General features: G+C 51.0%; 2 protein-coding genes across 4 annotated transcripts; one reads left to right on the top strand and one right to left on the bottom strand.

The window, feature by feature from the left end:
- Positions 1–8,898: 8,898 nt before the first annotated feature.
- ATP13A4 (ATPase 13A4) lies at positions 8,899–44,039 on the bottom strand. The gene is made up of 30 exons (XM_070944903.1): positions 43,977–44,039; positions 39,455–39,628; positions 38,050–38,181; positions 36,977–37,047; positions 36,811–36,891; positions 35,767–35,836; positions 33,134–33,268; positions 31,648–31,720; positions 26,692–26,823; positions 25,607–25,780; positions 24,913–25,070; positions 23,563–23,751; positions 20,694–20,755; positions 19,396–19,546; positions 18,702–18,779; positions 17,753–17,906; positions 16,968–17,079; positions 16,470–16,594; positions 15,489–15,655; positions 14,832–14,951; positions 14,635–14,714; positions 14,489–14,531; positions 13,796–13,905; positions 13,049–13,145; positions 12,501–12,573; positions 11,865–12,039; positions 11,216–11,409; positions 10,246–10,334; positions 9,708–9,788; positions 8,899–9,130 (listed from the first exon to the last, which is right to left on the bottom strand). Exons 1-30 carry the CDS (start codon positions 44,037–44,039, stop codon positions 8,900–8,902), a joined length of 3,594 nt encoding a protein of 1,197 aa, XP_070801004.1. The 3' UTR covers position 8,899.
- A 2,826-nt stretch (positions 44,040–46,865) lies between these two features.
- Positions 46,866–114,218, top strand: OPA1 (OPA1 mitochondrial dynamin like GTPase). 3 transcript variants are annotated; one of them, XM_070944907.1, is made up of 31 exons: positions 46,866–46,947; positions 48,986–49,304; positions 52,507–52,603; positions 54,640–54,747; positions 55,903–55,953; positions 72,195–72,262; positions 76,404–76,538; positions 79,582–79,635; positions 81,061–81,165; positions 81,495–81,581; positions 82,282–82,395; positions 82,512–82,592; positions 83,658–83,732; positions 83,876–83,947; positions 85,754–85,853; positions 86,109–86,239; positions 87,448–87,520; positions 87,868–87,940; positions 90,301–90,416; positions 91,471–91,535; positions 93,142–93,218; positions 97,300–97,465; positions 98,000–98,152; positions 98,238–98,346; positions 98,698–98,777; positions 99,210–99,350; positions 100,688–100,804; positions 101,843–101,936; positions 103,210–103,320; positions 111,832–111,911; positions 113,845–114,218. In XM_070944907.1, the coding sequence occupies exons 1-30, from the start codon at positions 46,913–46,915 to the stop codon at positions 111,897–111,899; spliced, it is 3,075 nt and encodes a 1,024-aa protein (XP_070801008.1). In that variant the 5' UTR covers positions 46,866–46,912; the 3' UTR covers positions 111,900–111,911; positions 113,845–114,218. The 3 variants fall into 3 exon arrangements, with proteins under 3 accessions (XP_070801008.1, XP_070801006.1, XP_070801007.1); XM_070944905.1 differs by lacking the exon at positions 55,903–55,953; XM_070944906.1 differs by lacking the exons at positions 55,903–55,953; positions 76,404–76,538.
- The last annotated feature ends 26,254 nt before the right edge of the window (positions 114,219–140,472 follow it).

Raw genomic sequence — 140,472 nt, 5'->3', positions numbered from 1 at the left:
TCCCCACCCAACCCTTGACAAAGAGACCTGCCAGCCTTCCTGCTATAGCGTGGGGTGGGGGGAGATGGGGTACCCAAGCATCTCTAAACAGTGGCACCTGACCTTGAGCTGCTTTTCTCGAGGGGAGCTGGTGGGCTGTCGGGTGGGCAGCATCAGGCTAGCAGAAGCCAGGGGGCCGCTTTGGGGGTCAACTGTGGGGAGGGGCTCCCCCTGCCCTTACCATCTCATCGTCCTCCCCCTCGTTGAGCAGGGCATGTTGGGAGTCCATTGGAAGCTTCCTCTCCATAGAAGCCGGCCTTCCTTCCTGCCTTGGATGGAGGAAAGCCGATTGCCACTTCAGTTGCCAAAATTTGATCTCTGGACAGGATCACCTCCTCACGCATAATATTGCTCCCATGCACACTTTCTATTCTTGCAATCACCTGAGCTGAGAAAACCTGTTCCGATCGGCCAGCCTCCAGATGTTATGTAAGCTCTTGAGAGAGGGAGAGGGAGAGAGTTTGTGTGAGGGCGGGTGCAAACCTAAGTCACATGTGGAAACAGGACTCCCAAGTTTCAGTGAGTGGGTGCATTTGCCAATCCACCACTCAGAGTTCTGCATGTCCTGCTCCACCTGTGCATGGACCTCCATACCCATAATCCCCGGGCATTTGTCTTTGGCTGGGCGGGAACGAGGGACCTCCAACAGCACCTCTGGAAGCTGCAGTCTGGGGTTGGGGCTCAGAGTCCCAGGCTTGATCCCTGGATGCAAAAGGAGTTTTCCCGCCCCCCAGTTAAAAGGTTCCAGGAAAGATTTGGGGAGAATTACTTTGGAAAAAGAAGAGCAACTAAGATGATCAAAGGCCTGGAGACCTTCTAGAGAAAAGAGGAATTAGGGGTGACATGATAGCAGTGTTCCAGTACTTGAGGGGCTGCCCCAGTGGTGGGTTTCAAAAATTTTTATTACTGGTTCTGTGGGTGTGGCTTGGTGGGCGTGACTTGGTGGGCGTGGCAGGGGAAGGTTACTGCAAAATTTCCTCCCAATCAGCGGGGACTCGAGAGGCAGAGAATAGATGGGGGCGGGGCCAGTTAGAATTTTTACTACCGGTTCTCCAAACTACTCAAAATTTCTGCTACCGGTTCTCCAGAACTGGTCAGAACCTGCTGAAACCCACCTCTGGGCTGCCCCAAAGAAGAGAGGGGTCCACCTATTCTCCAAAGCACCAAAGAAGGCAGGACAAGAAAAAATGGAAGGAAACTAACCAAGGAGGGAAGCAACCTGGAATTGAAGAGAAACTTTCTGACAGTGAAGACAATTATCCAGTGGAAGGGCTTGTCACCAGAAGTTGTGGGTGCTTCATCACTGCAGGTTTTTAAAAAGAGTCTGGACAGTCACTTATCTGAAATAGTATAGGTCAGTGATGGCTAGCCTTTTTGTCGTCACGTGCCAAAAGCAGGGGGAGCACAGGGGTCGTGTGCATGCGTGCCTACACCCATAATTCAATGACCCCCCACGCATGTGCATACGACCCCGTGTTCCCCCTGCTTTTGGCACACGACGACAAAAGGTTACCGGTGGGCCCAGTACGCCCGTTTCTCGCCCTCCCCAGGCTCCAGAGGCTTTCTAGGAGCCTGGGGAGGGCAAAAACGGCGTTCCCCCCCCCCGGAGGCCCTCTGGAGGCTGGCTTGTTTCCCAACGTCCGGTGGGCCCAGAAAGCCCAAAAATCAGCTGGCTGGTGCGTGCATGCACACTGGAGCTGAGCTAGGGCAACGCTTGCGTGCCCACAGATATGGCTCCGTGTGCCACCTGTGGCACCCGTGCCATAGGTTCGCCATCACGGGTTTAGGTTCTCCTGCTTGAGGGGATGGACTAGAAGACCTCCAAGGTCCCTTCCAGCTCTGTTCTGCTCTCTATTCTCTTTTCTATTCTATTCCATTTTCTAAGAAAGAGGGAGGGAGGGAGGGAGGAAGGATGGGAGGGAGGGAGAGGGATGTATATATACAGTGTGTGTGTGTATATCCACATAATATTTACAATACATTATCACACCAATAAAGGAGCAGTCCTGCCTTTTTCCCCTCTTCCACGTCATTATTATTGGATTGTGGTCTGCCCCTACATTTGTTTCAATATCAATCTCTTGTATTTTAGCTATGAATTCTGTTGATATCCACATTGTATCTATTCTTGACCACAACAAATGCCTATTTGAATAAAATGTATACTGCTTTTCTTTTCGGTGGCTTCGTCTCCAAACATCTTTTTTTTATATAAAGTTTTTATTTTTATTTTTCATAAATACATTTACATCTACAGTCATTCCCATCATTTTTCATTCATCTTTTCTTTTAACTTTCATTTTTCATTTTTACTTTTTCAGGGCTGCTCTTTTACCCTTTACCTTTACTCCAACCTTTCTTCTTCTCTCCCCTTCTCTTCCTGTTTCTCTTCCTACTTCCTTCGTTCTTCCACTTCTTCTCTTTCCTACTTCCCCTTCTCTTCCCCCACTCCTCTCTTCTTCCCACCTTCTAACCTTCTCCTCTGCTCCTCTTTCCCCTCCCTTTTCTTCCTCTCCTTTTCCCTTTCTTCTTTCTCCTCTCCTCTCCTCTCCTCTCCTCTCCTCTCCTCTCCTCTCTACTCCCTTCCTCTCTCTCTACTCCTTCCCCTCTCTCCTGTTGTTTCCCTTTTCAGTTCAATCTAAAGTGGTATTCGAGCAGCTCCGATTTTCTAATTATCTTTATTCTCATTTCAATTTCTTATTCAATTATTATTTAATTTTATTATATCATTTGCATACATTTTTATAATATCTCACTTTTTTCCCTTTTACCCCCCCCCCTTTTTCACCTTTTACTTTTACTACAAGCATCTTGTAGGCTTAATTCATCTATCATTGTAAAAAAAGTTTTTGGCAATATTTTTCTTATCTTCTTATTAAGTTTTGTGGGTTTATAGTCCAACTCATTATCTATTATTGCATTAAAATCCCCTAATATACATATCTCTTCGTATTCATATTCTATTATTTTTTTTATGTAATTTCACATAATATTCTTGATTATCATTTGGAGCATATATTGCCACTAACAATATTTTTTTAATTCATATTAATTTCAACCATTAGTATCCTTCCTTCCTCATCTTCAAAAATTTGTTTGGATTGAATTGTTTTTTTAATGTATAATGCTACCCCTCTTTTACTTTGACTGGCAAGTGTTGTATATAATGTTCCCAGTTTCGTTTGCCCCAATAGATATTTATGCTGTTTCTTAATATGAACTTCTTGTAAACATATAATCTCTAACTTTAATTTTTCTAATTTATTAAATATTCTTCTTCTTTTTATTACTGAATTTAGTCCATTTATATTCATTGATATTACTTTTACTTCTTCTTCCATTTTTACTTGTTTATTTGTTTAGTAGATCTAGTCACTCTTGTTTCTCTTTGTTCTTTTATCTCCTTCGCTCTTGCCCCCTCTCTCAATGCTCTTTCCTCTTGTTCCTTGGTTGTCTCCATTAATTGTTCTTTTAGATAGAGATAAATAGAAAATTGGGGCTGCTCAAATACCATTCTAGAGTGAACTGAAAAGGGAAGCAACAAGAGAGAGGAGAAGGAGTAGAGAGAGAGGAAGGGAGAAGAGAGGAGAGGAGAGGGAGAGAAAGAAGAAAGGGAAAGGAGAGGAAGAAAAGGGAGGGGAAAGAGAAGTAGGAGAGAAGGTTAGAAGGAGGGAAGAAGAGAGGAGTGGGGGAAGGGAAGGGGAAGTAGGAAAGAGAAGGAGAGGAAGAACGAAGGAAGTAGGAGGAGATAGAGGAAGGAAGAGAAGGGGAGGAGAAGAAGAAAGGTTGTGGCAAAACAAAGAAGGGTAAATGGTAAAAGAGCAGCCCCGAACAAGTAAAAATTAAAAATGAAAGTTAAAAGATAAGATGAATGAAAAATGGTGAATAAATGACTGTACATGTAAATATGTTTATGAGAAATAAAAATAAACACTTTTTTTGAGGAAAAAAAAAAAAGGAGCAGTCCTGCCTTACTCAACTCAGAACCAGGGCCCAACCCTGGCCTTGTTTCTCCTCTAATGCTGGGCAAGGATCAATTCCTGGTAGTCAACCCTGAGTCACCCAGGCTGGCATCTATGTGGGCAGAGCCATCACCACCCTTCACACCCAGCACTTCCTCCCATGATGGGAAGACTCTCCCTGCAGGTGCTGGGCACAGAGGGGCCTTCATCCCATCAAGCCCTCCACCCCTTCGCCAAGGTCTTCCCGCGTGGGCCAGGGCCACTCCCTTTGGAAAATGGCCACCGGGGTGCAATCCACCTCCAGAAGTAGACAATTACTGGAGGGCAGAGTTGGGAGGGACCTTTGAGGTCTTATAGTCTAACCCTGTTGAAAAAGGGTACGAATATCAAGATTTATGATTGGAATATTGATAGTTAGGGGAAATATGTGAATATATATATGGAATGGAAAATTGGGTTTATATACTTAAGTAAATTGTAATATTGTATTATTTGGTTAATCTGATAAAAAAATGGAGAAGAGGGAAGGAAATGGGTTATATATATAAGTGTATGAAAATTAAGATTTCTAATTGGAATAATGCAATCTAGGGAAAATATGTGGAAACTGATAATAAAAAGAAATGGAAAAGAGGGATAATTGTAAAACTGCTGAATACTAAATATCTATGATTGGAATGATGGAATATAGGGAAAATATTTGAAATTATATTGTATTGTGAAAAGGGAGTAATGGGAGAATATTTGAATAAGATAATTTAGAGTTAGGTTTAGATTTTAGAAAAATGATTGATTTCAATTTAAAGGGTTTCAATTTGAAAAAAGTAAAGAGAGGAGTGGAAAAAGGAAAATTAAGATTAGAGATTAGGGCGAATGGTAATATTGTTTACATATTAGAAGAAATGGAAGGAAAATAAAATAAAAAATTAGAGAGAAAGAATTTTATGGCGAAAAGTGAAATATATAAAATGGTGTTTGAGAAACGAAAAGCGGTACAAATTGTGACTCGGCCAATACTCTGTTCAGAAAAAATGCATTGTTTGTTTGTTTATGTGTGTTTGGAAAAAAAAAAACTTTTATTTAAAAAAAAGGTTGGCGCTGGGGACTTGCCACCTTCAGCCTCCAGCTAACGTGGCACAACGTGGCCTCAGCAGGTTCTTCTCCCAGTGCAGCCCGGAGAGGTTTCCCAGCGGGCGTGAGTCAGAGAGAGAGGATGGGGCACTTCCCGCTTTGAAAGGGCAGGGCGATGCCTGCGGGTGATGAGCGGCTGCCTCTTCGGAGTTGCAGAGCTGAAGAGCAGCCCTGGCCTGGAACTTCCCGCTGTTCCTTGTCTCTGTCTGCCTCTGCCAGGAATTGTCCAGCAGGTTGCAAAAGTCGGGCTTTGTTAGGTGGGTGTGGAGGAAACTGCCCCCCTCCCAGAAAGCTGCTGCTGTTGAGCAACCAGGGAACCAGCTTCCTGCCAGGATGGGCTTCTCAAAAGGCTTCATCAGAACGGAAGAAGCTTCTTGGATGAGAAGCAAAATGTTTTCAAGGAAAAAACAAAGATAATCTAGTTACCTTTTGGAAAGAGGAACTTTGGGCCAACCGTAACCTGGATGATGGAGAACCTCCAGCAGAAGCCTCCACAGATCTGGGGCTGTGTGGCCCCCATGGGGGAAGAAAGGGGGCCTCGCACAATGTCTTTGCCTCTTCGTCATCAGGATTGGGACGTCAGAGAAAGCACCTGCCTGAAACACCCGAGGTCCTTTTTCTCCAAACCCTAATAAACAGCTCAGAGATCCAAGTGGGGCTTCTGAAGGGGAGACTGCCATATTAGGTCCCTGCCACCCTCTCTCAGACCCGCTCCATCCTCTGACCTGAACCCTAAGCCTAACCCTGGCAGAAGTTTTGAAAGCTTTTTTTCCAGAGAGCCTCCTTTTGTGCGATGTCTTTAGCTTTTATTCTCCGTTGATTGTTCATTTCTTAGTGGGGTTTTATTGTTATTGGTGACCTGTGGGGGTATTTTTAGAAGCTACCATGGATGGGTTAATTATCATTTTGAATTCTCTGTGAGCTGCCCAATTGTGGCATACAAGAGATGAGTTTGATAAATGAATGAATAAATAACCCAACCACTTTTATTTCTCTGCCCCGCTTTTTAAAAATCTGGTTAGTGCGGTTGCGTAGGGTCTGGTTGTTCTATCCTGCCCTTGGTGGCCCTTTCAGGTTAACTCCTCTCTCGCTAACTGTGACAAGTATGTACATAGAGAGAGGGGGTGTGGGTCACATTATTCTCCAAAGCAACAAAGAAGGCAGGGCAAGAAGCAACGGAGGGAAACTAATCAAGGAGAGAAGCAACCTGGAATTCAGGAGAAACTTCCTAACTGTGAGGGCAATTAACTGGTGGAACTGCTTGCCCCATGAAGTTGTGGCCGCTCCATCACTGGTGGTTTTCAAGAAGAGACTGGACAGACACTTGTCTGAAATGATATAGGACAGTGTTGGCGAACCTTTTCGTGCTGAAATGGGAGCGTGCACATGCGCACGGAGGAGCACTGGAATCCAGAAGAGCAGTTCCCTGGCATGGACACACATGCTGAGAAGCTGAGCTTCTGGTTTCAGCGTTCGCATGCATGCCAGTCACCTGGTCTTCTGGTTCCTAGTGCACATGCACACGCAAAGACCAACTGGCCAGCACACTTGTGCATGCTGGAACCAGGAAGAGCAACAGATGACGGCTGGCGTGCTTGGAGAGATGGCTCTGCGTGCCACTTCCAGCACGTGTGCCACAGGTTTGCCATCACGGGTATAGGATCTCCTGCTTGAGCAGGGGGAGGACTAGGAGACCTCCAAGGTCAAATCCTAATCCTAATCCTATTCTATTCTATATTCCAATATTTATTCTATTCTATTCATTTTCTAAATTCCATTCCATTCCATTCATTTTCCCCGGATGACGTATGAAATGCTGTGCTGGTTGCTGATTGCTAAGACTTGCCCACCGGTTTCTTTGCAGACTTTAGTAGCTTGGTTTATTATTGTGGGGTTTTGTGTTTTGTTTCATAGTACAGGCAGTCCTCGACTTATAACAGTTCATTTAGTGACCATTCAAAGTTACAACCGCACTGAAAAAAGTGACTTATGACCGTTTTTCACACTTACAACCATTGCAGCCTCCCCAATGGTCACATGTTCAGAATTCAATGCTTGGCAACTGATTCGTGGATCCCCTTTTGCGACCGTCTGATAAGCCAAGTCAATGGGGAAATCAGATTCACTTAAGGACCGTGTTACTAAGTTACCAACTACAATGATTCACTTAGCAACTGTGGCAAGAAAGGTCACAAAATGGGGCAAAACTCACTTAAATGTTTCACTTAGCAACAGAAATTTTGGAGCCAATTGTGGCCGTAAGTTGAGTACTACCTGTATCTGCAAAAGCCTGTGATAAATACATAAATCAATCATTTCAAAGTCTGTGAACTTTCGGGGGACTGGCCTTTTCAAAGGGGCCCAGGGACACAGGCTGAGGGCCACAATGTCCAGCCCTGGCTGAGCCATTCGTCTGCCAATATTGCAGGCGGGCATCCAGCAAAGACCAGGCTGTGCAACATGGAACATGGCTTTTCAGCTCAGCCACAATTTACAGGGAGGCTTCAATGGAGTTGCTACCCCAAAAAGCTCCCCCTTCAAGTCACAGGATTTGGGGGGGTGGGGAGGGAAGGCTCAGGCCTTTGCCAGCTGCTCAGCTCAGGGTTGGGACACACACACACACACACACACACACACAGAGTTGCCAGTTGGTGCAGCTGAGATGCTCCTGGAGGAAAGAGCCCCAAGCCCCCACCCAGGGCTGGCTTCCCCCCAACCTTCCCCCAGGGCCCCAAAGAGGCTGCAACTTTCCATAGGATCATGGGGAAAATATGCACGGACTGCAAGGGTGTCAGCTGCATTTAATTAAAGCCGGGCCTTTTCCTCTGATGTTCTCGGAACAGAAAATGTTAACGGAAGATGAATTTCTGCCAAAAGGCCAGGATGGCAGCCCCTGAGCTGCTCCTTTAAGCAGAACACTATGTCGTCGTCATAATCATCATCATCATCATCAATGCAGGCCCCCGCTGGACCCCAACGTTTAACAAAAATCAGTTTCAATAAAATAGTAGCAGCAATCTCCAGATTTCAGCCCCTGCCCCTGCCCCTGCAATGCCCAAGGGAACCACCAGAGGTCCCCAGGGCACAGGTAAAGACTGACCCCTGCTGGGCACAGAAGCGGCCATCCCTAACTGCAGCCTGAGAACTGGTGGTCCCAGAGAGACCGCTGGAGGTTCCTGAGACACCCCAACAGGGGGAAGGGGGCCCTTCCTGGCAGGAGAGACCCTTGCTGGTGAACGATGAGAAGGAGGCAAAGGCTTAGGATCCTGGATGGGGGAGGAAGTAGGAAGGTGGGAGTAGATCCAAGGAGGGAGGGGCTGATGGAGGAGCTGCATTCACACCTGACCCTTTGGCAGCCTCAGGCACCCGGAGGGCAGCAGGGCCTGGGTGGGACCTGGAGGATCTGTGACCCCTTCTAGCACCATGGAGAAACCGAGCTACTTTGGCCCAGGGCTGCCCAGCGGAAGCTCCTGGAGCAAGCCCACCCCCGTTCAGGAGGTGGGGCATCCTTGTGTCTTAACAGGGAAGACCCCTAGGGAACCCTCCCTACATCTCATCTCCTGTCCTTTGGCACCATCCCTCCGACAGGGCAGGTGGACTCACTGCCCCCCAAGCTCTCCCACTGGGGCTTCCTTCCACCCTCCTGCCTCCCCACTGCTGACCCCTATAGTAGGCATCTCCCAGCTGCCCACAGGGCAGGTGCGAAAGGGCCGCTTAAGGTTGGACCCTGAGGCTGGCCCCTCCGTGCCGCCAGCAGAGACCCGGCCTCAGCAATGTTGGAAGGACTGCTCGTGGCTGATGAAGGCCGGGTTGGTGTAGGCAGGGCCCGGCCCTTTGAGTGGGACGGCCGTGGATCCTGAGAAGTCGGTCCTGTTGCTGGGGGGCCACGCCGGGTCCCGCTGTAGGGCGCGCTGGAGCTGCTTGTAGCGGCTGCTGGACTGGTACCCCACAGCCCTCTTCAGCCACTGCCAGAGCGCCCTGTTCTCTATCAGCCATTCCTGCGGAGGGGGAGGGGGGAGGAAGAGAGGGAGCAGGGCAGGAGTCAGAAGGCCACAGCAGAGGACAAAGCCTCCCCACCCCCCACCCCTCCCGAGGGGCAGCCCTGGAGACAGTGCAGGATGCCAGAAGCCAAGGCTGCCCCTGATGGGTTGCCAGGCCTGTGGAGCGGGGTGGCTGGGGGCACCTCAGGAGAGGAACTGCAGGACGGTTAGTCCTCCACTTATGAGCCCAACGTCTCCACTGATAAGCAAAGCAGTTGTTAACTGAGTCACGCCCCATTTTACAACCTTTCTTGCCACGGTTGTTAAGTGAATCTGGCTTCCCCATTGATTTTGCTTGTCAGAAGTTCACAAAAAGGGGATCATGTGACTCTGCAACCGTCATAAGTCCATGCCAGTTGCCAAGCCCCCGAACCTGGATCACGGGACCCCGGGGAGGCCGCACTGGCCGAAGTCTGTCCTCAGTCCCTTTTTTCAGGGCCATTGTGACTCTGAATGGGAACCAAATGAATGGTTGCAAGGCATCCTGAGAGGGGGCAGTTTTCGGCCAGGGGGGGCAGGGCAGGACCCCACTCACCTCCACAGCAAGGGAGGCGATGAAGGCGACCAGCAGCAGCCCAAGGAGCCAGACCCTCCAGAGGGTGGGGGTGCACACCAGCTGTGGGTGGGAGAGATGGCAGTGGGTCGGGGGGTCCTGCATCTTTCTCCCCACCCCCCCACTCCCCACCCCTCAGGCCTGGCTAAAGACTCGCTGCCTCCCCTGGGAAGCGGCTGACCGGGGCTCCGCTCACTCCCTCCACCCCTGCAATGGGGCAGCCCAGCCTTCTTGGGGTCCGTCTCTCCCAACCTGAAGCCCCCCCGCCCCCCTCCCCAATAGGCTGGACTAACCCCCATCATGCACTGCCAGCAGAGCCTTGGATCCAGGAGTGCACCCCTTCCAGGCCATGGGCTGAACCTTCTGCCATGCGCTGGAGCCCAACGGAGGTTCTGCCCTGAGGTTCAGCGGGAGGCCGGCCCCACCTCGGCCAGGCTGAGAAGTGGGTCTCTGGGATGGGGGCCTTCCAGACCCCTGTGGCCAGGCCTCCCCCCACCCCCCACCCGTCAGTCCTGCTTACATCCATCTGGGCGTAGAGTCCGTCTATGTTGGCAAAGAGGAAGAAGAGGCAGGTGGCCAGCTGCACCATCAGGACAGCAACGAAGATGTCTGGAGGGACAAAAGAGTCGGGGGGGGGGGGAAAGAGGCAGGCCAGGAAGAGGCTAAAGGAGGGGCCAAGTGCCAGCAGGCGAAGGGCAAAGAGACGGAATCCGTAAGCTCCCAGCCCCCCCCCGTACCCCCCACCTGCCCTCCGAGAGCCCCTCGGGCCTTCCCTCCCTCCGTCACAGACAGTGAAGGATGCCCTTCTGGGAGCCAGCCCAAGGGCCCGTGATGTGGATATGGGGAGTGTGAGTGTGTGTGCAGAATGGAGAGGGTACAAGAGGCTCAGGGGAGCTCATTTCTCCGCCCCCCCCTCCAGAGAGAGCCAAGCGCAACCTCTCTCAAAGGCCCCCTGCTGCCTTTGGGACCTTGGACTTGGGGTGTGAGTGTGTGACTCTGGGCTTGTCACGCAGAAGGAGCTCCCTTCCACCAGCCGAGCTGCCCCGGGCCGCAACTGGGCTTTCCTGGTTTTTTTCTCTGAAGGTCTGAAGAAGCTTCTTAGATGAGGAAGTCCAGCTGCCTTTTGGAAAAGCACCTTTGGGACTCCCTACCCAGACTCCTCTTGGGGGATTTCTGGCGTGGAGGCTCCAGGCAGGGAGGGGCCTTGTGGCCTGAAGGAAATCCCCGGCCTCCTCGGCCTCTGGCTGTTGACCCTAACCCTCTGGAGAGCACATCTCAGGAACCCAAGACTCAGCAGCTCCAAATCCCTTCAGGCCAAAATCAACGTACAGCCCAGCCCAAATGTGGCCCTTGGGGTCACCTCGTGCCTTCCCTTCCTCGGGAGCTGCAGATGGGCAACCAAAGCCCAGCTAATGCCCAGTGGGGACTTGTGGTCACTCAGCCCCCAGGGAGACCCCCCCTCCCTCCGGGCCCCTGCTTGGCCCTCTTACAGTTTTTGTAGAGGGGCTCCCGGAAGGGCCTCCCCTTGGAGAAGACCAGGGCCACCGTCAGGCAGTAGAGGGTGCAGAGGAGCCACACGCTGGTGTTCTCGTAGCTCTGGAAGCCGTCCCTGGGCAGGGGAGTTCGGGGGCCGTGGCTGTGGCTGTGGCCGTGGCCGGGAGTGGCGTTCTGGGGGGAGCAGGCCCTGGAAGGAAACGGGGGAGGGGAGACCTCAAGTGTTTATTGGGTGTTTATTTATTACGTTTATATTAGAAGGTAGAATCCTAGAGCTGGGAGGGACCTCGGAGGCCTTCTAGTCGAATCCTCTGCTCAAGGCAGGAGACATCACATCATCCTAGTCCACCCCTGTACGGTCTCTCCGTATTCTTAGTGTTTCACCTTTCTCCTTAACTTTAGTGCTGCCACATTTATGCTTTTATGCCTTTGAAAGCTGCCCAGAGTCTCAGAGAGTGAGACGGGGGTGGGGGTGGGGAATATAAATTGAAATAAATTTGAGGCACGGGATTCCCTGTGCTTCCAAAGGGGCAGCCATCTTAGCCAATGCAGCCAGGTCTGCACCCCAGCTCTCCTGGGCTCCCCTCGCTCTCTGGGGGGGAGGAGGGGGTCTCCACGCTGTGGGACCGGGGGGGGGCTGCCTACCTGTGGATGTCACTGGGGGAGTACCAGAGCTGCTGCTGCACCAGAAGGAAGCCGCACAGCTGCACCGCCAGGCTGAAGAGCAGGTTCAGCACCACGGAGAGCAGCAGCGGGGGGGCGATCAGCTGCGTGGGGGGCCGATAGGGCGCCAGGCCGGAGTGGGGCCCGTTCAGGCTCACTGCAAGAGAGGGCACCGGGGGTGGGTCTCCCTGGGCCAGAGCACCACCCTGGAGCCCAACCCAGGGCTTTGGGAAGGCAGTTGGCACAGCAGGTGTGGAGACGGGGCCTGAAGCAACCCTGGCATTTTATGCCTGCCAGTTCCCTCTTGGCAGGGAGGCCAGCATTTCTCATAGGAGGTGAAGGGTGCCAGCTTTCCTCTGGCGGTCGGAAGGGAGCAGGGCTGGAGGGTCTGCCCCTGAATGAGGCTCCCCCATCCTGAACCGAGCCAACTGTGCCCAGTAAGGGTGGGGCCTCTCTTGAGCCGTTCGTGCTCCGTTGCTTGGCAGACCGGAGGTGGCCGTCCATGCAGAACCAGCCCTTCCGGCCATCCCCAGATCAGTAAAGGCGGGGGCTCCTTCCTTGGTCTCCCTGGAAGGCCCCTTTCCAGCCTTCCTCCTGGGGTTCTTGGGGGCAGCTTACTTGTCATCCCAATGACGGTGGTGATGGCCAGATCTTGGAAGAGGAACTGGTAATTCCCAAAGGTGTTGAGTTGCTGAAAGCGAGAAGCACGATGGCAGGTCTTAGGCCTCTGGACGCCCAGAGGGGGGTCTCTCCTCCCCAGCCCCAGCCCTTCTAACTGGAGGAGAGGGAAAGGGGCGTGGGCTTCGGCTTCCCCACCCCTCCCAACAGGAGAACACCAGCCAGCTCATTGCAGGAGCTACCTGGGTCAGGACCCTGAGGCTCTCCAGAGACCTTCCCTTGCTGAGACTGTTCTGAACTGCCAGCCCCTTAAGGCCCCCTCCCCTCCCCCCATGGCTGTTGAGAGGGAGGGCCCCCTCCCAGATGCAAAGAGAGAGGCCCGGACTGGTGGGCGTTGTTTGAAATGAAGGAGGAAGAGCCCTCTGACCCAGGGCTGGTCATTCTCCCAAGGCTGGCCCTTGGCCGGAAGAGCCCTGGTTCCTGGTGGGACCGACTCCTGCAGCGCCCCCTCCCCACTCTGGTCCCAGCAGAGAAAAAGGCCACCCTACCCAGTAGAGCAGGAGGACGCCAATGTAGCTGGCCAGGCTGAAGACGGCCATGTACTTGAACATGCAGAAGGAGGTGACCAGGGCGGCCCGGCCGTGCCTGGGGGGGAAACAGGAGGATTAGAGAGGAAGGGGGGGGGGGAGAGAGAGTCCTTCTGGGCATGCTCAAGAAACCAGGCTGGTGAGGGCAGATGGAGATGGGTGGAATTTCTGCAAGGAAAAGGAAGGTAGAAACAGGGAGCTTCGGAGAGGTTTTCCTGCTCCTCCAAAGATCACCAAGCCCAGCAGGGCCCAGGGAGGGTCTTGACTCCCCACTGGAAGAGCAAAGGTGACCCTTCCTGCCACAGGCTTCTCCTCCTCTGGAGAGACCCTCTGCTCTGCTCTGCTCTGCTCTGCTCAGGGCTGCTCTGGAGGCGCCTGGCTGGAGGCTCCTTTCCCACCTGCAGCAAGTAAAGCCTCCACTTTTGACTGCCCCCTGAGAGGAAGGCCAGCCTGCATTGGATGAAGGGGACTCAGTCCTCCTCTGAATCAGGGAGGGGTGTTCCCAGGCAGCCCAGCTGCGCCAAAGGAGCCCCCTCCCAATAATGAGGGTTTGCCTCTTTGCAAAACCTGCCCCTCTCCATTTAGTGACCCCAAAGCCCCTCTCCTTGAGGCTTGGGGTGCAGCCGGTGTAACGGTGGACACCACATGATGCAGACCCTCCACCCAGGGCCTCCCTTGGCATTCCCGCCCCATCTCTTCTCTGCCCACCTGATCAGCTCCGGCACACACTCTATGGTGGGCACCTTGGAGGTGAAGGGGGAAGCCACCGAGGCATCCTGCTCGGAGAGGGAGATCCCCGCGTGGGCTTCCTTCAGGGCCTGCAAGGGAAGGAGCCGGACTCAGAGCCAGGCCTGGTCATCTGGCCACCCGCCTCTGTGCCCTCCGCCGGGAGGATTCCAGAGGCGGTTCCTGTCCTGGTGCTGCTCAGGCACCCTCAGGTGAATTAACCAGAAAGGTTGCTCCTGCGATCTATCAGGAAGTTGGGGGAGGGGAGACGAGGGAGGGGGAAAGGGAGCACAGGGGAGGGGGTAATGGGAAGCGGGGACAGGGGCCCCCATTAAAGAAAAGCTGGCCTGGACTGGAGAGCTTTTCCAAAGAGGGGCAGAGGCACCGGGCTGGGTCAACCAAGCCACTCGGCCAGATTCCCGAGAGAATTCAGCACCAGCCTCACCCAGCAGCCTCTCCTGTGGTTGTGAAGATGCCCAGCAGCACCTTCTAAGCAGCCCCTCAATGCCTGGTGAAGATGCCCAGCATCCTTGCCTTGGCCCCCATCCTGGGCATGGCAGGGAAGAGCCAGTCCCGTTGGCACAGTGATCCCCAAAGCATGCCTCTTTCACTGATTCTGCTCTGCCCCTGCCTGTTGGCCAGGGAGACTCATGCCACCCTGCCCAGAGGACTCACCCCACAGTCATTGGCCCCGTCTCCGCACATGCCCACATAATAGCTGGAAGAGAGAAGACAGAGCCCGGGCCCCTCCGTGAGTCCCGGGCAGCCCAGCCCAGCCCAGCCCGATTCCCTTGCAGGGGTCCCCAGGGCCCCTCACTCACTCAAGCTGCTGGAACTGTTGCACCAGGTGGGCCTTCTGAGCAGGAGACATCCTGGCAAAGACCGTCCCGTTCAGCAGCAGCTGCAGGAGAGAGCCGTGGCTTCACAGGGGGCATCAGACCCACAGGGGGAGAAGGGAGCCCAGAGCAGGCTGGCTGGCCCAGCACCTTCCCCTCCGGGCTGGGCTCTCTGCACTCACCTGCGGGAGGAGGTGCCCAAAGTGCTGGCTGAAGACCTCGTAGGAGCCCCCGCTCAGGCAGAAGTGGAAGCCACGGTCCCAGGCGGGCGGAGGGTCTCCCCCCGGCTCCACAATGACCCCCTGCAAAGGAGAAAGGGGGGCAGTGTGGGGGAAACCGGTTTTCAGGTGAATGGAACTGTTCTGTAAGCAAATTAGTTTCGGCTGTGCACTGCCCTGAGTCCACTAGGAGAAGAGCGGTATACAAATTGAATAAAATAAATAAATAATAAATAAATAAATAAATAAATGTGGCCTTGCAGCTCACGGTTGGGCCCATGATAGGTTTTGTCCTTGCAAGCCCTGAATCTCAGCTGTAGTCCTTTGTTTTCTGGAGAAGGGCGGGAAGATTTTACTTATGAACGTGTATCCACCCATCATTTCCCCTCCTTTCTGAGATGTGTAAATCTGAGGGCATCTCTTTGTTTGTTTGTGTGTGTGTGGGGGGTGTCTCCCTCTCTCCAGCACTTCTGTCTAATACACCCTGCAGTGAGCCTTGATTATTTGCTTTGAGCCCCGTGTTTTGAGGCCCCAAAGGGGTCTGGAGGGCACAAAGGCAGCCACTGAGGGTTTTGCCCAGCAGCCCCTGCCCCTCTGCCTCCCATCCGCCAGTCCACTCACCTCTGGTCTGCCGCCACCTTCCTGGCTGAGCTCCTCCAGCTCTTCCCAGCTGACGGAGGCCGAGGGCTGGCCTGGCTGGGCACGGGCTTCCACCAGAATCACCCGGCTGCCCTGGGGGATCATGCCCGCATTTCTGGCCACGGTGATCGCAGTCTGAAGGTTGTCACCTGGGAAGTCAAGAAGGGGCATCGCCAACTGAGCCTGGAGCCTGGGGAGTCCCATGCCAGAGTCCAAGGCCTAACCCTGAGCCTTGTCTTTAGCAGCTGGGCTGGCGAAGCTGGGCAGGAGGGGGCCCCTTGGGTGCCATGGGGAGGCCTGCGCCTCCCCCCCCAAAGACACAGACTTTCCTTGCACAGAAGGGGATGCCTCTGTCGGTACCAGGACTTATTTTTTGGTTTTGCTACCCCAAAATTTCCCTTGGCCATTGCAACATCCATGTGACTTCCTTGGTCATCAGGCAGTCATGAAGGAAGGGAAGCATGGGATATGTGATGGTAAAGAAAGAAACCCGCTAGGAAGAGATGGGAAGGGAATCCTGGCAGAGGTCTCCCTGCTTAGGGGGTCTGGTTTTGCCCAGGATGGCTGCTCCCAATGCGCCCCACCCGGGGGTGAAATCCAGCAGGTTCTGACAGGTTCTGGAGAACCGGTAGCGGAAATTTTGAGTAGTTCGGAGAACCAGCAAATACCACCACTGGCTGGCCCCCGAGTGGGGTGGAATGGAGATTTTGCAATATCCTTCCCCCAGGTGTGGTGAGGGAATGGGGATTTTGCAGTATCCTTCCCCTGCCACGCCCACCAAGCCACACCAAGCCCACCAAGCCACGCCCACAGAACCGGTAGTAAAAAAAATTTGATTTCACCACTGGCCCCACCCAGCATCCCTGATTCACAGACCAGGATTCTGCCAAGGATGGGGGTGCTGGGTGGCACAGCCAGGGGCTTCTCCTGCTTCCAGCTACCTGGCCAAAAAGGTGGACTCACCTGTGACCATCACGCTCCGGAGGCGGGCCTGACTGAGCTCCTGCAGGACCGGACGTGTCTCGCTCTTCAGGCGGTTCTCCATGACCAGCAGGCCCAGGAAGGTCAGGCCGGACTCCAGCTCCTCCCTGGACAGAGGAAAGGGGGAGGTGGGCAGGCCACAAGAGGGTCCTTCTGCCCAGGAGAGCTCGGGAGACCCCACCCCATCCCAGCTGCCTCCTGGCTGGGAGCAGTTCTGTCACCCTCAAGTACAGCAAAGTCTACACGAGGTTGCTTGACCTCAGGGGGCTCAGGAGGGACCCTCTCTCTCTCCTCTGTGCCAGTCATCCTTCTCGCTGAAGTTGGGGGAGCTACACTCCAGCACTGTGTGGGAAGCCGGGCAGGGCAGGGCTGCCTCGAGGGCCAGCAGGGGGGCCCTGTCTGCAGCCTCCCCTGGGCCACCTCAGGCAGGCGGATGCAGCCCTCTCTCCTGTCTGCCTGCTGGGGCCGCCAGACCCTTACCTGGTCAGGGAGGTGGCCGGTTGTCCTTCCTGCAGCCGTTTGTGTGCCAGTGCAATGACTCGGAAGCCCTGGGAAGTGCAGCCCTGGAGTTCGTGGGCAAAGCTGGCGGGCACTGGGGGAAGGGGAGAGAGTTAGGCCCCAGGAAGGAGAAGCAGGGACCTCCCACCCCCCCACCCCTGGTGCAATTGCCCTTGCAAGAAAGACCCCGTGTCCCAGCCAAGACAAGGAGCAGGCCCTAAAACGTCTGGACCACTCCCTTTGATCTTCACACTTAATTAGGGGTCCCATCAAGAAAGCCCCCCAACTCATATCCTCCAGAGCTCAGAGCCCCCTCTCCTCCCCATCTGCCAGGCTGGAGCAGAGCCTCAGAATAAGAAGCAGAATGACGGAAGGGACCTTGGAGATCTTCTAGTCCAGTCCTCTGCTCAAGCAGGAAACGCTATGCCATTCAGAACAAACGGTTATCTAATCTCTTCTTAAAAACTTCCAGTGATGGAGCATCCACAACTTCTTGTGGCAAGGTGTTCCACTGGTTAATTGTTCTCTCTGTCAGGAAATTCCTCCTTAGTTCCAGGTTGTTTCTCTCCTTGATTAGTTTCCATCCATTGTTCCTTGTCTTGCCTTCTGGTGCTTTGGAGAATAGGTGGACCCCCTCTTCTCTGTGGCGGCCCCTCAAATATTGGAAGACTGCTATTATGCCTCCCCTCTGCAGGCCCCATTGCTGTCCAGCCCAGCCAGGCACAGTGGGCAAAGGCAGTGCAGGGCAATGCCAGCTGAGGGCTCACCTGTCTCTGGCTGGCAGAAACTGGCCACCATCTCAGGGGCGCCCTTCATGAAGACCTGGCCGTCCCCAGGGACCTCCTGGGCCACCACCGTCATCCGTTGCAGGGCTGAAGAGAAGGGAAACTGCCGGAGGACAGACAGGCCCTTCACAGGCACCTGTGGGGGGGGGGCAGAGGTGAGACAGCCACCTAGCAGGCATTTCCCTGCACCTGTAGCCATTCCTGGCCTCTTTGCATAAAACAAAACGGCACTGGGACAGTGACAGGTCAATGGTTAAGGGAACCAATCTGGCATCTCTGAACCTGGGTTTCATAGGGTTTACTGGATGGCACCAAGTCATATGAGGCAGCCCCAAATCAGCTGTTTACACCCAGCTCCCCAGTTGTGCTTCTCACTCTGCCCACCGGCAGCAACTAGGGAAACAACTATCCCTACTCAGGGGTGGGAACTGGACAGAGGCTTGGGCCCGTCTCCACTTGCTCAAAGGAGACCTCATGGGTGTGGCAGTGGGTCTGTGGGCAAAGCCACCCAGTTGGCAGAAGGTCCCTGCCTGTGTCCAGGAGCACCAGGAGAGGGACCTAAGTGAAGGCCACAGTCTCGCTCGCTCGACCACTTGGACCATAAGCAAGGCAAGGTCCTCGGTCGGTCCAGAGCTGCAAGTCAAGCAGATGCACCTGTTGCCCTCACTTGAAGGAGCCAAGAGGAAACCGGTGCCAGGTCGAGCTTTCCTGTTGACAAGAACTCATGGGCAGTGGGCAGGATCAGATCGAAGGATGCCCAGGCTTGGTCCCTGAGCACCGCCAGAGGCCCACCTGATCCCTCCCTGGGGTGGGGCATAAGCCAAAGGCCATGTTGAGGCCAGTTTGAACAGATTTATAAGCAAGGGCCCAAAGGAAGAGAAGAGAGAGTCCCTTCTCTGCCAAGGGCTGACCAAAGGAACTGGGCACTTACCTCCGCAGCTTCGGGTCCCGGGCTGACCACCAGAACATTTGCCGGTTCTCCGTCCCAACCAACGGAGTCCGCAAGTTCCTGTTGTTTTCAACAGAAGGAAAAGTTACATTGTGCCATGAGGTCTGGGCCCCACGTCCATTGGAAAGGGGGATGCGATGACGTTGAAAAGCGGGTCTGCAGAGCTTCAAGAAACAGACTCTTCTGGTAAAGGTCAAAGTGATAAAAAGAAACTTGTGTCTGTCGATGGCTGTAGGGCAGGAGTGGGCAACTGTGGCCCCTTTCGATCGATGGACTTCAACTCCCAGAATTCCTGAGCCAGCCAAAGGGGATATATCATGACATCACCGACATGCAAATGAGGCAACGATGGGATTTGTATCATTTGAGTGATGGCCACATAAGTGGCCAGGTGCCCCCCCTCTTGGTCTTGAACTAATGGGGAAGCAAGCGGCATCTTTGGTGGCCTGCCAGGGCTTGGGGAAGAGACCAGGGGGCTGCCGGCTGCCCCAAGGGGATGAAATGGGTAAATTGGCATTTGAGGAAAGGTGGCACCCCAAGGATATCATCAGGAAGTAACCCACAGACCCGGCTCCCCTCTCAGTTCATACAGCCAGACTTCCTCCAGGTTCCATATCAGGGGACACCGACAGGACCAACCCCAGATTTATTCTAAAAGAACAAAATGGAGCTTCACCCAGTGAGTTGCCTCAAACATCTTGAGGTCCAGCGGATCCCCCTGAATCTTCCCGTCCAGGACCATCAAGGAATGGCAGCAGGCCATGGCTGCATACGCCGGGCCCCAGGGCATTGGGTGGCCAGAAGAGAAGCGATGGACCTCCTGGAAGCTGGGGTTGAGACAATAAGTCACACACTTTGACACAAGCTACCTTAGATGTCCCACAGAGGCAAGAAACCAACCACCATTGAAGGCATGCTTAGTTGCCTTGAGTTTGGAGCTTCTGAGTTTTCCCAGAAATTACGTTTCAGCTCTTGCTATTCTTCTACAAGACCCGTGCAGCGCCCCCCCCCCCCCATTGCTTTGCCATCATTCTGAAAGAGATCTCCCTGGATGGCCAGTCATGCTGCTGAGAGCCCCTCCAGGAGGCAGGGAGACCTTGTGAACATCTGATGGGACACAGCAAAAACCCTCCTGGTTCTAGCAAGGTGAAATGGTTCTGGAACCTGCCTGCAGCTCCTGAGGAAGAGGAGCAAGATTCACCTTCTGGGAAGATTCAGGTCTTATTATTATGAGGTTTCACACAACTGAATTTCTGAGGGGCAAGATAGATGCTCTCCATTCAGGCTTGACATCATGCACATCTCAGTCCATGTTTTGGGCCGTAACACTGAAGTTGTTTGCCATTGTGGTCTCAGCAGGTGGTAGTCCCACCACCCATTCAAGTGCTAACCAGGCCCAAGTCTGGATTCCTCAGAGGCTTAAGGGGTAGCAGAATCAGGGCATTTACAGTTACCAGGTTCCAACATCTGCTAGGCAAGATTACTGGCAGTCCTCAATTTATGACCATTTGTTTACCAACGATGCAAAGTTATGATAGCACTGAAAAAAGCCATTTCCGTGGGACTGTTGCACCATCCCCAGAGTCACCTGATCTAAACGCCAGCGTTTGGCAAGCAGCCTGCATTCACGCCAGTTGCAGCATCCCAGGGTCACGTGATCAGCACTTGGGACCTTCCCAGGGGGCTTCTGACAAACAAAGTCAATGGGGAAAACTGGATTTGCTTAACAACCGGTACAAAAAAAGGTTTTAAAATTGGACGTGACTCCCTTGGGGATAAAATGGACAACGGGGGACAGGATTTCCATCCCTAAGTGATGCGATTGTTCGATTGCCTCGCTTAGCAATGGCAATTCTGGCCCCAACTGTCGTCATAAGTCGAGGACTCCCTGTATGCTTCACTTCTCAAATATAGCAGTTAATTGAATTTTAGAAGAGGAAAATGGCCGGAGAGCAGAAATCCAGAGCTGGGTACCTCTTTCCTTCGGCCAAGACGATGCCCCACAGGTCCAGCCCGTCTTCAGTGAGGGTGCCCGTCTGCAGGTGGGTCCACGTGTGCCAGAGTCAAGGCGAGGACAAAACAAGGGGGCACGGTCAGGAAGCAGGGCAAAGGAGGGGGTGCTTCAAACCCTCCCTGGCGCCCTCCTGGGCTTTCTTGGGGGTTCAGGATCTGACCTGATGGAGAAGTCGGAGGAGTTTCTGAAGTATGCCCAAGCCTTTCTTCATAACTGCAAGCCAGGGGGGCTCCATTTGGGGAAGGCACCTGGAAGCCATTAGCCCAACAGGTGCAGAAGAAGCATGTGTGAAGGCCAGGGGTCGGGGGAGGGGAAAAACTCAGATCAGCTCCCCCCTTCCCAACTCTACCCCTGGGTTAGAAAAAGGGGGGGAAGGGAAGACTTGCAAGGTTGCTAGAGCCTGCCTCCTCCACAGAAATGGCTCTCCTCGTCCTCTGGACTCAGTTTCCCAGTCTGTCTCCCTCTCAATGGCTGGCAGGTCTTACTGGTTGGGTGTGATGGGAACTGTAGTTCAACAACCCAGACTGTCCTTTGAAAGCCGAAGCTCAAATACTTTGACCACCAAGTGAGAGGAGAGGATCCTTGGAGAAGACCCTGACCTTGGGAAAGAGGGAAGGCAGAAGGAGATGGCAGGGGAGGAGATGCATAGATAGGGCCATGGACACAATCAAGATGAGTTTGGGCAAACTCTGGGAATCAGTGGAGGAGGGGGGGGGAACTGGCGTGTTATGGACCATGGGGTCGTGAGGAGTCACACACAACTTAGCAATTGAACAACTGAACAACCGATCAAAACACTCCAGATCAAAATCAGTACCCTGAGGATTTATAGGGACCCCTATAAATGCAATATTTACTATTGCATAATTTATATGTAAACTGTTTAGCAAACTCCAAACAGCTCTTACAAAGTCTTAAAATGTAATTCCCTAAAAGTGTCAAATTTAGGTAGTTAACAGATTTTTTTTTTAAGACTTTGGAAATTCGTTAGTATTTGGCAGAAAACTCTGGTCTTCATTTTAGCTTTAATTCTTTGTGGGATAGAGAGAGACAACGGGTGCATAATCTGGGGTCCTCCTGGATTCTCGGCTCCTGCCCAGGGACAGTGGGCAGCTACGGACAAGGGGGGCTTTGCGCAGATTGCTCTTAGGCCCCCTTTGTGTCCATTCCTGACCTGGGCTATCTGCTCACCATCAATCACAGTCTACTGCAGTGCTCTCTACATGGGGCTGCCCTTGAAGACTGCTCAGAAGTTGGGGCAGAATGTGGCAATTTGGGCAGTCTTGAGTTTAGTGTCATAGTTTGCCATGCAACACCATTGTGGTACTCCTGGATGGATGGATGGATGGATGGATGGATGGATGGATGGATGGATGGATTCAAGCTGCTGGTTACCCTCTACTATTCTTCATGGCATGGAATCAGATTACCTGTGGGACCATCTATCCCAGGACCCAAATCACCCATCACCCATAATATCTCTATGTTGCCACCTCAGATTCTTCCTATGAGCAATTTGGTCAGCAAAATGAGTGGAGAACCCATCGCAGCAGCCTCAAAGGACGCCACCCCTCTTGTCCTTTCCTAAATGGTTACTCTCCTCCTGTCAAGCATATGAAATCAGGAGTCCAGGCAGTTCAAATAAATATAGGTTTATGACATGCTAAAGCTTTCTAGAAGAATCTGAACTACTAACGGTCAAAGCAAGTAGGCGGCAGATAAGAGTCAAGGGAATTCCTCTGGAATTGAGTGGAAACATGCAAGAGATAGAAATAGAAACAAACTTGTGGGCCGATCACAATCCAATCAAAATTAGTTGGAAGGGACAAAAGAGGAAAGTAAGATGGACCTTTATTTATTTATTTTATTTATTTTATTGGATTTCTATACCACCCTACTCCCGAAGGACTCAGGGCAGTGAACAGCCATAGAATAAAACACATAAATACAAAAATTTAAAATAGAATAAAAACGAATTAAATAATTTGGCTGAGACAAATTTAAAATACCCCATAATTTAAAAACAAATTAAAATTTACATTTAAAAAGGGGAGAAGATTTAGGCCAGGCCAGCTTGATGAAATAAAAAAGTCTTTATTTATAAGACCTTAAATCAATCTATAACAAGAGGATTTATACAGATGATGGAAAGAGAAATGGGGTTCTTCTTTAAAGAGAATAGAAAAGAGGAGACCTCGTTACTGAATGTGTGGGATACAGCAAAAGCGTTTATTAGAGGACTAGCCATAACTTATATAACGAAGAAAAGTAAGAAAAAAACAGTATCAAAAGATTTTGGAAGAAGAATATAAAGGACTTGAAACAGACTTACAAAAGGAACCACACAAGATAGGCTTAAGAAACCAAATGGAGCTGATCAAACATAAGCTAAATATTATGGGAAAAGACAAATTGGCACAACAAATAAAAAGAACAAAGCAAAACGTTTTTGAAAATGCTAATAAACCAACCTGAAGATGGTTAGCCTACAGACTGAAGAAAGAAAAAGAGAAGACATGGATAAGTAAATTGCAGGATGAGGAAGAGTCAAGGGAATTCAAGGTGGGCTGGACTTCGATCTCTTGTGAGCACAAAGGGACTCAAGGCTAATGATGCGCTTGACCCCTCCCCTCGGGCATAGCCTCCTTAGACAGGGCCACTGGGTGACAGAGAGCCTTCCCAGCCAGTTCTCCATCCCTCCTACCACTAAGCCAAGGACGTGAAGAGTTTTGACTCAGGAGCCTTCGACAACTGTTGGCATCAACTGCATTTGTCTCCCAGCACCTTCACACTGAAGTTCATGGCTCCCTCGAGAGTGAAAACGCTCACCTTGTCGAAGCAGATGAGATTCAGCTGGCCACATACATTGATCCTCTGGGGGCTGATGCAGAAAATCCCCTTTTTCTTCAACCTCCTCTGGGTGTAGATGATCCCTGTGGTCAGTGCAGCCGGCAGAGCTGGAGGCACCGCGATGGTGATGACATCCAGGGCTTTCTTCACCACCTCTCCTGCCTCTTGCTAACGGACACACGGAAGGAAGGAAGGAGGGCAGCAGTCAGCAAGAACAGGCAGGGAAGCCATGCCAAGATGCCAACGAATGCAGGTGCTCCACCAGCTCTTATCCTCATGCCAGGAAAATCCTTGGCAAGAAGGTTTTCCAAAATGTCAGCTTCCCAGGAAGACCAAGGAGGCAAACAGCTGCCTTCCAGATGTTTTGGACTTTCACTCTCATCAGCCCAAGCCAGCATGGCCAATAGCATGTGATTGTGGGAATGGTCATTTAAAAGGGTCACAGGTGATTGGCTGAGGGAGCCAAAAACTGATGGACCCAATCAATGTCATCCTTCACATACTAGAATCAGGATGGATTCTTTCTCTTTCTTTCTTTCTTTCTTTCTTTCTTTCTTTCTTTCTTTCTTTCTTTCTTTCCTTCCTTCCTTCCTTCCTTCCTTCCTTCCTTCCTTCCTTCCTTCCTTCCTTCCTTCCTTCCTTTGGGTTGATTCTTGGCAATTGCCTGGACTAACCAGCCCCGCAATTTTCTTGGCAAATTTGAAAGTGGAACACAATTCTGGGTAGCTAATGACAATAGTAAAATCAGTAATAAAAATAATGGGAAAAAAATGAGATGAATCAGGCACCTTACACCCATTCATCTGTATCAACTTTGGGGGTGGTGGGGAGGCAGTTTTTGATGGCTTTCCAGAAGATTAAGAGGGCCTACCAGATCTCAAAGGGGAAACTGCTCCAGAGGGCAGGGGCTGCTATGGAAAGGGCACCCTTCCCAGATCCCACTAGATGGCAACATTTAAGGGAAGGGGTCTGCAGTGCGTCCTCTTCACCCAATCTGGTGGATAGATCTTAGCCTTAATCTAGATCCTTCTAAACCAGGAGGTCTCCAACCTTGGCCACTTTAAGACTTACGGGCTTGAATTCCGGGGCCAGCTGGGGAATTCCTGGAGTTGAAGTCCACAAGCCTTAAAGTTGCCAAGGTTGGAGTCCCCTGATCTATACTAAAGCTATGAGATAATTATAGCCCTTATGGATTCTGAACTGTTGCTTGAACCATGGATTTGTATGTAGAGCCACCAGCAGGCCTAACTGAGCAAGGAAGAAGCCTCCGTATTTGCGCCGCCCCCCCAGAAACCCCTGGGCAGCCTCTGCCCTTCCCCCACTGCTCACCCCATTGATTACAAAGACACAGACTGTGTAGATCATCCCAATGCCAGCCACCACCACGAGACACAGGAGAAACTGCATGGCATCCCTGTAGAGGCGGAAGTTCATCGGCTTGGGATACAGGATGGATCTCACCAGGTCTCCCTTGGCTGTGTTGAAACCTGAGATGGTGAAGAAGAGAGAGGAGCAGTGATCCTTAGAGGCCTCCTAAGGCTGGGAGGTGAGGGAAGGCAGGTTGGGCTTACATGTTTATTGCTCACTTCCTGAAGAGTCTAGGGTGGAGGCAAGGTGGAGGAAGAGGAAGGCAGCACCCCAGAGACCAGACTGAAGGACAGAGACTGCCCACCCTACCTGGATCAGGATGAGCATGAATGGGAAGGTGGTTTCTGGAGGTGGTGGACACGACTCATAGCTACCTCATAAGTTTGAATCATCCTGAGCCACGGGAGGGCCCTCTGTGTATCTGTGACTGAAACCCAGTTCAGAAGACCCTTGGAGGAGATCTGGACATCCAGAGGGAGACACTGACTGGACCTCTCCCCACCCCATCCTGACCACAAGGATGCCAGAATCAGGCAGTTTAATGAAGGGGTGGGGATCCCTTCCAGAAGAGTCCAGGTTTGGGGGAGAGGGGAAGATCCACTTTCCACTGTCCAGCTTACACCGTTCACACAATACAAGATGCCTGTTCACCCACCGGTCCGCAGCACGACAGCCCTTGCTGGTCCTCCATCACCTCCCCTGGCCTGGATAACGTCTGTCCCACAGAACAGAAGGTGCCTCTTGCTGTCCTCGGAGGAGCTGAGATGCCACGGCTGGCTGCTCTTACAGTCACGGGGCAGACTGGTCTTGGTGACGGGAAGGCTTTCCCCTGGAGGAGGCAGGAAAGGGAGACTCAGCCCTGGCCCCCCCTCCATGGCTCCCCAGACAGACGGGTGAAGGATGAGCTGCTCTTTGTGGGCATGCGTGAGTGGTCACGTCCCCCTCAACCTCACTAACAACCTCATGATCAATGAAGTGTGTCTGATATATTCATGGCAAGAAAATAACATTGTGAGAAGTGGGGGAAACACCGCTTTAAAACTACAGCAGCTAAAGATGACTTTAAGAGGAGCCAGCTGTTGGCTGGGGCGAGATGGAGGCAATATCACGTGGACATGACACTTTAAACGTATTACTGGGAGCATGTTCTCGCTGCAATTACAAGACAAGAATAACAGAATGAGAGAGTTGGGAAGGGACCTTGGAGGTCTTCTAGTCCAACCCCTGCTCGAGTAGGAGACCCTAAAGCATCTCAGACAAATGCTTGTCCAGTCTCTTCTTAAAAGCCTCCAGTGATGAAGCTCCCACAACGTCTAGAGGCAACTTCTGTTCCACTGGATAATTTTGCAGAAGCTTTTAGCAATAAATCACTTTAACTGAACCTTCATTTGTGGACCTGACAATTCCACACAATATTACGCACACAGAGCTACAACCACTATTTTGCAAGCTTTATGTGCATGAAATATAAGACGATTCAAAATGTTCCCAGAAGCGTTCAGGCTTCCTTGGGTTTAATCTGCAGGGCCTGGGAGATTTCCGTGACTCCTGTCGACACCCCCACCTCGCCCTCCCCTGGATTCTAACCAAGCACGTTGCATGTTGCTGCTGTGAAGGGAGTGGGGGTGTAATGCCTCCTACGGAGCCAGACGTCTCCCCACCACCAAATTCAGGAGCTGCTCCATCCCTGTGTGCTGAGACTTTGGTCCAAGCAATGGGAGAGACCGTCACCCCGCTTACCAGTCAGCATGCCTTCATTCACGATGCACTGGCCGCTGAGCAGGAGGGCATCGCAGGGCAGCAGGCTTCTGCCCTCGTCCAGGATCAGGGTGTCTCCGGGCACCAGATGGCGGGATTCCACCTCCTGGGTGCCTGTCGGAAAAGAGAACCTTTGAGAGGGGGATTCTGAGGTATTTCTCTGGGGGTCTCTATTTTGGGTCTCTGGGGGGCCGGCTCCCCAAGGAAGGCCCTGCTTCGCCTCCTTCGCCTGCTCTACCCGTCTGTGGCCCCCTTCTAGCTGGACAGCTTAGCTCCTGCCTTTGGGGGGGTGCTGCTCCTCAGGCAGGAATGGGGGCCCCCGAAGCTGCTTCCTCTCCCAGTCAGGCCCCTCGCCCACAGCTCTGTAGCCGCTGAGAGGTCTCACAAGTTCCGGTTCTGGCCCCATTTTATGTTATATGCCATGGATAGATGACAAATGTGATATGTAGTATATTAGAATACATCATGAGTATAGTGAGCCTACAGTACCTTTTCGTGAACCCACCGGGAATCTCCCATTGCTGGAATGTGTGTATGAGTGAATTATTGCTGAGGATACAAGAGGAAGATTAGTGGTTGCGCAAGGAATGCCGTGGATGGCATTTTTCACGGAGTCATGGAGCAGGGAGTGAGAATGTGGACTTCCTGAGGTGCCTGGGGCAAGATGTGCCCAGTGGTGGGATTCAAGTAATTGAACAACCGGTTCTCTGCCCTTATGATTTCTTCCAACATCCAGTTTGCCAAACTGCTCAGAAAGTTAACAACCGGCTCTCCCGAAGTGGTGCAAACTGGCTGAATCCCACCACTGGATGTGCCCCATTCATGTGAATTCAGAGTAACCAAGGTGGGTATAAAGAGAAGACTGGAAGAAATCCAGATCCCCAAAGTGTGAGACGACTCTTGTCAGAGCAGGGGATGCCCCGAGTCTGCTTCCCAGCCCACTATAACGCAGCCTGATCACCTGAGAGTGTAAGAGAGCATTGCGTGAATGTGTAGCTGTCAACTGTCCCACTGGTATATGCAGAAAAAGAAACTCCTGGGACATAACTTTACCAAGAGAGTAACTTTACTATGGATCCAAAGGGACACAGAAGAAGCAAAGCCAATTCTAAAGGTTCCCACAGAAAGTAGCACAGATAAATTCCCCTTTTCCCCATTAGCCCTCACCCACCCCCCGTCCATTGCCCACCAATCCAACGCATTCTTTGTGTTTTGAGAAACAGCCTGTGCTGTTGGAAAAGTTCTCATAACATGACCTTGAAGTGTAGGAACTTTCTCAGGCTTAGCCAGATGGCTTGGATCCCTCAGCCCAACCCCCAACTCCCCCAGGAATTCCACCCCCTCCCTTCCTTTTCTGTTGTCAAGCTGAGACGAGCATTACAGGTGAGAATCCAAGTCAGTCTAGCTGGGCAACGATACTAGAGCAATTTGAGTAGCCTTGTTGGTTATACTTTCTTAATAGTCTAGTTGGGCATAGCAATAGCACTTATATACCGCTTTACAATGCTTTACACTGCTCTCTAAGCAGAGTCAGCCTCTTGACCCCAACGATTCAGATCCTCATTTTACTGACCTCAGAAGAACGGAAGGCTGAGTCAACCTTGAGCCTGATGAGATTCGAACTGCCAAATTGCAGACAGCCGGCAGTCAGCAGAAGTAGCCTGCAGTACTGCTCTCCAACCACTGTGCCACTGAGGCTCTACCATTGTCACTGCATTTTTTTTGTGTTTGCCAGCTGTGCTTGAATTCTAAGACTTACGGTAGATGCTGGGCACCTTATCTCTAAGCTACTGTGCATGTCCACATTCTTTCTTCACTTTTCCTTCTTCTAACTTTCTTTGTTTGTCTGCTAGAACTTCTGCCAGCAAGGCAGGGAAGTTTGCCAGGATGTAATTAATAGCTAGTAAGATTGTTTTTTACTTCTTTATAATAAAATGTGTTTTATTAGAATGTATCTCGGGTTTATTGTCTTAAAGTATACTTCAAGGAAAAGCCACGGTCCGTCTCTAATTAAGTGCAATTACCCCAAAAGGGGAATGGGATTAATTGCCAGCCTGACACGTGGTAGCAGAGGATGGTTCGGATTGATTTATGGCTTTTTCCTTGCTTGTTACTTTGATGATAAGCATCTAGGCTAATTTAGACAGATGATTATTTTAGCGACTGCGGAATGCTAATGTAATTGACTGCTAAGATGCCAAAAAAGAAGAAAAAAGGGAAAATGAACCTCAAGAGCATTCTCTACAAGTGATTTGCTTCTCTACGACGAAGAAGAAGCAGAAAGGAGGTTTTCAAATTTCCAGCCACTCGCTTCAGCCACCCGGCTAGAAGGAGCCATGGGAGGAGTAGAAGAAACGGATGAAATGCTCTTAAAGAAGCTTCAGGAAGATGAAAACAGAAAAGCTGCTCTTGAAGGCGACGTGCTGCAACTGAGGTCAGTGACGTCCCCTTCTGATTATGCATGCTCTCAAACAATTCCTGCAGAAGCCCAAAGTTTTGAAACGCTTTGTGCAAAGCCAAAGTTTTCACAAATGGCTGAGCATTTTTTCTCCCACACAGAGAGAGAAGTATTTTATTATTCTCCTCGAAGCTCTAAGCTCACCCAGCATGAGCAAGCTATGAAAAGCTATCATGATCAAATAGAATTTTTTGAACGTGAGCTATACCAGGCAAAAACGGTTTTATCTATGCTCGAGCCAGATAAGAGAGAATCTCGTGTTTTTCAAACCACTAAAACCTCCATCTTGCCTTCTTCTCTGAAGCCTAAAACACACCCCCTAGAAGGTATTGTGTCAGGCAAATCAGAACAGAGAGCTGTGTACACGTCACAATTGTCACATGACATTCTCTGTTCTCAAATTACACATCATGCCACGAAGGCAGAAAAGTTATCTGAGCTGCCTGAAACTAAAGGTGCAGCACCATCTGCTGGCGAAAGTAATTCACTAGAAAAAGCTGAAATGCATCGCAGTTTGCAAGAACAATTACAAGTATTGCATAAGACTTTATCAAACATGTCCCTAACTCACTCAGATATTCAGACTGCAATGCCACAAGTGTCTCCAGAGGCCCAATCTTCAGCAGCCCCTGGTGGTGCTGGTGTCCTTTTAGAGGGAGCACAACAATACTTAATGCAGCAAAGGCAAATGACTGCATCTCCAGCGGGTTACATTAATATTGCAACTCAAGCACAAGTGGCAGCTGGAGCACAGCAAATTCCAATACAGCAGCCACATTTTCAAGTGCATGCACAATTGCCACCCTGACAACCATAGCTTATTGTAGTAAGCTAACTTTGAAATTAGACAAGTAACACAGATATACTGTATATGTACAGTATATACACAATACAATACACAAGCACACAATAGATACAAACTCAAAGTAAACCGCACCAAACTCGATTGCAGAAAATGCGACTTCAGCAACAGAATGGTCAAGGCCTGGAATGCACTGCCTGACTCTGTGGTTTCATCCCAAAACCCCCAAAATTTTAACCTAAGACTGTCTACTGTTGACCTCACCCCATTCCTAAAAGGTCTGTAAGGGGTGTGCATAAGAACACCAGTGTGCCTACCGTCCAGTGGTGAAATCCTACCCGTTCGGGCTATCCGCTAGGGATTATGGGCATCAGTTCACTGAACTGGTAGTAATTACCCCTCCTTGGTCCCATCCACGCCCGGCCAGTCGCCGCTCACCTCTTCCAGCCCCTTGATATTCCAGAGAATTCAATGTTAAATGCAGCAGAGAGAATGCTAACTTTTCTCCCTCCATTCAGAACGGAGCTGCTTTAGCCTGTCCCTTTAAGGTAATCCCCAGGAGGGAGGGGGCCGGGAGGGAACCATAAAGGGAACAGCAGCTCCATTCTGAATGGAGGGAGAAAAGTTAGCATTCTCTCTGCCACAGAATTCAATGTTAAATGCAGCAGAGAGAATGCTAACTTTTCTCCCTCCATTCAGAACGGAGCTGCTTTAGCCTGTCCCTTTAAGGTAATCCCCAGGAGGGAGGGGGCCGGGAGGGAACCATAAAGGGAACAGCAGCTCCATTCTGAATGGAGGGAGAAAAGTTAGCATTCTCTCTGCCACAGAATTCAATGTTAAATGCAGCAGAGAATGCTAACTTTTCTCCCTCCATTCAGAACGGAGCTGCTTTAGCCTGTCCCTTTAAGGTAATCCCCAGGAGGGAGGGGGCCGGGAGGGAACCATAAAGGGAACAGCAGCTCCATTCTGAATGGAGGGAGAAAAGTTAGCATTCTCTCTGCCACAGAATTCAATGTTAAATGCAGCAGAGAGAATGCTAACTTTTCTCCCTCCATTCAGAACGAAGCTGTTGCAATCTGTCCCTTTAAGGTAGCCCCTAGGAGGGGGGTGGAGCAGCTTTCCTGCCTGTCATCCATTCCTCAATCTCAGCAAAGACTGAGGGAAGGATGGTAGGCAGGAATATTCCCCTCCCCATTTTCCTGCCATTCGTGACAAGGAGTAGCTGGGAGGGGAGGGGCCGGTGAGGAGCCCCTTGATGTGAGTGATGTTAAGTTGGCCATGCTCACCCAGTCACATGACCTCCTGCCAACAAGCCACACCCACAGAACCAGTAGGGGAATTTTTTTAATTTCACCCGATACCGTCCCTGTCCTAATGTTTCTTCTATTTGTATCTATTTTATGTATCCAATCCATGCTTATACTTATTACAAAATATGTTCTTGACAAATAAACAAACAAACAAACAAATAAATAAAATGTATAAATATAAAGGAACTAGTTAAGATTAATTGCATATTAGCCTTGCCTTTTGTCTGAATAACGCAAGAATAAAAGAACTATTGGAAAACTCTATTTGGAGTGGTTTGAACTCAGTTTTGTAACATCCTCAGGGCTCTCTCTCATCCCTGGCTCAGACACAGACAAAATGAACGATGGAGATCTCTTTGCTGCCTTACCTGTCTGTTTCCTGAACACCTTGACCAGGACACTATTATGGGATTCCACCAGCTGGTGCAACTTCACAGATTGCTGTGTTAGGAGGAAAGGGAGAATCAGATCAGGGAAGAGAGGGACAGGGGGACATCCCAACCAGTGGGCAGATAGGTAAGGCTAGGAAGGTGCCAGCAGCTAACATGTAATGGTCTATTGGAATATCCTGAAGAGATCAGAGGGGGAAGAGGTGCCAGGGTGCCAGGGTGATGGCCAGAAGGAATGGGGTATGGGAAGCATCTCCAAAGGGATCTTCCCTAGTTCCTGGAAAATAAAGGCAAGAAAGGAGAAGGAAGGGGTGAGAGGAGGAAGAAGAAGGAGGAAGGAGGAAGGAGGAGGAGTTTATAGTTAGTTATAGTTTATTGGATTTCTATACTGCCCTTCTCCCAGGGGACTCAGGGCGGTGTACAGCCACATTAAAACACATGAATTTATAAAATTTAAAACCAGTTAAAACAAATATATACAATTTGGCCCTCAAATTAAAACACACATACACCCACTTAAAATTCATATTAGGCCAGTCCAGCTTGCTGAAACAGGAAGGTCTTTAGGGCACGGCGAAAAGTACGCAGGTCGGGGCTAAGACGAAGCTCTAGGGGCAGCTCATTCCAAAGAGCTGGTGCCCCCACAGAGAAGGCTCTCCCCCTGGGTGTCCCCAGTCGGCATTGTTTGGCCGACGACACCCTGAGGAGCCCCTCTCTATGGGAGCGTATTGGCCGGTGGGAGGTTGTTGATGGCAGAAGGCGGTCTCGTATGTATCCTGGTCCTAAACCATGGAGCGCTTTAAAGGTGGTGACCAACACCTTGAATCGCACTCGGAAGACCACCGGGAGCCAGTGCAGCTCGCGCAGGAGTGGTGTTACATGGGCACGCCGAGTCGCACCCATAACCACCCGCGCGGCCGCATTCTGGACCAGCTGGAGCCTCCGAGTGCTCTTCAAGGGGAGCCCCATGTAGAGAGCGTTGCAGAAGGAGGAGAAGGAGGAGGAACTGGCATTCAACCTTCAGGTCTGGTGAAGTTCACAATTCCTTCTTGTCTTCTTCCAGGATCACTTGTGCTACTCCAACTTTTAGAATTTCTGGATCTACTCACAATTTGTCCTTTGGAGCAATTTTGTTGAACCCAGGTCACCTCCTGTTCCTAGTAGGCCACCAAGAAATTCTCCACAAATGTTGGGAGACTCCTGAAGCAGCTGGCAAAATTCATCCAGATCCAGGAAGCACCTGAGGGGCAGCCCAAGGCTCCAACCTAGCAGATGCTCCAAGAATTTGAGTTCTTGTAGGGCTGAGCAAATCCTGGGTGGCCGCATGAGGAGAGGGCTTTCCAGGAAGATGAGACAGAACCTCTTGGGCAGCAATTGAGGAATGAACCAATCAGCTCCTCCTCAATGCCTAAGAATGCTGATGAGAAGACATTTTTGGTGAACAGGGAAGGACAGGTAGGCTCACCTTTCTGAGATCATACACAGTGAGTGAAATGGAAAGGAGGGACATGATGATTATGGCCACAGCATACTCAATGTAATTCTCTGCAAACCACAGGCAGACACTGAAGGCTTGGAAGATGTAAAATGGGTGCAGCACCTGGGGAAGAAAAAAAGACACCAAGTGGTTAGGTTAGGTCACCACGATACAAAAAAAAAAAAAGAGGCTGAGACCCTAGAAATCCTGCAGAGAAGAGCAACAAAGATGATTGGGGAACTGGAGACTAAAACATACAAAGAACAGTTCCAGAAACTGGATGTGTCTAGTCTAGTGAAAAGGAGGACTAGGGGAGACATGATAGCACTCTTCCAATATTTAGGGGCTGCCACAAAGAAGAGGGGGGTCTATTCTCCAAAGGACCAGAAGGCAAGACAAGAAGCAAAGGATGGAAACTAATCAAAGAGAGAAGCAACATAGAACTAGGGAGAAATTTCCTCACAGTGAGAAGAATCAACCAGTGGAACTGCTTGCCACCAGAAGTTGTGAACATAACCAGAAAACTCCCTGAGAAGTCAGGAACCTAATAGCCTAGAGCAGCCATACAAACCAGATCTGAACTTTTTAACATGTCAGGAGCAAAGTTGCTGAAGACAACAGTCAAATAAACCCTTGGAGATGAGCCAGAAGGCATCTGTGCTGGAGAAAACCTGCAGGGTGCGATCTCTAAAACCACAAGAGGAGAAAAACGCTGCTGGTGGGAAGATTTCAGAAGGCCTCCCCTGTGGGAGTTCTAGGAGGCCTCCAGTACCTCCTGTACCAAAAAGGAAGCTGGGGAGGAGGAGATGGACAACGTGTTGCCAGGTGGGACAGTGGACAAACCAAGACTCAAAGGAGGAACCAGCTACAATTATTTTCTGCTATCTGAAGATGATCCACAAAGCGCAGATGCACAGAACCACCAAGGAATGACTAAGCTGCAACTAAAAGCAACTAAGATGATCAAAGGCTAAAACATATGAAGAACAGTTGGAGGATTTGGGTTTGGCCACTCTAGAGAAAAGAAGAATTAGGGGTGACATGATAGCAGCCTTCCAGTATTTGAGGGGCTGCCACAAAGAAGAAGAGGGGATCAAGCTATTCTCCAAAGCATTGGAAGGCAGGACAAGAAACAATGGTTGGAAACTAACCAAGGAGAGAAGCAACCTGGAATTAAGGAGAAATTTCCTGACAGTGAGGATAATCAACCAGGGGAATAGCTTTTGCCTTCAGAAGTTGTGGGAGCTTCATCACTGGAGTTTGTTTCCTGATTGTTTATTTGTAACCTATGACTATCATTAAGTGTTGTACCTTATAATTCTTGATGAACGTATCTTTTATTTTATGTACACCGAGAGCGTATGCACCAAGACAAATTCCTTGTGTGTCCAATCACACTGGGCCAATAAAGATTCTATTCTATTCTATTAAGAAGAGAAGATCAAAAAACTGGTTTAATGTTGCATGAAGAAGAATTGGTAAGACAGATAAAAGAGAAAGGCCCAATGCATATCAAGAGGGTTTATAATGTTTTGTTAGAAAGAGATTCAGAAACTGAATTGGTTAAAGATTGTATGATTAAATGGGCACAAAACTTTGCAGAACCAGTTATGATGGAAACGTGGGAAAAAATATGGGTTCAGAATGTTAAATTTAGCAAGTCACAGAATTTGAGGGAAAATTTTTACAAAATGTTTTATAGGTGGCATCTAGATCCTAAGAAATTGTCGTGCATGTATCCTAATGTTCAACCAAAATGTTGGAAATGTGATTGTTTAGATGCTACATATATGGTGGACTTGCAAGAAAGTGAAGGCTTTCTGGATAAAAATTTGGTGGGTTATGCAAAATGTTTTGAAGAAAAAACTCCAATTTTCTCCTCAATTGTTTTTATTGGGCATAGTTAAGGACTTTTCAATGGGTGAAACAAAATTGATATTGTACATGGTGACAGCAGCTAGGCTACTGATTGGTCAATATTGGAAAAGGGATGTTATGCCTACTATTGAAGAATGGACTTTGAAGATGGCCAGTTTTGCAGAAATGGCGAAGATATCAGCATACTTAAAAGACCGGACTCAAGAGACCTATGCACGGGAGTGGAAGAAATGGATAAATTATGTGCAGAATAAATATCAAACTAGGAAGTACCAGATAGCTTTTAGTTGAATGTTGTGTAGAAATGTATAGTATATAGGGGGTAGAATAGTTTAATGTCATGTAGAAATGTATAGTACACGGGGGGGAATAGAAGGGCGGTAAACTATGATATAATATGATTTGGATTTGGATTTCACCTTGGGGAAGTCATGGGAGGAGGGGAGGGTTAGGGAGGGTTAGGGAGGGAAAGTGGGGGGGATGGGAAAATTTGTACTTGTAAAACTTTTTCAATAAAAGAAGAGACTGGACAGCCATTTGTCTTTAAATTGTATCGGCTCTCTTGCTTGAGCAGGGGGCTGGACTAGAAGACCTCCAAGGCCCCTTCCAGTTCTATTCTATTCAGATGCAGAAGGAGAAAGAGCTACTTTTTGTGTGGGGATGAAAGGGAAGCCCAGGACATCCACTCTCTGCCTTGACCCACAGAATGTGCCAGAGAAGCCAATCCACAGAAAGAAAAGTACCTCCTTGACCAGCAGCTTCCAGATCGGCGTGACTTCGATGTCGATGGCGTTGGGGCCACAGATTTCCCTCCTGAAGATATGGAAGGGAGAGAGATGAGCTCGGGATCCCCCTCCAAGGCCAACACTAGAGCCATTTCAGAGTCTGCAGGTGGCCTGAGTGAGTGGCCATTCACGGAGCCCTGGTCCTTCGAACAGGAGACCCTGAAGTCGCCTAACAGCTCCTCCCAATGGGTGGAGTTGGCTTGGGGTAGCTTCTGCTGTCAGGGGTGCAGCTACTTTTGTCTCCTGAAGCAGAGCCTGTCCTTGAAAGACCCGGAGGACATCATCAGGTCCTTCCCAAAATTAGAACTGGCCCCCAGGGAGCTGCCCCATCACTTCCTTTATCCACCTGTGTTTTTATATCCCAGCTCCTACCCAAAATGCTGCTCCAGGAGCTGCCAGCAGGTGACACCTCAAGCTTGAGGGGTCCTTGATGCTCTCTGTGCTTGGATGTTTTCTTGCGGACGTTTCAGGACCCAACTAGGTAATATTTTTGGTGAGGTTTCTAGCACTGATAATGTCACTTAGTTGGGTCCTGAAACATCTGCAAGAAAACCTCCAAGCTCAGAGAGCATCAAGGACCCTCAGTTCAACCCTGAGCTACAAAGATTCTTTTCTATTGGTGACACCTCAAATTACAACACTTCAATGACAACCTTTGGATTAAAACACATCAACACGAATAAATAAGTGGAAGAAGCACCCCGGGCTGCTACTACAAACCAGCAGAGCCCTGCAGAGCTGAGCAAGTGGCTCAGCACTGGCAGGAGAGAAGCCCACCACCACCACCGTGTCTTGCAGAGGCCTGAGCCTGGGTGGGGAAGCTCTCAACCAGTAAGAAGCCCAGCGGGACAGTATTCCCATAAAGAGCAATGGCAGGCACCCCACCTTGTGGGGGAAGGTGGCCTGGTGGATCCCGCGTGCAAAGACGCTCCCAGAGCCTTGAACACCAACAGGGCTTTCTGCCTGACCAGGTGTGCTGGCCCTGCTGAGTGATGAGAATACCTGAGCTCCTGCTGGGGGCTCGTCAGCCCTGCCCCAAACTTGGCATGGATCTCCAGGGAGCTGTAATGGTCCTCCAGGGCTCTGAAGGAGAAGAGGGCCCAGCTGGTGTTAGAGGGCAGTTTTCTTTGGCTGCACCTCCTTCCCCGGCGGCTGAAACCGGACTCACCCAACTTTCCGAAACTCCCGAGCAGAGAAGTCCCAGGCGTACCGGATCTTCTGCACCTGGAGGGATCGCACCTGCGGAGCCAAGCAAGGACAGCAGCCACAGTGAGGGGACGGGGGTCCCAGATGCTCTCAGGCCTGAAGCCTGGGGGGAGGGGAGACCACACCAAACTTTAGGCTTAAGGAAGAGGTGAACCAGTTGGGGGAGGGGGCAGCACTGGAGAGCTTGAAGGAGGGGAAGAAAAACTATTACAGGTACTCCCCACTTAATGACCATTCGAAGTTACAACAGACTTGTGGGCATCTGTACTTCAAAAATTAAGTTTTGATGCCCACAGATCATGTGATCCCGTTTGGACACAGGCAGCCTGTTTGCATTTATGGCTGATTGCAACATCCGGTGGTCACATGAATGAGAATTTTGAAGGGTTTTTTTGGTCAGTTTCCACCATTTACTTCTAGTTTCTGGCAGAAAAAAGTCCTCTGGGGAAGAACAGACTTGTTTAACCCAAAAGTGCTTTTCCAAAAGGCAACTGGACTTTCTTTTTGCTTTTTTCCTTGAAAATGTTTCGCTTCTCATCCAAGAAGCTTCTTTTAAAGGCAACCAGACACATTAAAGTCATCGCGTAACCCTGAGAAGCAAAGCAGGGGGTTTCCAGCTGGCAGTGGGGCCTGGTGGGGCAACCTTCTCCAACCTGGCTCCCCACCAAGGTGTGGAATACAACTGCCTCCCCCTCTGAACCAGTATGCCTGTGGATTATGGGAGCTGGGGGCTTCGAGGGAGAGTGTCTGGTGAATTTCTGCGCTGCCTGCTGTGCCAGGACAGGAGACGTGTCCTGGTTTCACCTCCCAGCAGCTCACGAGAGAAGCCTGGCAATGCCCCCCTCGCTCGGCTGAGCCTGGTAAGAGGAGTAAAGGCTTGGCACTGGCCAGCTCCAGCCTTTTTCTGCTGGACCTGAAGGGCAGGATCACTAGCAGTTCTCCAAGCCAGGAGGATCTTTGTCTCTGCTCGTCCCATCCTTCTGTCCTTCTTGAAGGCTCCTAGAGCCCCACCAGATGATGGGAATCCCTGTTTACCTTGAACCCGGGTTTCTCGGTGACCCTGTTCAGGAGCGACTCCTGGTCGTCCATGGCAAGAGAGCTGGGCTTCATGTGGGCAGGCAGAGGGATCCAGGTCACCTTTTTCCGGGTGCAAATCTGAAATTCATCCTGAGGAAACAGAACAGACATGGAGGAGCACAACGCAGGTTAGGAGGGGAGGAGAAACCACCCTGGAGCCCTCAAGGCAGGCCCTTTTCTGAGACCACGTGGAGTGGCCCCTCCCTGCCAGGTGCACCGGAAGGCTGCTTGTAGTTGGTCCCAGGGTCAGCTTGCAGACCAGCAGCCATCCACCCTCCTGCCCACCTGAGCATCTTCTTCGCAGGAGCCCCTTCTGGGTTGGCATCAGTAGTGGGTCCCACTTACCTTCCCTACTGGTTCGGAACTGTGAGCGTGCGTGCCCGGTGCTTCCGCCCATATGCAGAACCTTCTGCACATGCACAGAGTGTCCGTGATGACATCCGAGCCTCCTGACCAGGGGTGGGTTTCATTTACCTTTGCTACCGGTTCGCTCGCGCATGCACAAATCGCATTTGATGACGGCTGGGTGGCTGGGCGGAGCCTCCCGCCACCACTGCTACCAGTTTGCCTGAGCCGGGGTGAACCGGTAGCAACCCACCGCTGATCCTGCCACCACCCCTACCAGTAGAAACCCACCACTGGTTGGCATTAATGCCCATCTCGATCAGGGCCTCCCAAAACTGGCAATTTTAAGACTTGTTCTGGGAGTCTTAAAGATGCCAAGTTTGGGGACCTCTGGTCTAGGACAGCGCTTCCCACCCACTATGGGAGGCTGGGGTATTCTGAGAGTTGAAGTCCACACATCTTAAAACGGAGACGGTTGGGGGAACCCTGTTCCAGGATTTTAACTCAAGATTGCGATGAAACTCTCCCTGTCCAAAATCTAATGCTAATACACAAAGGATCGTGGCTCTCGATCCTTCAGTTCTTTTAAGTTCTATCTTTCTATCCAACTGGTCCCATTTTTGCTGGAAACCCTCCATGGGGTCTGTCCTGGTCAGCCCACCATGGTTCAAAGCAGGCAACGATGATTGATTCAGGTGGGGAGAGGAGACTGAATAGAGAACAGAGGAGATTCCAGATTAAAAGCGAGATCCACCCAGTCTTCAAAACCCCAATAATTTTTCAGGAATGCAAAACTGCAATTCCTTCCTCTGCTTTTCTTTCATTCCTCACCCTCTTTGGCAGTTAAGCATGACTGGCACGGATGGTGTTACCTACTTTGGGTAATGAAACGTCTGCAAGGAAACAATCACACTCAGAGAGCACCAAAGACCCCTCAGTGTACCCACCCACCCCCACCAAGCTACAAATATTCTCCTTTGGAGAGCAAGCTCCCATGAGAAGGGAGGGGGGCACCTACCGTGGTCCTGAGCAGCACCACGTCGGCCTCTTCCAAGCTGCAGGGCTGGCAGTTGGCCCAGACATCCCACTCGGGTTTCCAGTGGAAGAGAAGCAGGAGGCCCCCGCAGGACAGGACGTAACCAGCCAGGCACAGGGCCCTCCGGAAGCCCCGGGTCTTATAGCCCAAGATCTCCTGGAAAGAAAGACTTTGCATGAAGGGAGCCCTCCCCACTCAGTCAGCGTCAAGGCTCAGTCCCACCTTGGTAAAAACTCATCTTGTGGCTGTTCTCGAAGTAACAGTAACAGAGTTGGAAGGGACCTTGGAGGTCATCTAGTCCAACCCCCTCTGCTCACGCAGGAGACCTATACGAGGGATTCGAACCGCTGACCTTTCTGATCGACAAGATCAGCATCTTAGCCACTGAGCCACTTAGAGACAGACAGTCAAGACAGTCAACCTGCAGGAGGAGAGATGGCTGAACTTGGGGGTGGAGTGAAAAGGGGGAAATCAGCGTAGAATCTCTACATGGCCACAGGTGACACATGGCAGATCTCAGATCCAATGTTGGCATCCTCAAGTCAGATGGAAACGGGGCTGCTGCCCAAGTCTCAGAAGTTCCTGCTGCTTCCTGGGGGAAGAAGGTCTGGCATCTGTCAAGCACCACATCAGGAAGAGCAGAAGGTGGACGAGGAGGACTGTCAGGTCCTTGATGCTCTCTGAGCTTGACCGTTTCCTTGCAGATGTTTCATGACTGAACTAGCTAACATCATCAGTGCTGGAAGGGAGGAGGAGGAGGAAGGGTCTCCCTATCATTCAAGGAAGTACCTATGATGCTTCCTCTCAGAAGAAGACTGCAACCTCTGCTGGATGGAGGAGATGGTGATCCATCTGTAGAAACTCATTGCTTACTTTTAAGCTAAAACTCTTTTGCTGATTCCCCCCAACAAGAGATGAACAGGAAATCCATTCCCTGGAAATCCATTCAGGCAGCATCCAACAGAGGCAGGGAGCAAATAGATTTTCGAGTGGACAAAGTGAGTTTGGGCTCAGGCTGCTTGCGTGGATGGGATCCCTTGTTCGGAGACCTCTCAGGGCTGGTTCTTCAGGCCCACTTCAGCCTCTTTCCCCTGACCTGCATCTGGCCAAATTCCTTGGCCGGCCTCCAAGCCACAAGTAGGATGCCTCCAAAATGAACCAAGCTCTGCTTTGGGCACAAGGACTTTTGGCAGCCGGGTGCCTGAAGTGCAGAGGAGGGATTAAGGGAAGCTAACAAGGTGCTTTTGAATTCACGAGAATCCCTGCGGTTCGTTTCAGGACTGTTTTGCTTACATTTCCAGGAGATCAGATGCCGGGTTGGTTCCTGGACTCCATCAAACCAGCCAATTCCATCCGGTTTAGGGAAGGAAAACTTTGGGCAAAGCGAGAGGCCTCTTGCCTTTAGTCCTCGACTTACAATCACAATTGAGCCCCAAATTTATGTTGTTAAGGGAGACAGTTAAGTGAATTTTGTCCCATTTTATGACATTTCTTGCCACAGTGGTTAAGTGAATCACTGAAAATGTTCAGTTAGTAACACCGTTGTGAAGTGAATCCGGCTTCCCCATTGATTTTGCTTGTCAGAAGGTCACAAAAGGGGACAGGGCAGCCATCGTAAACCTGAGTCATTTGATAAACACCCGAAGGTAAATCAGGTGGCCGTGGGGCTGCTGCCATGGTCATCACGTGGAAAACGGTCGTGTCACTTTTTTCAGTGCTGTTGTAACTTCAAATGGTCACAAAGCGAACTGCTGTTAAGTGGAGGACTTGCTGTGCTCTTGTCATCCCAGCTTCCCCCAAGTGGTCTGCTCCGGAAAAGCCACCCATCCCCTGCCCTCCTCCTTCTCCCAGGCTGCCGTTGGTGCTACTGGCTCTAGGAGGATGGGAACTGAAGAGCCCCGTGCAGCTCTAAGGAGCCTGGGTGAGGTCTGTGTCAGGAATTTGGCAGCCGCCGTCAGCTGGTCCCATCCCGGTAGATGCCGAAGGTCCCTCCCAGCTGATGCAAGGCAGGGAGTGACCGGTTCTTCCGGGTGGGGCTTCCTTTCTGGATCTCTCCCTGGTTTTTGAACTCTGGCCTTTAATTGTTTTAATCACTGCTGTAATTGCTGGCCCTGTATTTCTTTTAATTGCCTGCTTTTTATTCTGCTTGGGATGGTCGTGACTCTGGCCTATTTTTTGGCAGGCGTCTCCGAAGAACACCCGATCCAAACACTGGCATGGCCTCGGCCTCAGACGCGCAGGGCTGGGCCCTGTCTCCGGCTGCCAAGCGACTAGACCGAGGGTAGCAGAAGGTGGCACATCCTTGCCTGGGGCTTTACCAGGCAGGATCTGCCACCTTCTGCCACCACCATTGGCTCCTGGATTGTGGCCTCTCTCGTCTCAAGCCCTGGCCCCTTCTTGTGGCCACCTGTCCCTTTTTCCTCTCTCTTCTGAACCCCTGGGGTCTGGCCCAAGAGAACGAGGGAGCTGCTCCTGGTTTGCTTTGGAGAAACTCTTCTCCCAAGTCCGGCGATGCCCCCCCCTAAAAATGCGGAAGAGCTCCAAGGCTGGGCCTCTGGTGGAAGAGGAGGCTAAATTAAGACATCCACTGGGGGGAGTGAGCAGCTGGATCCCAGGATCCTTGAATGGGACCTCGTAGGTCCTGGGCCTGCAAGAGATGTCCCAGAGGGTCTTGGGATGGTCCACACCCCGTCTCAGTCTCAAAGAAAGAAGCATTTCAGCAGCAGAGGCTCAGGAGGGAGGATGTTCTGGAAGGGCCTGGGGAGCAGGAGCTGAGGAGCCCCCCCCCACCGTCCCATGCCAATGGCCACCCAGGACCCCTTGCCCAACCCTTCAATGGGCTGCTGGGTGTCTTGGCCACAGATGGCCTCAATATCTGGAGCCTCAATATCCCAAGCTGCTCCTGCCTACAACTCTCTCCTGCTCGGCCGCTTCTGTAGCAAAGGTAAGGGAGGGCTGTGAAGCAGCGACTGTCAAAGTGGGAAGGGCCAGAAGGGGGCAGGGGAGCCTTCGTGGCTGGGCACCGAGTCCAAACTTCAGCACTGAGAAAACGGCCCTCAGGCAGGGGAGTCCACAGGGAACAGTCAAAGAGGAGGGCTGCAATGATATATGCATTACACTTGTCAATCACACTGTTGCAGCTCTCTTTGGACCATACCCTGTGGAGACCCTCCCTCAAGGCTTCATACCTGCACCTCTGCTGGACACCCGTACTGATGTTATAAGCTGCCCAGAGTCACTTGACAGCAAGATGGGTGGTATATAAAATTAATTAAATTAGTTTCAATTAACTTTAATAAACCTTATCATATATTAATTGAATTAATTTTGACATTTATTATTTATTACATTACTTTAATATAAAATTAAATGTGATGTTGTTGGTTCTTCTTGTGTCCTTGGCATTGCTAAGTGCTGAAAATGAAAGTTAAATGTGTAACTTTGGAAATGTACCTGTCCTCTGGGGCATGTAGAGACTGGGCGCCTTCGCTACCTGCCGCCCCTCCAGAAAGCCTGCCAGGGAGAGCCGCCTTCTGCCTGCGCTGCCCCCCCAATCCGGCCGGGGGCCCAAAAGAACCCGTGCGCCGCTTCCGAAGGGCTGCGGATCGGGCTGCCTCCTGGCCAGAGAAGGCGAGGCGAGCGAGAGGCTGGCGCAGGGCTTCGTCCGGGGAAGTTCGGCTGAGCGCGGGGCTTCCAGAAGACGCCGACCGAGCCTTCTGCCTTGCAACTGTTTCCGCAGAGGGCCTGTCCGGCGAAAGAGGCCGGAGGAAGCCCCCCTCCCACCGGCCCCGCGGAGCTCCCGACCGTCCGCCGGGGCTCTGCTCCAGTACACAAGAGGCGGGCTGCTCGCCCCGGGGAGAGCAGGAGATGTTGGTGGGGAGGGGGAGCAGAGGGGGAGACTGCGGGCGGGATGGGGAGGCGGAAAGCGCCTCTGAGCGCGGACTCCCGCAAAGGCAGCCGCCGAAGACCGGCCGGGGAAGCTGCGCTGGCAGCCTCTCCACTCCAGCAGGGACTCCGACGGGCAGCGGCCGCTGACGGGCTTCCAGGGTTCTTCCCGTGGCGGCGGAGGGTGGGGTTAGCTCGGGGCAACTTCTTGAGTGCAGGTGGTGATGAATGTCACATCGGAGGGGAAGCAACGATGACCTTTTGTGCAATAAAGCCAGGGAAGACCACCCTGATCGGCCTCTGTGCCATTCCCAGAAGACAGCCCCCTCCCAGTCAGAGTTGCCTCATGGTAGGTGACTGCCAAGGTCCACAGAGGGCTTGATGGTAGTGCGGAGAGCAGCAGTCGGACCCTCAGCAAAAGGGCCCCTTTCCTTGGAGAGGGTTTTCCTCCCTTCTGCCAGTCCCCCCCCCACACTCTGCCCCCATTGCCAGAGCTTCTGGAGGCTGCTCGGATGGCACTTTGGGGCAGCCCTGCAGGAACAGTTCTCCTTCAGGGCAAGAGGCTGCCTCCCAGGCAACCGTGGAGGGGAAGAAAGAGGGGCATGTGGGACAGACTCACCATTTCAGCTTCCTCTCCCTCATTGAGCAGGGCCCGGTGGCTCCCGCCATGCTTCTCCCCCATGGCCAGCGGTCCCTGTGGGTCTCTGGAGGTTCCCCCAAGCCTGCCAGCCCAACAGCCCTTCCTGGGCCGGCCAGGGATAGGGCAGTTTATATACCAGGCTCACCTGCAGGGCCACACCTTCCTCCTGCAAGGCTCCTGCTGCGGAAGGACAGCTCCTCCCTGGAGCTCCAGGTGAAAACACCTTTCCTCACCCTCCTTTCTCCAGCACCAAAGAGACTGGGCTCCCTTCCGATGGGGCCACTCGAGAGCAGCAGTTCCACGTGCCCAGGCAGGTCCCAGGCCCGGCAAAGGGGAGGGCTGCCTGCAGAAATTAGGAGATGTATGGGGGGGGTTGTCTCCCGACAAAGGCAGGTATTGTGTGACTGCCACCAGGTGGGCCCCTGGTTGTGGGAAAGAGGCCATTTGGAGTGGAGGAGGCCTGGAAGTGCTTCCTCGCCCCCTCACCTTTTCGTGTCCCAAAGAGGGCCTCCCCCAAATCCTTCACTCTTCCGCTTTGCATCCTGGAAGGACGGAGGGAATTCTGTGGAGAGGACAAGCTGACCCTTAAAGAAAGAACTTGTGGATTCATGGCAAAATAAATGTTTCTGTTTTCTGAACTGAAAATGCTGAACTATTTTCTGGCTCTTTGGAACTCACTGGGCCCTTTTTCAGAGAAATTCCACCACAAATTGAGCTGGGCTCCCGGGACACCACGGAAAGGTCCCCGGAAAAGTGGAGTTGCTGCAACCAGAAGCTCCTTTCCCCGAGAACCAGGCAGAAGCGGCAGGTGACCGGAATGAGCACCTCTCGGCTGGTTCCGCTGCAGATGCTCAGCCGGATCGCTGAGGGTCTTTCTGGTCATAAGCAGGTGGACTGGAGAGGGGCCCCGGCTGTCCCCAACAGTGGCTCTCTGCCTGCCACCCAAGTGCCAGCTGCGCTGCCCAAACGACGTGCCTTTTCTCCCTGGTCTCCTTAATGGAGCCATTCCTTTTAACATTAAACCATCCATTTTTACAGCCTAAAACTCAGCAAAGCAACCCTTTCCTCCTCCTCCTCCTCCTCCTTAGGTAGAGGGAGCCACCCAGGGATGAGGCCTTCTGGGCCTGCAACTAACACTGGAGGCTCCCCTTAAAGGAGGGGTGCTTCGTAGATAAAGCGACACAGCCAATCCTGGGCTTTTCTGGGGTTCAGCTTCTCCCTCTGCAGAGCAGGAAACTAGGAAGGGCAGCAGATGCTTTGTGTGGAATCCCAATCCAGTGGGATTGGGGGGGTTGTTTACTATTTGTGGGTACCACAAATGCGAACAATCAAACAATGGAACAGCTTGCCTCCAGAAGTTGTGGGTGCTCCATCACTGGAGGTTTTCAAGAGGAGACTGGACAGCCACATGTCTGAAATGGTAGAGGATCTCCTGCTTGACCAGGGGGCTGGACTAGAAGACCTCTGAGGTCCCTTCCAACTCTGTTATTCTAAGTCAGGTCAAGATGCTTTTATGTGAGGTGGTGCATATCACAGAAAAAAGAAAAAAACAACAGCATGATCCACGGAACAGAAGTAAAACAAGTATCGGTGTCCCAACCACCATGGATGCAAAGATCTGCTGGAGCAAACTGTCTTCAGGCCAATTTGAGATAAGAGGAGAGTTGGGAGAAAGCTCCTTTTGGCATCTCCTGCCTCCAAGAGGTCTTCCATTCCTGGCAGGAATGAGGGAGGAAGGGAGGAAATGATCACACCCCCAGAAGCAACTGGATTTCCATGGGGAGAAGCAAGAAACAAACAAAACGGCTGGCCTCCAGAAGTTATGGGTGCTCCATCAGTTTTTAAGGATATGGGACAGCCATTTGTCTGAAATGGGACGCGATCTCCTGCTTAGAAAACCTCCAAGGTACTTTCCAGCTCTGCTATTCTATTAATTTAGAGTGCAAATACAGGACTGGGGCAAAACTGAAGGGGCGCAAGTGTTCAGACCAACTATTAACAAGTGGATCCACTTTTCAGGCGGGATGGAGGCCATAAGGGGGGGTTTCACAAACCCCAGGTGTTTCAGTGGCTGCCCTCTGTGGGCCTGGCAGAGAAAGTGCCACCGGTGGCCTCGTGGTTCTGCAATTGGCGGTGCTTTGCCTTCCAGAGGAAGACGATGGGGGTCTTGGGGGCAAAAGGAGGTAGGCCTGAGCCGCCCCCTTGCCAGCTTTCCAATCTCATGTCTTGAGTGGCACAATTTGGCTCTTTGGCGCCACTGACTGAATGGATAAAAACAGCAGACCCGCTGGGAAGGAGGAGCTGGCAACTGGAGACAACCTGGGCTGGCAGGGGATTCTGGGAGTTGGAGTCCCTGCACACTAGCTAGGGGCTCCTGGGAACTGGAGTCCACGTGTGCTGAGGATTCTGGGAGTTGGAGTCCCAGTGCACCACCTGGGGGGAGTTGGGAACCGGAGTCCACGTGTGCTGAGGATTCTGGGAGTTGGAGTCCCAGTGCACCAACTGGGGGGAGTTGGGAACCGGAGTCCACGTGTGCTGAGGATTCTGGGAGTTGGAGTCCGGCCATCCCAGAGTTGCTGAGCTGGAGAAAGGCCGATCTGCGGTCTAGGGCTGCCGGGGTTGGGCATCGCAGGGGCACCGAGGAAGGTCCTTTGGGGAGTCCGTCTCCGTCCAGGCAGCGCCGGGGCCTTCCGGGCTGGGCGGCGGGAGCGAATCGGAGCGGCTAAGCGCGACCCCTCTTGTGCTTTGCTGAGTCTACGGCGCGGCGCGTCCGCCCAATCGCGGCCCCTCCCGGAACCTGGCGCGCAGGCGCAGCGCTTCGGCGGACGCTGGGCCGACGGGCCGGAAGCGGAAGCGGCTGAAGGGCGAGGCGGAGGCGGCGGCTGCGAGGGACCGGCAGGGCCGGGCGGCGCAGGATGTGGAGGGCCCGCGCGGCGGCGGCGGCGGCCTGGTTAGTGCGGGGCGCCTCCACAGAGCCGGGGCCGCGACTCCCGCTTCCTGGTGCCCGGCGGGGCTGAGGGGCCGGGGGGGCGGGGCGGGGCGGGATCGGGATCCGCGTGGCTCCCGGGAAGCGTCTCTTCCTCCGGCCGCCCAGACTCGCTTTGCTCCGTTCGGCCCGGGCTCAGCCGAGGCGCCTCCGATGCCTCCCGAGGCTGCCCGGCACGGATTCCCCCCCCCCCGCCCTCCGGTGTTCCCGCGTGGGAGATGCGTTTTGGGGGCAGGAAGGCGGCCTCTCCGTCGCCGCCCCTGCTGGGGATGGTCAGGGGATACCTGGGCGTGGGGTGGGGTGGGGTGGGGGGTGTAGGGAGGGAGGCTCTGCGGTCTGTCCCCGTTGTAGGGAGGGAGGCGGTGATGCTGCGATGCCCGGGGGAACCGACGCCCCAGAAGGCCTCCTTCCTCAGAACTGGAGAAGCTCCTTGGATGGGAGTCGAAACGCCTTCAAAGGAAACCAAAAGCCCCAAGAAAGCCCAGAGGCCTTCTGGGGACCCCCAGGGCCTTGGAGGATGGAGAGGGCACCAGGGGAAGAGAAGGGAGACGGATCTCATGTTTATCTCGGTCATCCTTTTCCAAAAGGCATCTGGGCTTTCTTGGGTTTTTTGTTTCCCTTGGAAACGTTTCGCTTCTCATCCGGAACTGAAGAAGCTTCTTGGGTGAAAAGCAAAATGTTTTCAAGGGGGGAAAAACGAAAGTCCAGTTGCCTTCTGGGGACCCCCAGGGCCTTGGAGGATGGAGAACCTCTACAGATACAAAGTGAATCTCCCTCCAAGGGATACCGATCCAGTGGTAAACACAGAGAGAGATGTTGTGGAGACCATGAGTTGAGACTAGCACTCCTAATGTTGGCGCCCCTTGGCTTTTTGTAATAATAAAGCCCATTTAATGGATCCCACATTAAGATGCCGCTATCCTCTTTTCTGGATTAATTATTTAGAAACTTAATATGCAATCCTATGCAAGGCAATTCTATTCAATAAAAACAAAATAAAACTGAACAAACCCAGAAGAGTGGATGGCTATATTAAATAGAATTAATATTACTAGTAGTAGTACGGTAATAACAACCCCCTAAAAACCCAACCACAGCACCGCAACACACTAAACTTTTCCTACTCTTACGTTTGCTGGCCTCCCTTCTAGCCTAGGCCAAGATCTTCATAGAGATTTTGAAAGCTGAAAAGAGAGGTGGTCCAAATGTGGAATGCATAATTCCACTTTTATAGGCATTATAATTAGCAACATTGTAAATCTACAGTATGTTTATAAACATGAGAATAAGAAGTTATTTCATTGTCTGCATAGCTGACCATTTAAGAACTGTAGCATGCTGGCTTCCTGACTCCCTTGTGTGACCTGTGCAAGCCAAATTCCTTTGAGGTTTGTTAGGCTATGTCTCCCTTGAGAAGCTGTTGAGAAATTTCAGGGGTCTCCATCCCAAAGGTGCTTTTTGAAAGGCAACTGGATTTCTTTTGAAAAGCACCTTTGGGACAATGGATGACCTGGATGACTGAGAACCTCCACAGACACAGAGGGATCCATGTTGTGGAAGGCTACAGCCTAAAGATTGAATCACTATGAAATACTGTGGGTTCTTTTATTGATTTAGGAGCGGTACTTTTTGCATGTGAGCAAATGTTCTCCTGGAGGGCCACAGTCTCTATGTAGGATGGTTTTGTGAGACCTCTAACTACAAACTTGCTCCCAAAAAGGAAGCAGAGGATGGTTGCAGCACAGATTTGGTCCTCTTTTTTTTTCTTTAAGGGACTCTTAAAGAAAAAGAGCCTGCAGCTACTTTTTTGAACCCCCCTCAAAATGCACCCCAGAATCCTCCTCCTCCTCCTGGGAAATAGCGGTTGATGGCATGGGGGGTAACTGCAGAAACTCCACGTGAAATGTTCAGAGTCAGTGACTTTGAACTGCTGGTACGCAAGACTCTGAGAAAGTAAGACTCCTGCTTGAATAATCCAGAATCTGCCTTTCCTTCCCTCTAGTGCTGCCTGTCAGAACTTGGCCAATGGGACCTACAGAGCGAGAGGGAAGCTGCCGCTGCAGAAACTGCATCTTATTTCACGAAAGACTCCTCATTCCTGCCCTCCCATTTCCAAGCTACCAAGGCTTCGGTCACGGACCTCGGCACCGCAGTACTCCACCCTCGGTCGCCTTCCCTTGCGCAACTCCAGGCTGCTGCTTGTAAAGTTTGGCCTCCAGCCCTCTAGGAACTTTTGGGTTGCTCGGGTGGCCTCCAGGCTGCTGCGGCTGCGCTACCTCGTGCTGGGTTCTGCGGTGGGTGGCGGCTACACGGCCCAAAAGGTACCGGCTCTCTGTCCTCAAGGACGGCTCATGGTTGAAACGTGGGTAGTCTGGGTAGCCTTTCAAATAACGGAAGGTGGAGGTAGAGCAAATGGTTCTCTAATTCAGTCGGACATCTTAGATTTGCTTGTAGGCTAGGGATGAAGCATGTATTTCAATGGATTATCTTTTACAAACAAAAGGATTCTAAGAATTAAAGCTTTTTCTTCAAGACCAGCATTTCTTCTCTAACCAGTAACGTTGATTCAATACAGGTAGTCCTCGACTTACAACAGTTCATTTAGTGACCATTTCAAAGTTACAGTGGCACTAAAAAATGTGAGTTATGACCGTTTTTCACAGTCGCAACCTTTGCAGCATCCCCCGTGGTCAGGTGGTCAAAATTCAGAGGCTTGGCAGCTGGTTCCTATTTATGACCTTTGCTGTGTCCTGGGGGTCACGTGGTCCCGTTTTGCGACCTTCTGACAAGCAAAGTCAGTCAGGAAGCCAGATTCACTTTACAACCAGGTTACTAATTTATCAGCTGCAGTGATTCACTTAGCAACTGTGGCAAGAAAAGTTGTAAAATGGGGCACAATTCACTTAACAAATGTCTCAAGTAGTAACGGAAATTTTGGATTCAATTGTAATTGTAAATTGAGGATTACCTATATAAATCAATCATTTCCTGACATCAAAAAAAAAAAAAATCCTCACCGATTTAAGTCAAATTATGAAAATCAATCCCTATTTGGCAGCTCTTCATTCTGATGTGCCTCTTGTTAGAGTCCCACCTTGTCCTGGGTCCCAATTTTTTTCTCTCCGGATACCTTTAATTCATAAGTTTGCAATATAAAATAAATTCATCATGAATCTTGCTAAAGTTGCTTTGCGTTTTTCTTCATGTCCATTCGATCCGTGGCAAAATGAACACTTTTTAAAGCAAGCTCCAGCAAAAATTTGTCTTCCTTGGTGGGCACGTGGCATTTTTAAATAATTGTTCATTTTTCATAAAATAACAAGCAATATTAGATTATCTCTCAGCTCCATTCCAATCCCACGATTCCTTTTCCTGACTTCTATGTGAATCTTGTGAATATTATCATATTCCGCCCCCTCAGTCTTCTGTTTTCAGAGCTAAACACATCCAGGTCCTTTAATCTCTCCTCCCAGGGCTTAATTGGCAAGCATTGGTTGGAAAGTAGTTTTTTTATTACCATTGTATTTGCGAATGGTCGCTGACCAAGGTAGTTTGCTAAACAAGGAGTGGCTGTGTTTCAAAATACCATCACTAAGTCACATACCCTCTAACATATCCCTATGTGTTTGATTTTCTAAGTGATGGATTTTTCTGTTGTCTCTGTTAAATTTCATCCTGTTAAAGATACGTTAAGCCTGGCATATCCTAAGCTCCTTAGGGATGCTCTTACAGCTATAATAAGCATTTACCCAGTTCTGAATGGCTACTGTAATTAGATTTAGTACAGTTCTGAAGGCTGCCAGGTGGCAAAACGGCAGCCCAGAAGGATGGGTCCACCCCAAATCCTCCTGAACCTGGATTCAGATGGGGAAATTGGAGCAATAGTCCCCAACCGGTCTTTGTCAGGTCTGAAGGCCACCCATTTGGAAGGCATCTAAGTTGGGAAAGGGAGCTCTTTCTATGCCGGTTGCTTCACGTAGACCAGGTAGTCCTTGCTTAACAACTAGTCACTTAGCAACCATTTGAAATTAACGACAGGCCTGTCCAAACCTACGTAGGACCCTGTGGTCACGTGGCTGCATTTGGCAGTGGCTTGCCTCTCTGGCCATCCTGTGGTCACGTGGCTGCAATTTACAGCCGGGGTTTGCTGGTTTCTGGCAAAAAATGCCCATAGGAATAAATTGATTTGCTTAATGACCACTGCATTCACTTAAGAACCACTGCAAAAAAGTCATAAAATCATCTCCAGTCTCATGAGTGACATAGGAGCGTCATCAATTACAATGGAAATTCTGGACTCCTTTAGGGTCATAAGTCGAGGACTCCCTGGACATGGGCTTGACCTTCTTCCTGATGTATCAGCCCTTTGTCCAAAACTTAGTTTTGCTTGGTTGTAAGCCACCCAAGTCCACCTCTTGGCAAGACAGGCAGTACATAACATCTAAAGAAATAAGGAAAAGCCAACTTTTGTGTTTCGCCAGCAGCCATTTTTCAGTAGACTAATTGGGCTCAGTAAACTGATTTGTGGGGGGTGGGGGAGAAGTTCCTCAGGGGTGGCGGTTAGATAGTCAGAAGGCAGCCACCTCAGATACCATCCTGCCAGCCAGCTGGTTCTGCCTCTGCCTATCCCCCTGCTGCCATGCCATCTTTCCGGTCTCCAAGACACATTCAGATATTAAGTTGGCTAATCAGTATTCCTACATCAGAACTAGTTGATTAGGGCTGGGTTTTCTGGAATATGGGTAGTCCTTTGCTTACAACCGCAATTGAGCCCAAAGTTTCTGTTGTGAAGTGAGACATTTGTTAAGTGAGTTTTGCCCCATTTTACAACTTTTCTTGCCACGGTTGTTAAGCGAATCACTGCAGTTGATAGTTAGTTACACGGTCGTTAAGCGTATCTGGCTTCCCCATTGACTTTGCTTGTCAGAGGGTCGCAAAAGGGGATCATGTGACCTTGGAACACGGCAGCGGTCGTAAGTATGGACCAGTTTTTTTTGTTTTTTTTTAATTTGATTTATATGCCGCCCTTCTCCGGAGACTCAGGGCGACTTACAATGCGTTAAGCAATAGCCTTCATTCTTTTGTATATTTTATACAAAGTCAGCTTATTGCCCCCACAACCTGGGTCCTCATTTCACCTACCTTAGAAAGGATGGAAGGCTGAGTCAACCTTGAGCCTTGGCGAGATTCGAACCAGCAGAAATTGCAGGCAGCTGTGTTAATAACAGGGTGCACTAAACCACTGTACTATCAAGGCTCTATCAAGTTGCCAAACCTCTGAATTTTTTTTTTGAATTTTTTATTTTTAAACAAAACATAAAATCAAACCTCTGAATTTTGATCACCTGATCATGGGGATGCTACAGAGGTCGTAACTGTGAAACATGCTCATAAGGCACTTTTTTCACTGATGTCGTAACTTTGGATGGTCACTAAATGAACTGTTGTTAGGACTACCTGTACTTTTTCAAGACTTTCTGTTATGAATGCAAAACTTGATGCCCCTTTTCTGGCTTATTTTAGACCTACAACCAATGGAAGGATTCGTTGCCTGACCTCAGTGAATACAAATGGATCGTTCCTGACTTCCTTTGGGAAATTGACGAGTACATCGACTTCGGTTGGTGCTTCCGTTTTCCTGTCGCCCCTGGCCAAGTTCTGACCAAGGGCCTCCTGATTCCAGATACTTGTTCACCAAATCCAGCTTCCGGGTTTTCCCTGGGTGTTATGGTGCTAATCAGGAGTACCTTAGGATTGCAAACCTTGTTTTCTTTGGAATTTAGTTCTTTGTTTCAGAAAAGTTTGCTTCTTGACTTTATACAGCCCCCCACCTTGCTTCCTTGTGACTCTGACGAGGGCAGACAATTAAAAGAAAAACTGAACTATCAACATAATTCCCCTCCCCCTTTCCTCTGCTTGTTTTTGGCCCTGTGGCAAAGGAAGTGTGGGGGATAACATTCCCGGTTTATATCCTCTTCTGTCTTGTTGGTAACGCACACAAGACACTTAAGCTCATTTTTTATACAGGGAAAATCTATTTTCTGCTGGCTTGTACTCATATACTTTTCCTGGCTGGAAGACCCCTTCAAAGCCATGCAGGTTTTTGCCTGGTGCTGTTGCACAACCATTGCAACCATCTCTCTCTTCCTTAGTGTATTTTATTTATTACGAAGTAATATCCCATTCAGCAGGCTGAGTAACTCATTGTCAAGCCAACAAACACACAACAATTAAGACTAGGCTAAAGCTAAAATTACAGTTACTTAAAAAAAAATAAAAAGAGGATCATTAGGGTTTAAAAAAGTAATTCAGTAGATTATTTTCACTTTTATATTAATATAATATATTTTATATAATGGAAATATATCTTATTTCTCAACATTTTACTTTAGGTTTTTTATTAGCATTTAGTGAAGGCAACAAAAAACAAATAACTTAGAGAGGGAGGAGAAAATATGCCTAGTTTGACTAGATTTTGATTTTATTTTTCTGTAATGTTTTCTAAATTTGCTTTTTTTAAATTGTAGACTGCCTTGTGCACAGGTTGTCCTCGACGTATGACCACAGTTGAGCCCAGATTTTCTGCTGTTAAGCAACACATTTGTTAAGTGGGTTTTGCTCCATTTTACGACCTTTCTTGCCACAGTTGTTAAAATGAATCACTGCAATTGATAAGTTAGCAGCCCAGTTGTTAAGTGAGTCTGGCTTCCCCATTGACTTTGCTTGTCAGAAGGTGGCAAAAGGAGAAGACGTGACCTTGGGACACAGCACCCGTCGTAAACATGAACCAGTTGCCAACCGTCTGAATTTTGATCACATGACCGTGGGGATGCCCCAAAGGTCGTAACTGCGAAAAATGGCCATAAGTCACATTTTTCAGTGCTGTTGTAACTTTGAACAGTTCACTAAATGAACTGTTGTACGTTGAGGACTACCTGTATTTATATGATTTATTTATTATTAAATTTGCATGCTGCCCATCTTGCTGTTGAGCCGACTCTCACATAGGTTATGTATAATAAAAATATGATGAGTAAAACATACACATCCCATTTCTGGGGTGGTAAACAGGTTTTGTCAGGCTTCCCCCCTCCCCCCCCCCAAATTCTCATCATAAAAGGGGTGGCTGCTCTTAGCCTCTCTCCTAGAGGTGGTTGGCAGTGGAATCGAATCCTTCCAGGGTCTCAGCTGCCCCGTTTGCAAGGACTCAGGACCTGCCTGGTTTCAGCTGGTCTTTGGTGGAAATGTTGGGTTCTTGTCTCCAACTGGAGATTACGCAGTCAGATTCCCATTCCCCCCCCTCCCCCCGTGATCTTGTGGCAAAGTGCAAGAATTGTCATGCCCTCCCATGGGTAGAAGTCTTTTCTGCGTGTGCAGGGAGCATCTGGACTACAACTGAGCCATTTATTCTGGGCCTCGTCTGAGCTTAAGAGTTGCTGGTGCTGGCAGCCCTTGAGGGTGGAGACCACAAGCAAGGGAAGTTGTTCATCCTCTGAAGACCCCCGTTGGCTGGGAGGGGAAGATTCAACCCAATTTTATAGCTGTACTGCCTGAAATGCTCTGCAAAATGCAACAAATTAAACCAAGGCAAAACTTTCTTTGTTTTTTAATTAAAAATCTGAAGATGACTCATTTTCCTATCTCCTTTGTTCCTAGAGAAACTTAAAAAGGCTCTTCCGGATTCCGAAGAGCTGGCCAAGCTCATGCCTGACTTCCACAAGATCAGCGAGACCTTCAGCTCCTTATCCGGTTTCTTCACACCTGGTAAGGGAATTGTTTTCTCCCAAAGTGGAGCAAAATGCAAGGAGAAGCTGGAAAGGAATCCTATTTTGCATTTCTTAGCCCTTTGAACCTGAAACTCTGGGAGCGGGTTAAGGCATGAGCATCGCAGGCCTTGTGGAAAGCAGCAGAGACTGCTCTCCCTGGCAAACAGCCTGACTTCCAGGATCCCCCCAGGTCTCTTGAGACCTAGACAGCCCAGGAAGCGGGTCCCGCCTGGGAGAGGCCACCTTTCTGGAGGAGATGATGATGGGCATAGATGGGCATAGATGGGAGATGATGATGGGAACAGCAGAAGCACTGAGACTTCTATACCATTTCACAGTGCTTTACAGTCCTCTGAGCAGTTTACAGAGTCAGCCTATGGCCCCCAACCATCTTGGCTCTCATTTTACCAACCTCGGAAGGATGGAACGCTGAGTCAACCTTGAGCCAGTCAGGATTGAACTTCCAGTTGTGTGCAGAGTTTGCCTGCAATGCTGCCCATAACAATTATGCCACATTGGACTCTTTTGGGTCACAGCCCCGGAGGTTTCTTCTCGGAGACCTCGGGAGAGTTGATTTTTGCTGTGACTTCTTCTGAGTCCGTGCCAGAGAGTTACTCCCTGGCCTGATTTTGCACTGAGCTGGTCCTCCTCCTCTTCCTCAGCGAGGGCACTCTGTGGAGGCCAAATTGAGCGTTGGCCTAACAATGCCCGTCACCAGATGTGATCTGGGAAGGGGCAGGCAGAATGGAAGACAGCCTCTGGGGAGGGAGGGAAAGGAAAAGGTGGCTGCGTCTTCTGGAAATCTCCGGTGCCCTGGCTTTGCGGGGGGAGGGGCGTTTATTTAGAGGGGGGTCCTGGGTGAGTGGTGAAGAAACTCAGATTTTCAAAGTCTCAAGTTCTGAAACGTTCAGAAATTCAGGGCCAGTAGATGAGACCCTCCTATGCACTTTCGATTTTGGAAATTGGACCGGCCCCCTTCCCTTTGTGGCAATTCATTTATGGATCCTCCTTCCCCTTGTCGGTAGCTCTTGGTGTGCCATCTCTGAGGAAGTCCCTGTGTGGCCCTTGTTGTCGATCCTCCCACGTGGTGTTGCCTTTCCTTTGCCATTTGTAGTGCTTATAATTTTCTTCCCCTCCTGCTGGTTTCTCACAGGTTACAATTTGGTTAATGAAGTCATAGGAGCTTCTGATCTACTCTTGTTAGGTGTGTAAAATGCACTTTTCTTTATTCTCATTTAAATACTCCTTTTTCAAAAACTGTAATGATAAAATGCTTGCAGGAATCGGAGACCATCGCTCGGTTAAGGTGGAATTTTTATTTATTTATTTATTCTTAAGACTTGGGAATTCTGTAGCTAGTCTTGGTAAGCTCCAGTCAGGCTAATAGAATTGTCTTTCCTTGATGGTATAAATTGAGTTTCTCGGTTTTAGAAAACAATTTTTAAGAAAAAGTGAAAATTTGAAAAAAGCAGTATTTCATTGTTTTTAACTTGCTCCTGTAATCACGAACAATGGCCAGTGAAGCAGAAGGGGAAGGTCAGTAGGTTTTATATTGAAATAATATACATACAAGATCTCATGATGAGTCTGGTACGCTCCTTCCATTCAGATAAACAGGAACAAGGAAAGCAATTTTGGTGAATTTGGTGAAATGTAAACTGCAAGTCTGCAGTTGCTGAAAGCATTTATTTTATAAAATGTCTTATTAATCATGGAGAAGCTGGGCAGATATTATATAATATAATACTATATACTTTAAAATGTGTACATGTTCACTGTTGCCATCTCGAATACACATACTTTTCAGATGTGGCTGTAGGTTTACATTACAAATATTGCAGAAATTACTATTTTTTGTCATTTCATTATTGGAATATTGAATATCATTATCAAATTCTCTGATTTTTAATTAAGGCTAGACTATCTTAAAACACAATATAATGTTTAATCACCTTGTTCACTCATGGAGGGGTAAATTGATTTCTGATTCTTGGCGGCTAAACCAAAACCCACCACCTGATTTGGCCCCCGATGGCCGCGGTCCCAGGACCCGGACTCGTCCTGTCCTGAGAGTGCCCTCCGCCCCGTTCTGTGGTTGAAGCCAAGAAGCATTTTGAATTATCCCTGCTTTTTCTCTTGATGGATTCTTCTTTCCCCGCCTGATGCATGGGCTCATTTCTGCCCTGATGAGCAGCTACCGGTGCTGGGAATGGCCCTTCAGGATCTGCTGAAGATTAATTTGTGCTTAAAGTGCAGTCACCTCAAATCCTCTGCCAGATTTCCTTTCTCTGCAGCTCAGTGTCCGTTTGCCTTTCTTACCCTTTCAGAGTCCTAGATGGTCTTAACAGTGTGAACGTTTCAAATTTCTGAAGTCCAGGCTGTAATCCTTCCTATTAATTCATTTTGCTCCCATTCTATTTGCTTTTTTGTTTATTTGATCTTATTACGGAAGCTGGACTGTGCCTGTCTGTTATGCCAACATTAAGACAGCCTACAGCAATAAAAACACAGCACAAAACCCAATTAAAATCAAAATTCAAATTAGTCCTGGTAGTATAATTTAAGCCCTGAAAGCTTGATGAAGCAGAGGTGCTTCCTTATGGGAGCCGAGCGCACCCCTTACGCAGCGCCTGCCCTGAGGCAACCTGGCACCCTTTCCTGTGTTTCCCCAGCAGAGCTCCTGCATCCTCAGAGAGGCGTCTCCAGCAGAATTAAGTCGCTGGCACGGTTGTAGGGAAGGCAGTCGGGCCCCCAGCCCTGCGGGGTTGAAAGGAGGACACCAGGAGCTTGAATTACGCCACCACGTGCAAATCAAGGCAGCCTCTCAGCCGTGGCTCTGTCTTGGTTGCTCTGGGGTCTTCCTCTCAAGTCAACCCAGGGCAGGCAGAGCCATGCCAGGAGGGCACCTTTCCCTAGGTTGTCCCAGCCACCTCCAGAAGGGGAACACAGGCAGGGTGGGTGATGCTGGATTGAGCCTCCTTTGCCTGCATTCCAGCTGGGGGTCCTGCTGGGAACTGGACTTAAGTTGGGCCAGCTTCACCCGGAGGGTGAGGCCTCTCACCGCCCAGTACGCTCCCATAGAGAGGGGCTTCTCAGGGTGCCGTCAGCCAAACAATGTCGACTGGCGGCCCCCAGGGGGAGAGCCTTTTCTGTGAGGGCACCCACCATCTGGAACGAGCTCCCCCCAGAGATACAGAAGATTCCGGATCTGCGCACTTTCCGCCGTGCCCTCAAAACATTCCTGTTTCAGCAGGCCGGCCTGGCCTAACTTTCCCTTTATATTACTTTTTGATTTTATTTTAAACTGGGATGTCTTGAATTATCTAGGACCAGAATGTTTAGTATATTTTAATTGGTTTTTTTTATTATTAACGTTTGTATTACATGTATTTTTATCGTTCGCTGTTCACCGCCCTGAGTCCCTTAGGAATAGGGCGGTATATAAATTTAATAAATAAATAAATAAATAAATAAATAAAAGCAGAAAGTTGTCTAGGGCAGGGTAGCTTCTACCCCTACCAGCTGCTTGGTCCAGAGTACCAGCCGTGCAGGGAGGGTTCCCTACAATTTGCCTTAATTCCTGGATTATATTTGGGGGTGGGGGCCCCATTTAATCCCATGGCCTGTTGTGGCCCGCCAGCGGCCTGCACGGATTGTGGCTGATCCTGACGATGAGGAGGCTGGTGTGGTGTCGCGCCAGCAGCCTGTGCAGCCGGCGCTCGAGTCGGACAGTGAGGAGGCTGAAGAGGATGTGGTGCCAGAGGCAGAGACTCAGTCAGGGCCTTCAGAACCTCCAGAGGCTCCTTCAAGTGAAGAAAGTGAAGTGGAGGAGCCTCTCCTCAATGGTCGAGCACGCAGGGCTGCCAAAAGGCAGGAGTGGCTACTCAGGAGGAGGTCTCCTCAAGAGTAAGGCTTGGGGCTAATTGGCCACTCCCTTAGCCTATTTAAGTTCACTCACAGATAGCAAACACTGCTGGAAACAACGTTTAATTACTACACAGAGCATTTTGAGAGTGAGTTTCTTGTTACATCGTGGTTTCTGGGCTGGTTGCCAACCTTTGTCGGACTTTGTTTATTCTCTGTAATTCATAGCAGGATGATAAGGACATTTGCACTGAAAGCCTGCATTTTGAAAGGGGTCTGTTTGTATTAAACGGAGTTTTTGGAGCTTTGTGTGTGTCACACTCCTTGGGATCCGGAGCTGGGGCAGTACATGGCCTGATATTTGAGCTAGTTTACAGACCTCTAGCCAAAATTCAGGTGCTTTAAGGCAGGAGTCTCCAAACTTGGCCTGGGGAACCCAGAGCGGGATGGAGCCCATTAAATGGCTCGTGTGATCTGCTGTCACCGGTGCGGGGGTGTGGGGTTAATTTAATATATTATACTATATTAATTTATTTGTTTCTTTTTATTAGTTTTATTGTTTTAAATGTGGTTTTATATTCTGTAAACCGCCTTGAGTCGCCATGGGCGGCAATAGGCGGCAATATAAATTTATTTAATTAATTAATTAATTAATTTTAAAAAACTTTTAAGGCTTGCAGACTTCAACTCCCAGAATTCCTCAGCCAGCCATGCGGACGGGAACTCTGGGAGTTGAAATCCACAAGTCTAAAAGTTGCCAAGTTTGGAGATCCCTGCTTTAAGGGAATCCAGCCTGGGTGGCAAGAGACTTCTTTCTCTAGGGAGAGATTGGGGCGGGGGGGAGCAGGGAGGAAAGAGGACAGCCGTCTTTTGATCTGTGCTGTCCAGACTGATGTGGCAGCCTCAGGTCATCTCCTGAGGACACATTCCAGTACTTGAAAGCTGCCGCAGAGGAGAGGGGGTCAACCTATTCTCCAAAGCACCAGAAAGCAGGACAAGAAGCAACGGATGGAAACGATAATCAAGGGGAGAAGCAACCGGGAATTAAAGAGAAACTTCCTGACAGTCAGGACAATTGACCAGTGGAACAGAAGTTGTGGGTGCTTCGTCACTGGAGGTTTTTAAGAAGAGAATGGACAGCCGTTTGTCTGAAATGGGATAGGACCGTGATGGTGAACCTATGGCACGCGTGCCACAGGTGGCACGCAGAGCCATATCGATGGGCATGTGAGTGTTGCCTAGCTCAGCTCCGGCACATGGGAAACGGTCTGTTTCTGGCCTCCGGGGGGGGGGGAGGCCATTTTCACCTTCCCCAGGTTCCTAGAAAGGCTCTGGAGCCTGGGGAGGGCAAAAAACGGGTCTACCAGGCCCACCGGGCCATCACATGCAAAAAGCAGGGTGAGTGCAGGGTGTCGCATGCGCGGGGGGGTGGGACACACTGAATTATGGGTGTGGGCATGCGCACGTGCGACCCCCCCACTCCCCCCGCTTTTGGCACACAACGGCAAAAAGGTTAGCCATCACTGGTATAGGATCTCCTGCTTAAGCAGGGGGCTGGACTAGAAGACCTCCAAGGTCCCTTCCAGCTCTATTCTGATTCTGATTCTCTAAGCTAGCTGTGGAGAACTCTTAAGAAGGGTCTATATGCAGACCTAGTAATTTCCATTTGCTGGACCAAGGCTCTTTTATCGTTACTCTCAGGAAGCCTTTCCTCCTGCATAAACGGAGCAAGTGTTCAGGAGCACGCTTGCTAATCCAATTCCGCTCTGATAAGATTAAACCTCCTTGTTCAAGAATGTGCGAAGGATTTCACAATTTCAAGCAATAAATCTGTCCCAATTGATAGATCACAATGTCCCAGGAAAAGCAAAGCAGGGGCCCATCAGCCTGAGGGATTCTCACAAACAATGCTGCTGGTCTGGGGGCAGCTCCCTTTCGCTCTGGGTCTCCAGGAGGCAAAATCCTGTGTGCATTTGTGTTGTGAACCATTCATAAATTGTACCAAGAAGAAGCTTTATTGCTAGTCGCCCACGTTACGAGAATCTCTCCAGACTGACAGTCAGATGAGGCTTCAGGGGTTCTGGGGGAGGCCAGGCCTTGTGCCACTTTCTACACTGCAAGGGCTCCAGGCTAGGACCCCTCTTAACACCCCTCTCCAGCCTCCCTGGAGATTCCCCCACCTCCACAAAGATAATATAAGCTGCACTGTGTGCTGCTGCCAAGGCCTACTCGAGGCCTCAGCTTTAAAGCCAATCTGTCTTCCGTTCCCTTCCATCTGCCTACCATGGACGCAGATGTTTATAAATAATGACACATATAATTACATCCAAATCTAGCCGCTGTTTTGTCCCTCAAATCTGCAGGGCAGCCGTCCCCGACCTCTCCGGCTCTGTGGACTGGCGCCAGCAGAGGGAGGAAGGGAATGGTTTCACGTGTGCACCCACCACTTGTGTGGCCCGGTTCCCAACATGCCATGGACCGGTACGGTGCCACGGACTAGGGGATTGGGGACGCCTGCTGTAGGGCTTTCCAGGAAGAAGGCTTGGCCTGCTAATGGGATTCTGGTGGAGAATCTGACCGGCTCCCTCGGCCCTTTGGCCTATAAAATGGGGTTGCCATTTATCTGACGCAGGTGAGAATACCTGATCTACCTGCGGTGAGTGGAATGGAGTGGGCCTCTTATTTCGCTTTTTGCCCAGAAAGTACTCTAGATAGCTGTAATGTCACCATTACTAAGCACAATATAATTAGTGCTAAATTGCTCTACAAACAGACAAGACCAGATAAGAGGTTATGCCTTTTTCGTTGTTTATTTTAATTGCTGCATTATCTTCCAGAAGGGCGATAAGCCTCTGATCCCCAGTATCTCACTTTCTCAGTCTGGACAGTCGTTTATGGTACAGAAAGTGTTTTATTTCTTTTTAAATGGGTGCTTCCTGCTCTTCCCCAGAGCATTTTCCTTCAGCTGTGCATATGAGCTGGGAAAGTGGAAAAGCGGCAATGTGTTTCACACTTCTCGTCCCCCCTCCTCCACCTTGCCCCCCCTTCCGCCCCCCCTGCCCCCCCAGTTCTTACTCTCTTGATTCCCCAAGCCAATTCCTTTGTCTGTGGGCAAAATTCACATCAGGGCATTGCTACTGGATTAGCTGAGTGACCTCTGCTCAGAAAAATTTTAGGATCTGTTGGTATATTTTGATTGGAGATTTTTTTAACAAAATAAAAGCAATGCCAATATTAGAAAACAAAGTAAATAAAAATAGTGAGTAATTTAAGAAAGAAAATAGAAATATTAATCAAATCCTTATGATTACCCATTGCCCAATAAGCAATTCTGGACAGTGTACAACAATGCAACATAACAATGTAAAACAAATTTATATCTTATAAAACATCCCATATATAAAACAATTGGTAAAAAAATACGAATCATTTTTAAAGCATAAATATTATTAACAGCAAAATATACAAACCCCATAAATAGGAAAAAATTAGAAGTTAAAGAAGCGGCTTCTGTTTTGATACATGCTATAAATGCATTTATATTTTACTGTTGCTCTAAAATTGCATCATAAGTTCTTTCATAAACTGCTCTTTCTAATCATCAGACCCATAAATCACAAATTCCTTTTTTTTTTTTTTAGCAAAAAGTCCATATGGGGTTCCTAAATGTAACAAGTTACTTTTGCTATCTTCTAGGTCCATCCTTTTCCTCGGCTTTCCCTCCATTGTGGGTATATCAGAGTCTTTCCATCTCTGTGCATATAATAGCCTCGTAGCAGTAATCACATATAAAAATAGCCTTCTGTGACCCTTTTCTAGGTCCATTAGTCCCAACGAGATTCAGTTGAATCTAAGCCTTTGAAATTCTTTGTATCGGCGTAGGTATTTCAATCCAGAATGTTCCAGAATGTTTTTACATGTCTATCAGGCATGTTTTGAAGCACCTTTATGCACTCTAGGTAGTTTTTCTGGAGTTGTATAGAAAGGAACATTTTAGAGTCTTTTAAATCTTCAATACATACACTGCAGTGATTCAGTGGATTACCAGTTTTAAGCACTACAATAAAATCATATAATGAAGAGAAAGAAAATTGGAAAAGGGAATCACGTCTGTGGAGATTCTGCATCACCCAGGTCATGGCTGGGCCAAAGCTTGTTTCGAAAGGCAGCTGGACTTTCTTGGTTTTTTTCCTTGAAAACGTTTCACTCCTCATCCAGAACTGATGAAGCTCCTTGGTTGAGAAGCGAAACGTTTTCAAAGGGAAGGAACCAAGGAAAGTCCAGAAAAAGGAATTTTGTGATAGATCTCATCCTCTTTTTCCATTCAAGCTGCAAGAAACAAAACAATTGCAGGTAAGTAAAATATGCATTACTGGAGCATTGATAAAGCAATAGAATGTCCCTCCAATGAGAGGAATTTAAACTTGTAAATGTCTGTGTGTACCTATGTTAAAAAAAAAAATACAGCTCTTTTTAGGCTGAGGTTTAAAAATACGGCTACCTAGACGACTTCTGGTTCCTAGTTAGTGGACTTTTGGGTTTTATTCAGTTCAATACCAATATTTATGTTACCAGGAAAGCAGCATCATTTAAATAAACTGAGAGGCCCCTTGAGTTGGGGAGACGGCTGAGCTTTCACTCTCCTTTTGGCCCTTTTCAGTCCCGGTGAGGCCAGGTGGTAAAGCCAGTTCCCCTTTCCTTGCACCATCCCAGCCGGGATTTTGCCTTTATCCTTAGAATCGGAGAATCCTAGGGCTGGAAGGGACCTCAGAGGTCTCCTAGTCCAACCCCCAGCCCAAGGCCGGAGACCTTAGGCTTAGACCATCGGGGACAAACGCCGTTGTGGGATTCAACTGGTGTAACAACCAGTTCGCTGAGCGCAGGCACACTCTGCACGCGTGCGGTGCGTTTGAATTCAGCTCTCAAACTTACCTTCTACTGCAGCCCCTGTGAGTAAAACAGCCAATCAGCTGGGCTTCAAACAAAGGAAAGAAAGGTCAGTATAGAGCAGGGGCAGGCGGGCGGGCCCACCTTGATTGTCGGAGCAAACCGGTTCGCTCTCAGCTGATCGTTGGAGCTACCGGTACGCCTGAATCGGTCCGAATAGGCTGAATCCCACCCCTGGACAAACTGCTGTCCAGGCTTTTCTTGAAAACCTCAGCAATGGAGCCCCCACCACCCAGAGAGGCAAGCTAGTCCATTGATTAATTGCTTCAATTAACCAACGGAACAGGGTATCAATTGTACCCGAAGACGGTTCCCTCTCCTCAGGCCAGACTTTCTGGCCTTTAAAACTGCGTTTTTCCAACCTCGGCCGGCTCTGAAATAAACTGCAGCCTCAGGGTAGATTTTGGGAACGGAGCATGTCTGCCTGCCTGTGTTTCTCCTCCCTTCCTGCTCTAGTAAATCCTTTTCTAGTTCTTTCAGCTGCTTTGCAAAGCTAACCTTCCAGATGACGCCTTCTTGGCTTTCCTCTTGCAGCTTCCTCGTCTCCTCCTGTTCTCTACCCTCCCCAGGAACCCCCTTTTCTCCCCCTCTGCCCCGAGGGGGCAGAAACAGAGTCAGGAAACTATAGGCGGAATAAACGTCTCTGGAGAGTCTCAGTCATCCAGGTCAAAGTGGGCTCAAAGGTGCTTTTTTTCCTTGAGGAAGAAGAAGAAGAAGAAGAAGACAACGTTTCACTCCTTATCCAAGAAGCTTCATCAGTTTTGATGGTGGGGATCCTTCCATCCCCCCCTGCCATCAGAACCGATGAAGCTTCTTGGATGAGGAGTGAAACGTTTTGAAAAAGCACCTTAGGGGTATCCCAAAGGTACTTTTGATAAGAGGCAACTGGACTTTCTTGTTTTTCTTTGAAGGCATTTCACTTCTCATCCAAGAGGCATCCAGTCAGAGCTGAAGAAGCTTCTTGGATGGGAAGCGAAAAGTCTTCACAGAAAAACAAGGAAGTCCAGTTGCCTCTGGGAGAAAAGCACCCTTGGGCACAACCATGACCTGGGTGGCTGAGAATCTCCATAGACAAGGATAAGGGAGGTTTGAAGGAAAAGGGAGGTTCAGAATTGTAAAATGTAAAAAGCGAATGGATGGATGGTAATTTCCTTCATTTTTTTATTTATTTATTTATTATATTTCTATACCGCCTTTCTCCTGTAGGACTCAAGGCGGTGTACAGTCAAGAAAAATATAGACACACAAACATCATAAAATTGCTAATTAAAATTATTACTTAGTTTGGTCAATTAAATAAAACCCAGAATTAGATCACATTTAAAAAAATCATTCACATGTTCATATATTTAGCCTTCATGCCATCAAACTGGAATGGCTTGAGGCAGGTCTGCTCCTTCACAAAAAAGTCTCTCCCTCTACCTTTAGGCTAGCTGGAAAGAGATAAACCAGGCTCAGTTAATAAATTTCTAGATTATTAATCAGAGTGTTGCAATTGCTGCTAATTGTTTTATTACTGTTATTAAGCAACCGCTCTTTCCACATAATTCGATGAGGGAAATAGACATCCACACCGTAACAACTCCAACGCCAGTTCAGTTCCGATAGTATCAAAGACGGTGGCCTCCCTGGCTGCTCAAAGGTGCCTCTTTCCCAATTCCCCTTCGGCAGCCCAGCCTCCCCATTCCGTTCATTGCTTCAGCAGCCCTTGAACTTGGTCCCATTTTAGTTTGATTTTATTTATTTATTGCATTTCTATGCTGCCCATCCCACTCTCACGCGACTCTTTGCATTGCCCCAGGGCTTGGAAACAGTGTCCAAAAGGGCCCAGCCAGAGGAACCTAATCGAATGGGGTGGCCCCAACCGCCCCCACAAGCCAGCCCTGGTGTCTTTTCCTTGGCCTGAGGGTGAATCCAGGGACGGCACACGTGGCTGTACTGTAGTGCTCTGTTCCTTACCACCTACCTAGAGAAATTATGCCCCATTGGTGCATTTTAAAACGGGGATTACAAATAACCTGCGAGAGAACTTCCAGTGTCCTGTGGACAGACTCGTAAGAGAAAACTGCTAGGATTGCTTTTCTCAAAGGAGCTCCCTCACTGCAGAATACGGTAGCTTCCCCACCCCCAGTATCGTAAGCCTGGTGAGCAGGGCCCAGGCAGGTTGCTGGTCCAGGAAGGAAGGAAGGAACAGAATGAATGTGGAGCAGATTGTTTCTGAAATGGTGCGGCTTATCTGGGTTCTTCTGAAATTGGCTGGTACATTACGGGAACCGTTTCTTCCTTTTTCCAGAACGCTGCTACTACACTCCAGCATTGGGAAAATCCTCTTATCTGACAGCAACTGAGAGAACTTTTTTTACTTATCTACCTACTCTGTGCTCTATCCACGCCCCCTTTTGCACCCGAATCCCCAGTCTTTCTCTCAGTTGCTGACACACTGGGAGGATTTTCTCTGTGCTCTGAGTGTTGCGTTAGGCCTTTGGTTATTTTTGATTAGCCCCCTTTTTATTTTTCCCTTTTTTTGTTTTTCGGTTCAGTTTAGACTTCTGTCTTCTTTCTGGTGAGCCCCTCAGCTGCTTGTCGGTTTCGTGCCCAGGGAGCTGGGTCGTACCGGCTTTTGCGCTTTAGCGCCTGCTGCTGCCGGCTTCTGTCCCTGCGGGGCGGATCCGGTGAAGCCTTACTATTGCCAGAGAGGTCGGGGCTAAGGAATAGCTCCCCGACTCTCGTGTGGAACGGCGAGCCGGGCCGGAGGACATTTCAGGCGCGGCTACCGGCTCGCTGAGTTTGGAGGCGTGATTCATCCAGCGACCGTCCCGTCAGGCTTCTGCGGGCGGCGCTGTGTTCTGGCGGCGTGGATTGTCGGCCTCGGAGCTCCGGCCGTAAGTTTTAACTGGGGGGGGGTGTAGCGTGGCTGTCGGGGCTCGCTACCCTCCCGACGCGCCAAAACCGCTCCGATCTCCAGCCCTGGTTGGCGTCCGCGTCTGAGCGGCGCCAGGGGGGGGAAAAAGCGCTCCGCCATCCTTCGAAGCTCGGGCGGGCCGCCATTTGTAACTACGCCACCAACTTGCGGCCGCCATTTTGAGCATCAGGGCGACCGCCATTTTGGATGCACCTCGTGGCAGCGCGGACCCTAGTTAAAGGGCCGCAGCCTTTACCCCGAGGTCTGGCTGCTGAGTCTCTGTCCCGGTCTGGGCATTGACTCGAAGGAGGAAAGAAGGGGGGAGGAGCATCACCAGTCTATCGCTCACCCCGTTTGCAGCCTTTTGTGCAAGGCTTGTCCTCTCTCCTGGGCAGAAACAGGGGGCCCTTGGATTCAGCGTGGCAGGAGGGCCAGCACTGTTTGTTGGGGCATAGTACATTGCCCAGAGCGGTAGCCAGACTATCAATTCTACAATCAATTAGCAATTAAGCAAAATTTCATCTACTCATTCAATTAATTAATCAAACAAGCGGATATCTCTTAATTTTGTCTTCAAAGCAGCCAGTCATCCATTCAATCAATTAATTATTCAAATAAGCATATTTCCAATCAATTAATCAATTAATCAATTAATCAAGCAATCAATCACTGATTCATTATTTATTACTACAATTAATTTATAATTACTATTCAATTTGGGCATCCTCACCATGGCGGACTGCTCGTTCTCCTCAGACAGTGATCAGGAGGTTAGCCCTGTCAGATCTAAGTCCCGCAAGAAACAATCGGGCAAACGCTCTGCGTCTGGCGGTCACAAGTCCCGCCACTCTAAGACCTCCTCTGCCGCTGAGAAGGATGCTCTCAGGCGTCATAACGCCTTGGAAAAGAGATGTGAGAAGGCCAAGCAGGCGTCAGCTTCTTTGGTCCGTGGTGATGCGGGATCCGCCCACCAGACGGTTCCGGTTCCTGACCTTTCGGAGCGGAGAGCGGTCCAATCCGGTTCCTTGGCTTGGCAGAAGGGCGTGTCCCAGTCGATGCCTGATGTTTCCTCAGCGGGGTTGGAGGCATTCCCGCCCCCTCGAAGCCAACCTTCGGCCACTTTTACGCCTACAGCAGCGGGACTCAGAGAAGTGGGCAATCCTCCGCCTTCGTCCCAGTTCGACTTCCAGACGATGTTGTCAACAGCGTTGGCTTCTATTATGGCGGCCGGAGCGCAGACAGCGGCCCAGTCATCGGCGGCGGGAACTTCGGGCACGTTGGCCTCTTCAAGCTCTCGCAGGGCTCGTTCCCCCTCGCCTCGTGAGTCTGTTTCGTCTGAGGGCTCGGGCCATGACGAGGAGGGCCCCGATGAACTCGAATTCTCTGAGGATGAAGGTCTGTTACCTGACACTCCAGCCTTCACGGGCTTGTTTCGTCCCTCACTATTTAAGTCCCTCCTTCACAAGGCTCGTTTGACTACTAATCTGGGTTCGGTGGGAGCACAACCCCCGACTACCCCGTCTGAGACCGGTCCTCATGATGCCCTGTTTAAGCAAGTCAAGCAGGAGAAGGACTTTATTCCGTGCCCTCAACTGTTCGCGGATGTTCTGCAAGCGCCTTGGGCCCAACCAGGGTCGTCCACTGCACCAAACAATTTAGATAAGAAGCTGTTCTGTGCGGCGCCCGAACTTGAAGCCATGTTGGACGTGCCCACTGTGGATGCACCGGTGGCGTCTCTCACTTCGCATTCGATGGTCTCATCCGATCCGCTGGAGGGGCTCAAATCGGAGGACAGGCGCACCGAATTGGCCTTTCGTAGGTCTCATCAAGCCGTGGCCTGGACTGTTAGAACTGCCACGGCTACTTCATTCTTCAATAGGGCTTCTTTGATCTGGCTGCGCCAACTTCAGGAACGACTCCCTCCAGAGGATACCCGCTTGCGCCACGATATTAACAAAATTATTGCAGCCACAGAGTATTCGGCGGATGCTTCGTTGAACTCTGTCAAGTTTGCATCGCGGGCGTTAGCGACCTCTGTCACGTCCCGACGCCTTTTCTGGCTACGGCCGTGGAAAGCCGATGTGAAAACCAAGTGGAAGTTGGCGGCGGCCCCGTATAAAGCTCCGAACTTGTTTGGCACGGCATTGGAGCCGATTCTTGTGGAGGACAAAGACAAACGCAAAATTATGCCCTCGTCCTTTCGCAGACAGGACAGGCGTTACACCCCTGACACGCAACGTCAGCCATTTCGTTCCTACTCGGGGCAGGGAGGCCCCTCGACTTACCGGCAGTCGTTCCAGACTCCAGACCGCTTCTCCGACAGACAACGTTTCAGAGAGCGTGGCAGATCACAGTCCTCCTCCAAGCGCCCCTATCGTGGATCCACTTCTAGGCCCTTCAGAAGGGGCAAATGACTCACCGACTCCGGGACCAGTGGGAGGTCGTCTTCGGGCCTTTTGTCATCGGTGGGCCCGGTCCACTCCGGACGAGTGGGTGCGTCGTACTATTTCGGAGGGCCTCGCAATCGAGTTCATGGATCGGCCCCCACGACGGTTCGTCCGGTGCCCAGTTTCCCTGTCCACAGACTCTCGCAACCTGATGGTGGAAGAGATAGCGCACCTACTGGAGATCCGTGCGATAGAACCGGTCCCGTTGGACCAGCGGGGGACCGGCTTCTATTCGGTTCTATTTTTGGTTCCCAAAAGTTCGGGAGGAGTCAGAGGCATTCTCAACCTCAAGGAGTTGAATCGGGCGGTACGTTACCGTCGTTTCAAGATGCACTCCCTTCGGTCCATTCTGTCTTCTATTCGCCAAGGGGACCTGATGCAGTCGGTGGATTTGCGAGAAGCGTACCTGCATGTTCCAGTACTTCCTTCGCATCGACAGTTTCTGCGATTCGAGTATGCGGGCAGGCATTACCAGTACTGTGCGATGCCGTTCGGTCTTTCCTCGGCTCCCAGGACTTTCACCAAGCTGGTGGCGGTAGTGGCCGCTTCTCTCAGTACCGTTCCGGTGAGGGTGTTATGTTACCTGGACGACATTCTGATCCTGTCCTCGTCCAGGACACAAGCGGCGCAAGACAGGGACAGGGTGCTTTCGATGTTCCGAGAGCACGGTTTCTCCATCAACTTGGACAAGAGTCAGCTCGTCCCCACGACCGCGATCCTACACCTCGGGACCCTGATAGACTCAGAGAAGGGTCAGGTTTTCCTGTCTTCAGAGAGGGCGAAAAACATCAAATCGCTTGTGGGCCAAGTGCTAACCCGGAGGAGGGCTCCGCTATTGACGCTGTCACGTTTGTTGGGGAAGATGGTCTCGTGCTTCCGCGTTGTTCCGTGGGCACGCAGACATTCTCGTCCACTGCAATGGCTTCTTCTTCCATTCCAGAGAACGGGCAGTTCCAACTCCACAAGGACGGTGGTCGTGCCTCCGCGAGTCAGACTGTCACTGGGTTGGTGGAAGTCGTCGGCCATCCTGCAAGGTTGCAGTTTCCTGGAACTAGACCGGATCGTGATCACCACCGATGCCAGTCTCCATGGCTGGGGAGCCCACCTAGGTGCCCAGGTGGGCCAAGGACTATGGTCTCCAGAGGAACGTGCACTGAGCATCAACCTATTAGAACTTCGAGCTATTCGTCTCGCCCTTCTGCATTTCCAGTCGCTGATTTGGGGTCGTCATGTCCTGATTCTCACGGACAATACATCTGCCAAAGCGCACATAAACCGGGAAGGGGGGACGAAGTCACAGTCGCTGATGCTCGAGTCGACACGTCTGTTCAACTGGGCGGAGAGGAATCTGGAGTCCATCCTCGCAGACCACATTTCCGGGGAAGCCAACACACGAGCGGATTGGCTCAGCAGAGAAGTGATAGACCAGGCCGAATGGCAGCTGCTTCCCAGTCTATTTCAGGAGATTTGTCTTCGCTTCGGACGGCCTCTGGTGGACTTGTTCGCCAGTCCGACCAACGCCCAGCTTTCCCGGTTCATCACTCGTTATCCGACTCCAGCGGCAGAAGACACGAACGCTCTGCGGTGTCGTTGGCCAGCGGGTCTGCTGTATGCCTTCCCGCCCGTCACACTGATTCAGCAGGTGGTTCGCAAGATGATTGCGGAGAGGGCAGAGATGTTACTGGTGGCTCCACATTGGCCCCGCAGGCCGTGGTTCGCGGATCTGGTGGAGTTTTCGGTGACAGAACCGTGGGTGATTCCTCCACATCGAATCGTGCTGTGTCAGGGGGCCATTCGTCATCCCGAGCCCCAGTGGCTGCAGTTGGCCGTCTGGCATTTGAGCGCGTCCTCCTGAAGAAAGGCCGTTTGCCGGATACGGTGATTGGTACGATTCAGTCGGCCCGTCGTCCATCCACGACGAGGATCTACGAAGCCACGTGGAGGGCCTTTTGCCGTTGGTGTGCGACTGCTCATGTGGATCCTACGTCTGCATCGGTTCAGGATGTCCTCATCTTTCTACAGGCGGGTTTGGAGCGGGGTTTGTCTCCCGCCACTCTCAGGCGCCAGGTGGCGGCCCTGGCCACTGTGCTGTCCTGTCCACCGTACACTTCCTTGGCTCATCATCCGTGGGTGAAGGGGTTTCTTCATGGAGCTACGAACCTGAGACCGCCTACGGTTCACCGTTATCCCTCTTGGGATTTATCTTTAGTTTTGCAGGCTCTCACTTTGTCCCCGTTTGAGCCGCTGGGTTCCACTTCACTTAAGTTTCTATCGTTCAAAGTTGCCTTTCTCCTGGCGATCACGTCGGCTAGGCGCATTTCTGAGCTCGCTGCCTTATCCGTCAGGAAAGACTTGTGCATTTTTCATGCTAACACTGTGGTCCTGAGGATGGATCCTGCCTTTTTGCCCAAAGTTAATTCGTGGTTTCACCGGGCGCAGGAATTAGTGCTTCCGGATTTCTGCCCGTCGCCGAGTCATCATCGGGAGGTTCTTTGGCACACTCTGGATGTGCGCAGGGCGTTGAGACGTTACATGCGTAGGACGGCCGAGTTTCGGAAGACGGAGGCCCTATTTGTTTCGTTTCATCCTGCATCCATGGGTCAGAAAGTGTCGTCGACTACGATTGGTCGTTGGATTAAGGCCTGTATTGCTGCTGCTTATGAGAATCAGCGTCGTCCTGTTCCTGGGAACATTCTGCCTCATTCTACGCGGAGTGCGGCTACTTCAGCAGCCTGGGCTACCCAGGCTTCTGTGTTGGACATCTGTAGAGCGGCTACCTGGACTTCTTTGTCGCCTTTCATAAGACATTACCGGATTGATGCCTATGCCTCGGCTGAGGCGTCTTTTGGGCGACGAGTTTTGCAAGCAGTGGTGTCTGGGTCCTCTGAGTTGGATAGTGTTTTGCCCGTCCCTGGGAGTTAGGCTTGGGTATGTCCCAATGCTGGAGTGTAGTAGCAGCGTTCTGGAAAATGGACATTGACTTACCTGAATGTCCTTTTTCGGAACGCTGCGTATACACTCCATTTCCCTCCCTTTCTTTGTATGTTGGCTTGTGGTGGTTTTGTGTTAATAAATTTTGTTGTAGTTTACCTGTGGTGTCTTCGTTCAAGACTGGGGATTCGGGTGCAAAAGGGGGCGTGGATAGAGCACAGAGTAGGTAGATAAGTAAAAAAAGTTCTCTCAGTTGCTGTCAGATAAGAGGATTTTCCCAATGCTGGAGTGTATACGCAGCGTTCCGAAAAAGGACATTCAGGTAAGTCAATGTCCATTCCCTTCCCTTCCCAGGTTCTCCGGGGGACTCGGCCTTCAGAGCCACCGACCAGGGAGGCGAGAGTGACAAGCAGCACAAGAAGGTGAGCTGGCACAATTCTGTGGGGGGGAGCGAGAGCGGCTCAGCCAAAGCCTAGACTGACTGGAAGGCTAGGAGGGGCTCTGCGTTTCTGGGCATCCAAGCACAGGGGCTTTCTCAACCGTGAGTTGGGTTGCCAAAATGAGTTCTCCCAAATCCAGACAAATAGTGCCGATGAGTCATTCCTAACCAAGTCACAAATGCATTTACTTGCAAAATTTTAAGTTTCCGGAATGTTTTGCTTTGGAACAGAATAACAATTGCCTAAAAGCCTTAGCAGGGCTTAGTTGAAATTGCTCTCCCCACTTTTGCCTGCAATAATCAATGACAGGGTGACCCTTGAGGACTAGCAGAGAATCCTGGACTTCGCCTCCACCCCAGTTTCACTTCTTGCTCTGGACGTTTAGATTGGTAGATGATGCGGTGGATGGAGCCTGGGCCGGTGGGCTCTCTTGAGTGATGGCTCAGGAAAGGAAAAGAGGCCCCAAACCTCTGGGGGTTAAGCAGCCCTTTGCATGGAGCCCGGAGGATGAGGAAGTAACTGCCAGGATGTGGATTAACTTTCATGGCATTTACTCCCCATGTTTTTACTTAAGGTGGAAGCTCAAGGGAAGCCCAGAAAAGGCTGCTGGAAGTCAGAGGAGAGGGGAGTATCGGGCGTGGTTTACGCAGCCCCTCACTCTGGAGCCCCAGATGTGCCCCAGCTCTTAGGCTGGCTGGACCAGACCGAGATTCAGTGGGCTAATATTGTGCATCAATGAAGGAGAATCTTTGCAGCTCAGGGTTGAAACGAGGGCTCCTTGGTGCTCTCTGAGCTTGGTGGTTTTCTTGCAGACCTTTCATGACCCAAACTAGGTAACATCATCAGTGCTGGAAGGGAAGGGGGTTTGCAAGTGAGCATTGATGATATTTCCTAGTTGGGTAATGAAACATCTGCAAGAAAACAGCCAAGCTCAGAGAGCACCCAGGACCCCTCAGTATTTTATTTATTTATTTATTTATTTATTTATTTATTTATCAAATTTCTATACCGCCCTACTCCCGGAGGACTCAGGGCGGTGAACAGCCAAGATAAAATACAGATAATACAAATATTAAAAGTCCCTTAAAATTATTAAATATTTTGGCCGAAACACAGATTAAAACACCCAATTTATAAAATCAAACGATTTAAAAATTTAAAAGAGGAGAGTTAGGCCAGGCCAGCCTGCTGAAATAAAAAAGTTCTGAGAGCACGACGAAACGTGCGCAGATCCGGGATCCTCCGTCTCTCTGGGGGGAGCTTGTTCCAGATGGTAGGTGCCCCCACAGAGACTGCTCTCCCCCTGGGGGCCGCCAGTCGACACTGTTTGGCCGACGACACCCTGAGAAGCCCCTCTCTATGGGAGCGTACTGGTGGGTGAGAGGCTATTGGTAGCAGAAGGCGGTCTCGTAAATACCCTGGTCCGATGCCATGGAGCGCTTTAAAGGTGGTAACCAAACCTTGAAGCGCACCTGGAAGACCACCGGGAGCCAGTGCAGCTCGCGCAGGAGGGGGGTCACATGGGAGCGCCATGCCATTCCCATAACCACCCACGCGGCCACGTTCTGGACCAGCTGGAGCCTCCGGGTGCTCCTCAAGGGGAGCCCCATGTAGAGAGCATTGCAGTAGTCCAGGCGGGAAGTAACAAGAGCATGAGTGACCATATTTAACGAGTCCCGATCCAGAAAGGGATGCAACTGGCGAATCAGGCGGATCTGATAAAAAGTCCCCCTGGCCACGGCCGTCACGTGCTCTTCCAAAGACAGCCGTGAGTCCAGGAGGACACCCAAGTTGCAAACCCTCTCACGTTGCACGTTGGACAGTCACGCAGAGGCGAAGCAGGAGTGCTGGCCATTGTGAAGGGTCTGCCGGAGACCCCCTTCTGAGACCAGGAGTGCACGTTGCTTTGATGGGCAGGAAGGTGCTTTCAGCAGAGGTGAAGCTCCTGGTCTGAAGGGGCTGCCCTCCTTTTGCCTCTCCGTTTTTTTCTTTGCTCTCGTTTTTGGCAAGGAAGGGTGAAGGGAGGCTGTTGCTACCCCTCACCCTCCGATCAGATGGTTAGGATGCTGCCTTGTGGGGGCCAGGCTGCAGACAGGATCCCACCCCCACCCCCTGGCCATGCAGCAACAGCAACAACCCTAACCCTCCGGGCTGGTTTGGCAAGGAAGCTGGTGCCCAACAGTTGTGCTGGAGAGGGTGGAGGACACACACACACACACACCATCTCGCCCAGGGTTGCTGGCAGAAGGTGGCCACCCCAAGATTCTATGGAGTAAACTGGGAGCCCCCCCCCCCCCCAAGCTGAACTACTGGACCACCCTCCTCCCTTCTGGCTTGGCTTCCCCACGGCAGCTTCCTGCGTAATTGGCAGAAGGGAGAGGGGGCCTCTGTCAGCCGAAGCTACTTCCCAGGGTTGGTGCTGGGAGATAAAACTGGGGAAGGGGATGCCACTTCTCCTGCTTTCAGTTGCAGGAGGAAATCTCACCGTCCATGATTTCACAGTCCTTCCGGAGATAGTGCACGATGTCACATCCAACTATTCTGCAGTTCTGAGAAAGGAGAATCTTCGTAGCTCGGGGTTGAAAGGAGGGGTCCTTGGTGCTCTCTGAGCTGGGTTGGGGGCCGCTTGTTCTCTTTCAGCAGGACCAAAGCAGAACCCTGTGCAGGGCTGGTGTTCTCTTGAGGAGACCCTTAAAGGGGGCAGAAAGGTTAAGGTTCCCTTGTGCTGCCCCCCCCCTCAGCCTCCCCGAACCAAAGAAGGCCCCAATTCCATCAGCAGAAGAGGAAGGGGGGGTGGGAGCCTCGCACAGGGGTGAAGCAGCCCTTCATCTGTGTCTGTGCTTTGTCTGTGTGTTGCACTGTGCGTCTTTTCTTCGTGGCAGCGGGGCCTGGGGTGTCCTGCCCGGGAGCAGCAGCAGAGGGGGCGCAAGGGTCTTTGGACGCTGTAGGGGAAGGGGATGAACCAGGAAGGAAGCCCCACAAGGGAGGCCACCTCAGTTCTAGGGGTCTGTACTTGTCATGCTGTATGCTGTGCTCGGATCTGATTTGAGAACATTCAGCCACTGGGGGTACTGTATGTTGCAGACCCCCCCAAAAATAAGCAGGACTGGACTGAGAGACCATCTGGAGCTACATTTCCATAAACATAAACTTCCTGGTGGGAGGGAGGGGGACTCAGTGGAAAGAGGCTTAGCTTTTGACAAGGGTGGTTCCACTGCAGTGAGACCATCCCTCCTTCTCCCCTGCCCCCTTGGAGCAGTGCCCCCTGGTTGGAATTGCAAAGGAAGGGAGGGGTCTCCCCATCTATCCTGGACAGGCAGAAGCCGACAAGGCTGCCTTCCCGGAGAAAAGTAGCCTTTGAGGCCGGTGGTGCCAGACCCCTTTCTGTTGCCGCCTTGCAAGTGTGTGGGGAGGCTTCTGTCTGGGGGAAGGGAGGCCTTCCTCCCACCCCACCCCCCCAATTAACCCCACCTCTCCCAATGGAGAAGGTTTTATCTGCCTTGGACTCACAAGGATGCTCATCAAAGGCCGTCTCTGGTGCAGAGCACCAAGGATGGATGGAGTTCATTTATCAGTGGCTCATCTCCTCCGAAGAGGGGCATCCAAACCTCACTGGGGGCTGCGGCTGCTTTGTGCTCCTGGGAGCATCGGTGCGAACGTGGCCTTCCCAGTCACGTGGTTAAAAAAGGACACTCCCAACAACTGAAAGCTGCCCGTATTGGCAGAGATTGTGTCGGTTGTGCAGGTGTTATGTTGTACATCTGTGGCATGATGGGGAGAGAGTCATGATTGGATTCTTTCTCCTGCAAGTTTTCAACACAAGCTGTGATTGTCTGGACAGTCCCAAACATTCTGCAGAGGAATTTCATACTTGGACTCCTCAGAGGTTCCCCGTTTTCCTCGGGGAAAACCCTGAATGCGCTCGGCCTCTCCTGACCGTCCCTAGAAGGAGGCTCCTTTCTTCCATCCTTTTACATTCAGCTCCGCCGCCGCCGGTTCTGGTGTGCGTGTGTGTGTGTGTGTGCTACCCTGCCTTTGTGTTGCACCTTTTGGTTTAACATCATTGCCCCCCTCACCTCCATTTTTTTCTCCTCCTCCCCCTCTTCACCCCCGTGTGCGGCAGGGTCTCCTGGGCGAGCTCATTCTCTTGCAGCAGCAAATCCAGCAGCACGAAGAGGATGTCCGCAGGGCCGCTGACCAATTTGGGCCAGGCTCCTCCTCCTCCTCCTCCTCCTCCTCCTCCCAGCAGAAGCGCAAGGTGACGGCTCTCAGATAGACCAGGCAGGCCTTGTGGGGGGGGCTCCTGCTCTCCTCCCCACCCGCCTACCCCCTCGCTTTCACCCAATCAGACCCTTGGCAGTGCTTGAGCTCTGGTGGCTGGGCTTTCTGCTCTCGAGATCCGTTGGTTCATCCCGGGGCCGTCTTTCCAGCACGTGGATTCCTGCCTGTTTAATTCTCACAAAAGGGGCATTAATTTCCCTGGGGAAATTCCCACCGGCTCCTCCTCGCTTTTTTGATCAACTTTTGGAGACCCTTGGATGCTGATGGGGACAAAGACCTCTTGGTCTTTGTCACGTGTTGGTGGCCTCTTGTCTGGCTGGGTTCACTGGAGATCAGCAGTGAGAAGGTAAAGCTCCTTTCGGAGGTCACCCCTGGACTTCAGATCCTGCCCATTTCATGAGAGAGCCTCTGGGTTTGAAAGGTTCTTCCACAAGATGAGGGGACTCGGGGTGGGAACGGCAGAGGGAGCTCGGAGCTGAGGACAGACAGCTGGAGAGGGAGGTCCCAAGGGAGGTTGTGGCCCAAAATGTTGTGGGTCTCAAATGGACTCCAAGACCCCCTGTTGGAGCCCAGCCTGCACCCTCACCATCAAGACTGTTGAGCCAGTCAGAGAGGCAGCACGGAAGGGCTGCAAGGCTCACCTGGAGGAGACGGTGGGGCACTTTCCCCCTGGAAGGATCCGGTCATCCACCTGGGCAAATGATGAAAACTCTTTTTAATGTTTAACTCTTCCAGTGCTTTTAATGGCTGCACAGTCACCGGAGCTAAGCTTGATGGTTTTTGTAATTTGTAATTTAGTCCTGGATGGTGATTATTGCTTGAATCTGCTTTTGGTGAGCCAAGGAACAGGGTCTAACAGGATCTTCTATTCCACATACAGGCCGTGGTCACCATCACCTTGGATTTTATTATAGCCCAGGGATCTCCTTTTCTTGTGGAGAAAGGGATTAACCCACAGGCAAAACCATCTCATTTTTTTTCCAGCCATCCCACCTGTTCCCTGCTCTAGGAAAGGGTCAAAGGCTGTCAGCTTCTTCGGTCCACTCTGCTTTCTTTCCCTTGTGGAGAAGAAGCAGAGTTAGACTCCTTCAACTGGAGGGGGCTTTCATAGTCCTAAGATTCGATCCGCTCCATTCAGGGCATCACCCAGTAGTGGCTTTGCTTCAGCAGCCCTGCTTCCTCTGGCAGCCTGGACCGTTGCTGAACAGTGCGGTCCGTGAGGAGAAGTCTTCCAGCCCCTTGGCTCCCGTCCTCCCGCTGTAGAGGCAGATGATGAGCTGCTCAGATACTTGAAGAGGGCTGCCATCTTTCCCCTGGGCTAAGTTGCATGGAGCTTTTTCATCTGACTCTCCTTCCAGTCCATCAGCACGTGAAATCGTCCTTTGTTTGTCAGCACGATGCTCAGAACTGAACTTTAATGGATGGCCACCACAGAGATGATGTTAAGAGTGGATTAGACCAAAGTGTGGCCCCTGCGTGGATGGTGTCTGTGGCCTCGCTGACAATCCCAGCTGCAAGGGAGAAAGGCTGTTGCAAACTCCTCCTGGTCTGTTTTCAGGGTCTTTTGCATCTGGCTGCCACATCTTAGGCCAAGGAGTGTCCAACTTTGGCAACTTTGTGAACTTCCAACTCCCAGAATTCCCCAGCCAGCCATGCAACGACTTGCCTCCAGAGGTTGTGGGTGCTCCATCACTGGAGGTGGCCATCCGTTAAAGTTCAGTTCTGAGCATCCAGCTGACAAAGGATCGTTCATGTGCTGACGGCAGGCATGGGGAATTCTCTCCCCAAGTCTTAAAAGCTGCCAAGGTTGGACACTCCTGTCTTAGACCAAGGTGCTCTCGCTTGACAAAACAGAACATCTCTAGTCACATATTTAAATAAAGGAGATGCTTTTTTTCTGATTTCTTGCACGTGGCCAATTGTTCATAAAGCAAAAAAGAAGGCACTATAATTGGCCAACAGTTCAGTGATTGTTCTGGAGAAGCAGGAAGTGCAGAAAGCATAAACCTTTTGCACAGCATTATTCCGGGTGCTTCTCAGCCATGCTGGAAAATCTGCCCATCACTTTGGAGCGTAAGAGAGGCTCAGATGAGAACAGACCAGGTTTATTGCTTTAACTGTGTCCTTCACCCAACGCTCCCTCCTAGCTCCTGGGCCACCACTCCTCTGGCAGCTGCTGCCCAGGGCTGCTTTTGGGCTGATGTCAGTTGAAAGCATTCAGGCGGAGAGGCTCTCCCTGTTGAATGGCTGCAAGCTCTGTGCACAGAGGAGTGACAGAACACCATTCTGGTGCACAGTATAAAGAAAGAAAGACCAATTTTTTTCCTCTTAAGTTTAGACCACTTGTTATTTTGAACATTAGAATAGCTCCTGCTGCTAACACCCACTGGAGCTGTGCCTAGTTGAGACTTTTTGAAGGACAACCAGTGATGTGAAATACATGGAAGAGAGATTAATGAATATAAAGCAAATATTTTCCCCAAATTGTAAAACCAAAGCCTAGTGAGTATCATTTTTAAAAACCTCTTTATTAATAGCTCAGCAGATTTATTTATTTTTTTGAGCAGGGATGGATGGAATTAGAGAAATTAGCCATATTATTAGTGCATACTTAAAATATCTTTTCATTTAGAAAAACACGGTTCCCAAGGCTAGTAGCTTTCTCAAGTGCACTGCTAATAAGGCCATAGCTGCTTTTAGAAATGAGGCGACTGAGTCAGTGTAGCAGCCATTAGAGCAAAATGCTGTTAAGAATTGAGTCTCCTTCCAAGTCCAAGCTGCCCCATTTGACCAAATTGTTCTTGTAAAACAATGACTCTTAAAGCTTATGATCTCTTGCATCTGGATTTTTTAATTATTATTTATAATTTCAGCTTGTATAGCCATCCACTCCTACAGGACTCATCAATCTAACAAAGATTAAAACAATAAAAAGGCTAAATGAATTTTTATCCCACGATATAGACGTAGGTAACATCTGAAATGCCCACCGCGCGTTCTGTGTCCTTTTGCTGTTGCAGGTTTCTGATAAAGAAAAGGTCGATCAGCTCCAGGAAGAATTACTACGAACGCAGGTAAGGGAACTTTGCGATGCATGAAGCCAGAGATCCAGATGTGGGTCCCCGATGCTTGTTTGGTGCATTGAGTATTCTTACTTCCCAACTCAATTACAGCAATAAACGTTATCACTTATCACCTTTGTCCAGCTGTTGAAAGCTGGTAGACTTTAGTTTGGGATGGTTCCAGGAGGGTCTCCCTCCCAGTGGAGGGGAGAACTTGAAGTGTCTGTTGGGCAGGAAGAGGCTGAGGATGACATACCTTCCCTAGCAATTCACAGAGGATGTCTATGGTCATTGCAGATGGTTGCTTTAGTCCGGCAAGATTCTGTCTGTAGGCAAATGGAAATAAAGGAACTACTCAGAAGGAACTTCACGCGTCGTTCTTGGTTTTTTAGACCTGACAGGAACTCTTCTAGGATATTTTTGAAATCTCTTCAGTTCTAACCCTTTGCATTTTATTTTGTCATTGAAGTTTGCGTAGGGGAGGAAAATGCTATTTAAAAATACAATCGGATTCATTTTTAAATATTTCTCAATAACCCTAACCCTAACCCTCATTGGGATATTTTTGTTAGTCTCTCTAAAAAAACAAAACAAATCCTAAACCGTTGGTATCCAAGCTTGGCAATGTTAAGACAGGTGGATTTAATTCTGGGAGTTGAAGTCCACCAGTCTTAAAGTTGTCATGGTTAGATACCTCTGTCCTAAATATTTATGTGAGTGGCTTCCTTTTTAGTTGTGGAGGCTGTCTGCGTTATCAATGATTTTGCCTTCTTAGAAGTGTGTTTTTGACAGCCATGTGACACCACCACCAGCGCTTGGGGAGGTCCAGGCTGCCCATCCAGGTGAGGGCCACTTTCTAACCATGAAGCCACCTGAGTTTTCCATCCCAGTGAACCGCCCTGGTTAATCTCTCCTTGCAGAAGATGAACATTTCTGGGGAAAGACCCGGACAGGGTTGAGGGTGAGCCCAACCACCTCTTAAAAGTACCATTATTGAATAACTACTTTACCTTTCCTGGGAAGCAAAACACAATGTTTTGAAGGAATCCGAGATCGTTTGGACAAGAAGCAACAGATGGAAACTAATCAAGGAGAGACACAACCTAGAACTAAGGAGAATTTTTCTGACAGTTAGAACAATTAATCAGTGGAACGACTTGCCTCCAGAAGTTGTGGGTGCCCCATCGCTGGCAGTTTTATTGAAGAGACTGGCCAGCCATATGTCTGACCTGATACAGGGTCTCCTCCTTGAGCAGGGGGTTGGACTAGACAATCTCCAAGATCCCTTCCAACACTGTTATTCTATTTTTCTTGCTACATTATTGTTCATCATAGGGCTGGGTAAGAGAGAGCAGCAGCCTGTTTCATCTCCCTGCCTCCTTGTCTCCTGTGCTTCCCTCTCAGTCTTTAACGTTCCCCACTTGGGTCTCTTGGCAGCTGAAATACCAACGGATGCTTGAGCGTCTGGAGAAAGAGAACAAAGAGCTGAGGAAGGTAGTCCTGCAGAAGGACGAGAAAGGCATTCATCAGAGAAAGGTGAAGGTAAGGGATGCAGAGTAGGCCTCCCCTCCTCCCGCGTTATTTCTTGGTTAAAAGCACCCCCTCCCATGGGTGGCAGTGGCAGGGAAGCCCCTCCGCCTAGACCCCCACCAGTCAGAGTCCTTCGGCTGACGGGGTCCACAACATCCCTTCCTGCCTGCCTGCTTGACTGGGTGGGAACCTTCCCGCTCCAGTCCCTCAACTGGTCTGCTGCACTGCAGTGGCTCTCTGTGTGTCTGTCTATAACTGTGACAAGAGATTAGACCATGAGAGTGGGACCCCCCCTTCTTCCCTGGGCTTCGGCATCACTCACTTCATTGTTTCTTCCCTAGAAATCTTTGATTGACATGTACTCCGAAGTCCTGGATACTCTGTCAGACTACGATGCTAGCTACAATACCCACGACCACTTGCCTCGGGTAAGTCGGAGATGAGCCTCTTCATTCTTGTCAGAAACACCTAGACATATGTCATTCAACACTGAGTGTCTACTGAGATTCCCCAATTGTTAGGGTATTAGGCAATAACTGGCTGCTTTGGGAGCATCCCAAGTAGACTATATCTAGATGGAATTTATCTTGATGTCATTGGATCATCTCTAGTGGAACTTTGGAAAAGCTTGGTTTTCCAAAGCTGCCTCGTATAGAAGCAGGATTCTGGAGCCATGGATAAAAATGCCATTCGTCCCAACTCAGGTGAAATCCTTTTGTTTCTTTGAAAAACCCAGCTGTCAGCATTCCAGAAAACCCCCCAACTCCAAGTAAAAACTCTGAAGCAAGCATTATTCAAAGTTCTATTTACTAGAATAGGTAAACTGGCACATCTGGGAAAATCCGAGTTTTCCCCCAGTAAATCAAAACCCCCAAAACCATCCCCTCACTCCTCAGACGATCACATGCTCCAATCACCATCTGTCCCGTCTCGAGACACTACTCCCACCTCTCCTCTTCCAGATGCAGGATCGGCCTGACCTTGACCGACAGGAAGAATGCTGTTATGTCTAAAGACAACCCCTCTACTAAATCCCCCCTCCTACTTTCCCACACGTTCGAAGGTGGCAGCATGGAAGCTTCCGACCTAATCTGGCTTCCAAAGCTGACACCAGCATTTGCCTTCCAGGTGGTTGTGGTGGGAGATCAGAGTGCTGGCAAAACCAGCGTGCTGGAAATGATCGCTCAAGCCCGGATCTTCCCTCGGGGCTCAGGAGAAATGATGACACGCTCACCTGTCAAGGTAGGGACGCTACACTCCCCAAACCGCGAGCTTTCCAGAAGAAGGAGAGCCTGATCCAGGGAGATCCGCTCAGATGCTTAACGCTTCCCCTTGTTTGAATCCACTTTGGACCTCAGGTCACCCTCAGCGAAGGTCCCCACCACGTGGCCGTATTCAAGGACAGTTCTCGCGAGTTCGATTTGAACAAGGAGGAAGATGTAAGTTTCAAGGAGCAGAACGCTGCCAGAGGGTTTGTGCTTTGGTTTTTTCCTTAAATCATCCCCCACAGCCCACAGGGTGAATGATCTGCCAGGGGTTGCAAGACATGTCAGTCAGTCAGTCAGTCAGTGTCACAAAATGGGCCCTGGCCGAAGGCTTCCTTAAGGGAGGAGCGATGTCTGTGTCGCTGAAAGAGGCTGTGGTGCCCCTCCCTTCTAGGTGCTTGGAGCGCCTGGCGCTTCTAGGGAATTCTAGCTGTATCTCCCAGTTCCCCGTCTTGGGAGAAGGTTGTTGAGAAGGGGAGGGTAGGACAGAATCGCAGCACTCCAGGTGAAGGGAAGCGCCTGGAGCCTTTTCCGCGTGAATTCAGACCGTGGCCTGGTGTCAGGCACCAAAGATCAGCTCCACACACGGAGGGCCAGTTAAACTGATCTGTTGCCAAACAGCCTCTGCACAGGAAGCTTCTGTGGGACAGAAGCAGTTGCCACAGTTGCTAAGGAAATGGGCTGGTCCAGGGTCATTTCAGGGAGGCGCCTGATAGAGGCCCTCTAGACGGCTCTGCACTCTGGATGCCTCTCCTCTCTGTACAGGCAGTCCTCAATTTACAATCTCAGCAGGGACTGGAACTTCCATAGCTAAGCCAAACGGTCATTAAACGAATCACACCCAATTTTATGATCATTTTTGCCACTGGGATTAAGGGACTCACACATTTGTTAAGCGAATCTGGCTTCCTGCACTGGGAAGGTTGCAGATGGCCATCACATTTGACGTTGCACATGCCGGTTGCCAAGCGCCTGAATTTTGATCATGTGACCCCTGTGACAGTCCTAAGTGCAAGGACCGGTCATAAGTCACCTTTTTCAGCGCTGTCATAACTTCCAGCAGTCATTAAATGCAGGGTCGTGAGCCGAGGACTACCCGTAGCCTGATTGCTCTCTTCTTGGTTGCCATGCCCTCGGACGCCTTTCCCAGGGCTGGACCCTGTGCCCCTCAGCCCCCTTCCCATTCCTCCAGCCCCTCCCTCCCTCTGACTCTGCCCTTTTCTGCTTCCGCTGAAACAGCTAGCGGCCTTGCGGCACGAGATCGAGATCCGGATGAAGAAGAGCGTGGGCAGCGGCTGCACCGTCAGCTCGGAGGTGAGGCCTGGCCCCCTCCGGCCCTCGAGCCCCTTCCCACTTCCACAGGGGCCTTTCCAGAAATGCCCTGGGCTGGTTCCCCCTCCCCCCCCTGCCTTTCTCTCTCTCTCTCTCTCTCTCAAGCTGCCCTGTCTCCCTTGCAGACCATCTCGCTCAGCGTCAAGGGTCCCGGCTTGCAGAGGATGGTGCTGGTCGATTTGCCCGGTGTCATCAGTGTAAGTGTCCTGTGCTGGAGGGGGAGGGCGGAGGGCATTGCTGCAGCGCTGAGGCCAAGGAGACGGTGGCTTGAGTCATCGTTCCATCAGCCTCACTTCCCTGTCAGACCTGCCACAGACTTAAACCTCTAAGTAGGAAGTCTGTAGAGAGTCTCAGTCGTCCAGGTCACGGTTGTCCCAGAGGTGTTTTTTCAAGAGGCAACTGGACTTCCTTTGTTTTTCCTTAAAGACGTTTTCATGTAAATCCTTCCATTCCCCTCCATCCAGTCAGAGCTGAAAAAGCTTCTTGGATGAGAAGCAAAACGTCTTCAAAGAAAAAAGAAGAAAGTCCAGTTGCCTCTTGAAAAAAGACCTTTGGGACATAATTGCAATCGTGCAGAGCCAGAACTGAGATTCGCCTGCCCAAATCCCTACGTTATACTTTTTCCTCCTTTCTTGTCTTTCATTTCCCACCCCAAGGTAACCAATTATTATCTTCCAAGCTGTTTTCTTAATGGTCAGTTGAAGCCTGCTCTGCTATGCCGCTCCCTCCTTCCACTGGGTGACCTTGAAGCAGCTTCTCAAAAAGGCCCAGCACTTACTTTCAACTTCCCAAACATCCCTCCCTTCATCCCTCTTCTTCATAGTTCACGACAGACTGTCACTGCATATCAGCGAATGCTAGCTGCACTCTGGCTGCAAAATGGGGGTGCTGCCATCCATCTAGTACCGGATGAAAGAGACACACACACACACACAGTGTTTTTTGCAAGGAACTCAGAGTGGTGTTATGGCCAGAGTTTGATCCACATTCAGGTCCACGCTCAGCAGTGGAAGCCCAGGGATGATTTGGGGATGACCCATTTCTCTCAACCCAGCACCCCCTCGCTTCCGTTTGACGGTTAGAGGAAGGGAGTGTTGCGTACACCAAGGGCAGCGGGCCTTTTCCAGGCTGGGGCACTGCTGCAGTATTTAAAATACATTTTAAATTTCTTAATTCTAAAGAAATGTGCATTTTAAATTAAAATGGCCAAAATCAGGCCCAGCCTTAGTTCTTGAGATTTTAGCTATAAGGTTGTTTGTTTGTAGCTCAAACAGAAACTGAGTCCAGGGGAAGCCCCAGATTCTGCCCCAGTGCTGTTCCCATTGAGGGGGGTGGAAAGTTCCAGGGGCTTTAAAATCCCCAACCTCTTTGGTCTTGCTAGGTGGAATTGAAGCCAGTTCTTCCCCCATCCTGAAGGAGTAGTTCACTCCTGAATGCAGCTGCCCAGGGAATATTACATACTGCATCCAGTTCTGGTCACCAGAATATAAAAAAAGACGTTGAGACTCTGGAAAAAGTGCAGAGAAGACCGACCAAGGCGGTTAGAGGGCTGGAGGCCAAACCATAGGAAGAACGGTTGCTGGAACTGGATATGTCTAGCCTAGAGAAGGAGTAGAGGAGGCAGGATAGCTGCCTTCCAATATCCGAGGGGCTGCCCGAAAGAAGAGGGAGGTCAACCTATTCTCCAAAGCCCTTGAAGGTAGGAGAAGAAGCAACGGATAGAAACCAATCAAGGAGAGAATCCACCTAGAACTAAGGAGAAACTTCCTGTCAGTGAGGACAATTCACTAATAGAACGACTTCCCTCCAGAAGTTGTGGGAGCTCCAACACTGGAGGCTTTCAAGAAGAGACTGGACAGCCATTTGTCTGAAATGGTGTAGAGTCTCCTGCTTGAACAAGGGGCTGGACTAGAAGACCTCCAAGGTCCCTTCCAGCTCTCGTTATTCTGTTAAGCTGCAGATTGAAACATCAAATACATGAAAATGAACCTCTCTTTCCCCAGACGGTGACATCGGGGATGGCGGCAAACACCAAAGACCTCATCTTCAGCATCAGCAAAGCCTACATGCAGAACCCCAACGCCATCATCCTCTGCATCCAAGGTGTGGAAGCAGGGAGCCTTTTGCTGGTGGGAGAGGAACCCCTGCCTGCCTGGGACCCTCAGGGCTCCGGCTGGGGAGGCAGCCCAGGCTGCCCCTTGCTCCTGGCCGGGATCACTGGGGGGGAGGCGGGGGAGGCAGGGCAGGGCAGGGCAGGGCAGATCCTCCTCCTCCTCCATCAGTTGTTCGGCCGCTCCCAGACTTGAGTAACGTTGCCCCTCTTTCCCTTCTGGACCAACTCTCTGCTTTCCTTTCCAGATGGGTCCGTAGATGCAGAGCGCAGCATCGTCACCGACCTGGTCAGCCAGATGGACCCTCAGGGCAAGAGGACCATCTTTGTCTTAACCAAAGTGGATCTTGCGGAGAAGAACGTGGCCAGTCCCAGCAGGGTGAGGGGGGGGAGGGGCCTTCATGGAGCAGAGGTTGCTCAGCAAGCAGAAATACTTTCTTCTTTTTTTTTTTAAATGCTGTGTTCCCAAGGGAAGCTCTTACCTGCTCATCATTAGGAATAACGGGGGGAATTCTGGTCCAGTTTGCTGGGAAGATTCTCTATAGAACTCTGAAACTACAGAAAAAATAGGCTTCGTGGTTGGTGTGCTACTTGAAAGCTTACAGGAAAGTGCCCATAGAGCAAGGGTCTCCGAACTTGGCCCCTTTAAGATTTTGAGGACTTCGACTCCTAGAATCCCCTAGCCAGCCGAGCATTCTGGGAGTTGAAGTCCACAAGTCTTAAAGGGGGAAAGTTCAGAGATCCCTGCTCTAGACGAACAGACTGCGCATGCAACTGGCTTCTGGGGGGCATCTCTGAGGCCTTGCCCTCCGCTTTGGACACGGCCGTGTGGTGCAGAACTGAGGATCACAAATTCCACCTGGTTGTGCTGGGGGCCACTTTCACCCTTCCCAGCTCCAAGCTGTGACTTGAGGCATCTGCCCCATTGCCTGGGCTGCAGACCTGGAGTGGAGAGGGGCATGTGTGGCAAGGCCCTCTTCCCTGAATATGATGGACAGCGAGCCTTGGGTCAGGATGCTTTACAGGTAGTCCTCGATTTACAACTGCTTGCTTAATGACCACTCAGAGTTATGCTGGACCCCTCCAAAAGCTACTTACGATCCATTTTTGGAATTATGGCAGGTACACACACACACATACAAACACACAAACACAGTCACATGATCGCATATTGGGCACTTAGTGACTGATTCACTGTATGACTGTTAACAGCATCCCTCAATCACGTGATTGCAATTTGAGGTGTTGTTTGTGGGTTTCTGGCTTTCACTTCCAGTTCGTGGCAAAAAACCCACCCATTTGGGAAAAGGGATTCCCTTAATGATGGAAAAATGTCAAAATTAACAATGCAAAAATGTCAAAAAAAGTCAGTGCCTCCATTTATGTTCATATCTCTGGGCTCAGTTATGGCTGTAAGTTGAGCTACTGTTGGTTCCTGTCCTGAGCGGGGGGTGGGGGGGTGAGGGAGGGGCTGAGCCCAGATCTAAAGGGCGCCTTATGACGGTGGAGGGTTTTGCCCAAAAGGAGTCAAGGACCCCTAACCAAGCATCCTGATGTGGCTGAGCTGCTGCTTTCCTCTCCTCCCAGATTCAGCAGATCATCGAAGGCAAACTCTTCCCGATGAAGGCTCTGGGGTATTTTGCAGTGGTTACCGGAAAAGGTATGCAAAGAATGGGAGGGGAGGGGAAAGGAAAGGAAAGGAAAGGAAAGGAAAGGAAAGGAAAGGAAAGGAAAGGAAAGGAAAGGAAAGGAAAGGAAGACAATATTTGGCCAGATGTGATTAGACACAGAAGGCCTTTGTCCGCAGTGCAGAAGCTCTCGGGGTCCATGCAAAGGAACAGAATAATAATAACCATGATAGTAATACCATTAGTAGTAGGGGAAAATGAGATGGGTAATAAATAGACCACGTGGCTAAATGTAAAGGTTGGCCTTTCTCCAGCTACAGGCCCTGCCTTCCCACGTGGCGTGATTTCAGTTGCTTTCTTCTTTGTTCTCTCTCTCTAGGGAACAGCAGTGAAAGCATTGACTCTATTAGAGACTACGAAGAGGAATTTTTCCAAAACTCCAAACTATTGAAGTAGGCTAACCCTTGGTTTTCTAAAGCATGCCTTGCTGGTCTAAAGCTACTTACTCAGGCCTCTTTCAGAGTTGTTGAGGCTGAGAAGCATCTCAGTTGGCTGGGCAGTAGCATGAGGAGGGCCTCAGAACACGGAAGGCAGCAATTGGCCCTCAGACGGGAGTCTGGCAAGCCATGGTCCATAGGACCACAAAGAGTCAGATGCAATTTAGCAACTGAAAAAGAACAACAGAAGCCTCCCTCTACCTGCTTCTGCTCTCTTCCACGTAATGATGCTCTCAGTCGCCCTCCGGCTTCTCAGCCTCTGTGGGGGTTTCTTGGTTTTGTTACACGTTAAAATCAAAGGAAGAGGCAATATCAGTGCCCCAGGAAGAGGACAAAGTGCCAGAAGGAAACTCTGAGCAGCCCCCACCCCACCCCCTTGCTTTAGTTATCTCCAGCCAGGAGCAAGACGGAGGCCTTTCTTGAATGAGCTTGTTGTGACCCAGGCCCATGTAGTTAGTATTAAATACAAAACAGTTCCAAAAAACAAACAGGTTTTATTAAAAAAGCTGAGAATGAACTCATTCTCGGCATATTCCAAATTAAATGAAAGCAAAGTTCTCAAAACACCATTCTTCAGTTTATCTCTGGCCTTGAGATAATTAGGCAAACTGCCAAAGGCTTTTCTTGGCAACAGTTCAGGAACAGAAGACGCTGACAAGAAAGAAATACATCTAAACACAAAGCAAATCTCTCAACGGTTGTTTTCCGGCAAAGAGGCCAAGAGCCGTTGCTGGTCTTTTAAGCCTTATGGTAGGGGCCAATCATCTCTTGGCCCTACTCCCGAGTTGTCCTCTTTGCTTGAGCTGCTCTTGCCTTCTGGCAGCTCTTCTCATGCGTGCATTAGGAACAGGCTCCTCCTCTTCCTCTGCCTCACTCCTATCAGCCTCTGGAGGCTCCGGAGCTCGCACCTCACTCCCCGATGGCCCTGGCCCCATCTCTGCCTCTGATGCAGAGCCCTCATCCGGGCCTTCCCCAGCCTCCAGGACTGGCCCAGGTTCTTCCTCAGCCTCATCGCTGTCCGACTCCGCTGCCAGCTCCACAGGCTGCTGGCGGACCATAACGGAGCTTAAATTTCCAAAGCCGAGAAGTTTGGCCTCTGGGACGGATTGATTGGCCACCCAAATTATGGCACTTCATGCTTGAGTAATCCTGGGAGAACTGGGGAAGGGCCAGGCAATTTCCTCAGCAATCGGGGAAAGACTATCCAGGGAGGTATTACGGTGTTCTCAGACTGACCTTGAGATTGGGGAAGATTCTGGAGGAGATGATAAGGAAATGGATGGGGGAGCAGCTTGAAATCAAGGCAGGAATTGCCAGAAGGCGCTGTGGGTTGTCTGGGCTAATCTTATCTCCTTTTCTGACTGGGTCATTTCCTTAGGAGGTTGTGGAAATGCTGCAGACTTTATGTACCTTATGCAGAGCATATGACAATATTCTGCAACATCCAGATCAGCAGGCTGGTTAAATGTGGATCTCATGGTAGAAACCTGGACTACAGGTAGTCCCTGACTTAACAGCCATTCGTTTAGTGACCACTCAAAGTTACAACGGCCCTGAAAAAAGTGACTTATGACCGTTCTTCACACTTACGCCTCTTGCAGCATCCCCATGGTCACCTGATCAAAATTCAGACATTTGACAATCGACTCATATTTATGACGGTTGCAGCGTCCCAGGGGGTGACATGATCCCGTTTTGTGACCTTCTGACAAGCAAAGTCGACAGGGAAGCCAGATTCATTTAACAACCGTGTTATTAACTTCACAACAGCAGTGGTTCACTCAACAACTGTGACAGGAAAGCTCATAAAACTCAACAACTGTCTCACTTAGCAACATTTTTGGCTCCATTGTGGTCATAAATTGAGGACTACCTGTATGTACATATCTGACCCAGTGACTCACCATCAGATCTTGCCAGGGACTGACTGACGGGTACCCCAAGGATGGCTTCTGCACGCCCCACTCTTCCGCCCCTCAGCCGTGACTTGGAAGGAAGCTCGTTGTGGTTGCGGATCATATAAAGTTGTGTGGGATGTTACTGTCCTAAGACAGAAAATGAGAAATGACCTCAATAGATACAGAGGAGAGGTGGGGCAACTGCGCCAAGTTTAAGACCTGTGGACTTCAACTCCCAGAAGCACTGCTGGCTCCGAAATTCCGGGAGTTGAAGTCCACAGGGCCTAAAGTTGCCCCACCCTGGATTACTACAGAAATGGGCTGAAAGGTACCAAAAGAAGGTAGGAGGCAGGAGGCTCTGATTTTGAACCGTGTGCCCGTTGCTTTGTACATTTCTTCAGCATTTCTTCTCCCCAGGAACTCCATGCTGAAGCCCCACCAGGTGACCACGCGGAACCTCAGCCTGGCAGTGTCCGACTGTTTTTGGAAAATGGTGCGTGAATCTGTGGAGCAGCAGGCAGATGCTTTCAAAGGTAAGGGGGCAACTTGTTCAGTGGGACAAGCTGAGGAGGGCTGTCTTGGCAAGACTGGGGTTTGTATGAAGGGGCCCCCCCAGGCCGGGCTTCTTGCTCCTGTGTCTCTCGGGGGCAGAAAAGTGGCACTAAACATCTCCGGAGGTCTCGGGTAACGCTTTGAATGGACAGGATCTGCACTCAGGGCTGGGCTGAGCTGAGCTCATTTAGGGCTCTATCAGGGCTGCAGTGGAGTTGGGGAAGCACCTCAGACCCAGGGTGAGCAGAGAAGCGAGTGAGCCCTCCAGACCAAGCGCTGTGGGGACTGAAGGCAGGAGATGCCTCCTGTGGGGACCTGGAGGTTTGGGGCAACCCCAGGGCAGGGTGAGCATGGTCCGGAGGGTTGGGAGGGCAAAAGTATGGGCTTGGGGAAGGAGGGAGATCTTTCCCTCCGTTTCCTGGGCCGTTGGCAGGCACGTGGGACAGGAATCCTTGGATGGCAGGTTGACCCAGGCAGTAGGAGAGCAGATCTGGACCCCCCCCTCTGGCAGGGCAGCTGCCCAAGGGAGGCTCTCCGGCCACAGAGAGGTCAGCTTCGTGGCTCTTGGACTGTGGCGAGGCCAGGAGGGGCTGCTCACAATTAAAAGTGCCCGTCTCTGGTGACTAGTGAAGTGTCACTTTTCAATTTCAATTTAATATTCACGTTCAATTTTTTTCCCATAGCCTAGAGGAGTTATCCATTTCCCCATTATTATTCCTAATAGATTATTTGATTTTAATGATGCTGAATAGGGATACTTTAATGGGTTGGATGTTCTGACCGGGCTGCCTTAAAGCGTCCCGAGGGTTTATTGATTTGTCAGAATGCAAATCGAATACCTGAATGGCTAAATAAATACACGGATGGTTTTTGAAGAGGGAGGAGCCATCTCCTGCAGCCGAAGGGCCAGGTCAGGGGAGGGCCCGAGCCTGCCGTGGGAGGTTTTGGGGCGTGGAAGGGGCCCACTCTGGAAAAGTGAGCAAGCACGCATGGAGGTACGGATCTCGCTGCTAGGAATAATCTCTTCTTTCCCAGCAACCCGCTTTAATTTGGAAACCGAGTGGAAGAACAACTACCCCCGCTTGCGAGAGCTGGACCGGGTGAGTTCCTGTCTGCCTCAGAGCCTTTTGAACGTCTTCTGGGCCACAGGACAGCTTCAGCGGCCACAGCATCCGTCCACGTGAAGGCCTGTCAGTGGCTTCCCTATAGAGCAGGAGTGGCCAGCTGGCTGGAGAATTCTGGAAGTGGAAGTCCACGGGGCTTAAAGTGACCAAGGTTGAGAAACATACGGCTAGGGAATTCTGGGATTTGAAGTCCACAGGTCTGAAATTGGCCAAGGTTGGATACCTCTGCTGTAGAACTTCAACAATTACAGGTAGTCCTCAGCTTACATCCAGTTGCTTAATGATTGTTTGAAGTTTTGATGGACGTCCCCAGAACTGCTTGAGAGATCCGAGCTGTGGCTTATTTATGAACCACGGTGGCGCAGTGGTTAAAGTGCAGTACTGCAGGCTACGTCTGCTGACTGCCGGCTGCCTGCAATTTGGCAGTTCAAATCTCACCAGGCTCAAGGTTGACACAGCCTTCCATCCTTCTGAAATGGGTAAAATGAGGATCCAGATTGTTGGGGGCAATAGGCTGACTCTGTAAACCACTTAGAGAGGGCTGTAAAAGCACTGTGAAGCGGTATATAAGTCTAAGGGCTATCGTATTGCTATCTGATCTTGCAGAACCTCTGGAGCCAGACATGGGGGCGGGGTGGGTGAAAAGCCTGCTCTGCTGGACTCCAGCACTGACCTCAGTCACAGACCTGGGGCTGCTGTCTGGGCTCCCTCTGTCTCCTGTGGCACCTCTCTGCAAAGCTAAAACTTACTGATCAGTTGGTTGAACTCGCTTGCCACCAACTCATGGTTGTATACCACAAAATTAAAGCACACAATTAATTAATCAAACTTGAGAAGCCCTTGATGCACTCTGAGCTTGGTGGGTTTCTTGCAGACGTTTTATTACCCAACTAGGTAACATTATCCGTGCTAGTAAGGTTAGGGAAACTGCTGCTTGTTAGCACCGATGATGTTTTTTAGTTTGAGTCATGAAACGTCTGCAAGAAAACCACCAAGCTCAAGAGAGCACCAAGGAGCCCTCAGTTCAACCCTGAGCTGCAAAGATTCTCCTTCATGAGTCAAACTTGCACAGAAAGTCTGAAGTTGGGGGGAGGGGAGGGAGAAATCAGCATCACCCTCTCCCTCCCCCAAAATTGGAAGGGGGATCTTGAGCCCAGCTGCCTCAGGACCACCAAAAGGGATTGGAGGGTGGGCAAGTTAGCCATTGCAGCCCTTGGCCTTTTCCACCAGGGATGAAGGGAGGCGTAGTTAGACACACACACACACACACACACACACACACACACACACACACACCCCTTGTAGAAGAAGAGGCTCCTGCTGAGTCCAGGCATGGAGGCGTCTGCCTTGAAAGGAGCAGGGGCCAGGTGGAGGAGGGTGCAGAGGCAGGGCTGTTGTTGCTGCTGCCTAAAGGAGGCCCTGGAGGTGGGGAGAGGTGGAGGGAAGGGTGATTCAGGGTCCCCAGTGGAGGACCAAAGTCCCCAAGAGAGGCTTATGTCATCCCTCCACTCCAGAGAACGTCCTCCTGCCCACGTTCAGTAACTCTCCCTCCCTCCTTCCCTCTCTCTCTCTCTCTGTCCAGAACGAGCTGTTTGAAAAAGCCAAGAACGAAATCCTTGACGAAGTCATAAGCTTGAGCCAGGTGACCCCCAAGCACTGGTACCGTACTTGATTTCTTCCGTTTGGGTATCCAGGGAGGTAGCCGGGGGTGCTGAGCTCAGGATGGGCTGCTTCCAATGCTCCCTTGGGACCCTCGAGCATCCATGGGCCTCCATGTCTAAGTCAGTTGGGAGCCCCCCCTCCACGCAGCTGTTCTGCTGAGGCTTGACCGTTCTGTAGCCCCTCCCCTTCCCAGGAGGAAACATGGCCTGCGCAGATTGTCCTGGGTCCAAGAGGGAGTGAAAGCAGCCGAGGAGGGAAGGGTCCTGGGCCGTAGAGGAGAAATAGTTGTGGAAAGTTGTAAATCTTCTAAATGGAACCCAGGTGGGTCTGGCTGCCCAAAGAATACGCCCTCTGTCAGCACACGGAGGCTTACCCAGCGCCTCCCCTGGGCCGTCTGGAAGCCAGATGCTGCTGGAGAGAGGCTGGATGAAGAGCCAGCTGTGGGATTCTCCTGGTTGGGGGTCTCGGGAATCCCTGTCGTGGGCTGCTGAGATGTCAGGAGGATGGGTTGGTGATTTTGGTGGGGGGAACTTGCTTGAGCCATTTGAGCTTTGGCTTTTAACAGAATAATAGAGCTGGAAGGGACCTTGGAGGTCTTCTAGCCCAACCCCCTACTCAAGCAGGGGACCTATACGGTTTCAGACAAAAGGCTGTCCAGTCTCTTCTTAAAAGGCTCCAGTGATGAAGCACCCATAACTTCTGGAGCCCACTTCCCTTCCACCGGCTAATGGTCTTCACTGTCAAGAAAGTTTCTCCTGAATTCCAGCTTGCTTCTCTCCTTTTTTTTTTTTTTTTATTGAAAAAGTTTTCAAATACAATTTTTTTTTCCCCTTTTTCCCCCCCTCCCCCTCCCTAACCCCCCCTCCCCACCCATCCCCCCCTGTGACTTCTTCATAACAAAAAAACCCTAATTCATAACAGATTACTTACTCCCTCCTCAAAATACTGACCTTTACTTACTAAAAATATTATAAATATTATAACATCCCCCTTTATCCATACATTTCAGAAAAGAAGAGAAAAAAAAAACATTATACTATAACTATTATAAAATAACTTCTAATTTAACATAATAGTGTTTTATATCTATATATTATTACAACAATTCAAAACCACCTTCCACTTTAAAACTATATGATAAATCCTACTTTAATATTTAATCTTCTATATATATTACTATAACATTTCAAAGCGGCCTCCCCATAAAATCTAATTTAACATTTATTCCACTCTATCCATTTCCTCCACTCCCCTAAATATATCACTTAAAAATCCCTTTTCTTAAACTAATCAGTCTGTAGCTAGCTTATTCACCCACTGTCCTGCAAATTTACCATACACAACAATTCTTAATATCTTTAATTCACTGCCCACACTACTTAAATATATATATATATATATTCCATTATATCTAAATAAAAAAAAAAGAAAAGACAATAACTTTAAATTTATAGTCCATATAATATCTTCTTTAAGGTCTTTCCACTGGATTGTTAAAACCAACATCCATAATAGGGTAACATAGCTTGCTGATGCAACAGTTTATTCAAGATCTTCAATCATATCTGCCCCCATCAGTAGTAAATATCTTCTTATATGTATAAAAGTAAAAACAACCACCCGAGTGACATTATAATTATATTCCATATAATAATAATTGTGGGTTTCATCAGGATTATTGATTTCCATCATCGTAATGGGTAACACAGCTTGCTTCTCTCCTTGATTGGTTTCCATCCATGGTTTCTTCTCCTGCCTTCTGGTGCTTTGGAGAATAGGTTGACCCCTTTGTCTTTGTAGGAGCCCCTCAGATACAGGGAGACTGCTGTCATGTCACCTCTAGTCCTTCTTTTCATTAAAATGTTTCGTTTCATTTCACTCTGGGACATTTTGTTCCTGCTTTCATCATTTGAGAACATCGCCTTGAGGAACACCAAAGCAACGACAGTTACAAGACGCCTGACATACTTTTGATTTCCCTCTTGCTTGATGGATCTAGAGGCCCCCAAAAGCAAGCTGCTCTGTGTGTGTGTGTGTGTGTGTGTGTGTGTGTGTATGTGTACGTGTGTGTGTGTGTGTGTATTTGTGAGTCTGTTCTTGAGCAGATGAGTCTGGTTTGGCAGGAGTATCTTTTGGCCAAAGACGAGAGGAACGTCTGCTTTCAGTTTCCAGGCCTTTCCAACTTTTATTCTCTAAACGCTTCCTATCCTTTTTAAGTTCTCATAAATAACTTTCCTAAAGCCGGTTGGAGCCCATCTGGTCCTCTTTACTCCCCCCTTTGGCATGACTTCAGCAGGATCTCAGAGCTTTGAACGGCTTCGCTCACCAGACATCCCTGGAGGCAGCAACTTTCCTGCAAGAAAATCCTTTTCCTTTCTTCCACACCTCGCCATCCTTTCCCTTTCACAGAAGGAACCGTTCAGGCTCATGATGTTAGCGACTCTCATTTTCACCCTTTGGACTATCAACCTACCATTCCCACCGTATTAATTTCCTGTCTCCAGAGTGATCTAGAGTTGTTCCTAGTTAATTCCGAATTCCTTGTGTTCAGAATTCTGTCTTGTTGCCTTGCTTTCTTGTTATGCTTTCTTGTGTATTATCAATCCTCCCAGGCTGGGATTATATTTTACTCTAAATCAGAGGCTCCAATCTTGGCCGCTTTAAAACCGGTGGAGTTCAGTTCCCAGAATTCCCCAGCCAGCTCTGCGGAGCTGGGAGCAGAGGAGAGCTGGCTGGGGAATTCTGGGAATTGAAGTCCACCGGTCTTCAAAGTGGCCAAGATTGGAGCCCCCTGCTCTAAATCCTCCCTCCCAATCCACAACCACCACTGCTGTGCTCGTAGAATGTGTGCGGCATCTACACAAATTGTATTAGTGCTTCCTGTGACGGCCTACTTCACGCAGGCGAGAGAAAGGTTGGATTCTCACAACATGTGGAAACACCCACCCACACCCACACCCACACATCACTGTTTCTTGAATCGGTTTTTCATGGAAGGCGCATGAAGTCGCAACAGCTTTTGGGTTGGGTTGGAGTCATGGATACATTCCTGCCCGTTCCCCCAAAAGGATTCAAGGCTTCTGGAGTCCATGTGATAATTATGCTTACATTGCAGTGATACTCATTTTTTTCGTTAATGTGGCCATTTAAATGGAAACGTGTGTTTATAGCAGAGCATAAGGAGTTTGGTTTACCAGTTGGAATTTAATTTACTGGTTCTCAGTTTCAGATGATAGTTGTCCCAGATGACAAAGAGATTCTTAGAAAATGAAGTAAGGTTGCCTTCCAGAGCTTTTAACATCACATTTTCTGTTTTTTAAATCAATTTTTTATTTTATTCAAAAATTAAAATACAAAATCAGAAAGGAAAAATTAACAGAGAACAAACAAAGCTAGACAGGAACATTTTAAAAAGTGAATTAAAAAGAACAAAAGACAAAAACGTTATCCACCACCCCAGTTGGACATTGACAAATCTATGGCAAGAATAATAAAGGAAGTAAGATGGCCTTTCAGATCTCCTCACGTCATCAGGCACTCTGGAGTAGGTATTGAGCTGCATAGGGGTTCTTTTGTAAGCAGAAGATACACAGGAAGTCCTCATCTTACAACAGTTCAAAATTACAACGGTACTGAAAAAGGTGACTTCTGACCATTTCTCACACTTACAACCGTTGCTGCATCCGTGTGGTCACGTGATCAAAATTCAGACGCTTGGCAACTGACTCGTATTTATGACGGTTGCAGTGTCCCGGAGTCACGCGATCCCCTTTTGCGACCTTCTGACCAGCAAAGTGAATGGGGAAGCCAGATTCACTTAACAACCAAGTGACTAACTTAACAGCTGCAGTGATTCACTTAATGACTGGCAAGAAAGGTCGTAAAATGGAGCAAAACTCACTTAACAATCCTTTTGCTTAGCAATGAAAATTTTGGGCTCCCTTATGGCCGTAAGTCGAGGGCCACCTGTACTATCAGACTCTGCTGATGATGATGATGATAATCTAGGCAGCCTATGGACATTTTCTCTCCTCTTTTCCTGGCGCTGGTTTCATCCCTTCCTGCGTTTCCCTCCCAGGGAGGAAATTCTTCAGAAGACTTTATGGGAGAGAGTTTCGACCCATGTGATTGAGAACATCTACCTTCCAGCAGCCCAGTCTCTGAATGCCGGCACCTTCAACACCACCGTGGACATCAGGCTGAAGCAGTGGACTGACAAGCAGCTGCCCAACAAGGCTGTGGAGGTGAGTTGCAGCCAACGGTGACAGCCAGGGAACTCCCTCCTCCTCCACCTTGGGCTCCAAGTAGCAGAACAGGTTGCCCTTCTGTGCCCATTCGATCATTTTGGGAAAGGAGAGCCTTCGGCTGCCTTTGGAGTGAAAGGTATGGTTTTACAAGGAAGAAAAAAGCCAGATCTGAGGTTTCAGGCCCGAAGGCTGGCTGAGGAATCCTGGGAGCTGAAGTCGGCAAGTCTTAAGACCTCTGCTGTAGAGAACCAGTGATCCTGACCAGGAAGGCTCCTGCCCTCCTCCTGCAATTTCCACTTAACAGGAGGCCGGGGCAAGGGCGGGGAAGAGCTCCCGCTCCCCTCTCAAGCTCCCGTCCAGAGGCTTCGGCTTGGAGGGGCCCTTGTGGTCCACGCCTGGAGAAGATGGGGACTCCAGACCTGAGCGGGAGGGGGAGGGGGGCTGGCCAGCAGGGTGCAAGGGCGCACAGCAGGGGAGGGGTGTCTTGCCTGCCGTTGGTTATTGTGCCCCTCCTGCCCTGCACCTTGGCAGGTGGCCTGGGAGACCCTGCAGGAGGAGTTTTCTCGCTTCATGACCGAGCAGAAGGGCAAGGAGCACGACGACATCTTCGACAAGCTGAAGCAGGCCGTGAAGGAGGAAAGCATCAAGCGGCACAAGTGGAACGAGCGGGCGGAGGACAGCCTGGTAGGGCTCCCTCCACTCCCTTTGGATGGGGGAGGGGGCGGGAAGGGAAAAGGGCCCTCCTGATGCCCATGCTCTGCCTTGGCAGAGGGTGATCCAGCACAACGCCCTGGAGGACAGGTCCATCTCCGACAAGCAGCAGTGGGACGCCGCCATTCAGTTCATGGAGGAAACCCTGCAGAGTCGCCTGAAGGACAGTGAGTGCCCCTTCCTTCCTCTCTCCCTCCCTCCTCTCTTCATTCCCTCCCTCCCTCCCTCCCTCTCCCCTCCTCCCCTTCCTTCCTTCCTTCCTTCCTTCCTTCTCATTCCCTTCCTTCCTCCCTTCCTTCTCATCCCTTCCTTCTCATTCCCTCCCTTCCTTTCTCCCTTCCTGGGGCTTTCAGCCTCTCTTGGGCCACCTCATGGCTGCTGCTCTGAAGGCCTGGGTGGGAGGCTCAGGAGGGGGGTGGTCCCTTGGCAGCCCCCTCTGGGATGTAGCTGTGCGCCCCTTCTATCCTGCTTCCAGGCTCTGGGATTGAGGAGAGCCCTTCTGTCTCGCTTCTGTCTAGCGGAATCTGTCATTGAAGACATGGTGGGCCCCGACTGGAGGAAAAGGTGGCTCTATTGGGTGAAGCGCACCAAAGAGCAGGTAAAGGGGCGCTCGGCTTTCTCCTTGTGGGGCTTCCTCCCCAACCGTGGCCAGCTGCAGACCCGTAAGGGAGACCGACTGTGAGAGTCACGCATCTCGGAGGGTGGCCTTCCCTCTGGCTCCTGGGCCCTTCGGGATCATGCTTCCCCAGCCGTGTCTCCTCCACATTCCTTAGAGTGTATCCCACTGTAGGTGGGGCATGGGTGTCTCTGGGGCCTTCAGCCTCAGCCTGCCTCCCTCTGTGCGGCCCTTAACGTTCCTCCTTCAGCACGGAGAGGCCGCTGCTCCAGGGTTAGGAGGCTTCCTGGAGACCTGAAGGCCCCTGACCTGCGCCGGGGTCAGAGGCCCAGGGGAAAAGCTAGGGGTCCCATCTGGAGCAGCCGAAATGTTTCGGGCCATTTAGGAAACGCTCTTCCGTCTCTTGCATGCCAGTCCATCCGCAATGAAACCAAAAACGAGCTGGAGAAGATGATGAAATGCAACGAGGAGCACCCGGCTTACCTGGCCAATGACGAGGTCACCACCGTCCGGAAGAATCTCGAGGCCCGAGGGGTGGCGGTGGACCCCTGCTTGGTAAGGCGTCTCGTTTTGCGACCTTTTTTGGGAGAACCCTGAGAGGGAGGCGGGAAAGGTGGGCTTTCAGGAAGAGATGCGCTCCCTGTCAAGTCTGCTCCCCTGGCGGACTTCCACTCCCAGAATTCCCCAGCCAGCAAAGCTGGGAGTGGAAGTCCGCCAGGCTTGCCTAGGTTGGAGACCCCTGTCCTGGAGGGTCTTCCGCCCTGGCTGATGGCCAAGTGGCCATCGGGTGGGAAGAGCCCAGGATCTGTTGAGGGCGTGATGGCTCAGTGGTTAAAGACGATGAGCTTGTCACCTCGGCTGGAAGCCGACAGCCCGGGTTCAAGACCCACGTGATGGGGTGAGCTCCCGTTTCTCATCACCACCACCCAGCTCCTGCCCACCTAGCAGTTCAGGAGCAGGAAAGTTTGAGCAGATAAATAGGTACCACTTTGGTGGGAAGGTAATAGTGTTCTGTGTGCCTCAATGCATAGCCACGCTGGCCACAGAAAGGCTCCGTGGACAAGGCTGGCTCCCTCGGCTAAGAAACGGAGATGAGCAGGAGGCCCCCGAGTCAGAGAGGGCTGGGCAGGGGAAACAGAAGCAGCCGTGACCAGGAACAGTCAGAGTTGGTGGAACAGCTTCCCTCCAGAAGTGGTGGGTGCAGAAGAGACAGCCCATCGTCTGGCATGGTAGAGGGTCTCCTGCTTGGGCCAGGGGTTGGACTAGAAGATCTCCAAGGTCCCTTCCGACTCTGTGATTTTGTTATGACCCAGGCTGGCTTCCCCTCTCTGGGGTTAGCAATTCCCATGATGGCCATTGGATCCTGCTAGCTGAGTAAAACGGGCCCTAAAACCCAGCACCCCGGGAGGGTCCCATCACCTGAGGGAGAGGGCCCCTGGATTCCTCTTTTGACCACTGGAAGCCCCACCCCCACCCACCCCCTCATCTTCCTCTCTCTCCCTTTCTGCTCAGTGTCAGAATTTCTCCCTCAAGCTCAGGGCCATCAGCCACCCCCAGGACCCTCCCAGCCCCCAAGGACCCTCTGCTCCCGCCCAGGGGCTCCGAGGACCAAGACTTCCATCCCAGGGGTCTGGAGGCCAGATTAGAGGAAAAGCTGCCTTTGACAGAAGGCAAATGGCAGTAGATGCTCCTCTTGTTTTCCTCTGGGCAGAGGCAGGGTATTCCACAAGGGCGTCCAAGAAGAACATTAACCAGTTCTACACGCACGCACAGGAGGGCAGTCTGCGGATTGCCTTTTGCTCAGGGCCAGGGCCTTGGGGGAGGGTCTTCCACAGCCCAGGACCGATCCAACGTCCACAGTTTGACTGATCCAACTGTCCCTCTGCTCCCAGATCAAGGACACCTGGCACCAGGTCTACAGGCAGCACTTCCTGAAAACAGCCCTGGGCCACTGCAACCTCTGCCGGAGGGGCTTCTACTACTACCAGAGGCACTTTGTGGACTCGGAGGTAAGCGGGGGAAGCTACGGTGGCGTTTGACTTAGGAAGCCCGGGGGGGGGGGGCTCTCCTCATGCGCAGCCAGGATGTGCTCCAAGCGGATGTCATTGTTGTGGTGTTCCACTAGGTGGCAGCCTTGCAGTGAACATCTGGTTCCAGCTGTTCTTGTCTGTTGCCAAACTCTAGGCTCCCTGGGTCACGCGTCCTTTTCTGCCGCTCAACCCAGCAGTCCTGCCGTTAAATCCTCCGGCCATTAGAAAGCCAGCTTTATTTCAGGCTTCTATTCAATGTAGAGGACACCCAACTGCCCTGGGACTCTGGGGAGCACCAACGAAGGAGGGTTGGACTGAGGGGCCCTGGGTGCTCCCTGAGCTGGGCAGTTTCCTTGCAGACGTTCCAGGACCCAACTGGGGAACGTCACCCGTGCTGGTGGGACTAGTGACTAGTTTGCGTCATGAAACGCCTCCAGGGAAACCGCCCAGCTCAGGGAGCACCCAGGGCCCCTGCAGCCTTCTTTGCCTTCCAGTTGCAGTGAGCAGAAGAAGGTTCAGGGGTCAGCGATGTCCTTCCGTAATGGGTGAAAAGGCCATAAGGCCCATCTGTGGTGGCTAGAAGGATGCTGGGCTCTGTACATTAGGGGCATTTTGTTGCTTTCTTTTGCTGTTTTCATTCAAATTTGTGGCTGTTTTTTTAATGTTGTTGGGGGCCCTGTTGTAATTTATATATAAATTGATAAATGAAATAACCCCCATGGAAGGAGAAGTTCACAAGCCGCTTCTTTTTTTCTGGAAGAGCTGGAAGACGGCTTTATATTCAGCAGGTGGCAGGGTAATTTTAATAGTTTTGTAGCATTTTAAAGTAGTTGTAATTCGGTGGTGGAATCCGTGCAACACAACCGTTCCTCTGACAGCTGCGTTTACTGATCTCCTGGACTCGTGCCCCACACACTCACCTGCTGGGCTGGGCTGGGCTGGATTTGCAGACGCCCCCCCACCTCCAAACGCAATGAGCAGATTCTCACCGCTATGGTTCTCCTTCTGGTCCTCCAGCTGGAGTGCAACGACGTGGTTCTCTTCTGGCGCATCCAGCGCATGCTGGCCATCACCGCCAACACCCTGAGGCAGCAGCTGGCCAACACCGAAGGTAGGAGCCCCTCCCTTCTTCTCTCTGGACCTCTGGGGGTGGGGACAGATGCCATCTGCGCCACGGGTGGGAGAGATGCAAGGTGTTGTGACCCAGGCCCAACTAAGTAGTAGGAAAATCAGTCAGTGAAAAACAAACAAACTTTATTCAAACAGCTGAGAATTACTTCATTCCCAGCATCGTTCAACTAAATTAAAGCAAATTCCTCCCAACACAAATTCCTCAGTCCTGTCGCAAATCTTGGTCCAATTAGGCAAACTGCCAAAGGCCTTTCTTGGCAAATGTTCAGAAGTCACAGATACAAAAATAAATAAAAGACGTAGACGAAGAAGAGGACGAAGCTACCAACGTTGTTTTCCGGCAAAGCCCAAACGCCATTGCTGGTCTGTTTTAAGCCTTATGGGAGGGGCCAATCATCTCTTGGCCCTACTCCCGAGTCGTCCTCTCTGCTTGAGCTGCTCTTGCCTTCTGGCAGCTCTTCTCATGCGTGCACTAGGAACAGGCTCCTCCTCTTCCTCTGCCTCACTCCTATCAGCCTCTGGAGGCTCCGGAGTCTGTACCTCACTCCTCGATGGCCCTGGCCCCATCTCTGCCTCTGACGCAGAGCCCTCATCCGGGCCTTCCCCAGCCTCCAGGACTGGCCCAGGTTCTTCCTCAGCCTCATCGCTGTCCGACTCCGCTGCCAGCTCCACAGACTGCTGGCGGACCACAACACAAGGGTCCCAGCGGCCACCGCTTCAGGTTTGCTTGATCTCAGATGCCCCTCCAGGAGCTGGGAACTTTACCCTTCCCAGAGGTTGCTTGGCATCGGTTGCTGCCAGGGTGCTGAGCCCTGAAGGCTGAAGGCCATCTTCTCTAGAACAGGGGTTGGAGAACAAGTCCTGGTTCGAGAGGTCCTTGAATCCTGGCTCCCTCCCTCGGGAGGTGCCCTCTGGCTTCCTCCCTTCTGAGCACCGTTGCCCTCCTGCAGAAACGTCCATTGTCCCAAGGGGGCTTTTTTTCCAAAAGGCAGCTGGCCTTTGTTTTTGTTTTTTTCCCTTGAAGACGTTTGGCTTCTCATCCGGGAACGGAATGTCAGAGCTGAAGAAGCTCCTTGGATGAGAAGCCAGACGCCTTCCAGGGAAAACCAAGGAAGTCCAGGTGCCTCCTGAAAAAGGCACTTTCGGGACCTCCAGGACCTGCTCCAGAGACAAAGCCCGCTTCCCTTTTGAGAAAAGCACCTGTGGGACGTCCCACAGGAACAGCTTGGCTAAACCCGAGCCCCTTCCCGCAGTGAGGCGTCTGGAGAAGAACGTCAAGGAAGTGCTGGAGGACTTTGCAGAGGACTGTGGCAAGAAGATGACGCTTCTGACGGGGAAGCGAGTGCAGCTGGCCGAGGACCTCAGTGAGTATCCCCGGCTCAAGCTACGGGGCCCTTCCTGCGGGAGTTGGCCTTTGCCCGCTTAAAAGCCCCAGGATCCTCTCGGACTTTGGGTCTGAACCTCCCGTGGGTCCCCGCTTTGTCTGCGCCACCGTCCACTAAAGGCGTTGCGGTGTGGCTGCCTCCTTCTGGGAGCCTTCCTGATTGTGTGGCTCATCCAGTAGGAGAGAATTGCTGTGGGCTCACTCAGCCCGGCTGTTTTCATGACCCGACTAGGGAACATCATCAGAGCTAGAAGGGAGTGGGGTTTGCTAGGAGGAGGAAGGAGAGGACAATTGCGGTGCTCTCTGAGCTTGGTGGTTTTCTTGTGGACGTTTCCTTACCTGACTAGGGAAGGGAGGGGGCTTTGCTCTCTGTTCCTGAGGAGTGGCTTGCCCTGTCAGGTGGGTGGGTGGGTGGGTGGGAGTGTCCTTGATTTGCTCCGTGGCTGCTTCCTCTCCTTGTACATAGCCTACCCAGGACACGGGGTGCTGTCTACACGGCGCACCTTCCAACCGGTTTTTGGCAAGCAGGAAGGGTCCTTCCCCTGGTTCCCTCCTGCAGGGAGGAGAAAGGGGGTGAAAAGTCCATGGGCTGGGGGTGGGTCTCCTGCGCCCAGCTGTCAGAGGGGCTGCTGTGTTTGCCCCTTCCCCAAAAGAAAGGCAGATACTTTCCGGGGAGGGGGGGGGCAGCCAGCTTCCTGCCCTGCCAGGCAAAGGGCTGGGGGGCTTCCTCCGTGGGTCTTTGTGCTGGGTATCCTCCAGCTGAATTCCTGCAGGAGGAGCATTTCCTGGCCCACAGAGGCCCTCTCCTGTCGGGGCCTGCCTGAGGCCCAGGGATCTTGCCTGGAGGCCCGGCCATCATTCACCGCACGCAGGGGAGGCCCCTCGGCTCTGCAGAGGCTGCCCTGAAAGGGGGTTGCTGCTGCCCCCCCAAGAAGGCAGGCCTTTGTGCTGGTCTCCCCCCATCCCTCTCCCCCGGAGCCTGCCAGGGCCCCTCCTTTGGGCGTTCGTTTCCTCTCTTTCACGAGGGCAAAGCAGTAGAGAAAAGCCCCTCCGACAGATTGAATCCTCTTTGTGCTTGAAAATCTGGACTATGAGTTGAAGCCTCTAGGAATAAATATTCTCTCTGGGTTTCAGTGGCTTCGGCACTCTTGTTGAGCAGAAGCCACGTGCCACTTTTCATGGCGGGGCAAGCTCTGAAAAGCAGCAGGCGCCTCCAGCCACCCAGGCTGGAGCCCCGGAGCTGCGAAAGGGGGAGTCCAGCCACTCTTTTACATCCTGCCAAGAGACAGTTTAGCCCCACTGGGCAGCAGTGGCCAGGAGAGGGGTCAGGGCAAAACAGCAGTCCATTCAAAGCGGCCACAGAGACCCCGTGGGTGGGTGGTCTTTCCTACCTGCCGTCACTCTGATTCCCCCTCCCCCCCCTCCAGAGCTGGTCCTGGTCCCTGGGAGGGAACGGGGAGTGTGTGGGGGGGGGGGCCCTCAAGGGCTTTGCATGGCACATCAGGGGGCAGCTCCGAAGTACAGAGTGATACGGATGCCGTCCCCAGAAACAGAGCCAAAGGCCCCGTTTGGGGCTCTGGGTGCTGGCAAAGGGGGGAGGCTCCGCCTGATCAGCCCCCTCAGCTGCTCTTTAGAAATAGCTATAAAATGATATAGCTATCGTTTGTCTCCAAAATGTCACCTGCCTCTTTCTCTCTGGGCCTGCAGGGCTGCTCCTCCCTTGGGGTCAGGTCCCCCTTGGAAATGACCCTGGCAGGCAGCGCGGTTTCAGTTACTGCTTCTCTCTCTCGCTCCCTCGCTTTCTTTCACACACACACACACACACACACACACACACACACACACACTTTCCTTCCAGGGAAGGGCTAGGGCGGTGGAATTCCCTCCCTCCCTCGCAGCTTCCTACTTGTTGAAACTGATCTCTAACCGCAGGGATTAGGACAGCCCTGGAGGGGGAGGGGAAAGGGGCTGGTTGCAGCTGGAGCCTCTCAGCCCCATTGCCTGGAAGCCTTTGGGAGCCAGTTTGGGGGGGGGGGCTGGAGCTGTGGAGGGGGCAGCTGGGGCAGGTGAGCAGCACTCCAGCCGGCTGGTGGGGAGAGAAAGTGGTGCTCCCCACTGGCATTGCCCAGGCAGTAGGCAGGGACTCGGGGGCATTTTCTGTGCTCCTCCCCCTTAGCCTCCCTCCGCTATGGCAGTGGGAGACCCCTTCTCTCTCTGACCCAGACCCTTCCTCCCAGAAGCTTTGCCAGTCCCAAGGAAAAGGGGGGGGGCATTCAGGACAGTTGCTGGGCTGCCAGTCGGGGTGGCTAAATCAACAGACCCCTGGGAAGCCCCCTCCCCTTCCAGCTGAGTGCTGGGCTCCTTGGCTGGCCTTGAGCCAGGCCCCAACCAGTTCCTTCTCGGGGAGGCCCTGGGGGAGTGGGGGCTTTCTCCCTTCAGGATCAAGTGCGGCTTCTGGCAACTGAACTCCAGGCATTCGACTGCTGGACCCCTGAGGAAGGGGTGGGGTCCTTCCCTCCCTGGCCCTGTCTCCTGAGCAAGGCCGGCCTTAGCCTCTTTCGGGGGCCAGAGCTCCTCAAGAACCCTCCTTAAAGCGGGGGGGGGGCTTGAGAAGTCCATGGGAAGCCCCATTTCGTAGTTTTTTGTTTTGTTTTGTTTTTGGTTAGGTTTGCTTTGGTTTGATTTACATGCCTCCCTTCTCCGGAGACTCAGGGCGGCTTACAGTGCGTTAAGCAATAGCCTTCATCCTTTTGTATATTTTATAGAAAGTCAGCTTATTGCCCCAACAGTCTGGGTCCTCATTTCACCTACCTTAGAAAGGATGGAAGGCTGAGTCAACCTTGAGCCTGGCGAGATTCGAACTTGCAGTAATTGCAGGCAGCTGATGTTAGTAGTTGATCCAACCCCTTGGAAAAGTCACCCCACAGAGATCTTGATCTCTGCCCGGGGCTGAACAGGCGGGAGAGACGAAGTGAAAAGGGGAGGTTGATGATTGACAGTAGGGTTCACACTCATCTCCTCCACATTGACCAAGTAGGGGTGTACCACAATGGACCCCAAAAACTCTGTGGCTAGGCAAGACAGGTGTTGAATGAGTTTTGCCCCATTTTATGACCTGCCTAGCCACAGGTGTTAAGTGTGTCACACGGTTGTTAAGTGAACCTGGCTTCCCCTTTGACTTTGCTTTTCAGAAGGTCACAAAAGGGGATCAGGTGACCCCGAAACACGACGACCGTCATGAGTCAGTTGTCAAGCCTCTGACTTCTGATCACCTGACTGTGGGGATGCTGCATTGGTCATAAGTGCAAAAAATGGTCATAAGTCAGTTTTTTCAGTGCCGTTATAACTTCGAATGGTCACTAAACGAACCATTGTGAGGACTACCTGTATTTGGGACCCCCGGGCTCGCTCTGCCCTCTGGCTCAGACTGGGCTCTGGGGATCTCCTGCCATCTCGCTGGGGGACTCCGGCAACAGAGACAAGTTTCGGCTGCATTCTGGCCGCCGGCCTCAGGATTCCTTCAGCCGCTGGCTTTAATAATAATAATAATAATAATAATAATTTTATTTCTATACCGCCCTTCTCCCGAAGGACTCAGGGCGGTGTACAGCCAATTTAAAAACACAAGACACAACAATAATTAAAAATTAAAATAATTAAATAGATTTGGCCGATTTAAAACCCCAAAAATTAAAATACCCCAATTTAAAATTATTATATTGACAGCCCTGCTGTCAATAAGGAAGCTTTCGCCAGGACGGTGCCCTACCCACTGCCTCTGCAGGAGCCACTTTGCCCCCAGCCGGCTGTCCGTTCTCTTCTGTCATAGGCGGGCTCTCCAAATTTGGCAACTTTCCTGGCCGGGGAATTCTGAGAGTTGAAGTCTTAAAAGCTGCCGACTTTGGAGAGCCCTGTTTTATAGTCCCCGCTGTGCTCTCCCTGGGACTTTTGGCGGTGTAGCTTTGTGCCCTCCCTCCTCTGTTGAAGGCAGTCACTGAGGTGGTCACCGAGAGGAGTTTCTTGGTCATCTCCAAGCACAGCCTGGAGTCCACCCATTGGTGGAAGTCTGTCCTGGCCGAGACCCCCTTCCGCTGGGATTTTAACCAGGTGACTGAAAGACGGTGGGAGCGAGGGTGCCTATCCCGCAGGGAGGGAGGAGGCCAACCCCGACCTCCGTGTTCCAGAGGTCGCCCCGTGATTTTCCGTCTCCCGTAAGGGGAAATCCCCAGGAAGCCTTTGCTTCAGATTGGCCGGACGTGCTTTCCCTCCCAGGCGCTGACAAGGGGGCCTTTGAATGCCTGGCGGTGACGGATGCAAGCCAGCGCAAGCCGTGTCAGCCTCCCCTGGGGCTCTGGGTGCCCCCCTCGCCCTGATTCAGGGGGTGACTCTTCCCCATCCCACTCAGAGGGCTCCTCTTTGGCTGGTTTTGTCTCAGGGCTTCCTTGCAACGATGAGCTAATGGGGGAAGAATTCCCCAGCCTCGTCCGCCCTCCCGTCTCAGCTTCTCAGGGAATCCCAGGCGGTGGCAGAGCCTGGACAAACCCCTCTTTCTCCCGCCCCACAGTGGGACAGGGAACAGGGCCGGCCTTTGTAGCCCAAACGAGAAAGGGCCCCCAAGCCACCCGCCCAGCCGCCCCGTTTCCATCTTGACCCCTTTCTCTGCTGGCAGCACAAACACCTCCGACAGGGCGGCCTTCCCCCCCCACCCGGCCACCTTGCCTTGACCCACCGCCTGCCCCATTCACTCCCCATCTGGTTTTCAGCTTGGGAGGGAGGGGAGGGGGGGCTGTCCATCAATCTGTCCCGGCCAGTGATGGATGGTGCTCTGCCTCGCCAAGGGCGACCTGGGTGGCTTCCCTGCTGGTTTGGCCTTTTCCTCTGGGCTGTGAACAAGGGGGACCCACTCAAACGCGTGGGACCTTCGTGTCAAGCAGCCTTAGCAAACACCCCAGCCATTCAGAGGAGCCTGACCCCCGGCTCAGATCACTCCATTCTAGCAGCTTTTGGACACATTGGGGTCCTCCCTCTGGCGGAAGAGGGGCGGTGACTCTGCAGCAGAGCCAGGGCAGAGTCCCAGAGGGGGAGGGCAACCCAGGGAGGGTCTCGGCTGGTGGTCTTTGGTGAATTCGCAGCTTAGGCCCTGTACCCTCCCCGGTTGCCTTTAACTGGGAGCTTCCTGGGTGCCACAGTAAGAGGAGAGCCACGGTCTTCCTGGAGGGCATTTTCAGCTGTGCCCCTGGTCCACTTCTCCTGGGAAAAGTGCAGAGAAGAGCAGCTAGAGGGGAAGTAAGAGCTAGAAAACAACTACAAGAAGAAGGGATAGAATTGGAGTGGTGGGCATACCTACAAATACAGTCACGCTATATGAAAGGTAGAAAAGAATGGGGTATTATGAAAGAATTAACGACGCTGGACAAAATTTTATTAGGAATGGATGAAAAGATGATAAAGAAAACTTATATCTACTGGAATATGAAATGGTGGAAGAGCAAGTGAAGGAAACTGGTAGTGTGGGCCAAAAACTTTGGTTACAATATTGAACTGGACAAATGGCAAGACTTATGGGAGAGAAATAGGAAATTAACGTTAGCCACCGCGTACAAAGAAAACCTATACAAAATGTTTTATAGGTGGCACCTTCCGCCTACAAGGTTAGCAAATATGAACAGGAATCTATCACTGCTGTGTTGGAGATGTAACTCAGCACTAGGATCATTTTATCAGATGTGGTGGTCATGTACGAAAGCCAAGGAATTTTGGCCTCAGATAAAGACATGGTTGGAAGAGATGCTAGACCAAGATACAGATTTGAAACCAGAACTATTCCTATTATGAATTCTAAAAGAGAAATATAGTAAAGAAGTGATATATTTAATGCTGCGTGTCATAACAGCAGCAAGATTGGTGTATGCGCAAAATTGGAAAAATAGGGATTCCTTGTCTGAAGAAGAGATAATAAAATAATGTGCAGAAATGGTCAGACTAACACTAGAACTTAAAAATAAAGGTGAGACAGAATATTACAAAATTTGGAACAAAATGTGTCAATGGTTGGAAATGAGGAAAAGGAGTCGAAACAGAAAATATTGAGGATTCATAGAACTGAAACTAGACAATACTTAGACAAACATTCAAATGAGGATAAGGGATATGTTCATAATACCAAAGTAACAATGTATGATGAGTGGGAATTGTATCTGTAGTCATGTTAAAATATGTATGGAAATGACAAAACCAGGATGGTCGCACTGTGTCCATTGTTTTAATGTTTATTTAATAAAAGTTTATAAAAAATCAAAATCAAAAATACAATTTTAAAAAAGAGCAATTAGGATGATCAAAGACCTGGAGACTAAAACATAACAACAGTTGCAGGAGTTGGGTATGGCCAGTCTAGAGAGACTAGTGGGGACATGATAGCAGTCTTCCAGTATTTGAGGGGCTGCCCCAAAGAGGAAGGGGTCAACTTATTCTCCAAAGCAGCAGAAGGCAGGACAAGAAACAATGGATGGAAACTAATCAAGGACAGAAGCAACCTGGAATTGAGGAGAAACTTCCTAACAGGGAGGACAATTAACCAGTGGAAGGGAAGTTGCCTCCAGAAGTTTTGGGTGCTGCATAACTGGAGATTTTTAAGAAAAGACTGGACAGCCACTTGTCTCAAATTGCTTGACCAGGGGGTTGGACTAGAAGATCTCCAAGGTCCCTTCCAGCTCTATTCTGATTGATTGGTTCTTAGGGCAGAGATGCTCATGGCTGCATTTTGCGAGGCCTTGGTGGTGGCACTGGCTGATCCTGGGCGGTTGTGTTTGAAGGCTCCTTCCCATCTTGAGCTGAGCCGCCCTCGGCCCCCCGTGGCTGGGTCTCCCTCTGTCTCCCTGTGTATTCAGGCCCTAATTACAGATCAATTAGCCTGTTGCTGAGCCCCGGATCAGGGGATTAATGCAAAGGAGACGAGTGGCCCACGGATGTTGTTTCATGTGGGGACAAAGCGGCTGCAGAGATGAATGGGCTTCTTGAAGCCGCTGAATGGCAGAGGCTTCCTTCATTCTGTGTCGGGCAGAGTTGACGGGATGTTGGGAGAAAGGATTATGGGAATATTCATGACCAGATGAAGGGCTGGGGAGAAGCGGGGCTGGGCCAGCTCATCTTTTGAGCAAACACCCAGTCAATGGCAGGAGCAGGGCATTCACCGTCCTCGGCCCGGCCCTGCTGCTGCGGAAGCATGCTTCTTGGTGGCTGGGACGGGGAGGGGGGATTGTTTAACAGGTGTTGGGAGACCCTGGGTGTTCATCTCTCGCCCTCCCCAAGGGGGCTTGTCTGGCGTCCTTCCTTGACATCTGGAGCAAGAGGAGAGCGAGTTGCCTTTTAACAAGATGGGCAGCAAACAAATTTAATAACAATTGTAATGGACAGGCCCGAATGACTGGCAAAGCAGGAAAAGGGCTCAGGGTCGGCACAGAATTCAGACCGAGGAAATAAGGCCAGAGACAGCGGGTGCATCTTGCCAGTTGGGCACCTCGCTGCCTCCCAGTTCCAGAACCTGCCCTGAGTCTTCCGGTCTTGGGGCCAAGCTAAGGTCTGCCAGGGAGACGGGGCAGGATTGCTGCTTGTCTCCGCAGCTCTTTTGCCCAAGCCACCAATCCTGGCCCCTGGCACCCTCCCTGCCAGAGGGATCCCAAGTCGTCCTTGTCTCCTCTCACAGCCAGTGCCATCTGGGGGATTGCCCTTCTGTTTTTTGATGGGCGAGGAACGGAGCCTGGCTTCCCAAACTGGGTCCAGTAGACTCATTATTTTCCTGGGGAGCTGGTAACCTCCCCAATATCTCATTCCTCCCTCCCCCCCCCAATGTCTCACTTGTTCACAGTTCAAGGCCTTTGGTACATCCTGCCTGCTGGAGAAGCAGTGGGGGGGCACCTTTCAGAGATGGCTGAGGGAGGGCCCGGCTTCACTGCTGGGGGGGGCAAGATTTTGATCACACCCCCTTCCTTGAAGCCCCCCTCAATTTGCACGCGTTTGAATTGCACTTCTGGGAGTTTCAGGAAAGGAAAATAACTAATACATGCTATTGAATACAATTGTGCAAACTTTTTTTCCCCATTGCTATTTAGCATTTACTAAAACTCTACTAAATGAAATTCGGGATCCCAAATTTAAGCTCTTCCCAGCTTTCTGTCCAGTTCATCTAGATCAGAAATCTCCAACTTGACTTGTGAACTTCAACTCCCAAAATTCCCTAGCCAGCCATGCTGGCTGGGGAATTCTAGGAGTTGAAGTCCACAAGTCTTAAAGTAGCCAGGTTTGGGGACCCCTGATCTAGAAAGAACCAGGTTGGAGGAAGCAAGTCAGGGAGCGCATCTGGATGAACCACATTGCCTGCAGTTAGTCCTCTGACAATGGATGGGACAGAGGAAGGATTGGAGACCCTCCGTGGCCCTCCTCGACTTCCTTCTCTGGGCCTAAAGGCAGGGACTTGATTTTTTTTTTTCAGAAAAAGTTCGGGAGATCCAGGAGAAGCTTGAAGTCTTCATTGAAGCCCTTCATCAAGAGGAGAAGTGACGGCTTCACCAGGTGAGGCTGCTGAGCTTCTTTGATGGAACTTATTATTTATTTATTAATTCAACTTCTATGCCGCCTTTCTCCAAAGACTCAAGGCGGCTTACAATGCAATTAAAAACCATATATAAAAACATTAAACATTAAAACATTAAAAATAATTAAAACCCATTCACACCATTCATGGCCGGATCTCGCCAGATCACAACAGCGAGATCAACGACCCCAGGCCTGCCAGAAAAGCCAGGTCTTTACCGCTTTCCGGAAGGCCAATAGGGTGGGGATGGTCCGGATCTCAGGGGTAACTGGTTCCAGAGAGCCAGAGCAGCCACAGAGAAGGCCCTCCCCCACAGGCCCACCAATCGACATTGTTTAGCTGAGGTGTCCCGGAGGAGACCAACTCTGTGGGATCTTACCGGTCGCTGGGAGCTATGCGGTAGAAGGCAGTCTCGAAGATAACCTGACCCTGAGCCATGTAGGGCTGTAAAGGTAATCAACACCTTGAATTGTGCCCGGAGACCAATAGGGAGCCAGTGCAGCTCGCGGAGAATTGGTGTAATGTGGGTGTACCTAGGTGCACCCACGACAGCTCGCGCGGCTGCATTCTGGACCAACTGTAGTCTCCGAACACTTTTCAAGGGTAGCAATAATCTAACCATGAGGTGACAAGGGCATAAGTGACTGTGAGGAGAGCCTCCCGATCCAAGTAGGGTCTCAATTGGTGCACCAGGCGAACCTGTGCCCCTAGCCACAGCTGACAGATGTTGCTCTAATCTTAGCTGTGAGTCTAAGAGGACACCCAAATTGTGAGCCCATTCTGAGGGGGACAATTTCTCAGTTTCTCAAGACCAACTTCAGTTGGTCTTGTCAAGAGTTGGGTCTTCTCATCTCCAGCCAGGACCTCCTTGGCTGTGGGGAGGGGTGTGATCTTGGTGCTTCTTCTTAGAGACCCTGCCTCATTTGTTTTTGTTAAACTAGACAGATTCATAATTTGGGTATGTCCAGGTTAATAAAAAGAAGGACCAGGGGTGACATGATAGCAGTCGTCTGGTATTTGAGGGGCTGCCACAAGGTAGAGGGGAGTCAACCTATTCTCCGAAACACCCAAAGGCAGGAGAAGAAGCAACGGATGGAAACGAATTGAGAGAAGCAACCTGGAACTAAGGAGAAACTTCCTGACAGTGAGGACAATCGGCCAGTGTAAAGGAAGTTGTGGGGGCTCCATCCTTGGAGGCTTTTAAGAAGAGATTGGACAGCCATAGGGTCTCCTACCTACCAGAGGGTTGGAGTAAAAGACCTCCAATGTCCCTTCTGACTTTGTTTTTCTTTATTGTTTCAAAGGTTTTTTTTTTTTTTTTCAAAAGGCAACTGGACTGTTTTTCCCCTGAGGAGGAGGAAGAAGAGGTTTCGCTTCTCATCTGAGAAGCTTCATCTTGGATGAGAGCATGAATGCCAGATGTCAGGACCAAGGAAGCTTCTCGGATGAGACGCAAAACAACCTCCTCCTCCTCCTCCTCCTCCTCCTCCTCCTCCTCCAGGAAAAACAACAGTCCGGTTGCCTTTTGAAAAAAAGCACCTTTGAGACAACCATGACCTGGGTGAGTGGCTGCAGACGTCCTGTAATTCTGTTTATCCTCGTGGCAGCCCTGATGTTGGCCCTGAGAATCGGGGGTCCCAGCTGTCACTGGAGCTTCTGACTCCAGCACAATGTCTTTTAAGCCGTTACTTCCTAGAAGGCCTTCCCAGTCCCTGCCTGGAAAGCCCTGGGGTGGCTTGGACTCAGAACTCCTGGGGGGGGGAGGGGGTGTCCCTCCAGGCTCTGCTGCAGGAGAAGGGAGCGTAGGAGGGGGCTGAGTCTGGCCAGAAGCTGACGGACAGGACAACCGCCTGCCTGGATGACTGTTTCATATTGCCTTCACAAATTCATTTGCACGCCTCTGTTTTTCAGTGTAAAAAAAAAAAAAAATGCTACGGGCAGGCAAAGCCCTGCTCTGCACTACGTGGTGAGCGTCCCTCTGCTGAACCTTTTGGACTCTCCCGGAATGTTCCAGAAGGAAATGCTGCCCTTAGAAGGAGACGGTCACTTCATAGATGCTCCTCAGAAGGAGAAGCAGACCGAGCAGATCACGGAAACCTGGACTTTTTGTCGCATCCTTGAAGTGGCAGCTTGTGGGTGGTGTCCAGATTGTGCAATTCTGTTTTTATTTTGAAGGTGGGATAAACGGAAGGGAGGGAGGGGTTTTCATCCTGAGGTGGCCTTCTCTCCCTTCTTCTCCATTACGTGTAAGACAAGGAGCTTAAAATAAAATTTTGGCATCTGTGCGAATGTCCGTAGACCCCCTTCATGGATATTTTGCTTGCATGTGCAGTAGATCCAGATGTTTCCCTCCCCCCGTGGAATTGGCTTGTAAATGTTCTGTGCAGAGCAGAGCCGTTCCAGGCTGGCTTGACGGCCTTGAGGGCACCTGAGGAAGGCAGAGCCGGCCCCACCAGTGTGGCCCCTCCTGCAAACCTCCCTCACCACTTACTTCCATGCCGTTTTCACATCTGTTAAATGAATCACTGCGCTTGTTAGGTAGATCTGGCTTCCTCGTGGACTTGGCTTGTCGGAAGGCCGTCTGACACAGTTGCCAAGCATCCGAATGTAAATCATGAGCAAGGGGATGCCGCAATGGTCATAAGTGTGAAAAATAGCCATAAGACACTTTTTTCAGTCTGTTGTAACTTCAAATGGTCACTCAGTGAACTGTTGTAAGTTGAGGACTACCTGTATACAAAACCTATAGATGATATAAATAAAACGCTATAACGATCCAAATACTCAGCCCTAACTGAAAGATGTGGAGGATGGGAAGAGGGGATTAATCATTAAATAAGAGATCCCCTTCTCATCCTGTTCCCTTCCTCAACCCACCCACCCCCAGTGTGAAACCCCTCCAGGCAAGTTTTCCCCTGTCCCTGGAGACCCCAGAGTGGCCTTTGTGAGACCCCCACCCACCCCTCACCCCGTGGGGCTGCTTGCAAAGAGGAGGTCTGCTCTCTCACGTTCCCCCCCCCCGCTCCCAGAGAGAGGGGGCTTTTCTGGGGCCTTTTATATCATGTTTGAAAGGCGCTTTTTCAAAAAGGCAACTAGATTTAACTTTGTTTGAAGTTCTGACAATTAGAACTAATCCTTCCATCCCGGAGGCTTCTGGAACCCAGGGGTAAAAGGCATACACACACACCCCATATTTCAGGGTGAAGATTTCAAAAAGGGTCTTGAGCCTTCCCTGGATTTATGCCCACCAGAGGCACTCCCAATGGAATAAATCCAAAAGGAGAAAGGGTTGCCTAAATAAATAAAAATACAGAGACGTGCTTGTGGTCATCTTCCATTGGTCAAATAGGTGAGCCAGTGAAGTCCGGCCCTCCCTTCTTGTCTGCTATTGGGGGAGGGGGAATAAGCTTTTTAGGGTTGACCAGGGAGAAGGACACCTGCAAAGGCCCATTTTTCTTCCAGGCTTCCTGACCGAGACCCCAGCCCCTTGCCTGCCTGGCATCAGGGAGGCTCACGGATCTGCGCGGAGGTCTCTGCAGCCCCATGTTGCCCACCTGAGTGGCACCAGGTCCAGTGGTTGAATAGGCCACACCGTCTCCTTAGGGGGAGACCAACAGAGGGTTTCACCCCACACACACACAAGCCTTTGGGGTTCCCCTTAGAACCCCACAGCTCCTCCCCTCCCTCCCCCACCCCCAATTCCTCTCTCTCCTGCCAGTGTCAGCCGTCAGGAAGCCAGGAAGGCGTTTTGCATTTGGAAAAGCTCCGCTCCGTCCCTGCTGCACTGGAGGTGGGGGGGTTCTTTTTCCCCCCCCCAGCACGCCCCCCCTCCTTTTTATGCCTATTATGCGGCAACAAAGGGCGGGCAGAGGCCAGTCCAATCTTGCCTTGTAACAGCCGACCCCCAAAGTGACATTCCCCCCCCCGCCTCTCTCTGAATGGGCTCTGAGGTAGGTAAATTAATTCAGGGTGGGGGGAGCCCTTTGTGCCGGGGTTCCTGCCCTGTTTGTTGGCAGCCTTGTCAGGGGCCGAGGGACACCTCCGGCCTTTTGTCTCTAATGATTTTTGCATGAGGGGAGTTAATGCCCACCTTGTCTGCGCCCACCAGAGCAGAAAGAGCTCGAGGTGTCGACCCCCCCCCTCCCCCGACCCTCTCCCCTCTTGCAAGGAAAGGCCGGGGGAGGGGGGAGCACAGGGCAGCCCCCAGCGCCAGCTCAAGTTGGGACAAGCGCTCCTCACCATCAGACGCCTCGCCTGCAGCAGACCCTCGTGCAAGCGGGCGAGCGGAGCAGCTGGGGCCTCCAGGGACCTCTGTACCTCACACACGCACACCCCACACCAAGGGTGCCCCAGGTTGGCAGCCCAAATTGGAGGGAGCCCAAATCCGGGGGCAGGTGAGACTTGGACTGCGCTGGGCGAAGGGCAGCCTGGTGGGAGCAGAGATGGAGCTCCTCGGGGAGCAGGGAGACCAGGCTGAAGGCCACCCCCCAAGATGTGCCAGGGCCAGGGCACTTAAGTGGAGGGGATGGTCCTACAAGCAAAGCAGAGCATCAGTCCAGCAACTCTATAAATGTTGGTGGACTCCAGCAGCTCTTCTCCTAATATCCATGCACTTAGATTGCCTCCATGGGTTATGGATGACTCTCCCCTTGAAGGCAGTCTGGAAGCTGCTAGCATGATAGCAGTCTTCCAATATTTGAGGGGCTGTCACAGAGAGGAAGGGGTCAACCCGTTCTCCAAGGCACCTGAGGGCCAGACAAGGAATAATGGATGGAAACTGATCAAGGAGAGATTCAACCTAGAAATAAGGGAGAAATTTTTTGACAGAACAATCAACCCATGGAACAGAAATTGCCTTCAGAAGTTGCAAGAGCTTCATCACTGGAAGCTTTCAAGAAGAGGCTGGACTGCCATCTGTCAGAAATGGTGTAGGGTCTTCTGTTCAGTGGGGGGTTGGACTAGATGATCTACAAGGTCCCTTCCAACTCTGTTATGTATCTGTTATCTACCAGGGCTGAAGAGCTTAGGGGGAGCCCCCCCTCCCAGGCTTCTCAGGCTCCTCTTCCCATGTCCTGTCTCCCCCCACCCTTGGTAAATCAGCCTATCCGGCTCTGCTCCTGCCCTGGGGGACTCCAGCTGTGCAGAGAGAGGCCTGATGGGCAGGAGGGGACACCCACTTCCTCTTTCCTCATGCCAAGCCATGGGGGGGGGGCCTTTGGATATTTATTTTTGATATCTGCACTTTTTAGGATAGGAAAGATTCCTGGGTTGCTTTCATTGAAGACCGATTTTGTTTGCTCCCTCTGGAGAAAAAAATGGAGAAAAATAAGGAAAGGATGGGACAATGCGGTCTGTCCCATCCTCTTTTGGGTCACAGGAAGTCCTCGACTTACAACCACTTTACTGACCGTTCAAAGTTATAACCTACCTGAAAAGGGGGACTTGCAACCCAGATCCAAAGTTCCGATGCTCAGACCTTCGCCCTGCAATCCAGTGACTTTGGCTCTTTTGCAGCCCTTTGCAGGGTCTCGGGCACTTGATCGTGTTTTATGATGGCTTTGCTGAAAAAAAGGCACTTATTTCTGATTTTTGGCAAAACCATGCCATAGCAAATGGATTTGCATAACAACCACAACGTTTACGTAAGGACTGCGATGTTCACACTTACAACTGCCTTATGTTTGGGTAAATGTACAAAGAGCTACCAGCTGGGCTGTAAATCTCCTGGTGTTCACTAAATGGCGACAAAGGGTTTCAGTGCTGGGTATCTCTCTGTGCCCTCTAGTGGCTGGGCGGGATTTTGCAGCCCAGATTCAGTGGCCTTTCCCAAACCTGTTGGGTAACTTTAGGATTGCCTTTGGGGTGCTGAGCTGCTGCCCAAATTGCAGCGGGTGGAATGGGGCCAGGGAGGAACTAGGAAAACGCCAGCTGCTTCCTCTCCCCTCCTCCAGAAAACACGACTAACGTCCCAATCAGGCAGGCAGAGGCATTGGCGATGGGCAACGCTCAATTCAGGCTATCCAAGGGAGTGCAAGCGAGGGGGTCTATTTCCTCCTGCCGGAGGCTCCCTCTTCGTTGGGGCAAATATTGGACTAACATCTTGAGCTCAAGGGCCCCAACAAGCCCCACAGCCTTCTTTTGTTCCCCTGAAGTGCAACTTGATGAGGGGCTCTGAGCTGTGTCTGTGTAAACAGCCACGCCGGCTGCGGAGATCCCTGTTTGCTCTCCCTCTAGGGCACTCGGACTGCTGCCCCAAAGCTGAGACCACCTCAGAGTAGGACGCGGGGGCCCCTGGAGCTGTGGGGTGCTGGCATCTCTCTCTCCTGGGTCAGGGAGTCCTCCCCACTAAACAAAGACCTTCCTGGTCAGGAAGGAGGGGTCCTTGGTGGGGGTCCTCATCCAGGGCAATGGGCCAGACAGCCTTTACGGGGCTGGGGAGATAGAGGCTGGTGGATGAAACGGGGGCCCTTGGCACCAAACGGGGTCAGGGAGGGGCCACTGCTATGGCAGACCGTCTTCAGATGGGTGGGCACTTTGGGAAGTTTGGGGCTTTGAGGGCAAGATAGCTCTGGGGAACTCCAAGGGTCTCCTTCCTCGGACAGAAATGGGTGAGCAAATCTTCCTGGCTGTAGGCCTGGAAATGGCCAGGCTGGTCTCGCATCAAGCAGGCACAGAGCCACATCCAGAAGACGAGCCCCACCCCCAAGAGGGTGAGAGGGAACTGGGGGGCCTCTTCTGTCCCTGAAGGAACACCACAGACGGACAGGATCTTGGCAGTCGCAGCCGACAGTCTCGGAGGAAAGAGAAGGCGGGACCAGCACCAGGCAGACACAAAGGCCGGCTGAGCAGGATGGGAGCTCCATTCTGGACTTCTTAGTGGGGTGGGTGTATGTTGAAATGAAAACCAGCTGGAGGAGTCCCAGGCCACCAAGGCGGGATGCTGGGAAGCCCATCAGCCAGCACTTCCTGGACTTCCCGTGAGTCCAGGGCTGTCCAGGGGCCGGGCTCCCTCTCCAGCACCTGGGCTTTCCTCCCGCCCACATTGCAGCCTCAACCAGCACCTTCTTGGGGTCTGAGAAGCTGCAGTGGATCTATTTCTCTCACCCTCCCAGAGTAACCCATTAACTGCTGAATTAAACAAATCAGCCTTCAAGCTGATTATCCCAGATTAACAGGCTGCAGTTAAGAGGGCAGTGGCTTTGCCCAGCCATTCATCAGGGGAAGGGCAGTGGGGCTTTAATGGTCAAGTGGCCAAGCAGGAAGGCCTTCTTGCTGCTCTAATTGCCTTTCCCAGGGCTGGAAAAATCCTGTCACTGCTTCCATTCTCACCCACTGCCTGCCTGCTTGCGCTGGGCTCCTCTGCTCAGCAGGCCCAAAGGGAGGCCATCTCCGTGGACTTTGCTAGGGAAATGGATGGAGGTCACAAGAAATTGACACCAGACATTTGGGGTCTTCTTTCCCAAAACTCTGCTGTCTTACAAGCCAGGTTCTCCCCTTGAGAGACCAGCAGCCTGTCCTCAGGTGTGTCAGCCTGAGGCATCCCCAGGCAACAACTGCAGGTGAGGGAGATGGACAGGCTGGCAGAGCTGGTGCCAGGGCAGAGATGGATCCATCGAGGGCAGCACAGAGCAGTCGGACACAGATCTTCTGCCATCACAGCTGCCTCCTCTGGTGCTCCAGCGAAGGGGATCCGGTTGGGATTTATTTTATTTTATTTATTTATTTAAATGGGATGGGCCATTTAAGAGAATAACAGAATAACACAGCTGGAAAGGTCTTGGGAGGCCTTCTAGTCCAACCGCCTGCTCAAGCAGGAAACCCTACACCATTTCAGACAAGTGGCTGTCGTCCCTTTTTGAAAACTTCCAATGTTGGAGCATAAACTTCCAGTCCTGGAGGCAAGTTGTTCCACTGATTGTTTTAACTGTCAGGAAATTTCTCCTTAGTTCTAAGTTGCTTCTCTCCTTGATTAGTTTCCTTCTGTTGCTTTGGAGAATAGCTTGACTCCCTCTTCTTTGGGGCAGCCCCTGAGATATTGGAAGACTGCAATCATGTCTCCCCTCGTCCTTCTTTTCATTAAACTAGACATACCCAGTTCCGGCAACCGTTCTTCCTGTTTTAGTCTCCAGCCCCCTAATCCTCTTTGTTGCTCTTCTCTGCACTCTTTCTAGAGTCTCCACAACTTTTTTACATTGTGGTGACCAAAAACCCTGCTCTGAGGGGGGGCATCTTCTTGCTATGCTCCTTCCCTCCTCCCACTAGAGGCCATGACTGGTGGCCCCTTTGGCTGAAGGCTCCCTGGGGCTGCCTCCTGCCTCCTTCTGGAAAGGGGGCCTGGCAGGATTTTAAACACACTCCAGGGCTTTGCTTAACCTTTGGGGGAACCCTTCCCCAGTTTGCCCCCAGGTGCCCTATCTGGCTCCGGGACTCCCCCTCCCCCCCCACAAAACCAGGGCATGTTAGGAGTCTCTCCCCCACCCCTCAGCAAGGAAAGCCCAGCCCCGACTTTAGGCAGGAGCCCGACACTCTTTAAGCACCCTGGAAAGGAGAAACGACCAGCAAGCAGGATTACTTGCACTAAGTAAGAGGGGAAACCCCTCCTTTGATTCTTTCCGGACTCCAGAAAGCAAATTTATTAGTGCTTCCAGCTTGAGGTCTTTAATGGGGCGAGTGATGCCCTCATTTAGTGCCTCCAGAGCACAATCGCCGCCTTCGTGTTTCCTTGGCCAGCGGCCGCTCCAAGACCCTCAAAGGCCATGGACACACAAGACCTCTGGCCTGGCGGGAATTCAGCTCTTTGCGCCGGGATGGGGTTTTTCCCGCTGGCTGGACACCCGCAGAGTTCTCCGAGAAGGAATCTGGTGGAAGGGCAGCCCGGGCTTTTCTCCAAAGCCTCCACCGGAGCTCTGCCTTCCCATGGCACCTGGGTTTGTCTTGGGACTCTCCTGTCCTGTAAGCCGCCTTTCAGCTCCTGTCCCAGGCTGGTCTCGGCGTTGGCTCTGCTTCCCTTCTGCGAAGTCTGGTGCGCTGCCCATCAGCACTTCTGCCCCGCTCCAGCGGCCCCCGGCTCAGCTGCACTCCCACTGGCTAGGGGGAGGGGGCGAGGCTACCCTCCGGAACTTCGGGGAAGGGCGAGCCCCTCTTTCCGGCCTGGGCGGCGGTGGGCCGGTGGAGGCTGCCTCCCGACGGGACCCTCTCTGGCTGCAGGATCCGGACGGCCGCGAGGAGGGGGGCAGCCCGGCCAGCTCTCCCACCCTTGACCGCCCAGCCGGGACCGAAGCGGCGTGGCTGGGGGCGGGAACCCCGCTCGCCCCTGGCGGCGGCCGAGGAAGGCGCGGCCTTGACCCGCGCACAGCTGACCACGGGCCGGCCACGTGCCCCCGGCCGCCCGCAGAGGGCGCGCGTGACCCGCGGGAGGCCCGCCGCCGACTCAAGCCGGACCGCTGCGCAGCGATCGCGGGAGCCGGGTCGACGCACTGTCCGAAGCGGTGGCCTTTGCATAGGGGCAGTTGTGCGGCCGGCCAGGCTACGTGATGCCAATGCCCGCCACGGTTCTTCGTTCATGCGGCCGGCTTAGCCCTCCCCGCGTTAATCCGTTCTCTAGAGTCTCACAATCAAAAACAAACTCTCGCAGGCTTTAATCACCGAATGGCAACAGAGGTTAACATGAACCCGCTTCTGCGTCTGGTGGGAACGCAAAAGGTCCGCTAGTCTGTCCCGGGCTCGCCCCTCTTTTGGCAGCGGAGTAGCCCCTCCCTCGTCCGCTCTCAGTGCTCCCAAAGCGCCCATTTCCCGTTGTCGCTTCCCAGCCCCTCCCCCCCCAGGCGAGCCACCCGCTGCTTCCCGAGCGCCGTCCCTCCGGAATCCTCCTGCGGCTCCCCCGAGCGCTCCCCGGTGATGGTCCCCCGCGCGTCGCTCCTTGAAAGCCCCGAGAATTGCGCAGCTCCGTCCGGGCGTAACTTGCACCGCTTCTCCGCCTGCCCTTCGCTCTCCCGCCCCCACCTCCACGCTCCGCTTCCCAGATGCACGGCTGACCCATCTGGCAGGGGGGCAGCTAGGAGAAAGGTGGAGATGCGGCGCCCCTGGGAAACTCCGAGACGTTCCCATGGAGGATGGGGGATTTTAAAGGCAGGAAGTTAAGAGAATTGCTCACTTCCAAAAGGAACAGGTGGGTGGAAACGAGTAGAGGAGCTGGGGGAGGCCTTGCTTGCCCGCCCCCTCCTCCCAAGCCGCATCTGTGTGCGAGACAGCTCTCCTGCAGGGCTCCTGCCACGCCTGACCAGAGAATGTTTCTGGGCAGAGGCAGCCCTGCTCTGTTGCTCCTGGGGGATCCTGCCCCCCCCCCCCCGCTTCCTGCCTGTGAGGCATCTCCTTGCAAGACGTGCCTGGCATGAAGAAAAGACCCTGAACGCATGGCTCATAGTACTGTTTAGAAGCCCACCTCACCCCTCCATCCATCCCAGGGGCAGAGAGAAGAATTTCTCACCAGTCCTGCACCAGCCTGACCTCCTGTGACCAAGAGGGAGGAGGGAGGAGGAGAGATCTGGCCCAGGCCCCACAGGAGCCTTCAAAACAGGGGCTGGAGCAAGAACAAGCTCAACTCACAGAGTGCCTGCAAGGAGGACCAGGGCCGAAACCCACCTGGGCTAGGTGAAGGCAGAGCAGAACCCTAAGGTGCCACCCTATGCCTGGGTCTCTGCCAGATGCTGCCCACATCTAGACAAAACTTGGCTGTTGAAGCAAGAATTGGGGACATGCTGCCTTCCCAATTCCCCAAAGGCAGAGAGGGAAGCTCTCTTCCGTAGGCAGCTGTTTCCAGGTGCTGAAAGGCTCCCTTGCCTGGCAGGAACCCAAGGGGGGGGGAGGGACGGCGGCATGGGCAAAGGGTTCTTCTCTCCGTGGCCTGCTGTGCTCCCTGTCCAAGTGGGTCCATTTACAAAAGCCCCAGAGGTGCCCATCTGGCAAAGTCCCCAGGGGGGCGGGGATCTCCATGGAGACAAGGGCCCAAAAGGGACTGGGTGCATGCCAGAGGAGGAAGACAGCTTCATTACAGGGGAGGTGCAGAAGAGGGAGCCCCTCCCAGCAAGGCAGATGAACCCATACCTGAGGCACCCCCTTGGGCTGGTGCGGCTCCCCTCCTCCTCCAGGCACTGATTGCAGGCCTTTCCAGCTTAGTTTGAGGTGGGCATGGGGGCGGGGAGAGACACTCTTTGCTGCCTGGCAAGGCCCAATCAACTGAGGAAGCCCCTGGGAGCCCCTTTCTCAGAGGCAAAGCCAGCTGGCTATCACTACATGGCAGCAGCTGAGGTGAGTAATGGGGGGGGGGGGCACAGTGTGAAGCAGTGCCTCTTCTCCAGGGGATCCTCTCCCTGGCAGGATCCCAGCAGATGGGATGCGGGGGGGGCAAAAGCAAGTGAGTGTAAGTGCACCCCCATGAGGGACCATCCCCAAGTCTGCTTCTCGCCCATGGCAAAAGCAGCCCTTCCAGGCTCACTGGAGTCCAAAGGTTTGGCTAATGAAGGGGAGGGGAGAGGTCTGCATCTGCCTCCAGGGGAGGGGAGGGCCTTCTTGCCAAACTGCCTCCTTCGGACAATCCTCCAGGGCTCAGCAATGTGGCTGGGGAAGCACAACTGCTGGGGACCTCCAACCTGGGGGAGTGGGGGGCTAGAGGCAGACTTGAGGGTCTTTCCCAGCCTCCGAAAGCGGCTGCCTGAGCTGGACCGGATGGGGTCCTGGCCATGGTTACTGCTGCTGGAAGCGTCTCCTCGTCAGAAGGGAGGAAAAAAATAATCTCAAAATATTTGGCCCGCAGTGAGATTCCAGAGCTGCTTGGAGTGCGGCTGCTTTCATGAGCCAGGGAAGGCCTGGGCTGCTTCTCCCAGCCTGCCACCCTGCCTCCAGCACCCCCGCCCCCCTGCTGCCTTCCCAGGCCTAGGAAGCCCTCTCCCCCCCCCCCTACACACACACACTGCTGCACAACATCCTCAGCCTTCCAGTCATTTGTTCTCCTTTCTCCAGCTGTCCAACACTCTAGACAGGATCTGCCTCGGTGGGTGTATAAAAGCGGAATAAAAGAACAGCGCAGAGGTAGAGAGTTGCTGGAAAGGTTCTTTGGAAGATTTTCACCCCTGCAGGAAGAAAGGATTGAAACAGGATGATGCAGCAGAGCTGTTAATTCAGTGATTTAACCCATTGGATATTCCCTTCAATTTGTTTGCTCAGAGAGAGAGCAGCCATGTTGGTCTTTTGCCACCAGCCGAAGCTTCTGGGGTTCCCCCTTCGGAGTGGGCCCTTAAGGAGCATCAAGGCTGTCCATGCCAGTCAAGACCATAATCCCCTGCTTGCCCTGGGGGCTAGATTTCGGATTCTGGTTCTAACTTCTTTGGCCTTCAAAGAGATTCAAGTAATGCAGGAGAGATGTTAAATCCTAGACGGAGAGGGTGGGGGGAGGCTGAGACAACGAAAATATGACAACTTATTCCCCAAAGCCCCTGAAGGCAGGACAAGAATCAGCGGATGGAAACTAATCAAGGAGAGAAGCAACCTGGAGCTCAGGAGGAATTTCCTGACAGCTAGAATAATAAAACCAGTGGAATGGCCTGCCACCAGAAGTTGTGGGTGCTCCATTACTGGAGGCTTTCAAAAAATTGGGACAGTCACCTGTCTGAAATGGTCTAAGGTCTCCTTCTTGAGCAGGGGGTTGGACTAGAAGACCTCCAAGGTCCCTTCCAGTTCTATTCTGATTAATTAAGGAGGGCCCCTTTTATGGATCCACTGGTGGTGTTTCTGCTCCAAGGCACCAGGTGCAAATCTTCCCAGAAGCCTGTCCTGGCCAATGCCACCGTGGTGATGGTGTTCTGGCCTAGCCGGGGGTCTCAGGGGCTTCATGGAAGAGGAACCCCCATCCCCCCTCTGCTTATGATGCAACTGTTCTGATGCCAAAGAAACAAGAGAGGGGAGCCTCTGCTGTCTGCTGGGCCTTCAGGAGGGCCAGGCTGGCAGCCACCTTTAGCTCAGCAGCTTCTGCCCCACAGCAGTGCAGCCCCCTCCCATTAAAGCTGGAAGGGAAGGCCTGCTTCAGAGGAGGGAGCAGGAGTGGAGCTGACCCCCCCCCCACTTATTGCTTCCTGTTCCTGGGGAGGGGCCTGGTCAATATTGATTCTCGGGAGGGGGAGGGGTGGGGGGAGCAGCAGAATCCTGCTGGCTTTGGTGTGTTGGCAGAAGCGGCTGCAAAAGCGTTGAAGGGGGGGGAGTCTGGCTGGGGGGGTCTCCTTGGCAGGCGGAGCCCCGACTCAAGCCAGGGTTCTCTGCTGGCTGCAATGGGGGGGCCTGGCTGGTTTGGCGCACCCTGAAAGTTCATCCCCACGGCTTCTTTGGTGGCAAAGGGCCGCGGCAGAAGGCCTGCCCGCCCCTGCCAAGGGGGAGTTGGCCGGAGACCCGCTGGGGGCCGCTCAGTTGCCCGGCCTCCCTTGCGCCCCACGAGCTCCGTCTGAAGCCACCGCTGCCCCCGAGGTGCCCGCAAGCCCGACGCCTGGCGCTGCCGGGGCTCCAACTGGCCTCGCCCAGCCCGGCGCCCGCCTGCCGGCCCGGGGGGATTCTGGGGGCGCCCGCAAGGGTCCGTTCAGCCCCAGGAGGGATCCGGGGGGCGCCGAAAGCTCTGCGCCCTGAGCGCCTTTCGGCCAGGCTTTTCGGCCCTCTCCTCCAGCCCCGCCGCCGCCGCCCCTTCCGGCTGCCTCCTCGCCTCGCCCGGGGAACCGGCCGCTTTTCTTTTCAACCTCCTTTGTTTCTTCGCTTCAGCCGGAGACCAAACGGGCCGAACATCTGCTGGCCTTCTGGAAGGCTTGAGTTCTCTGGCTGGGCCGCTTCCTCCCACGGGGACGGGCAGGAGGGGCCAATCCTTCCAGCCCCCTCCGTCCCTCCCGCTTTCACCGCCCCCGGCCGATGGTGGTGGCCTGTGCGGTGCCCAGGGAGGGCCAGGGACGCCCACGGGGGAGGTCAGAAAAGTGGAGATGGCGGCCACAAGAGGCCAGGCCCTGGGCTTTCTGTGCATCACCTATAAAACGGGGAGCTTCGGTCGCGGCTTTGCGGCCGCCATCTTGACTTTTTTGACCACACTGAAGTTGATCCCCTCGGAAGAAGGAAAGGCCATCCTGGACCGATGCAGAGGGAAGTGGGCAGAATCCACAGACCCTCAGTACATTTTAGCTTGAAAGTACTAACCTTGAGGCTCAGCCTTCTGTGGGGTCTGCCAGATTTGGGGGTGGGTGGGTGTTTTTTTACTGCAGCTGGGCTGTCTCTCCACAGGCAAGGAAAGCTCAGACTTTGTTGGGGGTGGGGCATGAAGACCCAAGGCTGCCCCTCCTCCTTTGATGCCCTCCACCCCTTCACATTCTTTTCGCTTTTTCTTCTTCTTCTTCTTGTGCCATATTCATCATCGGACATTTTTATCAACAGCCGCACAAAAAAGTGCTGCTGAGTTTTGTCCAAACCAGTCCCTTAGATTTTGAAGCCATGATGTTCTTTTGCCTGGACCTCGTTTGCCTTCAAGCTTTCTCTGGAGGATTAAGTATTTTTCTGGGTGTCGCATCCCATGTCCAAAATATTCTAACTTTCTCTTTTTTATGGTTTTGATGATTTCCCTTGGCTTTCCCAGGCGGCTTATCACCACCTCATTTCTGATTTTGTCAACCCAGTTTATACGTAACAGCCGTCTCTAACTCCACATTTCTTCTGTCTTTTGGCCACTAAAAAACCAAGGCAATCCCTGAATAATCCAGAGGTGCTAATCTCGACATCCTTCATAACCCCCACTTGGCACAGTGCCCTAAAATCTGGATGAAAAAGAAGAGAAGGCCCACTCCATCCTTCAACCTTTCTCCAGAAAGCGGGGGAGGGGAATGAAGCCCCGTGGCTCCCCTGCTCCAGCCCAGGGTTCCCTCAAACACCCACAGGTCTGCAAAGCATAACTTGGGCTCATCCCTGACTGAACCGGGGAGTGAAGGAAGCCAGATGCTGGCGTGGTGGTGGGAGGAATCTTCTCCCCAGTTCGAACCTGATGCATAGGGCAGCCCCAGTGGCTGGTGGGGTGCAGAGGCAACCCTCCTCTGCACAGCTTCTTCAGTGGGTGCAGTGGTCCAGGAAAATCAATTGGATACTGTAAATCAGCAGCCAGGCCTGGGAAGGGGCTCAGTGACCCTCATCCATCTCTGTCTCTCAGGCTTTGGGGAGGAAGGCTGCTGTTCCTTCACCTGAAGGAACCAGAACAGATGTTCCACCTCCCTGACTGACAGGTTTCTTAGGCTGCAAACCAAACTTAAAGCATGAGGATCTGCTGAATTAGAAGATGGTTCTTTGGTCTCTAGGCTGCTGCTTTTGAGCTGATGGGAACCAGGCAAATTACAAGGTTCCTGAACTCTAGTTGAAGTGGCATCTAAGCTTGCAAGATGCTTTTTTTGAAAAAAGAGAAGTATGTGGCAGGACTCCAGGACAGGTAAGTCATCAACTTTGTTTAGTGACCTTTTGATGTTACAACGGCACTGAAAAAAGTGACTTATGAGCATTTTTCACACCTCCAACTGTTGAAGCAGCTCTATAGCCAAGTGATCAAAATTCAGACGGCTGGCATATGACTCATATTTAAAAAGGAGAATATTTGCAGCTCAGAGTTGAAATGTGTGCTCTGGTGATGTCACCTAGTTTGGGGAATGAAATGTCTGCAAGAAAATGACCAAGCCCAGAGAGCACCAAGGTGCCCTTGCTCACCCTTACGATGTTGCAGTGCCCCCTTTTGCAACCTTCTGACAAGCAGAGTCAATGGGAAAGACACTTAACGATTGGGTCACTAACTGAACGACAGCAGGGCTTCACTTAGCAGCTGTGGCAAGGAAGGTCAGGAAATGGGGCCAGACTCATTTAACTGTCTCGCTTAACAACAGAAATTTTGGGCTCAATTGTTGTTGTAAGTCGAGGGCTGCCTGTACATGAAGACCCGAGAGGGTGGGTGAGGAACACCAACCCCCAGTCCCAAAGTTGCCCACCAACGTGGTTTCTGGGGCAAGGCTGTGGCCTCCTTTCCTGGGCTGTTCAGGCCACGCCCTCCTGCCTCTTTTCACCTGTTCAGCAGGGACAGGGAAGGGCAGGGAGCTGTGGAAATCCATCTCTACTGCCAGCCAGGAGGTTTCACATCATCTCACCAGATGTTCCTCACCTCCCTGCAAACTCTGGGAACATCTGACGGCAAAGTTTTCCTAGCTAGGTTGAGAGGAGAGTTTGAGATTTCCTGAGATCAGAGTGAGTCTCATTCTTCAGATTTCCAGCTGTTTTCCTGCTTTCCGTGGAAGCAGGAAAAATGAGACCAGAGCCCAGGTAGGAGGGAAAGAAAATGAGGGATGACCTTTGATTATTCTGATCTGCTTCTGAAGCAGGGGTGGGTTCCACTTACCTTTACTACCAGTTCACAGCGGGAACGCACACGCTTCTGCGCATGTGCAGATCACCCATGATGACATCATGGCGGGTGGGCAGAGCCTCCCACCGGTTTTATTACTGGTTCTATAGAACCGGACCGAACCAGGAGCAACCCACCATTGTTCTGGGGGCTCTCTCAGGTTTGGAAAACACCCCCGGATTGTATCACTCAAAGCAGTTCAGGCAAACTGGGAACCGGCCAAACTCGGAACCACTTTTCGTGGCAGGCATCCGATCTCTGGTGGAGTGGGCAGCGGAGGCAGAGCAGTGATTGGCCACCACGGACCCCCAGGAGGAAAAAGAGAGGGGGTCCGGACTGTTCATGGCTGCATGAACAACGATGTTCATGGGTCTGGCTAATTTAAAGAAAAGGAGAAATGGGGTAACGTGATAGCTATATTTCACTATTTGAGAAGCTGCCACAAATAAGAGGGAGTCAAATTATTCTCCAAAGCACCAGAGGCAGGACAAGAAATAATGGTTGGAAACTGATCAATAAGAGAAGCAACCTGGAATTAAGGAGAAACCTCCTAACAGTGAGGACAATTAACCAGTGGAACAGCTTGCCACCAGAAATTGTGGGCGCTCCATCACTGGAGGTTTTTAAGAAGACAGTGGACAGCTATTTGTCTGAAATAGTATAGGTTTTCCTGCCTGAGCAGGGGGCTGGACTAGAAAACCTCCAAGGTCCCTTCTAGCAATATTCCATGCTGATTCTGTTCCTGGCAAGCAATCCTGGGGGTCTCTGAGGCCGGGGCAATCTGGGCTCTATTCCTTGCTAGGGACATACACCAAAGCCATGCTTGATTTCTCCCCCTGCCCCAGAAACCCCCAGCCTTCCTTGCCAGGTCCAAGAGATTCCTTACAAAACTTTTTCATTGGCTGGAGAAGGCCGCTTTGGGCCCGCTTAGGACCTCCTGGGGCCTGTTCTCATATATGATTATCTAGGTCAGGGATCTCCAAACTTGGCAACATTAAGACTGATGGACGCAGGGTGGGTAGAGCTGGGGGCAGAGGGAGCTCAGCGTCCCTTCGGCTGTGCCAGGACCTTCCCCTTCCACACCAGCCTGTTGAGGTGCCACCACTCCAGGCCCACTCAGGATTCGTCCCCGATTATGAATCACCCTCAGCCATGTCCTCAGATTCCCCCCACTCCTTCTGCCTGGCCCGGGAGTCTTGTCTCCAGAACAGTCCAGCCCCCGCCCCCTTCTCTCTTTCCTCCTGGGGGTCCATGGTGGCCCAGAGGAAGTCACTCATGGCTCTGCCTTCTCTCCTAAGGAGAGACTCTTCTGCCCTGAGGCTGGAACCCCCTCGGCACAAACAGGGTCCTTCCCCTGCACCGCCAAGGAGTTTTCTCTATTCCCCCCCCCCCCAGCTGAGCATAAAGGCTCTTTGCTCCAAACAGGGTTTCCACCAGGCTGAAAAGTCTTTCGGATTGCATTGTCTGGAGCAACAGGCAATCATCAGCAGGCTGATTCTGCATCTGGCTCAGCCCATAGCTGGGTTGGGGCATCCCGTCCTTTACAAACAGCACATCTGGGGGGGGCAGGGATGGGGGAGGGCAGAGTTTGGCTGCCAGGCAGTGAGGAAACTGCGGGGGGGGGGAGCTGCCTTTTTCTTTGGCCAGCAGAGGAAGGTTAATTCTACAGTGGGGCAGTTGGCCCAGCCAGAGCACCCCAACATCACGAAGCACAGGGGGCACCCATGGCCCAGGAAGATCTCTTGGCCTCAGCACAGAGGGGGCGACTCTCCCCAAAGCCAGACTGGCGCCTCCCCTGCCTTAACCCCCTACGATGTCCAATCCCCTCCCCCCCCCCACACACACCCAAAGCTCCCTCCTGCAGTGCAGATGAGGCTGCAGGCCTCCGACTTCCCCACTGATGTTGGAGGGGGGGTCTTGGCACTTTCCTCCAAGCCGGCAGCCCCAAACAGTCAGGAGCCCCCCCCCTTCTGCTAGTATCTCTTTCCAGCAGAGTTTTCAGAGGAGCTGCAGGGGTGAAAGGTCTTCCAAGCTGAGATTGGAGGCCTCTAAATAAAGCCGCGGTCATGGCAAAGGAGAAGGCCCCATGTGATCAGAGGAGGATGGGACTCTACAACATCTTTGGGCTGGTGCAAGTGATCCTGGCCCCTCCTGGAGTGGGGCCAGCCTGGCAGAGCTTTGGGCATAGCCTGCCCTGGAAGAGAGGGAGGGTCTTGGCTCTCCTTCCCCACTGCCCGGGCTGCTCCCCCTTACCTTCCCCACCCACGGGACGGGTGCAGCTGGTTTCCTAGAATTGGCCCCTGCAGGAGCTCCTGCCCTTTGCAGCAGTGGCAGCCCCACCCATCGCCCCCTGGAGGCTGAGGCAGCTCCTGAAATGCCCCCCTGGCTTTCTGTGCCAAGATTGAGAGCTTGACTTGATTTCTGTCCTGCCTTTATTCCGTGCATCTCCAGGCGGTGCAGACAATGCTCCCTCCTCTGCCCCACACCCAATCCCTGGGCAGAGAGACGGGGCCAGCATTCGGACCCCCAGAAATGAGGGGAGGATTAGCCAGCCCAATGAAGAGCTGCTGGCAGCAAGACAGGGCGCCTCAGCCTTCTCCCCCTCAGCCTCTGGGCCCAAACGGGGCATCTTGTCCCCTCTTCACCCCGTGGGGAGCTCAGGGCCTGTTGACACAGCCACTTCCTTTGTCTCAGCCAGCAGGTTGACACAGTTGCATGCTTGGCAAACAGATTCTGGGGAGGGGTGTCTTTGCCCCCACTGATCTTCAGATTAGCCCAGCAGAGGCAGAAGGGAACAACTCAAAATTGCTAAGTGGTGGAAGGAAGGCTAGAGCTGTTTGCCAGCAGCCCTCCTGCCTCCCCCCCAATAGGTGCCTCCCCCCACTGCATTCCAAGAGCCTCACAATGCCCTGAGCCCTGCAGTTAATGAGTGCCGAGATAAAGGGGGGGGTTTCACCCAGACATTACAAGCAATGATCCCCCTGCCAGACAAGGCTGCCCTCGACAATGGGGGTGTCCAGGGAGAAATCCAGATAGGGAGGAGGAGATCCACCCTGTTGCAATATTTTCAGGATCAGACTCAATAAAGATAATAGGAGTTAGAGGTTTAAATATATTTCTCTTTAATCATAACAGGCATTCTATATTCACTGAATATTCAAGATAGAAGCAAAGAAAATGGTGAGGGTAGCTCCTTATATATACAAGGGGTGGAGCCAGGAATGGGAGTGGTGAATTATGAAAGCATTAGGATCCAAAGAATAAGTTAACCCCTGATGTCCCATATATACATTATTTACACATTAGAGAATAAGGCATTTACATTTGACAAATCCCCCTCTAAATGCCGGTTCGCTATACAACACCAATTACATTCAGATTCAGGACAATATAATACATATAATTTAGAAGTTAAATATTTGTGCTGTTTAGAAGGTAAAGGCTTCGTTAATATGTCAGCTAATTGTTCAGAGGTATCACAATGTATTGCTTTGATGAATCCATCTTGAGATAATTGTCTCACGTGCTTAAATTTTATATCAATATGCCTGGACCTTTGTCCAATGGCATCGGATCTGGATATTTCAATGGCTGCTTTATTATCTTCATGCATAACAAAAGGTAATGCAGGTTTTTTCCAAACATCTGAGATCAAATCATTGAACCATACAAGGTTATTAGCAGCTTTGGACAAACAAACATATTCCGCTTCTGTGGTTGAAGTGGCTACCAGTTCTTGTTTACCAGTGTACCAGTAAACTGGACAATCATTCAATAGAAAAATATAACCAGAAGTACTCTTTCTGCATGACGTATCACCAGCCCAATCTGCATCTGCGTAACAGGTAATTTTTGGTTCTTTGTCATTATTAGGTTCTAATACTAAACAAAAGTCTAATGTACTTTTCAAATATCTTAGAATTCTTTTGACAGCTTCCCAATGATACATGGTTGGTTTGCTAACATATCTTGACAATAAATTGAGAGGTAATGCAATATCTGGCCTGGTCCAATTAGATATATAAAGGAGTGAACCTATAACTGATCTGTAAAATGTATTATCTTTAAATTCAGGGGAAGATTCATCAGTGTTTCTAAGAAAATCAGTTTGCATAGGAGTGTCACAGGGTTTGGCATTGTTTAAATTACATTTGTTTAGAAGTTCAATGATCTTATCTTTCTGAGTAAGTTTGAAACCCCTTCTAGTTTTGTTAATTTGTACACCAAGATATTTATTCACTTTACCTAAAGATTTCAACGAGAAATGTTCGTTTAACTTATTTACAAAGGTTTCTCTGCTCTCTTTATGCTTTCCTATATATAAAATATCATCCACATAAATTAATACAAATTCAATATGATCATCACTTTTTTTTACAAAGAAACAGTTATCAGCAGTGGTAGCGTTGAAATCCATGGTCTTAAGTACTTTTACCAAGCAATCGTACCATCTTTTGCCAGATTGCTTTAATCCGTATAGACTCTTGTTTAATAACCAAATTTCATTTTTATTAGTGTATTGACTGTGTGGTGCTCTTACATATATTTCCTTATCTAGTTTTGCGTGTAAATACGCAGTCTGTATGTCATATTGAAATACGTCAAGATTGAGTGCAGATGCTACTACTAGAGCTGTTTTAACACTCTCTGTCCTCACTGTAGGGGAGTATGTGTCAGTATAGTCTTCTGGATATTTTTGTGCATAACCTTGTGCAACTAGTCTAGCCTTGTATAGAGTATTGCCTCCTTCTAGGTTCTTAATTTTATAAATCCACCTGGTACCTATAATTGTTTTATCCTTAGGTGCGATTGCAGGTGTGAATACATTTAATCCTTGCAAACTTTCCATCTCTTTTTTCATAGCTAGTTCCCATTTTTCTCTTTCTTCACGCGGGAGTTTTAATACTTCCTCATATGTATTAGGTGTTATTTGTTCATCATCCATATGCATTATGTAATCTTTGTATTTATTTGGTATTTGATTTCTATTGTTTCTAATAGCTCTTTCAGGTTTGCTATGGTTGTCATGCAAATATCTAGCTTCCTTTTTTGTTAATGTGTCTGTCTTTATTTTATGCTGACTATTTGTCCAAGTTTTGGTTTTGTTCTTATTTTTGTTGATATTTTGATTTTCTATTGTCCCTTCCTCGCAAGATATTGTATCTTTGCATTTATTTGGAAATATTTCATTAAGGTGCAATTTAGACCAATTGGCCTGCTCATGGAACACAGCTGTTCTGGAGACTATAAATTTGTTATTATTATCTATGAATCTGTACCCTTTGGTTCCAGTTTCATATCCCATAAATCTTAATCTTCTGGATACGTTTTCTCCCTTTCTCCTCAACTGCTTAGGTATGTGTACGTCTGCAGTGACTCCAAATATGTGCATGTGTGCTAATTTAGGTTTCCTATTATACATCACCTCATACGGTGTCTTATTCACAATACTGGACCAGGTTCTATTTTGAGTGTAATTTGAATAATGTAAGGCTTCTGACCAAAATTGTTTGCCTAAACCAGCATCCTCTAATGTGCATCTAATCATGGTTTGTAGTGTGGAATTCTTTCTCTCTGCAATCCCGTTTTGGAACGCAGAAAATGGATTAGATGTGAAATGTAGCATCCCTCTATCCTTTAACCATTGGGAGAATTCTTTAGACATGAATTCACATCCCCTATCTGTCATAATTTGTTTTATTCTGATATTGTGTTGAGTCTCTATGCGTTTGTAGAATTCCTTAAATTTCTGAAAGGTTTCATCCTTGTGCTTTAATGTGTAAACAAAACCATAGCGACTGTAATCGTCTACTATTGTTAGAAAGTAACGTTTCCTATAGGTAATTGATGGAGTTAATGGACCAACTAAGTCCATATGTACTAAGTCAAAAATATTGTTAGTTGATCTGTTAGATTTTTTTGGTCTGGGACTGGTTTTTAGTTTGGTGGATTTACATACTGAGCATTCCAAATAATTTTCACAATTTTTTATTTTGACACCTTCTGCGTGTTCAGTCATTTTTTGTACTACAGGAAAGCTTGCATGTCCTAACTTCCTATGTAAGATGTGGGCACACTCATCATGAATTGGTTTACCTATTTTTGGTTTCTTCTCATTGTGTGTAATTTTGTGATCATGAGATATTTTACATTCATCATTGTCACTGTTACTAACATTTTCATCATTTGCTTCAATACAATCTTCCATATTTGAATCAATGTTATGTAACCATCTTTCTTTTGTTATCAGATAGGGTAGACCTCCTTTAATTATCACAGTGCCTACATTTGTTTTGTCCTTCTCTAAAGTTGCTTTCCCCTTTGAGAAAACTATATTGATGTCAGAATCTCTGCTTAGTTTTATGGCACTTAGTATGTTATGAGGTATTTCTGGGATTAATAATACCCCCTCTATTTTTCCTAGACCAGGTAAGGTCACATTTCCTCTGCCTAATACTTGAACCTTTTCTTGATTAGCTACCTTTATCACAAACTTATCTTCTGTAAATGAAGACAATATACTTTTGTTGTTAGTGGTGTGATTGGTTGCACCAGAATCAATAAGCCAATTATTGTTCTCATTTTGCTGTGTTTTGGTGCTGTCTTGTTTATTTAGTCCATTTAGTGACCCAGATTTTCTCTCTTTTGAATTTTCTCTACCCCCTCTACTTTCTCTGTAATTTGGTGGGCTTCTATATTTGTGTCTATCTGTGGAAGACTGTCTATAATTGTATTTGCTCCTATATTCTGGCCTATGTCTCTCCCTTGAGATTTTGGGACAGTCTCTTCTACTGTGTTCCCTGGACCCACAATTGTGGCATCTAAAGACTTCATTATATTTTTCTTGGAAAGCTACTTTCCTAAAAGATTTGTGTTCTGTTTGATTACTGGAACGATTTTTTCTTGAATTGTCTTCTGTTATCAATTTGTTAGATAGACTTTCTATGGATAAATATCCTAAATTAATGGTATCTAAGTGTGACATAAAACTATCCCATGATGAATCAAGTGAATTGATAATAACACTTTTCATTGTTTGATCTGAAATCACTTCCCCCCTCAATTGCAACTCAGCTCTTATTTTGTTTAGAGATATTAAATGCTCACTTATAGAAACCCCTGGTTTCACTCTAGAAGAAAAGAAATCCTTAGACATTCTTGTAGTGGTAGCTACGCTATCGCTGTGAAACAGATTAAACATGCATTGAATTATTTCTGATACAGTTAGGTTTGATTTGATGCTATGATACATTGCAGGAGACACGCTAGATATTATTATGAAAAATGCTCTATGATGTAAACAATCTATTTTTAAAGTCCAAGGTCTTCTTGGAGGACTAGTTATAAAGAATAGTAAATTTTCTTTCATAAAGACAACCTGAAGCTGTTGATACCACTCTTGCAAATTAATGCCATCAATTCTAAGTTTTGGGAAGTCACTGGGTAAGTTCCCCACATTATTTTGTCCATTACTTACAACCTGAGGCAGTCCGTGGTCTCGCAAGTGCAGGAAATTACAGAACGGCATGGGGATGCTCGCAACGAGTCTGCGCGGTTCTTTGGCCAGTTCAAGTCTTTCGGGGCCTTCTACGAAGTTTTGCACATGCGCGTTGCTCATTTCTTCTTTGGCGTCGTCGTGGAAGGTTCTCTCCATTTCAGCTCTCTCGTTCCGCTCCTCTTCAGATGAGTCGGTCTCTGGCTCGGTTTTTGGGGTTCTGGTGGCGGCGACGGCTCTTCTCTTTCTCTTGTGTGCGTTGATACTTGATCCGGTCTGCGGTGTAGGACGGAATCGGCATGGCTCTCTGGGTTCGGGTGTCGTCGCTTTCGAAGTCAGGATGGGAGCGTGCAGGTCTCGAGTTGTCGGTTTGATCTCTTGCTTCTTCGTTGGTGCCTTGGAAATTTTCAATCTTGGCCCAAAGGCAGCAAAAAGCGTTTTCATTGCTGTCTTTACTTGGGATTTCGTTAAATCTTCTTCACTTTCTGATTCTGGTTCTTCTGAAGAGTTTGAGTCTTCTTTTTCACTTTCGTCGTTTGATAACGTTTTTCGCGCCAGAAATTTTGAACTGGGCGTTTTGATTGGCTCTGCTTCACTCTCTTTTGAAGCTCGTTGAAACCAAGATGGCTGCCATTCAAAATTTCGCGCGGGATCACATCTTTTCTTTTTCATAACGACTTTCTCAGTAGTCATATCACTCACAGTTTTTTGATCTTTGGGTTTTTCTTTGACGATGTTTTTCTCTCTCGCTGCTCCGCTGTTCTTCAGCATTTCTTGGAGGTTCGCGATGAGGCTTTCATCGTTCTTCTGGCTTTTTAATATCTTCAATATCTCTGACCTGAGTTCGTTATTTTCTATTTCGATTTCTTCCTGGTCATTATTTTCATTTATCAGTTCTTCTTCTTCAGTGGTGTATTCTTCGGATTCTCTCGAAATCGCGTTAGTGGATTCGTTGATCATCTCTTGTTCAGTTTCTATTTCTTTGCTGTAGGCCCTGGTGTTGGGCCTATCTTTCTTAGACATTTTTGATTATTTATTGAGTCAATTAACCATCCTCTGCTACCAGCTTGTTGCAATATTTTCAGGATCAGACTCAATAAAGATAATAGGAGTTAGAGGTTTAAATATATTTCTCTTTAATCATAACAGGCATTCTATATTCACTGAATATTCAAGATAGAAGCAAAGAAAATGGTGAGGGTAGCTCCTTATATATACAAGGGGTGGAGCCAGGAATGGGAGTGGTGAATTATGAAAGCATTAGGATCCAAAGAATAAGTTAACCCCTGATGTCCCATATATACATTATTTACACATTAGAGAATAAGGCATTTACATTTGACACACCCTTCTCTGGCCAGCCCAGACCCGCATCTGCTCTCTGCAGCGGCCAGGCCACAGGGAGGGAGATATCCCTGGCCATACTAGAAGAGGGATAACCTGTTAATGATTTTACAGCAGGCTAAATGAAATGGCTCCCCTTGTGTATTGCGCCCCCCCCCACAGCAATTAGGGCCTTCTAGCAGTGAAGGAAAGCCAAGGACGTGGCCTCTGGGGTTTCCCTCCTTCAGCTAATGAGCCTGGCCCAAGGGAGGGAAAGGCCCGCTTAGCTCAGCTGACCTTTGCAGAGCATTCAAGTGGGGGACTGTGTGGAGATGGCAGGGAATAAAGAGCTCCCCATCCTCTACCCCAGTCGGTGGTGGGCAGCTCCTGCTGTGGTCTCTCCCAAGGAAGGGCTCCCTTCACTCCAAGGGCCCACCATTCAGTGGCCCAGGGAACTGGAAGGTTCTGCCTGCCAACTCCTTGGTGCTCTCTGAGCTTGGTGGTCTTCCTGCAGACCTTTCATTACCCAAACTAGATAACATCATCACTAGCACTGCAAAACCACCAAGCTCAGAGAGCACCAAGGACCATGCCCTCCTCCTCCTCCCCCATTCATTCCACAACCCTCCCCTCCCTTCTGGCACTGATGGTGATGTTCCCTAGTTGGGTTATGACAGGTCTGCATGAAAACCACCAAGCTCAGAGAGCACCAAGGACCCCACAATCCTCCTCCTCAACCCTCCTCCCTTCTAGCACTGATAATATGACACCATAGTTTTGTCGTGAAACATCTGCATGAAAACAGCCAAGCTCGGAGAGCCCCACGGACCCCTCATTTCAACCCTGAGCTACAAAGATTCTCCCTTCTTGGCTGGGTCATCCATGTCACACTCTGGGCAGTGGAGGCGATTCTGGCCCGGGATCAGGACTTCCTTGGAAATGATTTTAAGTCCGGAAGAGAGTGCAGGTGGCCTCCCCGTCCCCTCCCCTTTAAGCTCTGGGCTGCAGGGGCAGAGGCCCCTCCCTCAGTGCTGCCTTTGGGTCCTCTTGGCTCCTGGGGGCTCCAGAGCAGCCTCCCCTCCCTCCCTCCAGCCCTCCTCTGAACAGCCTCTTCACATTTCCAGTGGTCAAGCTGAGGAAATCATGGGAAAAGCATCCGGATTTGGTTAGAGCCTGGAAGAGGCCTTGAAGCCTGAAGTTGCGAGGGGCGGTTAACTCACCGTGAAGTTGACTTGCTGTGAGGACACATCTGGGAGACATATTTCCAGTGGCCAGCCAGATGTGCGCCTGTTCCACTCTTGAATTCCTAACTTGCAGTGTGGGAGTTTCTTTGGGGCTGCCCCTCCCCCGCAGAGTCTGCTGGAGGAAGAGGGTCTGGAAAGGCTCCTCTGGGCAGCCCCCTCCCAAGGAGAGCTAAGGGACCCTCTTTCCTTCCAACTGAGTGAAGCAACCTTTTGCCGTCTCCCCTTCTTGCAGTCTGGAAAATGTTCTGGTGAAGGGGAGACCTCTGTGAGATGTGTTGGGTCCCCAGCCTGAGGTGCTGCCCCACAGCCTGAGCAACTGCCTGGAGGGGCCATCCCCAATGTCCCCCACACACAGTCCCACTGCCTTTGGCATCACAGAGGACAGGGCAGCCAATGCAGCTGCTCAGGGCAGGAGCAAAAGGGTTTCTCTCTCCCGCCCAGGAACATGGTGGCGGAAGGACCCCAGAGCTCTTGAATTCAGGAGGAGCCGGGCAGCCCCTTCCCAGGCCAACAAAGAGGATTCAGGGAAGAAGAACTGGAGCCTGCTTGGTCAGAGATTCCCGTCATGGGTCGGAAGTGCCAGCTCCTCTCCTTGCCGGGGGGGGGGGGGGGGAGGAGGGCGGGAAAGAGATCGACCTCACTGTGAGAAGGTTTCATTCAAAGCTGTGCTGGAGACACGCAACTCCCGGCTACTGAATTCACACAAGGCCAAAGGGGCTGGATCCACTCAGCTTCACCAGAGCAGAGGACCCCACCATAAAGCCTCTGGGCTAAAGCTGACTGGGCGAAGGGGGGTCGGCCTGAGGCATGTTGTGGGGCTGGATTCCAAGCAAGGCCCCACTGGCCATCCTGGTCCTCTGCAGAAGCCCCTCCCCCCGGCCTGGCAGGGGGGCAGAGGGGAGCAAAGTGGGGGACATAAACAAGGCAGGCAGGGGCCAACTCCAAGGCAGGGGGTGAAAGCCCTCCTGCTGTGGGGCTGCTGGACATGCGGAAGACTCTCTTTGAAGCCTAGGGCAGTCAATGGGTCTGAAGCAATCGTTCCCCCCCCCTCCCTTTGGCACGAGGAAGTGGCTCCAAATAATCCTGGCATTGTTAGGGGGACAAAATGGCTTTTCATGTGGAGCAAACAAGCAGGCTTCTCCCTTCTTGGCCTTTGATGTTTATTGTCTGGATGGCCTGGAAAATGTGAGGGGCTGCCTGTCCCCACAAAGCAGCCACTTCCTCTGCGGCTGAGCTCATCTGTGGATCCCGAATCCACCATCCCTGGCGCTCTTTCCCTCTGGGGTCTTTCCAAGCAAAGGATGCTGGGCCTGACCCTCCGAGCCCTCCGGGACTGCCCTGGGGATGGGCATCATGAGGAGGCCCTGGACGTTGGCCAGAGCCGAGGGAAGGGAGCCGAGGCCTTTTGGGGCAAAGTCCCAGGAGGGGCAGGGGAGCCCACCTCCTCAGCCGTCCCCAGAGCTGCCTTTAGGAGGGACCACAGGAAGGCAGGAGTCTCGGACAGGAACTCCGGCTAAGGTTGCCTCCCAGTGGCTTTGAACCCCTCAAATCCTGTGCATCTGGAAGTGGGCAAAGGAAAAGCCCCCCTCCCTTCCATTTTCTAAGATTTCTGGGCTGGCTTTGAAAAGAAGAATGGAGGGAGGCTGCCGCATGGTTTGGGGTCAGACCCATCCAGCCTCAGTTCACATGACCAGAGACGACCAGGGAACAAAATCCTCAGAGCAGCAGGGAGGCTGCACCTTCTGAAGGGGAGGGGGTGCTGGGGGGGTCTTCATGGAGTTTTAAAGCCTCACTGCCATTGGCTCCTGTCTCTCTGGCCAGGGGCTGCTCCTCCTCTGCCCTCTACTCTTACGACCACAGTTGAGGCCAAAATTTCCATTGCTAAGCAAGACACTTAACAAATGTTTTATCCCGTTTTATGACCTTCCTTGCCACAGTTGTTAAGTGAATCATTGCAGTTGTTAAATGAGTAACATGGTTGTTAAATGAATCCGGCTTCCCCATTGACTTGGCTTGTCCAAAGGTTACAA

This window comes from Pituophis catenifer, unplaced genomic scaffold, assembly GCF_029215685.1.
Source record: "Pituophis catenifer annectens isolate HBS135680 unplaced genomic scaffold, rPitCat1.0.hap2 SCAF_6, whole genome shotgun sequence".
NCBI classification, from domain to species: domain Eukaryota; kingdom Metazoa; phylum Chordata; class Lepidosauria; order Squamata; family Colubridae; genus Pituophis; species Pituophis catenifer.
Note: the sequence above shows the minus strand (reverse complement) of the source record. Positions and strands in the feature narration are given on the sequence as shown.

What these genes read in the sequence shown, in the direction of transcription:
- ATP13A4 (XM_070944903.1), bottom strand. Translation starts at nt 44,039, where the DNA reads ATGGGGGAGAAGCATGGCGGGAGCCACCGGGCCCTGCTCAATGAGGGA. An exon ending in CTGTGTATGATCTCAGAAAG is followed by an intron (nt 31,721 to 33,133) that starts GTGAGCCTACCT and finishes CTCCTAACACAG; the next exon opens with CAATCTGTGAAGTTGCACCA. An exon ending in ATCTCATCTGCTTCGACAAG is followed by an intron (nt 20,756 to 23,562) that starts GTGAGCGTTTTC and finishes ACCCACCTGCAG; the next exon opens with ACGGGCACCCTCACTGAAGA.
- OPA1 (XM_070944907.1), top strand. Translation starts at nt 46,913, where the DNA reads ATGTGGAGGGCCCGCGCGGCGGCGGCGGCGGCCTG. An exon ending in TTCATCAGAGAAAGGTGAAG is followed by an intron (nt 81,166 to 81,494) that starts GTAAGGGATGCA and finishes TTTCTTCCCTAG; the next exon opens with AAATCTTTGATTGACATGTA. An exon ending in GCTTGCGAGAGCTGGACCGG is followed by an intron (nt 91,536 to 93,141) that starts GTGAGTTCCTGT and finishes CTCTCTGTCCAG; the next exon opens with AACGAGCTGTTTGAAAAAGC.